The 144,179-nt window shown below is 32.0% G+C and overlaps 1 protein-coding gene, 1 long non-coding RNA gene and 1 other non-coding gene across 6 annotated transcripts; 2 read left to right on the plus strand and 1 right to left on the minus strand.

Moving 5' to 3' along the window:
• Positions 1 to 20,955: 20,955 nt before the first annotated feature.
• Positions 20,956 to 108,816, minus strand: LOC135126941 (pituitary homeobox homolog Ptx1). Of its 4 annotated transcripts, none has more exons than XM_064053183.1 (5): positions 108,691 to 108,816; positions 99,375 to 99,773; positions 63,762 to 63,884; positions 50,634 to 50,869; positions 20,956 to 23,734 (listed from the first exon to the last, which is right to left on the minus strand). In XM_064053183.1, exons 2-5 carry the CDS (start codon positions 99,655 to 99,657, stop codon positions 23,135 to 23,137), a joined length of 1,242 nt encoding a protein of 413 aa, XP_063909253.1. In that variant the 5' UTR covers positions 99,658 to 99,773; positions 108,691 to 108,816; the 3' UTR covers positions 20,956 to 23,134. The 4 variants fall into 4 exon arrangements, with proteins under 4 accessions (XP_063909253.1, XP_063909251.1, XP_063909254.1 ...); XM_064053181.1 differs by lacking the exon at positions 108,691 to 108,816 and adding an exon at positions 106,247 to 106,623; XM_064053184.1 differs by lacking the exon at positions 108,691 to 108,816 and adding an exon at positions 106,247 to 106,622 and having other exon boundaries at positions 99,378 to 99,773.
• Positions 108,817 to 117,830: 9,014 nt separating this feature from the next.
• On the plus strand, positions 117,831 to 118,395 carry LOC135126501 (uncharacterized). The gene is made up of 2 exons (XR_010280051.1): positions 117,831 to 117,990; positions 118,043 to 118,395. It is a non-coding gene; the product is annotated as an uncharacterized LOC135126501 (long non-coding RNA).
• A 12,027-nt stretch (positions 118,396 to 130,422) lies between these two features.
• Positions 130,423 to 130,495, plus strand: Trnav-aac (transfer RNA valine (anticodon AAC)). Its single transcript has one exon. It is a non-coding gene; the product is annotated as a tRNA-Val (tRNA).
• Positions 130,496 to 144,179: the final 13,684 nt, after the last annotated feature.

The following is a 144,179-nucleotide window of genomic DNA, read 5'->3' on the forward strand; positions in this document are numbered from 1 at the left end:
ATCAGTCCCACCATAACGCTCCCGCAAAATTTTGCCTAATACCATATACATTTTCTTAAATAACATATTCCTGTACTTGTGGTTTATGAATTTGCTTTGATTTGGTTTGTTATTAATATAATTATTATGTTTCCGAATTTGTAAAAATGTTTGTAAATATTAATATCCGAAACATGGCCATAGCTCAGTGGAGTGGCAATCACATTAGCTTTGCATCTGAAGAGTCCAGAGTTTGATCTCTGATATTTCAATTCCCTACACTGTGACTGTAGGCAATAGAAACTGTTAAAGTACAAATATACTTATATATTTGTACTTTAACAGTCATATACTTATATATTTGTACTTTAACAGTCCATACATATTCCTACTTTAAATTTTAAGGGTTATTTTAATTTTCTAATTTTTCAAAGAAGCAGAATTTGTTGGAGTATACTTCAGGGGCTATATTAACTTAGGATCCATTTTTTTGTGTAAGAAAATCTCGTTTTTTCTATAGTTACAAAATGCTAAGATATTTTTTGCATTAAAAAATTTGGCAAGTTATCAAACAAACAGAAAAAGTCGTAAATTTTAACATGGGCCGTCTCCGCTTTCTGTTTTGAGTTAATGGTTTCTTAGAATAACACATTTATATCAATGCAAAATCAAATCTTCAATTGCAGAGCAGCCATTAAGAATCCACTGTTTGCTTTGACATCTCGATGTTTATAATTGTTATGAGTGACACCTTATTTAGAATTATTTATACAGAATCACTAAACAAATTAATTAGTGAGGCAATTTATTTTATTGATTAAATCAGGAATGGCTCCACATATCCAAATGGATATAAATGATATATGAATGTTAATGGCGTCATCACAAAATTTTGTAATGGAAAAATTCATTTGAACCATACGAATAGCTTAACCATTATTACACATATTTTAACACATAGGGGTTAACATAAAAAATAAAATAAAATTTGTAAAATCAAATTTTATAATTTTCGTAAAAGTTGATTAAGTTTTACTGCACTTCAGGGGCGAGGGAAGTTCTGTCGAAATAACCTTTGACCAATTGTTTCACAAAGTAAGTATTTGCGTAGCAAATGCAGCGTAGCTGGTTAGGGTGCTCAAAAATTTCACTTTTTATACTTTTTTATCCCCTTAGAAGTTAAACTGCGTAAACCCAGTAGGAAAAGTAAGAATCATATAAATCTGTGTCTATACCTGGTATCCCAGATTAGCGGCTCCCTTATAATGTCACACTTATTTGGAAATATAGAGTGTGAAATTTATAATAGTTTAATTCGGAAAAAGAAATCTATAAAATGAATTAACGGAAAGTGTTTTTGGTTTCTTTGAAAAAATATATATCTGAACTGTAGAATGGTAAGTTAAGATACTAAACTGTGTAAAAAGTTTAACATTATATTAATACCTTTGGTTTTTTCGATAATGGCATCTAATTCTTCTTTCAAATAGAATGTGGGATACTGTTTTGGTGGATTAAATAGAATAAATATATTTTTATTTTTTTAGCAGTAGCATACTTGATATAGGGCTTTTATAAATTATTCTAATGGCGTTGGCCATGGATTTCAAAAATCCCGCTTCGTTGAAATTATGCCACATTATGACAGTTCTCACTTGTCTTTAACGTCATTTGTAACCTGTTATTTAAAGTATTCGTTTTTATTGTTTTAACGTTTTTCAAGTGTGAATTACACTAATTCTCGTTGATCCAAGCTCAAAACAACAAAATAGTCGTTTCCAAAACCAACATTTTCAACATTTACTGTGATGTTTAACCGCAGTAAATTGGTTTAATGAATTAGTTTTATTTTTTAATATGATATGAAACATTTAGGCAATCAGTTGTACAGACGCCTGTGGTATTTATCGTGAGTCCTTGGGCATTTAGTAAAGTCCAAAACTGAAAGGCGGTACGTTTTCATGACCTATTTTGACCCTATAATCATTTATACGAGTAGAAACCCCGTATAAGTTTGTTTAATAAAAAACGTTATAAATTACATGTTCCACTACGAAATTTCAGCTATATGAAAAACCAAAATTTTGAAACAATTTTTATATTACAAAAATTTTACTGAAATTTAATTTTTTTGCTAATGAAATGGGACACATTTTTCACTTTTCAGTCTTATAACACCTAAGTGCTTTATAATTTTTCAGAAAACTTGAAAAAGTAAGTTGAGAGTGGCCAGTTGATTTTTTTTTAATTTTCGTATATTTTTATATCAGTTGTTATTAGTAATGGTGTCAATAAATGGTGTAAAATTATGGGCATTTAAAAATCTTGTAATCAGGCAAACTGGACATCATTCTCATATATCAACAATGTTGACAAAATGGAAAGAAATTTTTCGGTAAAACAAATTCCAGGCTGGAGGCATTTCATACGTACAGCGAAATATTTATAAGGATATTAGGATATTAGGATTAAAAAAAAACTAACCGGAATAGAAACAAATGGTTGGATTTTTGGAAAGTGTTAATGTGCAAAATATATTTCACAACTAATAAATTTGCCTTTGTTTGTAAAGATTGTAGCGTAGTCGCGTATGCATTTCCTATCTTATTAATTTTTCTTGAACTTAAAAAAAGTAACACGTAAAAAGATACCTCATCCACTTGAAATAAAAAAGTTGATGTCATTAGCGGAAAAAGCAGCACATATACAATAACAACGATGTAGCTATTTTACACATCTTTTTATACCAATTGATCGTTCCAAATTTCTCTTCTGTTTATTCAACTTTACATCCTATTTTGTGTTATTTAGCATGATGCACATTTTTTCTTAACCTCAAAATACCATCCTTTTTGAAGTTCCAAATTTTCTACATAAATCTGTTTGTGTGATATTTCCATGTTTGCAGAACATGTTTTCTTGTGTGATTTTTGATCGCTTCCTTTGAAGTTGGTTAATAGGGGAGTAATTTTCTTAAGATTCACAAAAAAATATCACTGGAACTCAAGAACAAAGCTTTTTGTTTCCCTAATATGCGTTAAGTGACATTTTCGTTCCTTTAAGACAAATCACTATTCAAAACGCTACTCAAATAATTACTGTAAAAATAAAAAAATAGAATGTCTGTAGATACGGTTGTAGAGCAACCTTTAAAGTAAACTTCTTCTAAATGCACGTGTGTGTAGTGAAAGCGCTGCGAAAATAATTATTTGTTAACCTGGAAACCGGTCCAAAAACCTTCCGTGAATTTCTTTTTATGTAAATTTGAGTGTGGTCGTAAATCCCGCCTGAGAAAAATTAGACGCTACAGCCCGGGCTCAGTCAAATAACCGATTGCAAATAAAATTTCTGTAAATTCTAAAAAGCAATCCGGAAATAACATTGAAGAAAGACTGGATCCCTCGGAAAACAAAACGAAATATGTATAGGGGGGCCGTGTTAGTTTATTTTATATTCCTATCCAAATGTTCGGGAGGGAAGTTCGCGGAGCAGCCACCGAGCAATCGCCCAGTTGGCGCTTCGTCGTCCCCGGAAATTCCTTCCAACCGGATTCGTTTCGACCGTTGGATTAGACGACTGAAAACACACCAAGAGAAATAACATAGGATTACTTCAGTGCGTTCCCCATGATTAGATTGTAAAATACTGGAAGTGACGTGTGCAAGGGTGGATAAATAAGACACATAAAACGGAAATGAAACAGATATAAAAATAGGAAAACTGCCACTATAAAGTTGTCTTTTCCTTTCCTCCGCTTTTCATCATTAAAAAGTATGAGCTGTACGAGGAGCGGCTGCTTCAAAGCTCCTAATGAATTTTCGGTAATTAATCCTGATCGGGGACGAATTCTCAGCAGGCTTAAGTGTCTAGACGAATTGATAACTGAAGTAGAGCGATGCAACGTTCAATACCTTATCTTTGCCTGAAGAAAATTATTATCTATTTGCTTCTATTTTTACTAAAGCTTGCTACTAAGTGCAAAATTTAAATAGACGTTTAAGATTTTTATCATAGTCACGTTTGCTGATAGGGTAATCTTAATTAATCATTATTTTAAACATTAAAAATTGTTGTATATATCCCCGATTACATATTTGTAACGATCGTATGCGATAAAATAATTATAAGACTTAATTCTATTATAAGTAAGATTAAAATCAAGGTAATTTACGACAAACTAAAGAGACTACAAAACTGTTTTTTGGGGTTTAATAAGAGGTTTTGATGGAACTTAAAAAACGTTATTTTAATAGATAAGTTTTTCGTAACAGGAGGTCATGAAGAATTTTGTATAATCTTAAATGTCTAATTAATAATGTTAATAAAAATTAATAAAGTTATATACAAATGTCTTTTTCAAATAGACTAAGTTTTAATAGAAAAATATGAACGATTTCATTAAGAATAACAATAATAATAATAAATCTGTAGTGAAAGAAGAATTTCAGAAGACACTATGTCTGTGGTTTGCATATTTTTATTATTCAATTGTCATATCTCTATTTTTTCTTTCATCGTCGTTTTACGTTTTTTGAAAATAGTCTTAAAACCATTTTAGAATTTCGTGTTTTTTAGAAAACATGGTTGGTTTAGCTGAAGGGGACAATTTAGAGAAGACAATTAATTCAAAAGACGGCAAGTAGTTGACCCTATGATTTTTACAGACATATTTTAAATAAAATCTGTAGCTGTATAATTAGACATTCTTCAAAGGGTTTCTAAAACAGTGCTGTGGTTTCTACTGTGCAAATTTAGATAAACAACTGTCTAAAAATTAATATCTATATAGATAAACTTTGGTATCATACGTACAAGTACAAAGTACAAAGGAAGTGGCTAGAGAAAAGATAATTTTTCCATCTTAATTATATAACATTACTGATTTTAAAGAGAATATTTTTTACTAATAGCTTCTTATAGAAATAAAGATTTGTTTTCATCGTGATAAAGTAAAAGCTGCAAAATCGAGTTTTGTTGAAACAGAACACGTACGTATTTGACGAAACTCCTGTTTTTTGGTGGTATTTTTAAAAATTACATAAACTGTATGCAATTTACGGTTTATTACGCGTACCTAAAATTTGACAAAAAGAGTAGTTTTTAAATTTCTTAATGTAAATATTTCTTAAATTCGATATCTAAGTTTTTTTTAACAAATATATTTTTTTAATCATATGTTAACACATTAAACAAAAAACTGAACAAAATTTTTCTGAGAGCACACTTTTTCCGGTGGTGAGTGCTAGTACGAGGGTAGGTAGGTGCATAAAAATATTATTTAATAATGGAAAATTTATTACTGAAAGATAATTAAGAGAAGGTTAGTTTATTAATGCTTCACAACCTCTAGTACCCAGATTACAAAAATGTTCAAGTATCATCTTTCTGTTATAATTTGTTTCTTTTGGAACACAATAATTCTATGATAATATAATCTGTAATAATACGTTTGGATTTAGTCACCTGCTTTGTCTCATCTCGTATAAACAATAATAAGTGACATTTTTGACAATAATATGTGGAACTTGTTTAAAGCATTTGATTCCTTATGCATTAAATTATTAGAACACAAACTGGCGTCTTTGACATTGTTAATGTTCATAGCACTAGAAAATAATCAGTGATCACCCTAGTCATCTCGAAATCATTCTGGAGTTTGGCAGGGGTTCGTCCTTGGAACTATTATTTACCACATTTATATTAATGCCATTCAAACAGTTCTGTGACTCTGAATCTGTTAACTCTTTGATAGTTCATGAATATTGTGCTACAACCATGCTGATCACGTTGTCAGTTTCGTCGATAACACATTTTTTTATTAAGAACATTTAGTAGGCACGCTTCTTTACATATTTTGGTGTCTCTGTGTATTTATTCTGAGTTTTTTTTATTTAAAAGATTTTAAAACTATTTTGTAAAATTATTTGTGTTCGATAGTCTTTTAAAAATGAAATGCTTGTTAATTTATTATCTTTGTTGTTTTGATGGTTGATTCGATAAACATTTTGTATGTAACATTACATACAATGGGTGTATAAAAATAAAATATATTTGGAGCCGGCGGTGAAAATTCAACTGTTTGCGGCTTTTTTAAAGTGTAAAAAGACTCACATCTTCCAAGTCATTTAAGGGTGTTGCATAAATTGAAATTTTTTATATGCGGCTACAAGAAAAAGCCGCAAGGTGTGAGATCACATATCTAGGCGGCCAGATGTTTGGTGTACTGCAACAAATAACCCTGTTGTCATAAAATTCAGCCTAAAAATTTATTGTAGCCACAGTTATATGAATAGTAGCACCATCCTGCTGAAAAGAACCCTAAACTAACTCATCATCATCAAGTTTATTTAAAAATGGAGTTAAAATTTAGTTTTGGTAACTGATTTTAGCTACACATACAAAGCGAAAGATGAAATAACAATAAACCACGAAAAATCCAAGTCTAGGAAATGTTGTCAAGTCATCTGTCAATGATCTGTCAGCCCGACTACATTTAAGATAATAATGATGAAACCATCCATGCTCTAAAGTATATTCGGTTGCCTACTCCGTCTACGAAAATAATTATAGTGCTATAAATAAACGGCAAATAATAATTCCAAGGCCTGCCCCAGATATATTTTTTGTTATACACCCGTTATCTTATTATTGTCTTTATTTTAGGAGAATTTAAGAATAAAAATAAAAAAAGGCAGACCTATTGTATAAAAAAGTGTTACTAAATTTTAACTATTTCCTTTTCGTAGTTTTGATGTTTACTAATTGTCCTTGTGTTTTTTTTTGAAGTTTTAGTACTTTGTTTTGTTCAGTTTTAATGTTATTTTTTATTACTAATTAACTTGTTTACCTATACATATACTTATGAAACGGTAACATCGAAACATGTTCCTCCAATACAAATAATAAAATAATAGTTGGGTAACGATGTTTATTACTTTTATAGGCTACACTCATAACTTAATATTTTTGAAATTGAACACACCTACATGAGATTATCTATTTACTTTTTTACTAATGTTTTACACCTGTTCATTCCAATTCTCAGACTACAGTACAACCAATTTCTCAAATTAAACTGTAGTCAGTTTTACCGTTGGTTTATATTTACTATGTTTAATAATATTTATTACCATTTTTTTATCATTATTATTTTTACAGATTTTAGGAAAATTATTTAAAAAGGTAAGATGTTCCTACTTTTGTGTACAATATACCTCCTCAGTATTTGCTGCCGGTCTTATATCAACATAAAGAATTCGGTTGATAAAAAATGTGGGTCTACTAGAATTCTATTGATAAATTCAAATACTAGATACTGGTAAAAAATAAAGACGATATTTTACTTTTTAGCACAAAAGCAACATTTGTGTTTACACACATACTTTAAAAAGTCATTTGGTGGTTTAACTGGGCGGTGAGATGCCTTTGCGATAAGTTATATCAGTGACTGATTTATGGCTGATAATGCAAATAACAGGTAGTCTTATCACATATTAAATATGGTGTCTTGGCAAATCGTCAATGCGATTGTTATCGGGCAGTTTTTGCAACATTTTACTTAATGCCACCATAATGCCAAGGATAAGCAATAAATGTGATTTTTAGATAAAATACAATTTCGTTAATACATGAATTAAAATCAAACATAATCTAATAACAAACTCCAAACACAGCAAACAAAAGTAATACATGTCAGATTTTTACAACGTTTTAGCCAAACAACAAGTGACCCTGTTTTACTGTTTTTAGATATTTTGGTAAATCTGTTTTCGAAATACTTACCCAAACAACCCCGAAATTGAATTAACGGTATCAGAATTTATTTCACCTCCACCGATGCCTTTAGGGGAAAGCCAGTGCAGGAAAGCGACTCTATAAGTGAAAAAGAAAATAACTCCGGATTTTATTTTAGATTCTTATGTTGATTGCTTAGACTTTGAGTACGGGACGAAATGGCCAGAATCGGGGCAGAAACTCGTTAAGTTCGGATTAGGCACCCAATGTCTCGTACATTTACAGTGGAACCACATTACGCTCCGGTGCCCGTCACTCTTATACGGTACAATGCTTTTAGCTAATTAAATAGCTACATTATGCAAGTGATGCAATGAAGCAAAAAAAGAGACTTGATGAATTTACTTATCGCACTTGACGTTAATGAAGACATATGGGACGAAAGTTTTGAATTGATAATTTCATACAGAATTTCATTATCAGTTGTCTTAAAATGAATTGATAGTTTGATGATTCAAATTTTTATTGCTCACTCTTCGTAGTCAATGTTTCAATGTAGCAAATAAATGTTAAACACTAATGTTTCATAATGGCAAATTACTCGTATGTTATAAGATTCATATTAATAATAATAATAATTTCAAGATTTCATTGAGACTTTTTGTAGTCGAGTTAGAAGTAATTAGAGAAATATATTTGTTCTTAAAATATAGTACCAATGAAGCCGTTTTACGTAAATGTTTGTCACTCTGTGTGTCCATTTTCATAACTTAGTTATTCATGAACAGTTCTGGATAGAAAAATATAAAAATTATAATGCTGACCGAGAGGGGTCAAGGGGTCACAACTTGGGAAAAATAGATAATTTCAGTTTTTTAGAAAATTCTGTAATTCATGGTGTTACAGTGTACCTGTTGAAATATTGTTCATCTTTAATATGTCGATAGTTATTATATCGTTTCTGGGTGCTTTGACATTTTTCATTTCTTGTAAGGCCTCATTTGTAGATATATCCATATTAATTTGTAGTTTATTTGGTTCCTTTTCTATTAGTAGTTCCATTTTTATTTTTTGTGGACAAGTCATCATAAGGATTAATTTAATTTCAATTTAATTGTCTTATTTTTTTGTACAGTTCTTTGGTAGGTATTCCCTTTATTTGCCACTGCTATTTTTTGCTTCTAGTTCCAGTTCTTTGATAATAATTATTGCTCTGCCATCTACATATGTTTAATTTGGAAGAATCAATCGGCCTTTGTTGACTCTGATAGGATCTCTTATATCTTTGCTTTTTGTTTTTGCTTTACTCTCCTGGGATTTTAACCTTCGGTATCAATTGATAATGATCTGATCCAATTTTTTAACCCCTTCTATTTTTAACATTTTTTAAGTTATTTTCTTTTTTGACTTATACACATGTGGTCGATTTGGGTCGTAGTATTTTGATCTGGGGATTTCTAGGTAGTTTTGTGACTATTTTTGTTGACGAAAAGCGTCCCTAATATACATATATAGGTAGTTCAAGTTTGTCACACAATTCGAGCCTAAAGGTGAAGCTAAGAGATAGCAAAGAAGAGACACAACATACGAAAGAAAAACTTCAAAAATGAAAGAAAAATGGAAAGAGAAAAAAGTTATCTAGCATAACACAAGAGGCAATGAATAAAACAGAAAGATGAATGCAAAACAAAATTCTCCCAAGCATGGATGGGTATAACCAAAGAGAACTAGATAACGCTATGGAAAAAAGAATTTAGATAATACTAAAAGTAGAGGTTAAAATAAAGAAAGTCATTCAAATTAGATAACAAAAGTGTATTATTGAAGTACAGGAATATGAAGATAAAATAGCCCAAAAGAACCTAAAGGGCGAAACATATTAATACATTCAAAACTGACAATATAGAAAAGAAAAATCCAAAAAAAATAAGATCATCCCACGGAGGAAAAAAAAGGTGCAAACATAAAACTAGGCTGTCAAAAAATGGAATTAAACGGGAAATGTATAAAATGGGACAAAAAAAAACAGAACTTGGTAGAAGAGTACCCAAGAAACGGACCCAGAAGAAAAAACACATGTAACAGGAAAAGGCAATAAAACTAAGACAAAAAAGGTCAATGGAAAACGACAATGACTCCGGCAAATTACATAAAACAAAACAATGAAATGTGCGATCACTTTATCAAGCCCAGTTAATTAGAGAAATACAACGAAATAAAGCAGACTTACTTAGTCGGAACGATCGAAGTTCATTGGACAGGAAATGGGGAGATCACATCAGAAGGCTTGATTTATTTCGTATTGGAAAATGGAAATAAACACCAGTGTGGCGTTGGAGTCAGTTTGACATCAAATTTTGATCAAAAGCCGTTGGAGTGAAAAACAATAAATGAGAAAATAATGACGATAAGAATAAACCTGAACGAAAACACCACTACAATAAGACAGTTATTGCAATGTCAGAACAAACTGAGAATTTTTTTTTTTATGATATCCTCACTAGAATACTACTAAATTTTAACAAAGAACATAGGATAATCTTAATGAGTGATTTCAAAGCCAGGTTCGGCAGATGCCCAGATAACTATAAATAAATAAGGGGTATTTCCGGAATTGGAGAAGTAAACAGAAATGGTGAGCTACTTCTCGAATTTGTACCTCTATTTCTTCTAAATCCTGTTCGTGTGTGTGGAAAATCTTCTGTAGTTTGGATATGTTGGTATGTATTGGTATAATGACTGCTGTTTCCTACTCTTTTAGTGTTTTCTTGATTTTTCATTTTCAGATTTTGTTCAGAATATTCCCTAAAACTGCATCCTCTTCTTTTTCCATATATTTTAGCATTTCCGGTTTTAGGTGGCTTTACCACTTTTAGCGATTTTATCGTATCTTTAACTTTGCTTTCTGTAATTTCTCCAGAGTGTTCATCGCTTATTTCTATTTCATTTTCTATATTTTCTTGCGTGCAGTTTCCTGCAGTCTAAAACTTCACAAAATATTCCTTCCATTTTTCTTCTTTCTTCAGGATTCTGCCTTACATTTTTTTACAATTTATTTCATTTTCTTTCTTCGACTTTTATATTTTTTGCTCAGATTAGAACATGCGGGAGTCAAAGAACTATTGCTGGAGTGGATAAATGTGTTCCTTTCCAAGCGTACATTCTCAGTCGAAGTTGGAACTTCGTACTCTGATACCCAGTACGTACTGTCTGGCGTTCCGCAAGGATCTATTCTGGGACCCATTCTTTTCTTAGTCTACATAGTTGACCTACAGGTATGGTTGAAATCGAGAAACGCTTTTTATGCTGATGATGGAAAAATATTTTGTAACCCATTAACAGCCTCTGTATCATTGTAAGAGGATCTTGACTCATTTACGCATGGACCACCTTAATACCAACAATCTCAATCTCGGTACTTCGATTGAGCAACAAAAATCCTCGAGTTCAATACAGCATTAACAATTCTGTGCTAGAATCAGTAGATCAGGTAACTGATTTAGGTATGTACAATACCTCTCTACCATTTTTGTTTATTCTCACAATTCTTGTTTACACTTGAAATCTTGTGTCTTATTTTCTCCGATTATAATTCTTGAACAATTCACATTCTTGCTGTGCTGCTTGTAAAATAATTTGTAGTATCTATAATTTTTGTTTCTCGTGAGACTGCTTTTTACTCTTCGAGCATAAGTTAAGGTGTTACTGTAATCGAATCCATCGGGCAACTGGTTGCTGTTATGTTTTCTTGACGTTTCATGTTTCCTGGAGTACGAAAACATAGGTCTTTCGTCTGCCGTCTACCGCCTGTCGTCTGCCGTCTGTCCGCGTCTGTGTCTATTTTTATTAAATTTCTTTAGATAATCTTTCAAACTACACGGTCAATTTTTTTTGTATATTAAGAACATCGTGTAGATGGTAAAACGCTAACCAAAATTTGTCCAATTGTCACTACCAACAATTTTCCAATTGTAAATGTTATTTAAATTTTATAAAATAACAGACTCCTCTATTTGTAGTTTATGAATCGGTGTCGAGTTTTTCTTTATGCATCCAGATTTTTGCAAAAAAAAAATAAAATTTTTTTACAACATTTTACAATTTAACTTTGAAATTACAAAGGCGAATGCTTAATCAAGATTTACCTGTTTACGATCCTCCTAAAAACTAATGACAACACCTTAAAATTTTGCCAAGTATCTAAAATGTGCAAAATATGATAAATCTATATTTGTGATTTATTATTCGATTGATATTTTTAGAATTGCTCATACAGGGTGATTCAAAAAAATTAATGAATGAATGAATCTATTTTATTGATTAAATCAGCAATGGCTCACCTCATTTTATTGTTATTAGCATTACATTGCACCTATCCAAATATATACGTGACCTTACAAAAATGTTGTCGTCATCGCAAAATTTCATAAAAGAAAAACTCATTTGAAACATGCGCGAAGCACGTTTCTTTACATTTACTTTAACATTTTACATATATATCTTTATTTTAACTTATATGGGTGCTCTTAATAGAAAGTAATAAGATTTGAAAAATCAAATTTTATAATTTTTCAAAAAAGCTGGATTGAATATTAATAATTGTAACTTTCTTGTCAGGTTGGCAACGTATTAAAATTTTATAATGACATATCTGATTGTAAAAACGAAATTTAGGACACCAAGTCATCTTCTCATCACGTTTGTATTGTACGTTAGGCGTCAATTGTCAATGTTAACAATTGTGAATTGATATGTTAACATTGTTGCCAACAATTCAGAATTACCAACACAAACATTTGCTTCAATCATTCAACCCGGTACTTCAGGGGTGAGGAAACAGAAATTTTTGTCGAAATAATCTTCGATCAATTTTTGTTGAGTTTAACTAATTTAGTTTTTGCACAATTTGGCAATAGTACGCATCTGTCTAGTTCTCTAAAATTATATAATACAACATAAGATATCGAAGAATTTATGGAAAGCACAATGCGGAATGAAAAATTGTACAATTATATGAATAAAGTTAATTCTGGAAAGTATTTTGTAAGAAAAACTTGAAGTTTCAAGGAGAATGAAATGAAAATTCAACTATTTGCAGTAGCTTGGTTGTTTTTTTAGATGCTAAATTCCATGGAATTACACTTAGCTACCCTTTACATTTTTTTTTTCAAAAATGCTCTGACTTGAATTTAAGGTTAATTAACTAGTTAAGTTAGCACTTTAATTACAAGTTGCACATTAATTTTTGTATATGTTGTAGACAAACGCAATCTGAGAGAGCAGTGACTTCTACAATCGTTAGAAGTAAGTAGGTACTTATGGAATCAACTTTAAGAGCATAATGATTGCTGTCATAAAATCATTAAAGTTCAGTGGTTTAACAATCTAGTATAAACGAATGCATTAAACTTGGTAAATATTATGAATTGAAAGAATAGAGCGAATAAGAATTATTTTATGTACCATCGATGTTGCTAAAAGATTAAAAATTCTTGTGCTTAATTTCTCCCTTTTACAATTTGCATAAAAATGATATATAAATGTTCATTACTTTTTGAAGAGATTATAATTATTGTTTTAACTGTTTCTTGGTTATTCATCTGGTCTACAGAAGAGTAGATTTGACAAAACTGAAACGTACAATTACAACCTAAATAAGTAGCGGAAACTTTAAAAAAAACAAATTAAAAATTGGCCAGACAGTGATGCATTTATATGTCAACACCTACAACAAGAACAAAAAGCATATTTTAAAATATTCTCAAAAAGATCGTTAGTTTTGATTTTGTCGTTTCAAAGCTAGATAAATAAAATGGATATGACCGGGTCCAGTCATTATACATTTTTCATTTTTTGTTAGTTACAAATTTGTTCCTAAGGCATTTATTATTGTCAAAATAAAGCTCGCGGATTTGGCAGAATATAGACACACTTAATCAATTTCTATATTTAATCAAATAAATGCTCTAGTTTCTTATAAGCCAGTGTGCTTCATTCTCGGTGCAAATTGACACATCCTAAAGGATATATCCACTCGTACACAAAGCAGTTATTAATAAAACTAAGAAAGCAAGAAACTTGACCTGGCTAGAATGCGCTATAATCCATCAAGAGTTCTACGTTCGTTGCGCCTTCAAATAAACGGGTATTTCTCTGCATAAACGTCCATAACAATAAAATCTTCAATAAAACGAGCTTTTCCTTCAATATCCTTAAGTGATCACCGCCTAATGTACTGCGAACTCACCTTAAAACTGCAATGAACGCCTTCGTCTAGACTTATTCCAAATCACAAATCTCTTTTGGATTAATGTCGGACCCCTTGTTTGATTAACTGCAGGCGTTAAAATAATGGTATAGATCATAGACACATATGTGCAGAACATCTAAAGGCAAATCCAATAAAAATGAATATTAGCATAATGGTAATGGCGTAATACCAGTGTGGTGCGCCCCTTGTGGGTGGAGTAGCATGTCACCAGTTCGCGTATTCGAACCATAAATAAAGCGACCAGTCGGAGCATATTGAGGTTGCATTGATATGTATCAGTGCTGGTTTTATTGCAAGTGTAATCCCGCTATCATGGCCCGATCAGCATAATAATAGTTTAAATGCCACCCCGGAACATCTGCGTATCCATGCGACGATTTCACCACTTTAAACGAGGGAAGTTGATGGTGAGGTTTTGTGTTTTTTCCAATTAGAGTAAGCAGCGATATGGAAGATTAATTTCTGTTATTAAATTACACTCAAACATCAAAGGTTGTTTAGTGACTGTTTTGTTCTATGCGAATGTGAAGGTAATAATGATCCAACTAAATGGGGACATAAATGTTGCAACATCGTTGTTGAACACGTTCAATACAGGCTGTTTCATCCGAAAAAATACAAGGGATGGACTATAATGAGTATAATGCAAGAATTAAAACTGATGAATGAAGAGCAAAGTAATTTTTACAATATTTTTGAACTGTGAACTTAAATAGATTAAGAAATTAAGATTTTCTATGTTTTAGTATAATTATTGCTGATTTTTCAAAAATTATTATGGATTTGAGAGCAAAAAAAAAATTATTTACCTACGCACATTGCAGATTTTTTTTGTTTTCTAAATAAAAGAAACAATTTTTTATCAAAAAACAAAAACGACAACTGATTAACTTCAGAAGTAAAATTTTCGCTATGTATCAAAAAATAATAAACTTTGCACATGAAAACGTTGCCTTTTTAGTTTTTTATTAAAATCCAGTAGGAAGCTGTCACTTTAATTGGAAAATCTTAATAATGCGTGTCGATAAAAGTGCTGAAGAAATTGGTAAAATTAAGGCTTTTAGTGCAGAAGTTACTCCAACAGAGAAATTGCAAGAAAGATTAATCGCAACCCTCGTGTTATCAATAATTTTTTCAACAATATTGAAAACTATAGGAAAAATTACCATAGGGGAGTAAAAACAGCGACAATAGAACACTCTGTTGATATTACAACAAGTGTAAGGGCAATTCAAGGGATAATAAAACGTTATCAAAATCTAAAACGACGTCGCCTAATAAGAAAGAAACTCAATCTAACAGCACGGCATAAAGCAGCAAGATTACAGTATGCTAGAAACCATATGGACTGGGTTGACCAGTGGCAAGAAGTAATTTTTACTGATGAAAAACGGTTTTGTTTGGACGGTCCAGATGGTTTTCAACCTTATTTCTGTGACTTAAGGAAAGAAAAAAAAATGTTCCGACGTCACAACAGAGAAGGAGGAGTGATGATATGGGGCGATATTTCTTTTAAAATACCCAAAAGTACCGAGATCTTCTTGCCACAGCAAAACCCGTTATTGAAAATGTCATGGAAGGTGGGGAGTGGGCTTTCCAGCAGTACCATGTTGCAATTCACACACTAAGGCTGGTGCAACAATGGTTTAGAGAAGAAAATATTCAAATCTTTTAATGGCCTACCATTTCTCCAGACTTGAACATCATTGAAAATTTGTGGGGTTGGTTATCAAGAAATATTTATGAAGAATGACGACAATATTAGAACACTGAAGCATTAATAAATGCAATCAGAGACACTTGAGCCAATATCCCACAAAGTTTCTTAATTTCCTTATATCGTTCATTTCTAAATCGCATATTTGAAGTAATAAATAAGAATGCGTCCCATACTGAGTATTAAGTGTAATTTTGTTATTAAATAAAGTTGTTAGTTATTTTTGATAAGTAGCGAAAATTTTACTGGTGAGGTTGTCGCATTTTTATTAATAATTTTATATACAAATTTTTTTCTTTAACTAAGAAAATATAAAAAAATTGCAATATCCGTGAATTGCTATTATTTTGTTTGCTCTCAAATTCAAGATAATGATTTTTAAAAAAGCTGCAAATAATTCTGCTAAAATATAGAAAATTGAGGGTGAGGTTAATCAGTTGTTGCGGAGTGTATCAGAAAATTACCTAATCATTTGGTTTTGTTAAAACTAATATACAGAGTCGCCAGAAGGTATACAGGGTGCCGCATCCAAGTTTGGACATAACTTTAAAGGTATTACTGAGTAATGTATTTGTGGAGGTAGAGGAGGCCTATCGGCCAGTATTTTTTTCAAATCGTTGCATCACACCAGTTCACTGTAAAAAAGCTTTAGAAATCGTATTTTGAAATTAGCACTTGGCCCTATTTCTCGCGAAACGTTCCGTCCAAGTTTGACGATCGTATCTTTGGATTAGCCATGGACAATCAGAATGTCAAAGGAATTTAAAATTCTTCGATTCTCACTCAGAAATCACTGAAAAACTCAAATTGAGTTATTTTATCCAGTGTGACGATTATTGTAGAACAAATTAAACGGAATAAATGCACAAATTGATCCAGATGAAGACCTTCGAGCAGTTAACCAACACCTCCATTGGCAGCATCGTGACACACCCTGGGAGCCTGTCAAACTAGAGATTTACTCGCACTGCCTCACTCAGTAACAACTGAACATCTCAAATTGAATTATTTTATCCAGTGTGATGATTATTGTAGGACAAATTAAACGGAATAATTGTACAAATGTGATCTCTGAACTAAAGTTAAAAAAATGTCCGGATATTTATTTTCAAATAATAAAATTGTGTTTTTTTTTGTCATACACAACTCAGTCTTTTTAATCAGAACACCCTATATATTTTTACATATTTTCATTAGCCTATCCCTAGGCTTTATAATAACCACAGTTTATTTCTGAAATTATGATAAATCGTTGGCACGTTATTAAAATTACCTTCGGTTTTTTCATGTAAGATCTCACAAAAAAAATCGCCATAATGTTATTTTGAAAATCTATATTGGAATATTTTATAAAGAGATAAACAAAGGCACGCGCTTTGTTGTACCATCAATTAAATCAAATATTAATATATATAGTGGTTGTGAAAAAAATCTAAAATGTTACAAGTTTCAAACATAGATATTTCAGTTTTTTCAATTAGAACACCTTATATTTTATTATTGCATCTTACTCTACTTACTGTTGTCTTTTAATATAGCTCTATGTCTCCTAAAACAGCAATAACTATCAACTTTAAATATAGAAAATACTTAACAATACAGAAAAGGGACGAAAAACAAAATAAGGTGCAGTTATAAAATACAGGTGTTCTATAAACAACAGAAATTTATTTTTTTATTACTGTATGTATATTAAGTTTTATTTCTAAAAAATTTCATGCAAATTGGAATAACGTGGCAAGCCTGTGTGAGGAGGTCGATCAGAATACGTAAAAATATACAGAAACAAATTGTAAAAATTGAAAAAACTAATTTCTGTGTTACGCCTTAAAAACATAACACTCTGTTGAAAATAATTTTAGTGTATAGCTCCCAATATATCGTAAAACTCTGATATTTTTTTTCTTTTCTGATAAGCGATACATTAATGTAGTGTCTAGAAGCGCACATTTAATGACTGTGTAGAAGTATTTAGTATTGACTCTTTCGCATCTTACAAACTGTAATAGTAATTATTTACTTTCTGACTGGTATAGGGACATTATTATCTAATGAAAGGAAGAAGCTTGTACCCAGTGAAGTTCCAGCCAATTTGAATAACCATATGAACATGAAAATAATGCTTTAGTCTACTTTACGTACAAAATTTGATCTACAAAAAAATCCATTTTAATAAATGAAAAAAAAAATCTTACAAAACGAATGTAGAACGTATTTATCCCACTGATTTAGGTTAGATAAGTCAAATGAATGTGGTAATCTAATAAAATTTAAGTTAAATGAGTGGAATAAATAAAATGTATCTCTAATTTTCAGAGGAACCCTGAAGATAAAATATTAAACAGTGATAATAGTAACCATCAATTATATGAAGAAGACTTGATTAATCCGCTAAAGATCAGACGACTCAATGAAATTCTGTAGATTGCAGTTTCGGTCCCTTTGGGTCTCATCAGTACAACATTTTTCAATCGTTTTCGATTATTCGAAAGTATTTAACTTTACATGCTTAAGGCACGCAGGCTAATACTAGCGAAATATAGAAGAACAACACATCGGTGACTACCAACATCTTACTAAATTTGATTATTATTTTTCGTTTAGTTCGAATTGTTGTACTGCAATTATATTTCAACATATATGTACTTACTCCAAAAACTAGGCACTATTGAAAATTTTGTGGACACATTTTCAACATTTAATAGTTATTATTAGATAGCAACATCATCAAGAAGTCTCTATGAGGCAAATATGGCGGAAAATGGATAATACTCACAATTTGGTAAATTACAAAGAATACTGACACTGACATAAATTGTTCAGTAAAGCATCTACTTTGGAAAGTCAAAAAACTTTTCTTATCGAAAATATGCGTTTCTGAAATATTATTAACTAGTTTTATTTCTTTGAAAATACTTCTTGATCTCGTTGGTTATGAGCTGTGTGTCTGTTTTTGACAAAGTTTCTGAGTAACCAGTGATCGATAATAGTATACTCTTTTATTTTTTTTTTTAAGAAAATTTTCGTTTATTATGTCTAGGATACAGTTTCCTCCTTTATACTACGATATGAGAACAATAAAAACACGATCACAAAGAGCCATGGATTTTTGACGATTTGTCTTTGAATGTTCGTCTTGTCAGATTACCGTCAATTGAAAGTTTGGGTTAAAAATCTAAACTGATTGGGCTAGATAATGGCAACGTGTTTGGTGAAACGCGTCGGCAAATATTTTTTGTTGTCGGTGTTGTGGGGATAAAAGTTGTATAGTATTTTCCAGATATTTGTTCCGAAAAAACCCGAAAGTATTTTCCATTTAGAGGCTTTATATCACATTGGAAACGGCGTCCGAGTCATCTGAAGTGTCAAATTGTCTGGAATATATCTAATTATTTTAATGAATTTTTTGGTGCTGAAAAAGAGGAAAATACAAAAAAAATCAGTCACCTAAAGTTTTTTGAAAATTTGTATTTTTTTGTTCTATCTGTAGGTGTTAGTTTATTGTAAAGATCATTTAGTTAAACTGTTTAAACAAACTTTTTTTTTATTCTGATGTTGCAAAAAGTTGATATTCTAAATAAAATTCATATAATGGATACATGATAAGAAGTTAAAATTAATACACTTATTACACACCTGTAAATAAAACTACTTTTACGTCACTCTCAGTCTGATATTTACTGTTTGGCAAAACTGGCTCAGTATTTTTTGAGCATTATATTTGTTACTCATCTTTCCATTCCACTGCCTTTTGTCTACTGTACCAGGTGGCCAAACTATTATTCAAGAACGAAAAATTGTATTTTCTTTTAAAACACAGTAAATTTTAAAATCAAAATTAAGGACTATTGAGATCATAACCCCAATTCAGCTCACCTACTGCTGCAAAATAATTTCTGTTCTAAGTAGTCCCTAACATTAACTACTGACCCCTTATCTCCTCTTGCAACTCTTACTTTTTTTTTCGAAAGTAGTTTGGGACACGGTAAATGTCTTCGCAGCCAGCAATATCGTTTTCCTTATCTCATCTTATTTCAGGAGTTGGGTTTGATGGGTGAAAAAAAAGTGTTCTTGCTGCCCCAGTGATAGCTACAGGACGCTGGTAATGGATTAACTTAGATGGATGACGAAGTTTCATAGTTCCTTGTCATTTCGCAGCTCGTAGAAAATGAAAATGTTGGTTGTCTCGTTATTGTCTGATGCGACTCATTTTAAGATTACCACAAACATAAGAACTTACAAAAATGTGCTTTTTTTTCCTTCCAAAAATTAATACCTACCCTATTTCATAAATAAGTAGGTACGCTTCAATAATATATTTTATTTTTTAGAATTGTGTGATTCATAGGTTTCTTAGAATACTAAATAAATGTATGTCTGGTTTTATTTATTAATTGGTTATCACAGAAATAGCTTATCTGATTTCCCCGAAATTTGATGTTTTGTGTCCCATTATGATAAATATGATACTGAGTCCTTACTCATATAAGATATAAATAATCTTATATTTATACCAAAATGTTGGCGGTATTTTGCAGACAGATAATATGTCCCCTAGTTGTATATGGTATAGTCTTCAGTCTTTAAAATTGATCACAAAAGTAAGTTTCAATGTTTCTCTTACCGTTATTTTAATCGACAACTTATAGGTCAAACTTTAAGTATCCAGTCTTCCTTATCTTCTGGACTCTGAAGTCGGGAGTACCATATTTCTTAACAAATGATAAGGCGGTTTTAGTTTTTTCTTTTTTATGTGATTTGATAATATTGTTTTGAGTCTCTAGAACTTTGTATGACGTTAACTCTATCACTTTTAGAATTATTTTTTCATTTCTACAAGAAAAGTGGAAAAATATAGTAACAAAACTCTTACAAAAATTCTGTTGATCTATGGAGCAATTAATTTTTGTAATTAAATAATGGTGTCAGATATCAATACTATTAAAAGTAATAAGTTTTTTTAATTCTAAAATCAATATTCTACTTTAGTTTCTGATTAGAATTACAGGCGTGTAATTCTGATAAGACATTAGGAGGAGAATACTTGCGAAATTGTGTAAGAGAAAGCACTTAAGATAATCTGTTTATATTAAAGTTAGTTAATGAAAAACTTTCTCCTTGTGTAAATATTACGTACTAAAACTGTGTTAGTTTGGTAAATTTTAGATTTCGTTGCAAAAATTGTACACACTTTGAATTAAATTGTTTACTTACCTGTCAAAACTATATTCTTGTGTAAAAAAAAAAATGCATGTAAGTATGGATTAATTTTATTGTGACTAGATGATTGAAAATGTTCAAACAGTTACAAACGATATGCACAGAGTATAATTGTAGGAGATAGGTACAATAGTTTTGTGGGGATATCACTATACAATCTATTCAAATATCTTACAAATAAGTAAGTACTTAAACAGCTCTCATTCATTCGATTGTTCACAACACGCATCAGATTACTACTATATTACATTGCACTTTGCAGCCTTTGTACTGATGGCCTACAAAAAGGGCCACCGCCAATCTCATCTATTTCCTTTAATAAAGAACAATAAACTTAAACAATTAAATCTTTGGAAATTATTTGGCACGACCATAAAATATAATATTTGGCTAGAACTTTGTACTACACCATTGCAAATGTAATACCTAAACTATAACATACTCAACAAAAAAATCTTGCATCATCACTTTAGTGTAATTGAGCAGAAAACATTCATTTCGAACGATGAATCCTATTAAACTAAATTAAATGTATGGCACGTGGAAGTCTGGGTATTATTTTACATGGCGATAATTCACAATTAATTAAAACTCAGGTGAGGGGCGGTATAATTTACGTTATTAATTACTAGACACTACGTTATTTTTTATAATTTTAAAACGCGCCCCAAACGGAATAAATCATCTACTTTACAAATCGACATCAAAACTAGAATTTTTATTTACAAATTTTGATACAACACGCAGACCAGATATTGCTCTATGGAAGTCTTAATTTCGAACTAATCGATTAACGCCCGTTCGCATTTGCCATTGAAATAATTACCTACCAGCCTGTGCACTAAACTATTTATAAACAAATAAAATTTATATTATCAGGTGCCAACATGGAAAGGACGACTGTACGTTTTATTGCACAGCAGATAATTAATTATCCTGACAAATGGAAAAGGGAAAGGGTCGAAACGACAAATATTTAGTTAGGCGCAATTAATAAAGGGGATTCAGGTTTTTTTTTTGAAAAACCCAATGGTTTTATTGTAAATATGAAGCGTCACCGAGTCAAAAACGCAGTTATTACTAAATGTGATTCATATAATTTTTTACAAGCGTACAATGTTTGTGGAAATAGGTATTTCAACTCGATTTTCTACAAAGACGGCTATTTATTTCAACAATATTTTAAATATTGGTTTTATTTCATTTTTAAGAGTAAATTATGTTTTCACAAATATCTCAAGAGCCGTACAATCCTGTACTCCAATCCAAGTACTGTTTATTATTATTTTTTAATTTCAGTTGGTATGTTTGTTCTTGTTTTGACAGTTTTGACGTGGATATCGTATCATTACGTCAATGTAACATTATGATACTCACATTTAAATGAATGCACCTACCATAAACTTGGAAGTAACTAATAGTACTGTAGTCGTCTATGCAAAAAGAAGTGTATTAATATAAAGAATCCAGAAGAACAATCATCAGATCGAAATGGTTACTGATATTCTCCAGGCGAAAGAATTTTGTGCAAACTAGTGTTCTACTAAAGGCATAGTTACACACCTAAAAGTTTGCCTGATCGAGCTTGACAAACATGAATAAATTAGACCACGTTTTTTTTTTTGGTCTGAAATATAGTCATAAGTTGGTGGTTAACAAAATTATTAAATGTCGTAAACTCCGTCTATTTGGGTTAATACTTTCTAAGCCTGCTTGACGAATCTACAGCGGTGTAATCGGCACTTAATGACCGAACTGTTTTATGTAGGTGATGGGGTAGAATGCAAAGACTGGCATTTGACAGATTATTGACTACGAGTAAAAGACATTAAATTGTGAATCATGTTTATAATCCGTTTCTGTATATTCATAGTCAAAAAATAGAAGCGTGCTGTATGGCTTTGAGATACTTGGTAAATCCAAAATTCATTCACTTCTGATAACTTGAACATTTAACACGTCGCTAAAATGAATACCTGTCTCCACATCCAGTAAAAATAATACTAAAACTATTTAAAAAAATTAGGGTTAGTCAAAAATTACGCCTAACTAAATCCGCGGAATGGACACTGCAATTCGCCTGCCATTTTGGCGTCCTTATCACCGGCAAACCGACTGTACAACAAAGCAGCTTGTTCAAACAGCCCGCACTTATCTTATCAATCGTCTTGGTCTTCGTGTTTTAATTGGGCCACCAAGGCCAGATCGTGCTCTCAGCCAGGCCTCTCGCTCACCCCGATTCCGCTTCCTGCATACTGGCAAGCAGAAAGCCCCGCCGAACTGGACCTCACTGGACTAACGCTCGAATACCCTACGAATCCGGTGTGCTGCTTGGCCTTGAGCCTCAAGGACGCTATGCTGGAGGACATGGCGGTGCAGGGCTCCGTCGCCGCCCGGTGATGATACATGGAGTAGGGGTTGGCGGGGGTGGTGTAAGGGCACGGCTGGGGCGCCACGGCCGTCGGGGTGCTGGTCAGTCCAGAGCTCATGCCTCCGGGGAGCATGGTGCCGGCCGCCCCCGACATGGACGCTGCCGCCACCGACGTGGCGGCGTTGAAGCAGTTGACGGGGCTCTGGTGGTGGTTGGGCGGCACCACCGACCAGAAGGGCTTGGTGCCCAGGGGACTTGGGACTTTGGTGGCCCAGTTGTTGTAGCTGTAGGAGGAATACAGGGTGTCTGTGTCGCCGAAGGTGGGCATCAGCCCGTTGAACTGGGTGCCGAAGCCCGTTTTAAACTCGGCGGCGGCGTTCATTGCGTTCATGGCGTTGCGTTCGCGTTTTCGCCACTTGGCACGTCGATTTTTGAACCACACCTGAAACAAGGAGAAAATGTGTTAGTTGTGATGAAAAAGATTCAGTTTTGTAAATGAATTATGAGTATTTCGCGCAAGAAAGAAGATTGTTTGAGAAGAAAAATCTGTGACATTGTTCGTCAGAAATTTATAAGATAGATTGGAAAGTTCAAGAACAATTTGGTGGGACATTTAATTTTATCAAGAAAAGTAGACTCTCTTTTACGGGACCAAAATTGCCTGTTCATCTACTTGAAAAAAGTGATGACGACATCTCAAAATTTTGTTAATTATGTATAGGATAGCTGAAATTTGTAGTGTGGCGTAGGTACTACTTTATTTCTGGATTAACAATAATTTGGCGCTATGTTTTGGTTTCTTTGGTAAAATTTTGCTAATACGCTAAAACAATAACTAAATTCAGGTACTTAAGGCTTGCGTCTGATCTGGTTTCGTTCTATCTTAACTAAGTACATAAGGAATATCGTTTTAGAAAAAATATATTTCGAATTAACAAACTTGAGCCCAGGGGACCTCCTAATTTATATTCTTGTCTAGTGTGCAGTTCTTAATAAAAAAATATGAACTTGACCAATTTTCGGACCACTTTAAAGGACTTCTTGTACCGCTATACCTAATTTCAGTTGATTTGTACAATCGGTTCTTGAGATATTTAATCGTTTCCATACATTTTAGCAATCCTGTATAATAAATTCGCATTATGGGGGGCACTAGGTTCCAAATATTGTCGTCTACATAGATTTATAAAATTATCCAAAACTGGTCATTGTTGAATTTTTGACCAGTTTTCATTTTATTTAAAGGCTGTTAATATTGAAGAATTTTAATTTTTAGGTCTTAAAACTTAATTTGCTTTAATTAAAATTTAAAAAAGCAGTTTGTATTAGTTTCCACTCTAAGAAATTTATGACGTCAATATTTGACATATTTTTGGTTTGTTCATTTGTTTTCACTTTCTGGCGGAAATTTTTTTAAAGAAGTTACCTTTCTAGTAAAATCGTTAATTGTATCATCTATTACTTAACACCACGCAATAAAATCTAAATCTGATCGCCTTTGTGACTCCTATGCTCTGATTACACCAAATCTTCCTTTTCTTCGTAGTTTATCTTTTTAAGGAAACTAATTTAAACAGGTTTCGATTCCACCGCCTTTAATACATGCAACAATGTTCGCAATGACGCAACCTCAACCTGACTTTTCCCTACAAAAAATCCCACTCCAAAAAAGCCATTTTCCCGCAATTAAATTTAATCAAGTTTTTCTCATTGCCCCCAGAGAACTCTCCCCGTCCTTCATCCACCTCTCATCCGTCGTTTTCCCCAATGCACCGCCGCTGCGCCGATATAAATGGCTCCATAGCCGGAGCTCTTCTTTGTTTTGGAGATATATGAATCCAGCTCGGTAAATTGGTCCTTATAAAACGAGCTACCATTTTCGCCGTCATCTTCCGTTCCGCCTGTCTTCCATCTGGAGCGGCGAGTCTCCCTCGGGGGTCGAGCGCACCGCCGCCCCCGAACCGTGGCCAACGACCCATCTAATTGCGGCGGCTGGAATGAAGATCGACGAGGGGCGCGATTGGCCGCGACGGCGCGAACTTATGTAGGGGAAGCGTCGGAACGGATCCGAACAATGCGAAGGGGCTGTTTCTCTTATTTCACTCACGGAAACGGAAAATATTGCACCCCTATTTACGTGGAAATTATTTCGGAGCGATTCTTCTCGACCGGAAACCCCGCTTGGAGGAGGGGCGCTTTTTTTAATAAACTGCTCGATTGCGTCCGAAATGAGGAATTGCTTAAACGAGAAACTTTAATTAAAATATTTTGGTGCGAGGTAATTCGGGTGTGGGTGGGAAAAACGAGCAAGATTAAGCTGCGTAAGGTGTACGGGGTGAAAAAAATACACGAAATACATTATACGCTTTTGATATACCTTAATTATCACTTTGATGTTACCTTTAAATTTCATACATAGCAAAGCGTGTTGGGTTCAGGTTTAAACATTAATTTCCTGCGTTATGTTATTTCCATAAACCAGAAAATTATTTAACAATGTCAATTTATGACCCGTCTTATACAGGATTTGTTTCAATTTAAATGGTAACTTTAATTTGGTACATCCTATATAAAAAGTATTTTTGGTTATAAGTATATTTAGTGTACGGTATTCTACACTTTTTATAACCGATTCTTAAAATGGCACAAATATTCTGGTCAGGTTTTTCTGATGAGTTAATTTTACCATTATGTTATACAATTGTTCATTTGAAAATATAAATTACATGTAACAAATTTTATATTACAGTAATCTTTTTCTTTTTGATATGTTTGTATCATTGTCTTATAAAAATAACCAAAGCTTAGTTGATAATATTAAATGTACAGTAGAAATCATATTCAGTAGAAATTGAACAGTTTCGGTAGAAAATTATGATGTTTTTTATAGTTAATATACACATAACCTCATTATTTCTCGGGAAGTTGCCTTGTTTCTTGGTTAGTGATGGATATAGTCCCCATAAGTATAAATTTTGACTTTCATAGATAAAATATACCAACAATGCGTATTTTGATCAAAAATTTGACACGTAGCCTTCGCGTTGACAAAATGGAAAGTCCAGTAGCCCCCTTGGCAAAAATTTAAAGTAGTCGAATAACACCTCATTTAAAAGCTTTTTCGTTTGTCTAATAAATAATATAGGATAACAATTATAGGTTATAGGGAGTTAGGTCCCACTGTAATGCATATGACAGTGATTTTTTTAATTTAACTGCTCTATATTTTCGAATGTTCTTGAATATGCTTCATCCGAATCTGAAAATGAAAATGAAACAAGTCACCCGGGACTTTTGAAAAGTTTCAAAAAACTGACAAACCTTGGGAGTTAGACAGGGAATTTCAACACAAAAAATTGATTGAAGAAAAGAAAAGAGTTGTTGCTATAAAAATGATTTTGTTGGTGGTGATGCAAAATATCAATAACTAGATGCAACAAAGTAGAAAGTAGAGGAGAAAAGTGCCAATCTGGTATTTACTTTCCAGCAATTAATATGAATGTTTTGTTATATCATTCAAGCTTCCGCCACAGCTGTGATAAAATACTTTACACTGCCTAACGCAAACCCAGTGAAAATGTTAAAGAGGAGTTCCAATACTCAATGGAAAGTCAGTCGCTGTGAGACTCCTATGGTAACGGAAGACAAATATCACCTAATACTCTTTAGTATGTAGCTTCTCTGTTGATAAATCAGTAAATTTTCCACAGGCGACAATGATAATGATAACAAAGAACCTTTAACTTTCGTAGAGCTGACTTCATCTTTCTTTGTAACGACATACTCTCTACTGATTGGTCATTTCTATCAACTTTTTTCTTTGTAGAACTTATGGTTGAATGTTTTTACAATATTTTGTTTAATTTGTTTCGTAAACATGTATGTACCTGTTTTCGGTCAAAAAAGCTGTGTTATCCATCTTGGTACATCAGTGAAGTAATAAAGAAACTAGGACACTTTTGAAAAAGCAAATAAATGTCGCTTACAAACCGTATATTAACAACATTGAAATCAATCTACATCATGATCCTAAGCAATTCTGGAGTTACATCAATGCTAAAAAGGTAAAACTAGAATTCCAGGCCAATTCTTTTTTGGTCAACGCGTTCGAAAATTCTATTGAAATTGTAAATGCCTTTGGAAATTTCTTTAATCAACTTATACTGAATCGCATCCTCTTGTTGGATATTATTTAGCTGACAATCAAAATTCTACCTCATTCGTCGTAATTATATTTAAGATCACTAGACTGAAACTAGGTATGACATCAGGTTCTGATCAGATCCCAAGCTTCATAATCAAGGACTGTAAATTCCAAATTGTTAAGCCACTTCTATTAATATTTTTAATAAATCTTTTGAAACAGGGGTTTTCCCTACAAACTGGAAGGATTTTAGGATCTATCCTGTTTTGTTCGGTGATGCATCCAAAGTGAAAATGACAGACCGATTTCTCCCCTTTCCAATTTGTCTAAAATTTTCGAATTAATTCTACATTCTTATATCTTATATCTATCCTGTCGTGAGAAGTTATGTATCAGAGCATCAGCATGGTTTTTAATTAGTAGATCAACAATGACAAACTTTTAGCAAAAAAATCATTTAGCAAATCAGTCTTATCGCAAGTACTAGCCCTCTAGGAAAATAAGGGGCGGGTGAGTGGGGTTAGTACATGCCAAGATAAGACTAATATTGCCAAGTAACATACTAGTACTTGCCAAAATAAGACTAATTTTGGTAAATGACCTACTCTCTAAAAAAATAAAGGCCGGGTGGGCGACACTAACACTTGCTAAGATGAAACTGATATTCCCAAATGACATATCCTCGAAAAAAATGAAGGACGGAGCTAGTACATGCCAAGATAAGACTGATTTTGTCAAATGATATACCCTCTATCCTTGATTTTCTTAGAGGATATGTCATTTGGCAAAATCGGTCTTATCTTAGTAAGTACCAGCCCCGTGCATTCGCCCTTCATTTTCTTAGACAGTAGGTCATTTCCCAAAATCACTCTTATCTTGGCAAGTAGTAGCCCCGCCCACCCGCCCTTTATTCTCTTAGAGGGCATGTCATTTGGCAAAATCAGTAGTAATTATCAGCCCCGTCGACTCACCCTTCATTTTCTTAGAGAGTAGGTCATTTGCCAAATTCAGTCTTATTTTGGTAAGTACTAACTCCGCCCACCCGCCCTTTATTTTCTTAGAGGGTATGTTACTTGCGAAAATCAGTCTTATCTTGACAAGTATGTAATAAGTATGTAGATATATAATTAAACTTATGAGGATGGTTCAGCCATTATTGTCCCTAACATAGCCGGCGTTGAATAACAAATGAAACATGCATATGTTTGTACTTGTCATTTATTGAAATTTCCATCTGTAATAGGGATGTACCGACTAGTGGCCGAGCGATCGGATAAGCCGACTATTCGGCCGTTTTTCACCGTCGGCTGGCAGTCGGCGACTGGTCGGCTAAATAGCCGATCGGTCGGCTTTTTTTAATAAAATTAAAATAGTATATAAAACAATTAAAGCCGGTTTACAAAACCTCAATTAAATATTTAAATGCGATTTAATTTTTAACCCCACGTTAAAGCACCATGTGACCGACTCTACGCCAATCAGACGTCGCTAATGGCCTTGTTAAATCCGCGATAAACTTAATCTAAGTTAAAATATTGTGTAAACTGGCCCTAAATTGTGTTTTTCTTTATTTTTGTACTGAGTTACTAAAAAAAATTAAATGTTAAAATTATCCAAACAAATTTAACACATTTTTTGGAAAACAAAGGAACTTTAGTTATTCCTTTTATTAAAATAAAACAAATTTTTAAGGTAGTCAGAGAAATAGAAAGAAAAACACACTGTATGTCGCATTTATAAACCGGTTTTAGCAAAGCCGAACGGTCGGCCGACTAGTCGGTTTTTATTGGCCGAACAATCGGCTAGTCGGTTAGTCGGCCAGACCTACAGTCGGTACATCTCTAATCTGTAAGTTTGCTATAGTTTGTGACTTTTGATTTTAAAATTATTATCTTTTTTGTTGCAGTGTTCATATTTTTTTAAAATGGAAAAGAAGAAATAAGGACTGTTATTAAGTACCTCTGCAAAAAAGGGCTTATCATAGCAAGAAATTTATAAAAATACTAGCTTTTCGCCCGCGGCCTCGCTCGCGTAGACGATTCGTTGTGTTGAAGAGCATCATTGCTAAGTTTCAAGTAAAAAATGCGTTGAACAGAATTAATACAAAATTTCAAGTCAAAATCGCCATAAAAATATTTAACCTCATACAAACTTTGTCGCCCCCTTTCATCTTCTTAGGGGTGGAATATTGAAAAAATACGTCTTTCATTATTTGTGTTGAAGAGTATTAATACCAAGTTCCACGTAAAAATGTAAATTTACAATAGAAATATTTTCCCATACAACCTTCGCCACCACTTTTCACCCCCTTAGGGGTCGAATCTTCGAAAATGCTTAAATATATGTTTCCTTATTTGTATTGAAAATAATTAAAATGTACCAAGTATCACGTAACGATGTAAATTTAGAGTAGACACTTTTTCACCCCCTTAGGGGACGAATTTCGAGAAATCCATTCTTAAACGATGCCTAAATTTCAACTTTCTAGCATTAGCGGTTTGGGCTGGGCGTTGATAGGTCAGTCGAGACATTGCCTTTTATATATAAAGATGACTGAAGTTTTGGGTCACTAAAAACTGATCTCGGAATTTTTAATGAGGAAGAGAGTCGTGCAAACATCCACCAGGTACTAGACGGTCGAAAACTGTCGTTATGACAGAAAATATCAATTTAGTCCATGGCATGGTACTTAACAATCAGATAACTACAGTGTGATCTGTAGCAAAAAAATGTATTTTTGGGATGGGTACGATGGAAAAAATTTTGCACACATAATTAGGGCTCAGCGCATCAGGCAGCTGATTGCTCAAACCAATTTGGCCATAATTAACACAAACCCAGATGAATTTTTGAAAAAAACTGTTCCAGTAGATGAAACTTGGGTTTATCACTTTGGCCCTGAGTGAAACCGCTAAAGTATCATAGGGGTTCATCATCCCCTCGAACATTTCGTGTCCAATCTTCTGGTGGTAAAATAATAGCAACAGTTTTTGGGATTTTGAGGGGTAACCTTCACTGATTATTTACCACGTGGGCGTACCATAAGGGAGGAATATTATCCCGAGCTAATTCAAAAATTACACGAAGCCATCAAGGAAAAAAAGAAGAAACTTAAGAAGAGTTGTTTTGTTTCATCGGGACCATGCCCCAGTCTATAAGAGGGCTTCAATAGCTGAAATTTACAGTGCGGGTTTTAAAATTTTTAACAACTGCAGACCTAACCCCCAGCGACTATTTCTTCTTTTCCAAATTCATGGTACCCATTTTTGTGACGACGAAGAAGTGATGACAACCGATAACGAATGGTTGGAAGAGCAAGACAAAGATTTTTTCCAGGGGCATACAAGATATGAAAAGTGTATTTAGGGACAATCCTCGAATCTGGCAAGGTTGTCCAGTGTTGGTTGTTCTATTGTTATGTGCTGGGCTCACATGAAAAAGAATTGTCTCAAGAAAATTAAACAACTGGTTCGTCCCAAAACAAGTATTCACCAAATAATCAAGGATCCTGACCGGTTGTAATTGAGTAAGTCTAAAAAAATATTTGACACTCTCCAATTTATTTATGAAAAAATGATCACATCGAAAAAATTTCATTTCTTATTTTAAATCTTAGTGTTTAGACACTCATAGAAATTGGTATAACCCTTTTTAAAAGGACAAAGGGCATACATTGTAACTATTATAATATTATTACCGTTCTTTTATCTGTACAGCTGCTTGACGAAAAACAAATTATCCAGTAAATATGGACTGTGATAAAAACAAAAGGAATTATGATCACTTCAGTCCCTTTTTGGTATCTGTAGATGTATAGAGAACCATTTCAATTTTAAATTTTGACATTTTTTTTTACTTTAAATAATTTTGTCTGGCACCACTTGAGCGTTAATCAATTCCCGACAACATAAGCTTGTACTAAATATGTCAGATACCTGCTGGTGGCGTCGCTGTCGTCTAAATAATAAAATATGGGCTTTTATTTAAATATCATCTGCAATCTAAACTATTATATTTTCGCTTGTCAGTATCTTTATTGTATTATTTATGACCGAGAGGGAAATAGTGATAAAAATTCCATTAAATAAATCCTTGAAAGGTTCTATTAGTTTATGACCATATTGATTCACTTATAGTTTTCAGGTGTATAATTACACCATTATTTATTTTTAGAGTTACGCACCTGCAATTATTCAACGAATTGATGAACAATACGACTTATTTACGTTCTAATCTCTCTCGAAATAGTTTGTATTTCACATTTTAATCTGCAATTTTTTTTCAAAGATGTAATAAAACGTAAAATAGCAGAAAACTGTAGCAAGCAGGGCAGCGGCAGAGAAATTTCATTGATAACCAAAAACCGCCCATTCCTGCGTAACTTATGAAGCAGTAGTTATGAATTTAGCTAATTCAGCCCGCTCCCACTAACAAAATCACGTTTTGCGGTCCGCAACCCTTTGTTTTTTTCACAGATTTTTTTTATCGGGGCGCAGTCCGACCCGATGCACCAAACATTAATTAAACGTGCGTAATAGTGTTTCCCTCTTGACAGCAGTGGTAAATCAGCATGAAAAGTGATTTACGAGGTAAACTAAGCCAAACGACTGTATAAACGGCGTAATGCATGCGAGCAGGCTTCCGCCCCGTCCACGGTGTCCACCTCGTCGCCAGTTATTGCTCGCCACAGGGAGTCGCAATATATGTGCACCCCCTGCTGCGAGCTCATTCATATGACTTGTTAATCAGGCCTCCGTGTGATTGTTCAATTATAAGCCCCTTGCCACACTATGTTATTGTTTCCTTTATTGGTTCTGTCAACGGCGCTAGAACAGTGCTGTGCTCTCAATTTATTCAACCGCATGCACGGAAATTCCAATCAGGAAGTGAAACAGGGGAAAGGGGTAGAGTTGCAGAAATTAGGACGAACCGAGGAAGATTCCTGTTCAGGAGTACCTGCTCAGTGAAATTCAGCTTTCAGAAATTAATTCAGTAGTAAATTTTTGCAAACTAAATTTGAATAAGTAGTTTTACAACTCATTTAAAAGAGTGTCACAAATTTTTTGTTGTTTTGTATAAAACTTCGCGGGTGTTGCTTTTTAAATATTTATAGAGTAGTATAAATAAAAATTTTGAAGTCGAAGATTCGTTTATATAAACGATTACTTTTGCTGATATATTAGTCCAATCACAATGAAATAAGGCTAGGTGTTTGCCAAATGATATTGACAGTGATTAAATAAGCAAGTACACTATCGATCTTTACATGTAAAATCAAATAAACCTTGCTAAAAAAACCATAAAAAGACAGTTTTTGCAAAAAAATTTGTTTAGAAATTAAAAAACTTGAGATACAACTTGCAAGGACGAGAATTTTCATGTAAACAAGAAATTGTGTGTAGAAAAGTCCTAATAAAAGAAACATATCCCTTACACACTTGCTCGAACATCAAAAAGCTTTTTGTACATGCTATGCAGAAAATATAGACTAAAGAGCGATGTCTACTGAATTAATTAATTAAGGTTTCCTTTATACTCATGAGATCAAAAAAATAAACGGTGCTGTTTGAACCACATATTAGAAATTACTTTTCTTGGAACTTTTAAACTTCACAGGTTCCATCAGAATATATAAATCTAGTAAGAATTTAATAACGGTTGAATCTACAAAAGGCCAGATTTAAACTCAGCTAAATGGATTTGGAATATGTTCAAAAAACGATAAAAAAACTTCATCTTTCGTCAGCAAATCTTGGAGCTAAGTTAGAAATCAAGAACGACACTAATAAATGAGGATTGATAAAATTGTCAGACTATTTGGGGGTAAATTTTTCATTGTGTTCGCTTTTCGTAGTGATTAAAAATCGATTAAAGTTATTACTTATTTTTCCTTGTTTAATTAGAATCTATCAAATGAATAAGATGTATTATTAATAATAATAAATTATATGCTTTGACTTACGCTGTTTGTACTCAGTCTTTCATTTACAATGTGTAATGTTAATAAATACAAAAATTTGAAATAGTATATTTTTATTTGTAGGAAGGCTGACAACATAAAATAAAAATAGTATAACTATTAAAGAACAGATTTGATAAGACGTTTTTCTAGAGTATGGATCACAAAATTAGAAAAAGGGTCGTCAGATGCGTTTTCAAAGGGACGAGTGCCTCTTAAATGTCTTAGGTATGAAAAGTGTATTTTATTGTTTTTTCTACTTCGCACCTTTTTTTAATTTAAAATAATAACTGCAATTTTTAAAAATTTCTCCAAACTTAAACTTATCCGGATGTTTCAGAGCTTCACAGGTGCAGTTAGATGAATCACGTACCAGTAAGACGGTTAACGGTGAAAGTAATTTTCAACAAAATATTATGATAGCCCCTCATTAATCTAAGTGCCTAATGTTACCTACGATTAATAGGTATAAAAATTATTGTATGGCAAAATTTACTTCTAAGTAAATATATAATTATATACTTTTGACGTATATTTTATTTGGTTTTGACAGGGACATTTGTAAGTACTAGCATCTTGAAAACATAAATTAAATTAAGATTTTATTAATTTAAGCTAGTGTCAATAAAGACTTTATGCTTACTGTTTTCAGTTTTAAAAGAATTTTCCGAAAAAGGTTACATACTCTTGTTTAGTTCTGTTTGGTGCATATCAGCGCTACTGTGAAGCTATTGTTACGAAGAAAACCCATACGCCGCCCCGGTATGACGCCTACGGGTTTTAGTATGTACAGCGATGATGAGTCATCGTTGCCTAAAGAAAAGCCTGGAAGCGGAAGTCGCGATGGGCAATGCAGAACGACTTCAACTGCGAAACTTTTAGAAGGGAAGAATGGTTTTAAATAGAGGCGACCTTCGGGAACGATTATTATTCAGGCAACGAGTCGAGTCCAGACAAGTTGCGCCGAAATTATTTTGTACATAATCGTTGTGTAATTAGTCGTGTGAATTTGAGTTATTAAGAAATAAATTGTTGAATTTAACCCAAGCCAATTTTAAATACCCGCTCAATGTAATACTATAAACAGGAATTTATCTCAATTTCGACATTAAATGATTTTATTCATATTTATTTAACGAAATGTCTATTGAATGAGCAGAGTTATAAATGATACTGGTTTTATATTTCAAGATGATCAGTTATTAATTTGAAGGTATAAATTTCCTTTTTATTATTTTCCTATCAACCAAGAAGTGTTTGTAAACAAAATATTATTATTTTAGTGAATCAGTCTTTAGTCACTGTATTTTTGGTTTCGGTGAATAAAAACTACAACTACTTTCTTAGATGAGCAAACACAAGAAACATTCTGAATATCAAAAAATAATGAAAAACTTCAACAAGAAAAATGAAAGCTTCATTTTATAGCCGTTTTATAAAAACAACTACTACATGATATGACTTCTTGTCATTGTTCTGGCTACAAATATTCGTTCTATTGTTGGGAGTTAAACTATACAATCTAAAATTTTTTTTTGACAAAATTTTATGAGAAGTTATTGTTTTCTATGTTTGCATTCGAGCGTAAGACCGTTTTCTTGCTTGACTCCATTTTGGTAATAACTGTAGATGATAAAAGTTGTATGTTCTATTTCAAGCATTTACTGACAATACAAATGTCAATCTCACAGATAACTTCAATGGAAAACAGTAGTACTGCCACCACAGTTTAAAAAAAAATCTATAGCTCACTAGAAGAGGTTTATTTTGAACATTTGGTAGACCATGATATTATGTTGAGGGCTTATATTTTATCAGTAGAGCCACATTGCAAACTTCAAATAGTGGAAATAACTTTCATTGAAAATTAGATAAAACAGAGATCTATTGATAAACTTGGAAGAACTGAAAATTTTGTTGTTTGTAATTCACAAGATAAACTTTGACAACTTTAGAGTATAATAAAACAATAATTTCTAAAGAAAAAACTGCTGGAACCCACATGTATATAAGACATTGTTCATAGCAGTTAAAATTAAATTACTAACAATAATTGATAACATATTTAATAACTGATTAAAGTTTTCAACAGTGCAAAATTACATAGAGTCCTTAATAGTTTTTTAGCTGTTTTGATACAATGAAATGGTTCAGAATGTATATAAATGGATTTTAAAGGTTTCATTGTGTTCTACAACTTCTATAAATCTCTAATCTTATAAATACTTTAAGCAAATAGAATTTTTAGTTCTTGTCAGTATTTTGTGAAAGCTTTAATAATTTAATCTATTTAATACGAATTCTATAACTTTTTTTCACTATAATTAATAGATCACACAGTTCTCAAAGCGCTTTTCAACGATTGGTCTAAAGTTAAATAGACAGAACTTCCCTTACCTCTGAAATACAGTCGAATAGATACATACACGCCTATCCACAATAATAAATATTAAGTATTTAAAGCTAACGGGAAAAATATATTATCAGTACATGCTTAAATTCGATTGTTTATGTTTATGCATCGAAAGAATGCTACCATTAAGCAGGTACAAACCTGCTTGACCAGAATAGGCGAACCAATTTGAATGATTTCATCTCCTCAAGACAGAAGAGCGGACTAAAATTATTAAATGAGCTACAGTGGAGAAAAACGTGAATATTATTTTGGACAGGTAGCTGTTATTGTGATAATTCTTGTTTTATTGTTATTAAATATAGGCAGACGCAACATGGCTGTATTCTCAGAGGACGGACAGGTAGACAGATTATCTTTTAGATCTAGATGGTAATTTTGACATTTATAGAAATTAACTTACGAAAGGACTATTAAACCAAAGTAATTTTTTGTCATACAACAATACAATTTTTTGGCCATTTGTTCTCTTCTGTTATTTTACTTTAGGAGCGTAAGCTGAGGAAATATTGTTAAAGGGTTCATCCGACGAATATCTGATTCCATATTTCTCGGTATTTCACAGCTTATTTTTATGTTTTAGAAATGATATGTGATTTTATGGTGGAAGAATTTATTTACAATCAGGTTATTGAGAACACTAAAAAAATTGTCTTTCTTGAAATCATGTAATTTGTTCACAGGTTTTCCATTAAAATATTACTGATAATTAGTTGTGGTGATAGCCGTTATATAAAATAAAAAAATCATGAACAACACGCTTGAGATGCGTATCTTGAAAAGCATCCAGGAATCCAAATGCACAGTAAAAATCATCACTTTGATTTCCTCTACAATATTTTTTTACAAGTTATTACAAGATAATTTAATTGTTTACTTGAAAATAAATATCTTCCACTACCTGCTTATTAAAATTTAAAAAGCAACCTTTTTTTTTTAACTTTTAACTCGCAGAATATTAATTAATGCTCAGTTAGGTTTTACCAACTAATGCAAACATACTAATTAACAATTCCAAAAAAATCGTACCACGTACAAAAACCCAGCTCACATTCAAACTAGTTACTTTGTAGCAATCTCAGGTTGGTATAAAGTATACGTGGCAAATAACCGCACTTCATTAAAAATAAATTCCTGTGAAGAGCGCACGGCCGTTAACGGAGGCCCCGGATCTGTGAGGATTTCCCGGATCTACACAGCAATGCCGGAGTCTGCCGCGTTCAGCTCTTAGATGTGCTCCACTAATATGCTTAGCGCTCCTTCGTACAAATCAGCCTGTAAGGCAATCTCATAGGAAAATTTATTTATTACCGCCCTAAAAGTAAGATACGGCCCGAGCGAAACGTATCGCAAATCGACAAATGTCTTAATTTATATTCGCTTAAGTCCGGCTCAGCGACCACCACGCTTGACCGTTCAATCAGGGGGTACATGACCAAATGGCGAATAAATGATCAATCCACCCTTGATTGCCTCGCAGGACGATTACAACAATACATTTTGGCTGCGACAGTGTGTAGAGCGCTGTCGCGTTTTGATTGAGTGGGCGAGAGAGAGACGGGCGTAGGTGGGCTCGTGGGGGTGCAGACGTCGACGGGTAGATGAGGCGTGAGAATATGTGGCAGAGCTAATGCGATTAACATGGTATGAAATGTGAGGAGGGCCTCAGACGCGTGCCGTTGTGCTTATTAAAGTGTAATTTGACAAAGTTACGGTTGATGAAGATTTTTTACTAATGGAGTTGTTAGCGCAGAAAAGTTTGTTCTCATGAATTTTACAGTCCGTGTAAAGCGATTCGTTATAATCGCTTTCTCTCTTCTCGCTACACCCCTATCGAGACTGGTTCTCTTTTATGTATATTTTTTTTGTACGAAGATAAAATGCTGAAATTTAGAACACCTATAGATTAATTATTTAATAAAGAATATAACAGAAATATTAAATACGCTGGATGTAAAATAACGATTTTTTTAATGTATGTATTTTATGTTCAGTTTAATTTGCTAAATGTCTACAAAAAATGTTAAACGACTTTAGATATTTTTCTAATCTAAGAATTAAGACTGTAAGTAATTTTTTTCGACTAACTATTTTCACACAGACTATACAGTGTTAAAATTTAAACTTTTACATTAAATTAATTAAGAGCCGTGGACCCGACCAATCGTGAAACCATAAAATCTTTGTTTAAATGTTTGTACTCAAATTGTAAAATTTTGTTAAATTTTGTACAAGAAACGGACTTTGTTTAGTTTTATTTATTTTTACCAATCCTTTTGTTAAAATTAAGTCACTGTAATTGTTGCAACCTCACATCTCAGGATTATCTGTCAGATACACACAAAATTATTATAGGAAACATAAAGTAATAAAATAGAAAATATTCTTGGCAGTAAGTAGTGAAAACTATTATTGGATAAATGTCTTAGATGATTGGTTAATCTATAATGGAAATATATAGTTGTTTATATTACTAATTCAGAAGCGGTAGACAATAACCACTATTAAGACTAAGTTTTAACGAATAAAGAAGTAATAATGAATATATCTTTAAATACACAAAGTCAGATGTACTGCATTAAGATAATATAGAAAATCACTTATAAATAAAAAACACAACTAGAAATTGACGTTAGCACTATGAATTCCTTCTTAGATTTAAAAATATTTTAAAGAACCATATATTGAGACCTAAAATCACAGACTAAAGTTATGTAAGTAGTAATATTAAAATAATAGATTCAAACAGTTGCTGTCGATTTTTCTTCAACATTTGCCTTCGTCTCTCTTCTAGAAGACGAAAAGTCTCTTCTTTGGAATCTCTTGCCCCTGTGTTTATTTTTGGTGATTCATGAACAATTGAGTGACAACATCTGACAATTATTGGACTTAAAACTTTATCGATTATCTCACAATATTTTTCGGTTAATATTGGGTGCAACCAGTTAGAGTATGTTTACTATGATTGATTTATCCAAGGTGGTTAATGCAACCAATCGGAATATTAGAACGCTATCAGCAGAAGCGGTTCAAACCGCTCTATTTTTTTATTGAATTGAACCTTAATTTAAATTTGGAATTAGAAAGAAAAATTTAACTTTAGTAACCCTTCTAAAGTCCCTATAGCCGAAGATTCTCATTATCTCTTATTTAAATTCGCATTCAGTGGGCACAGATTTTTTTTTTAATTCTGGTAAATACTATAATCAGAAAATTGTATAGATATAAACAAAATGATGAAAGTTATTATGTCTAGTTCTTAAAACGATTTATCCTTAAATTTTACTACCAAGGTTATGGTTAGTTAAAAAAAAAAAAAATATATTCGTGCGTAAGCATTCAGCGATATTTATGCCGTTGATAAGATAATGCAATAAACAATAATAAGATCAATCAAAAGCAGACAAATATTTCCATGACTGACGCTAATTAGAATACTTTTTTATTGTACGTTGCCGACGTCCCAAATTTTAAGATTGATTTGTATCCATAATGTATTAAAAATTCAGAGTAGATTTTTGGGTTAAAATTGTAAGATATGATCGTAACTATGATCTCGTAAACTATTATATATGTATTAAATATTGTCAGAAATAGTATAATTTGTTTTAACCAAATTGTCATTTATTTTCACAATATAAACAGTGGTGAACAAAAAACTAAAAACGGTTAAAGAGAGCTATGAGTTGTCGATGACTGGTCTTTAATAGAACCTTCGTCTTGTCAGATTACTGTCAATTTGAAGGTTTGAGTTGAAAATGCATCAATCCTCCTTACTAAAAAATGATAGAGAAAGTACAGAACATAGAAAAGTTGCACAACCAACAAATTTCCAAAAATTGTACAAAAATTCTTCAAAGATTTGGATGAATCAAGTTTGTATATCCAAGGAGAATTTTTCTTTTGCAGTTTAAGACCAGTAGTCACCACTAGTAACTATGGACAAGATGTCTATGCTCCAAGAGTAAGAAACTTGTAACTGCCTGCCTCAAAATGTGGTTGACAAAGAGTAGGCAACAAAATTAAATTTGTTCAAACGCAAATTTTAAAAATCTATGGGTGCCTTTGATCCTCTTTGTTGTGCTCTCTCGGTAGAATAGAGAATACTATTACCAAATGAACTGTCACTTTCAAATTTTAACAAAATGTATCCTCCTCGTTAGATGTAAACTAAATTTGATTTCTATTTTTTTGTTTTCGAAGATATAATAAAAGCATGAAACATTTCAATATATTTTAAAAGATACACTCCTTTAAAGCAAAAAATAATAATAATCCAAAAGGGATGTATATTTAGTGCACGTAGAAGATTTTTTTTTTATTTTTATAATCATGTGGCATGATCTATTTTTGGGAAGGAAAAATCTATCAAATGAACAGACTTTGATGCTTTTATTACCTTCAGAAATGCAATTAAAATATCAAAATCCTAATGACATTTCTGTTTGTGAACTTATTTAAGAAAAACTGAGTATTTTGTCCCTTATTACAAGTCAAGGAAATTAAATAAAATGGAATTTAAAAGTCAATATTTGAAATTAATAGCGTGTTTGCGCAAAACAGTTTCTTATAAAGTTTTCCTTATGCTTACACTTATAATTTATAATTATAGTCATAACTATAACTGTAACAGTTATGCTAACGGCTTAGGACCTTACATTGCCAAGCAGAACTGACTTTCCGTCACGTAAATTTTGCACATGAATAATTTGCTAATATCAATTGTTCTTGTAAGAGTAAATAATCAAGGACTTATAAGACCACAATATTATGTTTAGAAGCTGATGTAGATGTTCTTGAATTTCATTGATTAAAATTTATCATTAAGTCCCAGCCGATACTACGCCTTAATTACATTTAAATATTCTAACATTATTTTCTTCTTTTACTACATACGAAAATACCAAATCCATTATATTATGTATTAACATAAAGGCAAACAACTGTTTCATTTCATTTAAAAGAAGGAAATTTGGCAGCTTTGGGTCACGTGAGCATAAACTATCAAATCGTTTATCACAAATCAGATTTTATAAATCGTGCTAATACCAAACTTTATCACCCAGTATATTTTTCGTATTAAATAAAACAATAATTATTTTAAAAATGTTACAATAGAGAAATAAATTGCCATTCCATCCACTGCATTTCGTTTGAACTAATTTATGGGGCGTTGATTGGAAACGGAATTTTGGCCAATTTTGATGGAAAATTTCCTGATTTAGAAAGTCAACAGCACGTGATTTGAATACGGATTTTAAATCAGAATTTAAAAGTTTTCTATATTTTTTCAAAAAATCAAAAATCGGGGGAAAGTGTTTCATTTGTAGCAAAAAAACACAATAATTTCCAGTTACGGAGGAAATAGATGGAGGCTTGCAGCAATTTTGCGGTAATTATGTATACTATATTTAAAGATGTAAAAATTAAAAAAGTCATCAAGTTGACTTTGATTTTTTGTGAACGTTGTGAAGTATATGTCTACAATTAACCTAATTTAATCGATGACAGCTGACAACGCGAAACGTCAGTTGTATAGAGCGATATGATGAAAAACACATGCGTTTTTCTCTAGGTTTTCTTCAAAAAATCGACGCCAACTTGATGACTTTTTTAACTGAAAACCCGTTATGTGAGTAATTCATTTATTATTGTATTTTGATTTGTCTGTAATTATGTTCATTCAAATATATTACACTTACATGCTTCTTCTGTATGATTTTTTTGTTTTCCATGTTTTTGACACTTGAAAATGAGACGTTTCTAAAACTTCAGTCAAAATTATACAAATTATACGAAAAACAATAGATGAAAGTCAAGAACAATTTTTGCATTTTTCTCGAGCATCATACCATTAGAAATACATAACACACCTCCGATAAACTAATATGTTGTATAACTATGAAGGATCCATTTTCCAAATCTTCGTGTGTGTTCGTCATGTAAAACTAAACTTGAAACAGTAGCCATAAATCAGGTGGTCAGTGGATCTGCACCGGTCGACCGAAAAGATGATGGTCATTTGGAAGCTTTTCAAGCTTAGGTTGGACTGTGCGCAAATTCCTGGCTATCTGCATTGTAGTAGTATAAAATGGTGCAATCCCTGCAGAGAATAAATTTCCATATGCGCTCGTACATCGCCCGTACATTTTTCTGTTGTTTTTAGCACATTAATCGCAATTTGACATAATCGTACCGGTATTTTGAACCATCCCCGACAACGAAACCGTCGGCGTTATCTTAAAAGAACTGTATCAACACTAAGGGTGCTCACCACCACTTATCTACTCAACACATGTTTACACATGTTACATCTTGTTCGCTTTTCTAATATGCCGCTTCTTAAGTACCTGAATAAACACAGCGACTGCTTGAGGAATAAACGTGTTATTATTCAATGAATAAAAATGATCTTTTTTGACACCACTTATACGCACACACAAATAATTCTTTGTATGAATTCTCTTCATCGCTATTAAAGGATATTACGGATTAATCGCCCAGTTTTGTGTTTTCCATTTATAATTCCGGTCAGTACATCGTACGGTTTTGTTGATGGATTCGGAAAAATTGAAATCGGTGTTTTGGGAGTATACATCATCTTTTAAATCGTATAATGACAACAGAATCTGCACCGATCTGTGGTTAGCCAAAATCCAGGTATTGTTGTTCTAATGCCACGTTACATATTTGAATAATGCTTTTGATACCTGTCAAATCGGATACGGTAAATCGAAAGATAAACAGAAATGCTTCTCATTTACATTCCGTCAAACACAACCGGTGTTTGATATTCGGATAAATAGGAGCAACGTTTGAAAAAATCGGTTTTAAATGAAACATTACTTGATTTTATTACTATTTAATTTATATATAATTAAAATAAATTAAACTACTTCTTTATTAAGTTTTTACTGCATCAATTGTAAAGTGAAATAATTTTAAATCGATTAAAAATTGCGAGGTTCAAGTTTTTATGTAAACGATCAATTACGAACTGATAAAAACTTGACTACAAACTAATAACGAATGCATTTTTGTTTTGTTACGCGTAAATGTGTATAAAATAGAGCCTAATAATTTTCCAAAAATAAGTAATCTATTCAATCAATCATACATGTGGCAGCGCACAATGTATTTTCACCATTATCAGCACACTGGTAGGCGTATCACTGAAAAAACGCATTATGAAGAAATAATAAAATTAAAAGCTCAATATTTGTATTGAAAATTAAATTAGTGTCAGTGGTAAAAATGGCAATGGAATGAAGTCAAAAATAAAATATGAAATGTTAATGAATGACATTCCAGTTAAGATTTCAGCACCCTTTTTCTAGTACACAAAATGGCCGACAGCATGGTGTGCCATTTACTAGTGCGTACTAATCAATAATCTATCATAAAAATAACAGTGGTGGCAAATGATTAATTAATTATTACGGACTTTCGCTAAGCACCGACTAGATGATTTTGCTAAACATTTTAACAAATTGGTCTCCCCAGTGTCAAAATTTTCAAAAGAAACTTGTGCAGTTGTGTGACTTGAGCATATTTAATCGTCTAACTAAATCGTTCAAATCTCCATTATCGAAAATAAAATGCTAGAACAACCTGACCCTCTCTCTCTGGAAATGGTATATATAACCCATTAAGTGACGATTTCGATTTCCGGAAATCTCGACCAGACTACTGAGTTTTGGTTGCTACAAAAACCAGCGGACTCCAAGACTAGATTTTGCTAGCTTTAAATTGACACCGATGAGGTTTCAAAAGTGATAACAAGATGCAGGAATCAGAGTGACAGTGATTTACCACGTGTGCGTCAGTTCCAGATGGTCAAATCTAACTGCAAAAAACTAAGAAAATATTCATATTCGCATTCGATCGGTCCAAATTTATTACAACACGATTTTCGGAATAATTGAGCAAATAGCAGAAGGACAACACATCTAAATCTTGTTTAATATCTTAATTAGTAAATCGGCCACGAGCTCTGCGGGGTTGAGAACTCTGTATTGATCCAGAAGTTCGTAGATACCCTGCTGTTTCAATTCAGAGATTTACTGTGAAAACAACAACAATGTGTTTATTTACGTCAGGGTAAAATTCTGTCTAAACGTAACCCTCGTCTTTCTAATAACATGCATGACTAGAAATTATGGAAATGTCGCTCTGAAATCATTGGATTGAAATTTTCGTGTTCTGTGGATTTAGATGGAATGCAAATCAGACTTAATCTACTAATGTATCCGCAATTGCAGGCAAATAATGTTGAATTTTCCGTTTTATGGAACTGCGCAGAATATAAATATAAATATTTGTTTTGCATTTCGTTGCACAACAATTCTATGTTTCATATCACCTAATGCTGTTGCAGACTCTCCTTGTTATTTGATTAGAGTTTGTTTTATGAAAGTGTAGATAATAATACCTTGACATTAAATTACTAGAACAACTAAAGCAACATTTTTACCCTAAAATTTCTTGATTAATTCTAGCCGTTAAAGCGTCGTAGTATTTAATTGCATTTGATTCATATTATCTACAGAAAGATAGTGAAAATAAAATCCCAGATCCCAGTTAGAAAATTGTGTCTAGTTCCGTTTTAGACAATTATGGTCATGTTTGAACCACTTACTCTCATCAATAAACAAACAACAAAAATGCTTTTATTTTGGAACAGATAGGGAGTTTTTATTTGAATATCTAGAATGGACGTCTGCAAAAAACTGTCGGTGCACCTATAAACCGTTCAGGATATTTTTAGAGAAAGGTAGGCCATGTAAATCTAGTAATTTGGTTGGCAACCAATTTCGTACATGCAAAGATCCCTAATGAAAAATGAAATTTATCATATTAGGTTAAATTGTTTTGAATGTAATTTGTTTCTCAAAATATCACGTTTTTAATGTGGCGCTCAGCACATTAAAGTTATATTGTTGATAGTTTGTTGGGTGTTTTTGTCTTCTCGATATTTCTTTAACTCGACCGACGCCTCGTTGAAAACAAAATTATTCTCGTGTGTCTGCTACCGTGCACGGTAGTTATCACACAACAATAATATATTACTATTATATAGTTTTACAGTTCTGGTAATTTTCACATTGTATACACTCTCTTAAAAAATTATCGCAGTGGATGAATATGTTATGTAACCGGCCTCTCTTTGTTAATTATCCATACGTTATCTCGGCGTCATACGGTATCATAAATCAAGAAAGCGTGTTATAACAATGAGTTGGTTTAAGCTGATATGCATTTGGTGGAGTAGATGGCGGCGGCGCGAGACCAGAGGGACAGAGGCAATAGTTCATAGCAAGTATTCATGGCAGTCCGCGATGGCGATCGCGTTAATCCGCGGCAGATTTATGGTGTTAATCATGCAAGGATTACCATCCCGCTCAGGCTTTGTGTACCTGGCTAGTTGGCCCCACTGAATTATGGCCTCTATATCACTCAACTGCCCAAACGTATATCTCATTAATAAACTGCGATCAACTGTGTGCTACTGCAATTACGTGCAAGAGATGCAACGGAAGGGATTAACCCCGTTCTAACATCCAGGACAAACGGGAGAGCTGGGTTATGCAACGATGGGTGTAGTTTCTGACGTGGGTTGCTGTATCTGACACTTGACGTCATTGTGTACTTACTACGTAAATCTACACTTAAATGTACAGGGTGTTTTATTTTAATTAATCAATCAGCTGTCACACTCCAAAAGTGCCACCTACGTAGCAAATACGTTATGCAATAGGGGGTTTAAAATAAAGCAAACTCGTATAGAATATTCAAAAATGTCATTGAAATTTGTATTGTACAAAACAAAGAATAGAATTTATTTAAACGATTAATACTAAAAAAAAGTTAATAGTTCTCTATGTACTAAGTACATAATTAGGGAGATTATAACACGAGGGAGTTTTTAAAGCCCGACGAAGGAGGACTTTTAATTTCCCGAGGGCCACAATCGACAATTATGCCCGTGGTACATACATACAACGTTTTATTCTATTTTAGTTTCTAAACCATTTTTAGCGAAATTTTGAGTATTTCCTGTAAGATTGTGTGAATTGTGCCGATGCGAACTCTAATACAAATGAATAATAAATCGTTGCTTAGCAGTTGTTGACTGATTTGTGCCATAAAGGCCAATTTATGCCCGCATTTAGGTGCTTATAAACAAGATTGTGGTTCTAAAACAGAACAAAAAAATTGTAAGTAGGCTACATAAAAACATATGTATCCGTAATACTATTACATATGTATATTTTTTATTTATTTATTTTTTTACATATATATTATAATACATATAATACATTACAGAAACTAATGGACAATGTTTTGCCGTCTTTTTAAAAACATCAACTCTAACAACTGCTAAACGCGGTTGTGTAGGATGAGAATAAGACATGTATTATTGCATTTCTACACATATGTACTTTCGATGCGAATAAAAATGACTTTTGTTCTTTAATAGAATTATTTCTATTTCCCTTTTTGTTCGAAAAATGTATTATTTTCTTACATGATCGTTTCCGAGTTGGAACCGTGTAAATTGAGTTTTTGGGCTCAACGTTTCGCACACTTTCGTAAGTGGCATCTTCAGGAGTAGGGTTAAGAATAAAGCTTATGATGATTATGCTAGCTAAATGCTACATTTGCTGCTGCAGCCATATTTCGCAGACACCCACCCCACTCTTCTTCAAGAATCTAATTTGATCACCTAAAAAAAAAAATTGAGTTTTTGGGCTCAACGTTTCGCACACTTTCCTAAGTGGCATCTTCAGGAGCAGGGTTAAGAATAAAGGGTATGAAGATGCCACTTACGAAGGTGTGCGAAACGTTGAGCCCAAAAACTCAATTTACACGGTTCCAACCCGGAAAACGATCATGTATTGATTCCGACCGTGGAAGCCTCGAAAATTATTTATTATTTTCTTACTATTAATTTATGAATAAATTTAAATACGATTTGAAAATTGCTTCGTAAGATTAAATACTGACACGTAATTAAAGAAGTATATTTTATATTATAAGTTTATTAAATATTTATTATTTAATGGATTTATTGTCATTCTTGTACACTTCTTTTGCATGGTAAGGGTCAAGGCTTAAAGAATATTTTTTGGATATTTTTGCAACTAAAGTTTTGCAACAGAAAACAGTAATCTTGAAGTAAATAAAACAATTTCATAGTGTTTTAGAGTTTGTTCAAATAATATATCGAGAAAGTTTTCTAAAAAATGTTTAATCTAGTTTAAACGGAATATTCATACGTGTCCTGTCTTTGCAAACAAAATTTCTTGTAATCCTATAATGAATTTTTAATTTGTTTTGAAAGACATTCATTCTTACTTCCTGAGGGTAAGTTAAAGAAGTATTCTAATCAAGTCCATGAGACGACTAGCTACTTTCATGTTTTCTCGACGTTTCATTACCTCTAGAGTACGAAAAAATTCGTTGCCGTCTGTTTGCCGTTTGCCGTCTGCCGTCTGTCCGGATTTTTAATAGACAGATAATCACCGAAACTACTGGACTGATTGTTGACAAATTTTGTACGTCCATATATAGGAATATCGTGTAGATGGTAAAACGGTAATCAAAATTTGTCTAATCATGCCCATCAACAACGTGATGACATTGCCTCAAAATTTTGACAATTGTTACTTAAATTCCATAAAATATTATACTCTGTACTTGTGCTTTAACAGTCTGCGTTGTTTTGGTTTATTATTGTTATAATTGTTATTGTTTAAACCTTCTTGTTCTTTAGCCACTTAATGTATGCAAATCAACATAACGGTCTTGTTTGTAAGTGAAAAATCTGCAGTTCGATCCCATAAAGTTTTAATTTTTTTTAATCGAATCAGTTGCGATTCGCCCCATTTTCTCAAAAATATAATATGTAATAATGTCCGGCCCGCCTATATTTAATAACAATAAAATAATAATTATCAGAAAAACAGATCCTCAGCCGAAATAATATTCGGACCGTTTTGCTCCATGTAGTTTAATTAATTAATCAGTCTTCTCTTCTCTTTTAAGGGCTAAATCAATCAAATTTCATTTTCTTCCATTTTCTTCTAGCACAAATCCACGCGACCGCTGATGTTTGTTGTCAAAACGTGCTACTTGTCGACGTCTTTCAAAGTATAATTACATATAAACACTCGAAGTTAAACATGTTACTGAAACTACATTTTTCCCGTTAGTTATCTGCTTTAAATATATTTGATATAATGTTAAATAGATTTGATATACCTAACCTAATACGTTTCTCTCTTCTCTCCACTGAACTTTTTACTCTTTCACCCTTCATTTGCTGAAGATGCCCCTTACGAAAATGGGCGAAACTTCGAAACCTTTTTTAACTTCCACAAGGTTCAAACCCGAAAAACAAGACAAAATTCGCAAAAGCAAATTATATGATTTTTCGAAAAAGCGATATATATTGGACGTTACTTGAGGGGCGAGGGAAGTTCTGTCGAAATAAACTTGGTTCAATTTTTTTGGACTTCTCAGATCAGATAGCTGTGATTCTAAAGCTGAGTTTTCTTGAAAGTAAAAGTACAATTAATTTTTTATTTAACTCCATAACGGTGGGTCTAACACAAATTGTAACAAATATTTTTGTAAATAATAGATTTATCTATGACAACTGAGAGAATAAGCAGAGCGAAAGGAAAAGCTACATGAAGAAAAAATTTTAGGCAACTCCTGAATTTTTAACCTTACAAAAGAAGATTGGTTCTTACTGGATTGTATGTATTATAAACCGGTGTGAGAAGATAAACCAATACTACTTGAGTTCAGAAAAAAAGAAAAGCCATAAATTAATTAAAATTTAATGGTCGAACTATGATAACTACATCACAGCGAAATTTTGTAAAATTAAAACGTTCAAGATTTCCATATAAGTTTCTTTCATTTTTTGAAAATAAATTTGTTAGAGACACTTCAAATCTCAAATTTTGGAATTTGTAAAATTTTTGACATTTATTTCTACATAAACTATATTAAAATGTGTATAATATTTAGCCTGTTTCACTTTAAAAGTGTATATATACTTTTCATGTTGTCCGAATTTTACGCGTTACAAAAATTTCTCTAGATTATTTGTTTCAAAATTTATATAAAGTTTTACGGTTTTAAATTGGAACTTTTGTTGAAAACAGTTTTGTTTCGTTTAATATTTTGGGCCTCTAATTTTTTTATAATTTAAAATTTCCAAATGTACAAAATGTGGATTTTATGAAAGAAAGTGAAGCTTTCTATAATTTTTTATAACATTAATATATCTTCTTAAGTACACGATCCATAAAACATACCCCCCTAGGCAATTTTGACAATGACTAAATGGAAATTAACCCCATAAAAAAATAAGCAGTTTAAATAACTTACGAAAATTTAAAAAACTAAAGAAATTTTTCGTAAAATTCAAAATACAAGAAGTATTTCACCCCAACGTTTGTTCGTCTTTTTTTGTTCATAATAACTTACATATTAATCTTGCATCCTTATTTCCCTTTTTGCAGCTGAATGACATCCCGCCGAGTTATGAAAATACAGTTTTACACTAAAAAATCTGTGCCTACCCAAAATGCACGTAATAGAGTCCATCGGGCAAACGACAACTTTCATGTTTTCTCGATGTTTTATGATCCCTACAGTACGAAAAAATGGGACTTTCGTTCCCATCTTTCTGTCATTTGTCGTCCACATCAACTGACTGCCGTCAAGTTGTCTGTGTGTTTTACTAATATCGTACAACTGGTAACCAAAATTCATCTGATCATCCCCACCAACAATTTAATTTTTATAAAATATCATACTCTTATACTTGTGGTTTATGAATTCGCCTTAATTTGTCATCCTAAACATCAAGATTATTGGAAAAAAATCAAAATTGTACTACATTTTACAACGTATCTTAGAAATTGCAAAACCGAATGCTATGAAACTGTAAACGTTTTAAGGTTAATGTAGGTATGGTAATTCAGCAATCAAAATTTATGTCTTTATTTCACCAAAACCTTGATGACGTCATTTCAAAATTTTGCTAAATAAATCCTATCTAAAATCTACAAGATTTATGAGAGGTCATATTTTTTAGAGTTGCTCGTGCAGGGTATCTCAGAAAAATTAATTATTAAAACAATTATTTTATTGATCAAATTAAGGACGGCTAACCTCAGTTGCCCCAAAAATTTAGTTTATTATAAAAAATTCTCAAAATCAAGTTTTATAATTTTTTAAATAACCTCAGAATTAATCAAAGCTATAATCGAAGCATAAATAACCGACATCAATATTTAAAAATCAAGTTTAAATGACAACTTTACAAGTGATTGACAGAATCCTGAAGTCTAGAGATTACATCAATTGAAATGTGTTTAATTTTAGAAAAAAGATAGGCAAAAGTGCTTCTAAAACTTGACGCTCGTTGCGTAATCATAATAAACATTAACAATTTTTTGGTAACTTTTTAACTTATCATTATCACAATGGTCTAAATCAACATTCGTAAAAGAGGTTTATAAATAATTAGCCGCATTCTGCTGTTTATTTCACGGGTGACAAAACTTTCAGATTTAAAGATATTATAGTTGAGTATTTATTAGGTCTTCCGGAGCGTTCGGTGATTCTGAAAAGTGGGTTGTTTTCCTTCCAATTAATTTCCCGTAGCAACCTCCCATCCCTAAACGCCACCGCCCAGAGATCAACTTCTGTTACATGTTTACATTCAAGTGCTTCCCATAAATCCTACCCGCTGGCCATCGTCTCCGCAACATCTGTTTTCTTTATCACGATTTTTCACTCACCCTAACTCTCGCCTCCGTCAAATTCGTCCACATCGCAATCTCTTCCCTGGTGCTCATATCAGGATACCGATTCCTAGCAAAGGTAGCTTCAAGCTCCTGAAGCTGCTGACTAGTGAAGTGTGTCCGTTGTCTTCTTTGTCTTTTCGTTTTCTTGTCATTTTTTCCATCATCACCGTCGGTCGAGTCGACGCCCACTCCGGATTCGGTTTTGATAGGGTCTGATAACGATCTGCTACCTGAAATAGAAAGTTTTCTTATGAGGGAAAGAAAAGTATTTTAGTGTTATTGGGTGGTACACCGGTGCATCGAGAGAGATGTATTACAGTTAATCCATGTTCTAGATGCATGCGGAGGAAAGACAAGCTTAGTTATTTCGGGACATGCTTTAAATTAGTGACACAAGGATTAAGGAAAACTGAAGTGGAAGTAAAAGAACAAGAGGTAAAATTACGGGTAATGGTTAGTGTGCGCGACGAATTTAAAGATGTACTTGAAGGTGATTTTTTATTTTTATAACTTCGAAAGTTATGATCAAGCAAATTTTTTTTATCGAGGAGATCTGAGATATATTGTTCAGAATCGATATGCTGCGGAGAGAAGCTGATATGCAAAGGAATCTGCGGCGTTTTTTAATGCAATAACGATGGTAATGTAGATTTTTTTATGTATGTGCGAACTATTTTACATAACCCAAGCCAAAATAAATTATGATTATAGCAATGTAAAAACTCATTCACTAGTTTATTGAGAGTCAAAAAAAAAATAGGACAAGCAGACAAATCATAAACAACAAATAATAAACAGTTTTTTTTTTAACAGAAATATGTATTCTTGTTAGCAATAAAACAAGAAACCCAACATCGGGGCGTTCATCTAAATCCTAGTTATAAATAGCAAAGGAAGAAGTGGTTCTTATTATTTAAATTATCTAGGATTTGTAAAGCATAGAGAACCTAAAGAAATAGCAAAATCCTGATAAAATTATATATTTAAAATTCACAAAAACATTCTTTCATCTCCGAGAATGTTGTCGTCATCGTACCCGTATGCGAAGTCTAAGCATTTTTGTGTTTAACAGCAATTTGGAGGATTATATTTGTATTTATTTGTCAATATACAGGGTGTTTACTAAACGTTCATGAACAATTCAGGGCGTTATTCCTTATGTTATTTTAAGATTTTTATTTTCTTGGATGATTTTCTGAAAAACGCTGTGTTTCAAAATTACAGGCCGATAAAATCTTCTCCTCATTGACTGTCGAACTTTTCTAAAAATACCAGGGTTGTTTCTTATTGCATTACACACCTCAACTACTCCCTGGAGTAGTGTACACTAATGTTTTAAAAAATCAATAAAAACCCATGTCGCCGATGACAAGTCAAAATGGAAACTAATTCTGCACAATTCTTGTACTTCGTATGTAGGTCCATGTAGTACACCGCAGTTTTACTTTACTTTTATCTAGCCGTATCTTCGAAATAAAGCATCCGAAAATCTCCAAGGACAAAAAGTCTTCAGATAATTCAAGAAATATCCCCTTGCATTTTTGCGGCATATTTTCTAAACACCCTGTATAATATCTATATTACTCTCCGTAATTATTTCTTTTTATTTCGTGAATTTTTTAAAACTGTAGTAGTTTTTAGAAATAGTTTTTATAATTATTTTATTTTGAAAATATGTAGAATATCTAGCTTCGACTATGGCCACTTTTTCTTGACATAGTAAATTGAAATTTATAACAAACTGTAATCTGTATTTTAAATTTTTATCATACTTGCACAAGGAAGTTGTTTTTTATCTATCATTTTTCGAAAAAAGTACCCCATTTTTTAAATTTATTATTCTACTTTTCAATTATTAATATCTAGTGAAAAAATTAGCTTTCAATTGGAAGCTCATAAATCAATCATGAATTCAAAATAATTATGTATTTTTTTATCAAAGGATAATATTGTCGCCTGTGATCTGAGGTAAAATTGGCAGACATTTTAAATTACAAAAAAGCTCTAAATAGCTATTGGGTGTTGCACTGAAAAAGTTTTCGAGTTCGTCTTGATTTTTTGTAAAGATTGTGAAGCAAATCTAAATTTTATCGATAACAGCTGAAAAAGAGGAAATGTCAATTATACATGACAGTATGAATTAATAAAACACAAGCATTTTTTGCTACGTTTTCTTCTCTCAAACAAGCTACGCCAAATTCATGACTTTTTCAACTGAACACCCGTTAAATATATTCATAGTTATGATTAATTAATGAACTTTAGTTGTGGTTATGAAAAAAGAAAACAATATCAGTGAAAAAAATGGTAGGAAACAAGTAATCTGAAAAACATTAATATACTCAGGCGCAACATGCCATATATGTACATATTTTTGGTATATCAGATTTCTAATATTAATTCTGAAAATTTCAGATATACCGGGTGTCTGGAAAATGGCGGATTAACTCTTCAGTACGTTATGTACGGTAGTTTCGAGAGTCCCAAAAAAAGTAATAAAAAAATTCTTTATGATGTAGAATACGAAAAAAACCTAATTTTATAAAAATAAAATTGTCAACCCTGAACGCACCTAATGCGTGAATACCTCCGGCTTACTTTCTGATTTTTTAGTAACGATGGTGACTGAAATCAGTGAAATCCATCTTTTATTTTTTTAGGACAGTAGCCAATAGTCATTAATCGTTATGTATTATTATTAATAAAACAAACTGTTATTTTTCATTAATAAATAAACAAAAAAACATTAAATAAGACATTTATAAATTACAAACCAAAACAATAACAACAAAAGAAAAATCCATTAAACCATAACCAACTAAACACTAGAGATGTTCAAAGTTCCTGCTTTGTGCATATAAGTAAGCTCGTAATGTTTCCAAATTTTGATCATTTTTTGTAAAAATTAGTCATTAGTGCTTGCTAAGATAAAACTGATTTTGGCAAATGACATACCCGCTAAGAAAAGAGAGGGTGGGTGGGCGGGGCTAGTAGCTGCTAAATTAAGACCGAATTTGGCAAATAATATACCTTCTAAGAAAAGAGAGGTTGGGTGGGCGGGGCTAGTACCTTCTAAAATAATTTCAATACAAATCAAATTAACCATCATTTTTTAAACAAACATTGCAGAATGTTATATGACAAAATCTTGGAATTAAGACGATTTCAAATAAATAAATTTAATAGAAAGTTTTGCTCTGTAACCTACTGTAAATTTTGTGTCACTTGCCGTACTAAAATATGCCAGAGAAGTAGAAAAATTGTCCCTGAAAAGTTGTTTATGATAAAATCGTAAGTGCAACAAACAGTTTTATGAATTAAAATAGTTTTGATATAATTTTGAGAAGACTGTTCAACTGAAACACCTTATATCTTTAAGTGATTAATGAATAAATTAATTCAGATTTTTATACCTCAATATTACCCACAAAAATATAAAAATATAAAAATACCCAATCAGATGATTTCGACAATATTTTTAATATACTTCTAATAAACAACGAGAATTCTCTAATAACTGAAAACTTATTTTTTATTCCTTGTTTTATATAGAAATAGTTTGTCAAAGATGGTCAATGTCTAGGGAGAAAAAACGAACATAACATGCAATAAAATCTAAATTATTTGACGGCAAATCGCATTCATTGGAAAAAGGGTGTGTTTATGACGTCCGTTATCCCGAATCCCGTTATGCTAAATTCTGGATTCTCAAATCCTATTAAACAAATCTCATAATTCCGAATCGCATCAGGATGCAGAATCCTGTAATCTGAATCCTAGGTTTGGCGTGACATGTGTTGTTAAAGTGAATAAAAATACCGCCGCAGGACAACATTAAAATCAAACCAGAAAAAATTACTATAAACCCACAATAACTTCCAAGTTTATCACAAAATAACTACAAAATAATTTTCTAACCCGTGTTACAATAACGAACTTGCTTCAAACTGGAACAATGACGGGTATAAATAAAGTTAAATATTCAGTACCGAAAAAATATAACTCAAGCTTTTGATAATTATTTATGTACCAAGGGCACAATGAAGATGTTTATATTCTTTCTCTGGCCCGAGATTTTGTAAGTTGCCCGAGATTTATAAACATCAAGTTGTGCCCGTGGTGCATACAAACTTTTATTTTCCACGAGACAATCTAAAAAAAATAAGAATTTATATAATCAATTCGTAAGAAAACTTATGTGGCGTTTATTTTGTTGTCAAGGAGAATCTACGATGGTTTATTGCAAACACGGCGTCTTTTCAAACGGTGTCAACACGCATGTATTCGACCGCGGAAATGAATGAAAGTTTGTAAAGTGTAATTTCTATTCCCATAATTAAATAAATTGTCAAAAAATAAAGATGTAGTTAAATAAAGAATACATTTTTAAATTTTTGTTTAATTCGGTTTAATAATTCTATATTATGCCCGCTCATTACGCCCCGGGTATAACAGGCCGCTTTACGGCCATCAAATTATGGATATAAAACAAACATTATAGACGAGTGAAAAATAAACTTATTTTTTATATTGCATTCGGCAAGAAATCCAACAAAATCAGTTAAAATGTTAATACAGTTACTATTGGAGAAATATAAAAATAAATAATAAAGACACAAAGGTGTATCGAGTAAATGAAAGAACTCAACTGGTTGGTCGTAAGAAGACTATAAAAGTTTAACAAAGAAGCAGAAGAATATTCCAACAAATTGAAGCGGAAAAAAGTCAAGAACTGTAAACGTTTTGTGACAATACATATGCAGGATCGCTAGAATGTATGGAAACGGTTAAATATCTTTAGAACCAATTGTACAAATCAACTGAAATTAGGTACAGGGATACAAGATGTTTTGCGCTAATTATTCGCCAAAAACATTTTTCTGCTTCATTTGTTTTTGTGATGCAAAGCCAAATTGATTTTTTTTAAATAGCACTACCATATAATTAATACATTTTTGAATCGAGCTTTTTTTTCTGAATTCATTAATGTAACACAAAACATACTTTGTTTTTTATTGAAATGGTAAAATAAAGTATTAAACAATAATTAAATAAATTAATAATTATTAATTTTAATTACATACTATTAAACAATAAATAAAATAACCAATAACAACCGAAACCAAGATTAAACTTCCGTTTTCTACAAAAGATGCTCAAAATGCTCTCCATTTACTTCCTGGTAGTAAAAAAGACGCTGAATAAAATTTTGTAGTGAGTTAATAAGAACTTCTGGACGAATGCTAGCAATTTAGTTACGTATGTGTTCCTTTAAGTCTTCAGTGTGAATCGGTCTATTGATATAAATGCGATTCTTCAATTAGTCCCACAAAAAAAAGTCAAGAGGTGTCAAATCCAGTGATCTGGCAGGCCACTCAATAGTACCCCTTCGGCCTATCCATGTGCCAGGAAAAGTTTCATTTAAGTACTGTCACATTACTTGACGTCCAAGGTAGCTCCGGATTTTGGTAATTGGGAAACAATTCTCTAAGCCTTGGCACTATTCGTTCCCACGACAGCCTTAAGTATCCCTCAGAATTTAAATTCCCATTAATAAGAAAAGGACCGATTACATGGTAACCAATAATACCGCACCAAACATTCAGTTTTTCAGGACGCAGTCGGTGGATTTGCTCCATCCAGTATGGATTTGTGTCAGACCAGTTGTTTCTGTTCACATGACCATTTAAACAAAACGTAGATTCGTAGTTTTGGGATTTTCTGTTACATCTAAGAGGACATTAAAAGCATTGTTTGTCATCATTTGTAGTAGTTTTTGGTCTGCCAGGTTTTAACGTTCTTTAACACTTCCAGTTTCATTCAATCTTCATAGGGATTTTGAAACCGTCAATTTAGAAATTGGTTCTCCCCCAGAACAAATTTTATTGGAAAATGTTACTGCTTGAGTAAAACTTCGACTTTTGTGACCGTAATCTGTAATAATTCATTAACAATTATCTACGCTCACTTTCATTGTGCACGATTTCTGCAAAAAACACCTTACATGTCAAATTAAAATTATTTTCAAAGGTAACTATATCATCTTCCTTTTTTATATATTCTTATTTAAAATAATTTATTTTGTCATTTCAATCAGAAAAAAAATATGATTGTACAATATCAATGAATTCAGAAAAAAAGCTCTATTCAAAAATGCATTCATTATATGATAGTGTCACTAAAAAAAATCAAGTTGACTTCGAAAACAAAACAAAAAAAAATTTTTCTCGACGAATAATTAGAGCACAACTTCTTGCACCCCTATACCTAATTTCAGATGATTTGTACAACTGGTTCTGAAGATATTTAACCGTTTCCATAGATTCTAGCGACCCTGTGTATACTAATTACTAAATTCAAACTAATGAGAAGACTAAACTGTTGTCCTACTTTTTTTATTTCGTAACAGAGTTAGAGTGTTACCAGAGAATTTCGAGGAAGTGAAAATTTGAGTTTTGAGCGAAAATGACCCTGCCATCAACCGTCGGCTGTTGCAGCAGAGTTTATCTTTACAAAAACAGTATCAATTAAAGAAAAACAATGTATGTTAAAGTATTAACAATCAGTTGTATATATTTAGTTAATTTTTTTAAGATAAATTGAAGGTGGATAAATACAAAACAGATGTTTTATTTTAAAAATTCCTTATGTAAATACAACGATGGTACAACAAAAATTTAAATTTGGCGTCATTTTTCTGCTTTGGATCAGGGCACTATCATTTGCTCATTTTCACTTTGCACCGAATTCAGTTTTCGCCTCCGTGACTCTCAGATAGGGTCACAGTCTTTTAAAATTGGTATCATGCTATCATGAATGCCAAAGCTGTCGCTTCTCTGCTATCTCTAGTAATGCAAAGATTCCGTTGGACGGCTAGTAACATTGCAGAGCATAGTTTAGAATATGTATAAAAGGAATAATTAATAGCAATAAATTACTGTACTATCAATGAATTTAAATAGAAAAATCATGACTTGCCTATTTTTCAGATAACTATAATTTATAGTTCATGTTTGGATATGTGGTTGATGTAATATAGATTTTTTGTTATAAAATGCATCATGTATTATGCAGCAGAGCAAAGTAGTGTCTGACCTTTTTCCAAAGCGTGGGATTATTCGTCCCGATTTCTTATTACACGTGCAGTATTCGCAAATCCATCGAAATTTGAACGTTGGCTAGTGCTGTTTTAAATTTTAATCGAGCCGTCACTTGATTCCCATTTAATGAATTTTTCAACCTTTTTTAAGCCAGATCGGTAATTACAATTTATAAAATACGTGATCTGTAACTCATAAAATAAAGCGTAATCCCTTCTTACTTAGCTTAAATAAACCTAAAAATTGAAGGGCTCAGCTTGAAAAATAAAGGGAAAAATATCCGCAGCGTAATACAGCGATCTAAAACGGTTCCTGTTTGAGAAGCTGATTAAAAATTCAGCCGCTAAGCCCCGGAAAGTGGCAGAAAACCTGATCGAAAGATTTCGCAATTATTTTTGCTTCTTTTGGGGCCGCGAGTGCGGAGGCACTCACCATTAGATATTTAATTCGATTTTGATTGGCTGCACTCGCAAATTTGTTTGTCTAAGTGCAGGTTTAAGGCTATGACGCGGTAAATATGGTGGCATACATGATGGTCTCCCAAACAGAAAATGTAGTGTTAGGATTGTTTGAATTGTACATCAATGTTTGAGATAAGATGAAAATGTAACTAGAGATATAAAAAATACACTTTCTTTGAGTTCGCACCGCCTCTATCAATCATTTTGGAACTGACAGCTTTGCGATTGGCGTTTGCCGACATCTTCACCTGTCAAATATCGTATAGTCGACCAGTGAAATTTATAACGGATCACTTTTATTCACTGATATCGATAACTAATTGACTGAACGCGATGGTTTTGAAATTAAGTTAATAAAGTTATCTGATGGCTGATATTGTTTTTTCTGATAACATGAATTGCTCTGGTTCTGATAACGCGTTTTTTCCTGCGTTGAAACTGTTACGTTTAAGCACAATTGCAATAATTACTTATCATGCCACCAAATAAATCACTCTTCATGTTCAATCAATGTAATTCTTGCCTCTTCTGACAATTTTAAAATAATTTAGAAACAAAGTAAATTGTCTTATCATACACATACTTGAAATTGACCTCTTTCACTTGCTACAATATCAATAAATACAGTAACAAAATACATAACTGAATGGAGACTAAGCTAAAAAAATTCGTTTGTTTGCGAAACTGGAAATTTATATTACATAACATAAATATATCAATGTTTCGCAAACAAAAATTGTGTAAAGCATTATGTATAAATAAAGGACGTTTAGAGCTTACAGAAAGTAAAGCCATAAATAAAAAATCTTTATCCGACAGGGTATGTGCTTCCTAAAAATTGATTTCTTTAAAATTATACCACTAATATGTTTACATCTTTTTGCATTGGACATCCAGAAGTACCAAGTTCACTTAAAGTTTCGTCAAGAGTTTTAAAAAATTGAAATTAGATCTTTTTTTGACAAATTAGAAAATACTTAGTTCCACGAAACGCCGTAACTACGTTTCTCTGATAAATATTGTAGAAAGACTTTTGCCTACGTAAGTGAGTTAAATTTCACTTATTTCAGCCATTTGGTTATGATAACAAAAATTTACATTCTACCTACCTATCATAAGTGCATTAATATTATCACAGGCATTTAACATATCCCATTCAGACGTATGAGATAAAATAGATTATTAATTTTAATATTTTCTGTTTATTTAAATTTAGCTTTAAGTAATTCTGAACGAAAATTATGTCCATTTGTTATCTTTTTCATTAGGGATGTACCGACTAGTGGCCGACCGGTTGGATAAGCCGACTGTTCGGCCGTTTTTCATTGTCGGCTGCAGTCGGCGACTAGTCGGCTAAACAGCCGATCGGTCGGCTTTTTTTATTAAAATTAAAATAGTATGTAAAACAATTAAACCCGGTTTACAGAACCTCAATTAAATATTTAATTGCGATTTAATTTTTAACCCCGCGTTAAAGTACCATATGACCGACTCTACGCCAATCAGACGTCACTAATGGCCTTAACTTAATCTCAGTTAAAATATTGTATAAACTGGCCCTAAATTGTGTTATTCTTTATTTTTGTACTGAGTTACTAAAAAAAATTAAATGTTAAAATTATCCAAACAAATTTAAGACATTTTTTGGAAAATAAAGGAACTTTAGTTATTCCTTTCATTAAAATAGAACAAAATTTTAAGGTAGTCAGAGAAATAAAAAAAAACACACTATTTGTCGCATTTATAAACTGGTTTTAGCAAAGCCGAACAGTCGGCCGACTAGTCGGTTTTTACTGGCCGAACAATCGGCTAATCGATTAGTCGGCCAGACCTACAGTCGGTACATCTCTACTTTTCATCCATAATTGTTAGATACAGACGCTAATTTGTGACTAACCAGTTGAACAAGGTGCCCTTTCAAATGGGATGAGTTAAATGAGTTAGATAATCTAATATTAGTACACTTGTGTTGTAAAGTAAGCCATTATTTAACTCAATTCATTAGCCTGCAAAACGTATCCCACTATAGTAAATGAACTATTTTACCGTTGTCAAACATTGAACTTTTCATTGAGTATTTTACAAAAAAGTCTATTTTTCTAAAAGTTTCCTTTAGTTTGTTCAAAATAGTTGTTTAAAAATTTTACATTTATTGGGAAACGAAATTTGTATATACAGGGTGACGCACCAAGTGCGCGCTCCGCAATATCTCATTACCAATTATTAGAAATAGAAAGAAAGTTAAATGCGAAAGTTGTATGGTTCTTTGAGGACCACTTTTAACTATATCGTGTTCTGTGTTTTAGGGGTAACACACAACTTAGTTTTTCCAAACAGAACATCCTATATATTTTTAGATATTCTAATTGACCTTTTCTCAGGTTTTATAACAACAATTTATTTTTGAAATTCCATTACGACGTTGCCACGCTATTCTAATTTTCTTGAAATTCTTTATCAATTGAAAGGTTAACAAAAAAGTCACAATAGAATTATTTTTTAAATTTGTGATACAATATTTTATATAGACATAAATAAAGATAGCTTTGTTGTGATGTAAGTAAGATTGTCTTTTTATACAGAGTGTTTATAAAAAAATCAATTGTTACATTTTTCAAATTTCGATACTTCAGTTTTTTCAAATAGAACACATTATTCTATTACATCTTATTCTGGTTTTGCTTTACCTTCATTTTTTTTCACTATTTTCTGTATTTAAAGCTGACAGTTATTGAGATTGTTTACTTTTTTTTGAGACACCCTTACATCGAAAGAAAAAGAACAAAAAATAGAAATGTTCTATTTGAAAAAACTGAAAAATTCATATTTAAAAGTGTGTCCCAAAATAGCACTACTGTGATGTTTTTGTGAACCCTTATATTACTAAAAAATTTAAGAAAGTTGGAATGATATGGCAACGTTGCATCGAAATTTCAAAAATAAGCTATGGTTATAAAACTTAGAAACTAATTCGAATATACAGCGTGTTATTGAAAGGTACGTACAAAATAAAATCGGCAATTAGTCTCGAAGTATGGGTGCTAAAAATAAAAAAAAGTTCAGGTAAAAGTGTTCTCCTTTTAGAGATAAAAATTATTACAATTTATGTTCAAATTCGTTGTACTCCTCTGATAAAAAGTTCGTTTCTACAGCAACATTTAGTCTTAAAAAAAAGTTTTATTGTTACAGTTGCTGGGATTTATTAAAATAAATTAATTTTACCTATTTATCCTTCAGTAGCGCCTAAAAAGTTTGGATAAGGGTTAATTTTCTCCTTATAATTTTGATGACACAAAATACATTTTTCAGACTTCTTAGACTTCGCCAAGAACTGTCAATTTTGTTGTACGTACCTTTCAATAACACCCTGTATAAAAATATATAGGCTGTTCTATTAAAAAAAACTGAGTCATGTGCTGTGCCTTAAAATCGGAACATTTTCTATAGTCGACAAAATTTTTACTGTGTGAACCGTAGAACTTCATTCTTTAACTTTTTTGATATTGTAGATTCTACAAGCTGAACTAACGTTTCCTTTTTTTAATATATTCACCGAATTTAAAATTAATTTTTTAAAACGATTTTTATTTCGTAAAAATACTCGAACATGACACTAGTTTTTAGTGATTTTTTTGAGTTTATTATTTGATTGTATTGTTCATTGAAGGGTTTCTAATTGTACTGTTAAGTAATGAAAATTATGTCAAAGAGAGCTTTACGAAATCCGTTAAAATAGCAGGAAAACTTGCAGATTTATCATTTCCGTAGTTGTTTGTGTGTAGGAATCAAGATTCTGAAAATAGAATTATAAATTTTGACGCCGTAATTGCGAAGAATTAAAGGAAATTTCCAAATAAACGACTCATCAAAAGTCTTTAATTAAACTAATTTATTATTAAATAACGAAAACTACATATACATACTTAGTTCAAATCTGTCACAAACGACACCGAAAAATGGGCAACGAAAAAAGTAATTTGTACATTATTATTCTTAAAATATTTTTAATTTATAGCCAAACCTGCTTCATATAATTTAAAAAATATAACAAATCGATGTTTTTATTATACTATACAAACACATAAGGTACTTACGTAGAAATTTTATATTTTTCTAAGGTTTTTAATAGTTCATTTTTCAAAATATTTTAGCATCTGCACTTCTAGAAATAAAAGTATTGTCTTCCTTGTATCTTTACTAGTTTTAGAGGTTTTTACGACATTTAAATAATGTTAAATCTCAGTTATTTACGGAAATTTCGGAAAACGATTTTTAACACTTTTTTCAGTTTACAAAGCTGTCTCATTTCTAACAGAAAAAGTCGAAAACGTTTCTGGTACGATTTTTAAAGTTTTATAAGCTGAAAACAGTAGTGGAAACCGCGTTCCAAAATTTCCATAAATAATTGAGATAATGATTTTTAAAGAATACGTGTTGCAAAAATTTCATCACATTAAAAAAAAGATAATAGTTTGGATAGTAAAAGTTGTGGACAAGTTATATTTAAAATTATGTTTGTTAATAATGGAGATACATATTACATTCTGTATATGTATTGCCAACGCTGTAAGAGCCACTAGTGACTCCTCCTAAAAGTGGAAGCTGAAAGTAAAAAGTATTTGAAACATTTGTATTTAATGCACATTTAACTTTACAATTTTTATTTTAAACATCATGTGTACCATGTGGTCGAAAAAAACCTCTTCTAGTAGGCCGTGCAATTTATTTTTAAAACAATGATGTTGGCAGCACCAACGCGTTCCTGTTTCAGTTTGACAGTTACGCTCAAATAACTGTCAACTGAAGGGTCAAATAGCTGCAATGCCAACATCATTATTTTAAAAACAAATTGCGTGGCCTAGTAGAAAAGTTTTTTTTTTTTAATTTGTTGCCCCATGTGAAGTACTTGTGTCCATAAAAATATGAAGAAATAAGTACGTCATATTCAAATTTTTAAATATGGAGGTGTATCTAATGCACATAACACAAAAATGCATTTCACGAATATTAAATGGTACAATTTTAAAAATGTTAAATTTAATAATATATTGTTACCACCACTGAAAAAACATCCCTTTAATTAACTAACTTCGTCTACGTCTAGACGAGAAACTTCCCGAGTTAAAAAAAGTCGTAAAAAACTTCTACAGTACGCGTAAAATATCTTACTTTCTATTTAGAAAATAATACAACAAAATAAGCTGATTTATACTGGAGCACATGCTTTCCTAATAAATTTTCCGTAATTACAACTAAGCTCCGGGATTCAAAAATAATCTTTGTTTATAGAAGCATTGCGGTTGAATGAGACTATTCGACAGCTTATTTCCCCTTTTTATGTGAATTTCATATTTATTAAGTTTGTGAATTTATTGCGAGAAAAATTTATAATCTAGGACGCAGCCCTGATTTAGAGGATCAAATCGAACCTACCTTTTTTCCTCAAAATAAAAATCGTCGAACAAGGTGTTTTCTTCGATTTGTTGGAACGGATTAAAAAGTAATTTCGCGTTCAAAACAAAGCATTACAGAATGGTAACAAGTAAAATATTGATTATTACCTTTCCGATCTCTCGTTCGACTGTTCCTAGTGGCGGTAGGAAAAGGCAGTTGGGGGTGGTCCATCGTGGTGGATCCAGACATTCCGGAATGGGCGTCGCGGAAATCTCCGGTCTCGGCCCAAACTGAAATGTAATATCACGTTGCTCGCTGGTTTCACAAAAACTAACTTAAAAAAACAACCCAAGAAAAATATTATACTTTTTGCGAATTCGAACTGTGGGACATGTGATGGTTAAAAACATTGCTACGTTCTATTTTCAAGAAGTATAATATTAATCGTAAAATAGAATCTAGACTTTTGTTTACATAGTTGAGGTAAATTAGTAAGTGTGTACTTTATGCACGGAAGAGTAACAAGAAATGTGATTTCAAGAATAAATTTACTGAATATTTTACGAACAGATCCATGTTGGCTTATTTATTAGACACAATGCTTGTTTGTTTTGGCTACCACAAGATATTAATTTAAAGGCTAAGGCACTCAAAATGCAAAAAATATATTTCGAATTCTTAACATATCTACGCTCACAGTAAAGTTTTTATGACAGCTGAACTTTCTGTGGCACTTATCTTATGACTTCAATTTGACACTATCTTTTTGTTTTTGACTTACTAAATTATCTGACGGTCACTATGTAATGTTCTGCAAGTATATTACTCCATTCCAAACCACTGCAAGTTTACTATTGTATTTTTTCAACGTGATATAATTATGTGCAATTTTTCGTTTTGATTTTGTTTTGCTCGTGGTGGAATTTTCACTAATTTTCCGGTAATTAAGACGAAAATCTATCCGATTTTTACACCAGTAGTTATATCTTTTAAAGATATAAAAATGTCGACAAATATGTACAATACATGTTATAGTCTGACTACGATTCTCCTACAAAAAACCCTCTTTGAAGTTAAATATTTTTCAAGAAATAGACTTTTTTTCCATTTTACTACATTCTATCCCACATTCAGATCTATCAACCAGTTAGCTGTGCGGTTCGTAACTGCAAGAATATATTTTTAGTACTACTTATATCTTGAAAATTTGAGTTGTTTAGGGTTTCATTTTGATTCAAAATAAGTAAATAATAAATCAATTATTATAAATAATTGCAGTCACATTCAGCATCAGTCGTAATTCATTAGGATTGTACATTCAAAAAAATTTTAATTTCGAATCGTATTTCACTAGAGCATATTATACAGGGTGGCCCAAATAAAACGAAACAGACGGGACCCTCGCCGCTGTAGGTACTTGATTTTTGATTCAAGGGGTATGTATAACGTAATATTTGTATGGAGGTGGATGGAAGTCGTTTTCAATATTTATTACGTTTATATTCTTAACAAGTAAGTAAAAAGAGGTTATAGTTTACTGATTTTTCATAATACAATTTCTCAGGAACCAATCCACCGACTTCAAAAATTCAAACACTGTTAGAAAGGGAATTAATAGGGCTTCGAGCATTTTTCACGTAATTAAGTACATCGCCCATATGTTTCATTTTATTTGAGCCGTCCTGTATAGATACCCGTCATTCCTTTTATTAGGGTTCATTTTTTGCTCTAAATAATATTGCTGAGAATCAGTACCTACTAGATACTATTTACTTTTAACAGTCCAGTTTCGCACTTTCTGTATCAACCCACTTGTTTTTTAATTTATTTATATCTTATACATTCTTTCTTAGTTTATATTGTTTTTTTTTAAAATACCACCAATTTTTTTGGTGAATGTCAGAAATATAAAAAATGCGTATTCAACATGAAATTTTTTGTTGCTTTAAAATGTTATTTTAGGTGTTATATATTATTACGTCTTTCTTATGGTTCATAGTCTTCGCACTCTTTTTTCCTAACGGTTATTTGACTACTTTCGTTTTTTAGGAAAAATGTTTTACAATTTCTAGAGCGTAATAAAAAAGTTTTCAGATTAGAGTTGGCCATGGAAATATTTTTCATGTATTTGATGAAGCTGTAAAAGTCATGAGTAACCTTTAAAACCCATTATTATTTTATATAGTTTTTTAGGTCAAATCAATATGTATGCTTTTATTTTCAAAAATAAATACTGTTTGTATTTTTATTTTTGTATAGTTATTTTACCCTTTTTAAAATGTCCTTTCATTAAAATTATTTTGGAAGCAGTGTTTCCTTTTATTTTCGTATTCATTTTAGGTAGATTATTTCATAATATAGATTTTATCTTTCACTCTTGCCTGGATTCTTCATGTTTCTTCGTTTTACTCTAAAATTTGTTGCAGTGACTAATATGAGCGCAAAATTTTATGTAATGTGCTTGTTTATGTAAATAATAACTTTCAATTACAATATTTTAAGTCTGTTAAAAAAAATTTCATGATAATGAATAGAAAAATACTTCCAATTCATATTTGAAAAGTCTTCTCTCGAAGAACGGTGGAACACTTACATGTTTATATGGGTGTTCGTCACTTGTACGCAATTAGAGAGTTATGAGTGTTGTCAATGCCTACCTTATAGATTCGAAAAAAAGTTGATTCTCAACTAACTGTTTTATTTTTTACAAGACGAACAAATTGGTTAGTACAAAATTTAAGAGCAATACAATTATACAAATATGTTTAGCTCTATGTAGGTATTTGATGACTAATAAATAGGTGTGCAATTGTGGGAAAGTATAGTTATTTCTCTGAATACTTACTTATTTTAATGTGACTAACACCCACGTGAACTACTATAGCAGACAAGAACTGTGTGTTTATGGTATTAACCCTTCAAATTGCATGCAAATATATCTGACCGCTGCGCGCAACTGCCCCTTAGCATTCAGGCAGTTTTCACACAACTGCCTAGTGGTATTAGGACCACCTGCCTGACCTGACCGTGGCATGTAACTGACCCATGCCCGTTTATATACAGGGTCGATGATCCTCGATATCCCATTAATTATTACAAATCTAAAAATGGTCAAATATAAAGTTGGCTGCTTAAGTTCTATTTTTGAAACGCCATATAGAACTTGTTTCTTTGCAAATGTTCACAAAAAATAAAACACAGTAAGGTTATTTTTATATGTTGCAATTTTTTAGGAAGGACATAAACAAAGATATACGCTTTGTTGTAGTTCAATAAAATTAAGTCTTAGTATACAGAGTGTTTATAGAAAAAATATAAAATTTTACAAATATTCATACTTCAGTTTTTCAAATAGTACACCTTGTAAATACTTTAAATACTAAAGCTTCACTTAATTATTACTATTACAAAGCGCATACGTTTGTTTATCAATTCACAAAATACTGCCCTATAGATTTTAAGAATAACCCTTTTGCGATTTTTGTAAATCACTGCATTGTTAAAAATTTTCAAAAAAATTAGAATAAACTGGAACAGTTGTATATTGCGGCTCAAACACGGAATACTCTGTACAGTTCAATAATTTTAGTTTCAGCTGCTTAAAAAGCTGCACAACTTTGCTCTTAACTTTTTTCAACTCTGAATTTTTTCAATTCTCATTAGAGGTCGTGCTTATCGATTCATCCTGTATATATACAATTACACCAATACAGGGGGAGTCACTAATTATTAAAGATAGAAACAAAGGCAGAGACTAAGTTCTATGACTCTTTGAGTGGCATAAATACCTACATTAAAATTATTTTAAACTATACAGAGTGTTTTGTTTTTGAGGCATAGCACACAATTTAGTTTTATTTTAATAGAATACCCTATACATTTTTACGTATTGTCACTAGTCTCTTCCTTGACTTTATACATATAATTGACTTCTGAATTTCCGAATAAACGTTGCCCCGTAATTTCACTTTTTTGGAATTTTGTTAACAAAAAAATTGCCATGACGTTACTTTTAAGATCTGGGTTGCAATATTATGTGGAGAGATAAACAGAAGTATGCCCTTTGTTATGAACATGGTATGAATAAAATTTTAATATACAGAGAGACTAAAACATTTTTTTAACTGTACATTTCAAATACCGATATTTTAGTATTTTCAAATAGAGTATCATGTAATTTGTTTCTGCATCTTACTTCATTTTTGTCCTCATGATTTTAACATTTCGGTAAGTCAAATCTCAGTGAACTTTTAATACAGAAAGTACTTAACAAAAAAGAAAAAGAAGAAAAACAGAATAAGATGCAGTAATAAAATACAAATTGTTCTATTTGAAAAAACTGAAGTACTTAGGTATCTATTAGAAAATTGTAAAAATTGAATTTTTTCATAAATGCTTTTTATATTAAGACTCAATTTTATTTATACCAAAAATATATAGGGTATTTTATTTCAAAAAACTAAGTTGTGGTTTACGCCTTAAAAACAGATCACTCTCCTCTTTTCTTCTATTTCTAATAATTAATGAGATATTAAAGAGCGTGTGTTTAAATGAGTTACCCTCTATATTTAAGTATCTATGCTAAGTATGTTCGTGAAAAAAAAAACTAAATTAATATCCTTTAATATAATAATTGTAGCATCCAATGTTTGTCAGAAGAATAGATTTATGTAGGAGTGTTTTCTTTTTCTTTTTTAAATCGCTGCAGTAATATAGGTATTGGGTAAATGACACTTAATAGCTAATAAAATGCCTTAGTTCTACTAATAATAATATTATTAATATCTTGTTTAATTATTTATTATTTTATTTATACAACTTTTTCTTCTCGAGGAATACCTGTGACTGTATCATTTTGCCGAATCCGGTATTTAATTGTTTGTTTGATTCTTCGAAAACAACAGTGCAAATTGTGGTTTTTGTTCAGTCTTTGAGGGTTTCTTTTTTAGGCTGCATTTAAAAAAACTACAGGCATGAGAATTATTAAAAAAAAAAACTAAAATTAATACTGTATCACACACTTCTTCGAAATTTACAAAACCGAATAGCTAAATTTGGAATTCTAATCAATTACTTAAAATTTTGTACTTCGTCCAAAAAGCTGAGGACGTCATCTCAAAATAATTGTTGAAAAATACGCCTTGACAGGTAAGGGATATTTGTCAAGACTTTAGAAGATTAAATTCCAATATTTTATACTTTTCAAAAGAAAAATAAGCTTTGCGTTCATTGTTACAAGTAAGTATACTTATATATGGTCAAAATTAGTTTGTAACAGTTAACGTAATATTTCTTAGCAGTAACAACAAAAGTAATTCTCGGTGGCGTGTATATCACAGCTGTTAACAACTCTCTTAAAATGACATAAATTTCCTTTTGATTAATGTTACGAGTTATTACTTCTTAAATGAAATTTATTATGTTTCTAACAGAAAAAAACCATGGACCACCCATTTGGAAAACAGATATCTCTCTTCTGTACCAAATATTAAATATGTAAAAATAGATACAATAGGAAGCAGCAAAATTTCAGCCCTCATTTTTCACTCCAATTGGAAACAAAACAGAAAATTTTAAAAAATTACTACGTTAAAAAATAGCTGAAAAATTTTTTGGTCGACATAATTCACTGTCAACGCTCCTCCCACACTAATTGGTGCTAACCGGCCTGTCACCAGACAAGAGTTTTTCTTGAATGTTCCAAAGTTAACACATGTTGGAAGATACATCGACTACCTTCTGTTTACTGACGGTTTTACGAGCAAGATTTATGGCGAACACACAAATAGGAGTGATAACCACAATTTTCGGCATTTTTTTTATTCAACTTTCATTCCGTTCCAGTTAATTTAGAACGAAAGTAACCTAATCGATTTATAGCAAGAATGATATCACAACTTGGTAAAGTTTTGCCAGCATGGCGATAATTATGGCAGTTTGTGTATTCAGGTGTGGATCGACACGATTTGCACCATTTCAATTTATTAATTAGCTCCATTTGTCTGGATGTCATGGGACCGTTGGAACTCGTCCTGTGCCTACTCGTGATAAATTATATATAAAGTAGCGTTAATAGTAAAGCCAAAACAATCAAGAGTTAATCGTCTGCTAATCTTTACATATAGCTCGGATTCTATAAGTAAATAGAGCTAAACATTTCACACAGGTTGTTTAGTTGTAACCATCAGCAATAAGTAAACAATTTACCTTTATCGATATCAACCAAAGTCGTTTTACCTCTTCATATTAAGTTTAACAGCGCAACAAACTTTTAAGTGACTTTAGTATACTCTATAAATCCATCGTCTCTTCTACAACGAATTTTATCATCATTATAAACTTAACAGGCACTAGACCGTGTACATACATTTTTAATTATTGTTTTATCTATACGGCTTATAAATAGATTGTTGAAACCAATGTCGCCAAGACGTAAATATTTATACGCTTACGTTTCTTAAATATGTAATAAAGTGTAAGTGAATTTTTTTGATGTGAAGTTTATGCAAGAGAATAAATAAGGCAACAAAGAACGGAAAAACAATTAATAAAGGCCTATAAATTGTAGTCTTTCTTACATTTAGTACAAGTAGTCCACTGACAACGTGAACATGTGTGGTTATTTCTGGAAAACAAAAATCCGTGTTGGTGCGCGTTATTTTTAAGTAAAAGGTAAAACATATTTTTTATAAAAAGTAAAATTAAATAAATATTGAAAAAAATCAGCTTGTTTTGTGAAAATTCATATATGAAATATTGGAAATTACTTGAAGAGGGTGTTTTTGCAAACATATATGTTAATAAGCAGGTAATAACTAATAACTATGTGAAATCAATGCAAATTTTTCTACAACTGTCATAAATACTGAAATTTAACAGACTGACATTATGTTTTCTTACTAAAGAAATATCTTTACAAATCATTCAAAAAAGTATTCATAATTATATCAAAATAATAACATTGACATCAACAAAATTGTGTAAAAAGTAACAGTCATTGTTCTGAGTATTCGGCAACAATATGTTCACATTTTTGAGAAGATAACACGTTTCAACTATTGTATATAAAGCGGGGTTGCAGAGCAAATAGTTATCCTGAGGCGCCAAAACAAAGCAAATATTGTATCTTACATGTGAGATACGACATGCCATCACATTCTGGAGCTGTGAGAAAATACAAAACCCAATAAATTACATTCAAATTAAATTTATTACCCAAAAGTGTATCACTCGTCTGTACGTAAAATTTGTGTCAAAGGAAATTAAAAGGTTACAATAACGAAACGCGTCTCAAATTTTATCTGGCATTATTATTTAAATAATGCATATACACGGTTGTAAAAAGAACAAATAAGAGAAACAAACTGACAAAAAATTAGGTTGTTAAGTAAATTATTCAAATAACAATATTTAGTGTAGATATTTCTGAACGTTTACAATGTTTAGTTAAAAGAACAAACATCGACTATTTGAAGAATAAGTATTTCACAAAATTTACGTGGAGCAAATAATACGAACAATACGAGCACTCGTGTGCAGAGTGTAAACAGTATATTTTTATTAAAATTTAAATAAATAAAAATATCGTAAGACGCACGACTTGTTTTCCGTAACTGTAAAATTAATTATTATTGTACTTTGGACTCGAGATATTTGCCTGCTATTGTAGTCGCTCATAAAGATTCAAACGCCTCTTTATCTCCTCGACAGCAGTTTTTCATTTTCAGATGGCGTTATAAAAGAGTGCACGCACGTTATATAGCTTTCTCTTTTTTAATTCCATTGTTTATACTTCATTGCACAAAGCCATAAACGTATTTTCAAACTAAAAAAACTGTTTTCACAAAGCGTTATTCATAAACCAAAAGAACAAAACACGCAAAAAATAGGGGATGATTATAAATTTTGCTAATTGACGTTTGTTGCTAAAAATTAAATTTCTAATAAAATCTCATAAGAGGAAACCATATAAAATATACATCGTGTTTCATTACAATCATTAATCGCATTACTTCAAAGCTACTGTCGGAATTGAAGACAAAAAATGTTACAACCAATAGGTAATTCACAAAAAATAGTTTGCTTAGAAACATTGGCATCTTTTACATAAAAATGGATTCAGAAACGTCATAAATCATAATGTAGCAAATTTTACCACCGTTTTGCTATTATCCAAATTTTTGTTGAAAAATTTTCGCATATGTCATATACAGGGTGAGTCACTACCCACGCATTTCTATATCTCAGTACTTATTGAAAATTGTCAGACACTAAAATTGTACGGTTATTTGACTAGCATGCGTTAAAATTATTTTCAACTGTGCAAAATGCTCTATTTTTGCAACATAACACGCAACATAGTTTTTTTTTTTCAATAGAACAGTTTACATAATTTTATTTACACTCATTATGGCCTCTTTCTAGCGTTTAAAACGGTAGTTTCTTTTTTAAATTCTTGCCACGTTATTTAAATTTTCTCGAAATTTTTCAGCAGTTGCAATGGTTCACAAAAAATTGCATGTTATATTTTCAAATCCTTTATTACAATATTTTATAAAGAAATGCGCTTGTTGTTTATCAAAAATTGGTCGAAGGTTATTTCCACAGAACTTCCCTTACCCCTAAAGTACAATAAATCATTTCCAGCTTTTCCAAAAAACCAGAAAATTTTATTTCGCGAATTTAATTTTTTTATGAGAACCCCTATACCTAAGTTAAATTAATGAATAAACTATACATTTAGGGGTAGGTTATTTTACATGCTTTAAAAACCATTGACTATGTACAATTTTGAATTGACGTCATTACTTTGTTGATTGCGATCATTAGACAAAGTTTGGTTAACGTATTACCATCTACATGATGTTCATAATACACATAAAAAATTTGACAACAATCAGTAGTTTCGGAAATTATCTGTCTAACAAAAATTGTCACGGACGGCGGACAGACAGACAGACGGAAACCGGGGACCTATTTTTTGGTAATCTAGGGGTCATGAAACGTCAAGAAAGCGTAAAAGTAACCATTTGTCTAATGGACTGGATTACAATACTTCTATAACTTACGCTTGGGAAGTAAAAATTCAAAAATATTACAATTTTTTTATTTTTTACAGCAACATATCGATTTTTTATAAACACTCGGTATATTAAAATTTAATTTAATTGGTAGCATAACAAAGCACGCACCTCGATTTACCTCTCCATAAAATATGGTAACACAGATTTTAAAAATACTCCGAATGCGATTTTTTTGTGATTCCCTGTATTGCTAAAAATTTTAAGGAAATTGGAATAACGTAGCAACATCGCATCAGAATTTCAAAAATAAACCACAGTTATAATGCCCACGACGCAGTCAATCAGAGTATATAAAATATATAGTGTGTTCCATTAAAAATCTAACTTCTATATTTCACTTCAAAAACAGATCTCGTTTTTAGCTTTTACGGCATTTATATGTAAATAACTTAGATACGAGACAACTACTGAAATGTGCTGTACTGATGAGATCATAAGAAGGTAGAAACTGCAGTCTATAGCTTTTCACTGGTTATCTATACGTCCTCAAAGAACCATAGAACTTTTGCTTTTAACTTTTTCTTCTATAGTTAATAATTAATGGGATGCCGAAGACCGCCGCTTAGTAACTCATCCTATATATGCAATTTATAAACTTTTGGTTCTCCACTAAATTGTCATATAATACAACTATGACTAGATTAAAAACATATCCTTTTAACCGTGTTTCTACAGTTCGTCGATATGACAAATCTTTACGATAGAGAAAACTTTAGATTTTTTTAAACACGTTTTTGATAATAACCACTAGTACAAAAAAAAATTGAAAACTTTCAGACTAATGTAACAATTTGAGCTTTATTTCAAAAAATTGCATCACATATACTCCCGATTAATAATTTTTGCATTCACTAAAATTTCGTGACGAAGGGTTGGCCGGCACAATAACAGGATTAGTGACCATTATAAAATAACCGTACCTGTTAGTGTTAAATGAAAAATGAAAAATTGCTTGCAAAATACACAATTTAAAAGTACGCCTCTGGTAAAGTATTACTACCCGATAATTTTATATTATTCTCATTAGACCTTTCTAGGCTTTATACCTACAATTTATTTTTGTCAATCCAATGCAACGTTGCCACGTTATTCCAATTTTCATGAAATTTTTTGGTTCACAAAAAAAAATCGCAATATGGTTATTTTTAAAATCTTACAACATTTTATGGAGGGATAAATAAACGTACGCGCCTTGTTAATTAAATCAAATTTTAATATGCAGATGTTTACAAAAAGTTCTAAAACTTTACAATTTTCAAACATCGATAGGTAGATTAATTTTTTCAAATAGAACACCTGCTTCTTACTCGATGATTTGTCCTGATTCTGCCAATATGTTGATGCGTCTGTTAAAGAAATAAAAAATCGCAGTAACTATCAGCTTTCAATACAGAAAATAGTTAACAAAAAGTAAAGAACAAAAAATAGAACCAGATGAATAATAAAATAAAGGGTGTTCTATTTGCAAAAAATTGAATACTGATATTTGAAAACTGTAATAGGTAATTAAGAAAATTTGTGAACACTCTGTGGAATAACGTGGCAACGTCGCATTGGAATTTGAAAAATAAACTGTGGTTTTAAAGCTCAAGAAGAAGTGATTTAAAACATATAAAAATATATAGGGCTTTTTATTTAAAAAAAACTAAGTTGTGTATTACGCCTTAAAAACAGAACACTCTGTATAATCGAAAATCAGTTTAGGGTATACTCTTCAAAGAACCGTACACTTTTGGTATTTGACTTTTTTTCTACTTCTAATAATTAATGAGATATCAAGGAGCGCGCTTAGTGACTCAGCCTGTACATAAAATCGCATAAAAAATGTGGAGACTATATTTAAAAGTAAAATTTAAGGCGACGCAACTGAGCTACTTCTGTAAACTTTCAACAGAATTTGTAAAATATTTTCCGAAATTTCATCATCTAATCAAACTTGGTTTTTATCACATGTTGAGTTGTCTATTAAATATGACATTTGTGACGGTCTGTATAGTCATCATGTAATATTCTAAGTGAATTTATTGCAGTAAATACTCTTCTCTGTTTTAATTTTGTTATTTATGAAAACTCCTTAATTAATAGAAAACACTGAATGGGATATCTGTCACTTAAATAAGTATTGTTTCTGTTGGCTACAAAATCTATATATCGGGTGATTTTTTAAATTTCTGCTCTAGTTGGCCATGACGCTTGCTCGATTTTAAAAAATCACATGATATATATATATATATAGTCAAACAAGTCGAAATATGGAAGAATCATAAGATATTTTAGTTTAAAAATAATAGTAACCGTCAAAATATTTTGCCATGAGATATGAGTGCCAACGCGTTTTACAACTATGTTGGCATTTTATTCTTTAAGAAAAATATAAGGCTTTAAAAATGACATATTTCGTGGACTATTGACAACGTCTAAAATTTATCATTTTCGGAGTGTTCGCAAAAAATGAAATTATAAAACTTGCAAATTTATGTCGAAAATTGCTAGTGATTCTAGTTGATAGATTTTAGTAAAAATCAATAAAACATGCAAATACTTGCAGTAAGTGTACGTACTAAAATAATAATCGATTCAGTAAGCCAATATAGTAGAGTAGATAGTGTGGATTATCTCAAAAACCGATACTTCAGTCGTTATTTTAAAAATTGTGGTATGTTGTGCTTATCATAAAAAAATCGTACACATACTTCACGACTTTAAATGCTCTAGGTACATACAAAAATTTCTGTACTATTTAGAATCTCGTACTTTATCGCAACAGAGGGCATCAACTCGGGCCTCCCAATTCCCATGTAAATAAACCATTGTAATGGTAGTTAATTTTTCGATAAAATAATCTTGTATATTTTGGATGGAATTGTCACAAAGTGTACAGTAAGCAACGGTAATCTTGTTATAATCCCGAGATCCCGCTTCAGAAGTGTTAGTTTATGGGCGTGCCACCTGGCGGTCTAATATGTGACTGATAAATGACTTCCTAAAATCCGAAAGGAAGGCCAGATTAAGGGCTTAGTGGACGTGTCGCGAGAGTGACGGCGGGAATCAACCCTCCACCCTCCGCCGCCCCTTAGCACGCTGCAATCAACCCCAGGAACGGTGTCAGGTGTGCCGCCGCCGTCTGTAAAACGTGACGTTATTAGTGTTTTAAAGCCCCGCGTGTGAGTGTTTAACAATCCCGGAAAAAATGGAGGATACGTCGCGCCACCCCGACGCTTTTTTTAATATTGTCATGTAGAAGAATGTCTGATGTGTGCGATAAAACCGAAAGGAGTTGTTAAATGCCTTTTTAGATGGCGTGCGGGCGCTGAAGACTGATATAACTTGAGGCGGGTTTCGTAGGGTGGATAAACAAAGCAAACATAAGAGAAAAAGTTTACAAAATTTGAAAAATTTCGTCCTGCGTGACTTTAATTGAGTCCTGAAAATGTATTTTTTCACTAGCAGCCTGGACGCATGCAAATGTCGACTCATTTAGTGGTAGCAAATTCAACTTTTGCTACCACGGGTTCAAAAAGAAAAATTGAGGTTATGTACGCAATGTTTGATGTGATTATTTCTTAAAAAATGAACAAATGTGTGCTACAAACATTACTTGAGTATACGCATGGTAGTTGGTAGACGGTAGAAGATAAAATGATTAACTCAGCGACAAGTATAAAAGGTTTTCTTTGTGTTGAAGATTTAGATCAAGTTTGATTAGAAATCAAAACAAAATCACGTTGCGTCAAAAAATTGAACGTTTATTTTTCAGTTTATTGTCTTATGGTTTCTACTAGTGAAAAAAATAGTATATTAACCACGGTTGCAAAGCCACTTCTAGACCTCGCACTTAGAGCCCTCGACGCTGCGCGTCTCGGGTTCTAATTTGCGCTCGGTCTAGAATGCTTGGCTCTGCAACCTTGGCTAATAATATACTATTTTGCAAAGATGTGACGGGTCTAGGAATGAAGTTTTGTTTAGCGCATGTCTCAGTATCTATTGACGTATGTATAGACAGTTTCTTTGCTACATTCACATTTATTACGATATTAATTTTTAAAACTGGGTTGTATTTGCGCTTTTTCTTAGTGTTAAATATTTAGGCTCGAGTCTACCAGACGAATCGGCGACTGAGACTCAAGCTAATTATATATATTTTCGTGTCATGTTTGACATCTTGTAGTTAAAAACCATTAATAGCGGCTGATATTTTGGCCTCAATAATTCACGAAAATCTCTAGAGATAGTTCTGGCAGGCAATATGTAAACCACTAATTCCTGATATATGTATGTATACCTATACTCAGAACGATGTTTTTGCATCCACTAAAATTTGATTAACTGTGCAGTTAAAGACGCTAATAATCATAACTGTGGACACAGAATCGAAATGACATTGTACCAGAAGTAGGTAGAATCCCGTATAAGAGACGTACGTTTTAAATTTTAGTGTATCTTCAAAAATGTATTTAAAACTTGGATTTCACCAAAAATAGTGCCCTCCATAAAGATATGATTCTATGCCCATACTGTCTTGCTAGAGTCAAGTGCCGTCAAGATCTGGTTTATGAAATAAAGAATTTTGTAAGTAAATAATAAATGGATCTTACTTGCCAAAGTACATTTGACCTATAATTCTAATTTGTTCATATTTTTCAATTCAGCCGGCGACATTTGCGTTTTGAAAAAAAATATATTGTCTTCGGAGAATTTTGATGACGCTACCAAGAAAAATAAAGCTAATAAAAAAATCGTGGTAGATTATTTTGACAAAACTTCCCTCGCCCTTGAAGTATAGTCCGACAAATTCCGATTCTTTAAAAAATTACTCCATAAAATTAGATTTTGGGATTTTCGTTTTGTAATAACTGTTAACCTTTGTAAAGGGGAGTAATTAACACCCCCGCAACTTCTGCATCTTTAAATATGAAATATATTTAAAGCAGATAACTAAGGGGAAAATATAGACATGTTCGACTTCTCAATGTATGCTTAACTTCGACCGAATTCGACTTTTAGCACGTTCAAATTACAAGCATCAGCGGTTAAAAGAAAATGAATTTTGGTTGATTTTGTGTCTCCAACGCAGAGAAAAGGACATTAAACAATCCTAAAATATCTTCATGATTTCACAGCATTCGGTTTTTGCAATTTCAAAGTTAAATTATAAAATCTGGATGCTAAGTGCAAAAAGTCAACACGTATTCATGAATCACACATGTAAGAGTATACACTAGACAATGCTATAAAATTTAATATATATAATACCAAAAAAAGGGTCAAATTACTCGTAAGTACGTTTGGTTTTGGAACGTTTCACCCCACATTTTGTTTTTTAGTTTATTATAAAGTGCTACATGTTTTTTTTTTAAGAAAACAGACCAATTTTGACGCTAAAGAGGTTTTTTATTTTTTTGTAAAAATCTGGAAGTCAGCGGTTTCTATATGGATCTGCTGGAATTGTGGTCAAAATCTTTACAAATCCACAACATATTAAAAAATCCATTAAAAAAAACTTCTCGACAAAAATTGACTTTTTTTATTTTATAAAACGTCAGTCAACGTCAAAATTGGGCTGTTTGCTTAAAAAAAAATGATACAGTAAACCCGAGTCACTCAGATGCGAATTAGATTGGGAATAACAAACAATGCTTTTGGAATCACCAAAATTTATATTTGGTAAATATAAATTAAAGAACATTTATTTGTCAAAATTCTAAAATGAAGTCATTATTGTTTTAAAGCGCCACAAACGAAAAAAAAAATTGATTAACGATTTACCATGGTTAGGATAACTTCAAAACGTTTGCAAAATTTCAGAACATTCGGTTTTGTAGTTTCAAAGTTAAATTGTAAGATGTTGCAACTTTGATTTTTTTCTCCACAAATCTGAATGTTTAAGATAAAACTTAACACAACACATGTGCAGGAGTATCTGCAAATTGTTGGTAGGGATGATTGGCCAAATTTTGATTAGCGTTTTTCCATCTACACAATATTCGTAATCCATATATAAAATTTGATAACTGGTTCAGTAGTTTCCGAGATTATCTGTCTAATAAAAATTCGGACAGACGGCAGACAGACAGACAGGCAGGCAGACAGGCAGACAGACGAAAACCTATTATTTCACACTGAGTTTACTCTGTAAAAAGATGCTCTCATTTAATGGTTATTGCATTTGTAATTGTAACATCTTGGATATGTGAAAAATGTAAATAATTGTATAAAAAAAAGACGTAGACTGTTTTGGAACCCATCGGGAAATTTCCAGGTCTCCCGGCGGCACAATCCGACACTGAAGAATGATTGGTAATCAAATCCAACTGCACTGTATTTTGTAATTTTTATAGGAGTAATTAATTTCTTTAATTATGTATAATATTTTTCTTTTCTTTGAATTGTATCTTAATTGTATTAGTATCTTATATTAAATATTATAATATATTGTCCTGTCATTGGATAATAATTTGTTGGGCAATAAAGTCTTATTATTATTATTAAAAAAAGAAAATCAATATAAAAAATAACTTATACGAAACAATCGTAGACGGAATAGGCATTGCATCAAATCTATGTTTTGAAAAAATAAATATATTTGTCTGATTATTATCTTCGAAATTACGAAATACTTATTCAGAGTGAGAAAACAAGTCATAAACAATAAGTCACAAAGAATTTATCAAAATTACCCAATTATTTTTCTACAGAGAAAAATATCATTTTTAACATAATAAGTGTAAACAACTAGTTTCAAAATTTTCAAATAATGATAAAATTCTATTATGATTTACTAGATACAATTTATTGCACAAATGGAATGACTTTAGGGCGATAATTCCGCTGAATCCCTTTACAATTACCTGTTGGGAAACTTATTCATTCGTGAGTACAGAGTTTTCATTAATTAATGTTGATATATAGTAGGCCATGCACTTTGTTCGTAAGTTGGTACTACTGACAAATCGTCAAGTTCAATTTGAAATTTGACATTTGACGTATTTGAATTTTAGGTTAAGCATCCATGGCCTACTACATATCAAATATTATTGGAGATTAGTAGGTAGGTGGAAGCAATAAAACAGAAATACTCCTCGTACTATTGAGGGCAATTATTTTGTCTTCATTTTAAATGTAGTACAAGAATATTTAGATTTATTATGATTATTCTTTATTTTGTCCATTTTTGGGCCTACGTACCTATTACATTTTTTCGCTAACAAAGTATTGTTAAGAAATATTATCCCAGGGTGGAATATATATATATATTTTTTCTACTCCCACATAGTAATCCATGAATTACGAACTGTCTAGCCTCATAGTAAAACCATAGTTACACCCACTGGCATGTAATGAATGAACAGGCACGTAATATATATATATTACGTGCCTGTTTGAATAGTTTCCATAGCAACTATAAATATTTGCTTTCCCAAAAAAATTTCTTCTGAAAGTGATTCTTCATTATAGATCGTAGAAAAAGTATATGACACAACTCTGGTGGTAAGCTAATTACGAACTCATATTACATCACTCGCTCGCTACGCTCGCTCGTGTATAAACTTCGTTCGTAATTAGCTTCTTACCACCCTCGATATGTAATATACTATTTTTAAACATGATTCTTTTAACTTCATCTTACGAGCATCATCACTTTGCTACATGAGTTGAGGGGGAGTGTTCCAAACAACAAGGCATAAATTAGCATCCCGTGTTTGTTGTACAGTATTAACCTTTCTACGACTCTAATTTTGGTAATAAGTAATATATTTTATAATAAAAATCTAGGTGTATTAAATGCCGGTGGAACAAACAATATTCAAAGTAGATTTTTTCATTAAAAAATATAACTGGTCTGACGGGAAACTGACTACTTTCATGTTTTCTCAATGTTTCATAATCCCCAGAGTACCAAAAAATAGATTTCCCGTTTCTGTCTATCTACAAAAACAATCAAATTGCATTTTCTTTTAACATACATGCATGCATACTTTGACCTGCTGCCGCTGATCCTGGTTATCTGTATGTGCTTAGTAGTCGAATTCTTTCAAAATATAAACATAAATAGACGAGGTTAAGCATGTATTGAGAATACATTTTTTCTTATTGGTTATATTACGGCGCAGGAACTGAGCGTGTTGGTCACTTGCGCGCCGCGTTTAGTTTAACACATGCAGCAGGTCTAATCCCCAAAAAGGTCATAGCACACTTGGGCGCAAATAGGGGATTATAAAGGCTGTCATTGCCTGCAGGTACTTAGTTGATAAGAAGCCTTCTATATTACAGTTCCATTAATTTCATGTTAAATCTAGCAGTACAAGAATAAAACAATTTGCAAGAAATGTTTCTTATAAAATAAAATAATTTCTCAACAAACTTATTTATTATATTAATAAATACGTGTGTAATTGTGTGAAAGATTTGCAAGAAGTGTTTCTTATAAAATAAAATAATTTCTCACCAAACTGTTTTATTGATTATATTAATAAATACGTGCGGAATTGTGTGAAAGTTAAATTATTTCTCCGGGTATTTATTTATTTTAAAGTAACAACTACACCACACAAATTAATTTACGGTGAATTATGATCGAATAAAATTGAGATAAAATCTTTGTATTAGCTGTTTTATTAACAAAATGTCCGAAATTAGCCGGGTTTAAAGGGATCCGCCAAGTGGCAACTCTGACGACAGGCAACAACTGTTTATGGTATTAACCCTTCAAATTATATCCAAATTTTTCTGACCGCTGCGCGCAACTGTCCCTTACCTCACAGGTAGCTTCCGAGCAACTGTCCAGTGAGATTAGGAGCGCGTAAGCGGGCAACTGACCCATGCCCGAAGCTAATGGATGTTATTATTAACTCCATGTTTCTTTACCTGGACTTCACAGTACAGAGATAATTTTAGTTTAACTTATAGGGTTCATTAAATTTCATAATTTTTCGAAGAAGCTGTATTTATTCGATTGTACTTTAGAGGCGAGGGAAGTTCTGTCTAAATAACTTTTGGATTAATTTTTTCGGTAATAAATTATTTACCAAACAGTGGTGACGCGGATTTACTTCTAGGACAGCAATAAACAGTAAAAAATTGAATAGGTTTTTCCACTGTTTCCAACACTGCGTGATAAACATTCATAATTATCGCTAATTAATTATTATTTATTTACACTTAGGATAGGATAGGATAAGGTAGGAAGTAGCACGGAAAGGTAAAACATAAGAAATATTGTAATAACCTAATAACCCTAAAAATAAAATACACTTCCAGTCAAGGAAATAATAAAAACGCTGATATGAAATTAAAAGAAAAGTTAAACGGACGCAATGAAAGTAAGCTCAGAAAAAAAACAGTATATTAATATACAAATAAACAAAGAGAGAAAGATAGAGTTTACGGTGTGGCAATACAGTGTATTCTACCAATTACAAAGTTTTCTTTTAAAGATTAATCCGTCGCTTAGAACCAGAAGTTAGAAGGTGTTATGTGAGAAGTTTATTAACAGATACTGACGAAAATATTGATAAAATATTTTACTTCATAGATATGATGGTTACATTTTCCTGTTGTTCATTTTTAAGTTGTAAAAGGATTTACAAATCATTTTACATTAATCTTCTTGAATAGCAGATACCTCAGATTTTGTTTTTCGCTCCCTTATTAAGTATTTGTAATAAAAGTGTGCTTTAAAATTTAACTTTATTGCGTCATATTTTTGTGACTTTTAAATATTTACTAGATTTGAATTTCGATCGTTTTACACCGATATATTTATATGAAGGTTGTACAGTAAAAATATATATTAGAAGATAAGTGTTTGGTTTATGACAAAAAATTTGTAACTTCAATAAAAATTTTTATTCCAAACATATGTTTTTGATTTTTAATTGCTAAGGTTGAACCAAAAATTGTTTCTGTCGTCAAAAGTTGACGACCACACCCATTACTTCACCCATTGACTTCACCTAAACAATACCATTAATTTCGCCCACCATATTGATGATAACCGAGGGCCCTTTTGGCAGCTAATTCATGCGTGTTACACACAAAACATTCAATACTCTGATGGCTCTTTTATAACTGGCGTCGATCAATCAAATCCTGCTCGTACTTCTCTAGGAAAAACCGATGACGAATGATCCGTTTGTCTGTAGCTAGGGGAAGGCGGTTATAATAGCGTCAGCGAGTTGGAATAATTCGCTAATCTACCGCGAGGTGGGGGCCGTTGTCATAACCGCACACGAGCAGATCGACACTTGTTCAAATTCTCATGCACTTCTTCATCCATCGATCTCGAATTTTTCAGCAAACATTTTATTTTTTTAGTGGGATGGAAACCGACGCCGCGAATTTAAATTCCATTAGCTGGCACTAAATTCGAGTGCGACAAAAATGCAAAGAAACACAAAGAAAAATAAATCAAAGGCGCTTTCTTAAAACAGACTGATCCTGGATAATCTTCGATGCGCTATCAAGTTTTATACCATAATTCCCTAGCATAATTTTAATGATCCCTTTAATCCAAAGTATTACACTTGTAAGCTCAATCTAAGAGGAATTAATGCTTGGCAAATTTCTTGTCACGCCTTCAAAACATTGTCATCTGCTAACTTCGCGAATAGGTAAATTTCACTCGTTTGTTGACTTTTGTAGGAGAGCTCTATACAAGTAGTGGGTTGTTTATTTTTACATTTTTGGATGCATCCAGATTTTGAAGCGTTTTTAGGGCAAACACAGATTTTGTTGAATACTTTTTTGTTATGCACCATACGTATGTCTTAGCTATAGATTTTTTCAAGGTATTAATTGTAGTTTTTTTTTTTCTGATGACTTCAATTATTAGTATTTTTATCTTATGACAGAAATATCTTATTCTTTGTACCCAACAAAGTTCAGAAAATAGTTATATAATTTTTTAGGGTTTATCTCTTTTTTAATTTATTAAATCACGTATACAGTGTGGAAAATTTATAATTTCAAAACATAAAATTTAAGAAAAACAGTAAAAGGTTGTTTGAATTTTATATTTCAGTGATTTTAAAATACGTTTAATATACTTTTTTGCTGCAACTGTTGTGCGAAACCTCGAAAGATTTTCTCTAAATCGTTGTTAAACAACGTTTGTGCTTTATCCACTTCAAGCAAAAAGTTGAAATAACACCATTCACGGAATTGATTTTAAAATATTATTTCCAAATTCAAACGCCCTTTATCTGTTTGTGTCATCATATATAAACGCAGATGAAACGCGATATTTCCGAGATCCATGGGATTACTAAAAACACTCCGAACACAAATTTATCTCGTGTGGCAATTTGTTATGCAAAAATGGTCGCTCCTGATTAGTTCGCCCTAAGAAAAAGTATCAGGTTTCACCACACTCAATGTCACGCATCATATACATTATAGCAAACACAAGCTGTCACGTTAATAAAACGTCTACCTAAACTGTTTTATTGCTGGAAATAAACGACGTCTACCTTTTTATTGATAAATAATGAGAGTGTGCAATAATAGTATATTACATATCGAGGGTGGTAAGAAGCTAATTACGAACGAAGTTTATACACGAGCGAGCGTAGCGAGCGAGTGATGTAATATGAGTTCGTAATTAGCTTACCACCAGAGTTGTGTCATATACTTTTTCTACGATCTATAATGAAGAATCACTTTCAAAAGAAATTTTTTTAGGAAAGCAAATATTTATAGTTGCTATGGAAACTACCCAAACAGGCACGTAATATATATATATTACGTGCCTGTTCATTCATTACATGCCAGTGGGTGTAACTATGGTTTTACTATGAGGCTAGACAGTTCGTAATTCATGGATTACTATGTGGGAGTAGAAAAAGATTATTATTGCACAGTTATGGTTTTATCAGGGTCTGGCGCCAAACCCGCCATCTTCTCGTAATTACGAATTCAGTTTCGGCAAAGGACCAAACTTCAAAGTTTTGAATAAAAGTCAAAGTAAAAAAGCATTTTCCTAATAATGTAAGAGCTAGGTATGAACTATTTAAGTTTCACAGGGGTCCACGAATTTCGCACAAATCTAATTTATAGATAATACTACATAGATAAAAAATGGTAAATAAAATTGTTGCTTAATTTTTATGGATCGAAGTCCCTTAATTTTTACTAACATATAAATCCAGCGTATGTAACGTTAAATATAACACAAAGTTTTTGACTGTTATTATATTATTAGCTTATATTCTTATATTGAAAATAAATCGATGCAACCGTTAAAAAAAATAAAGACTAATTTTGTAATTTGCTACAAACTGAACGCAGTTTATTTTTTCTTGTTTTATATTTGAAGGCATTGTTATAATAATAATTAAAAGCATAAAATCAACACACCTCAAAAATATTACATATGTAGAGTGTAAATAATATGTTAAAATTATATTACCAAAAATTACTGAACTAGCCATATTGTGAGCATTAACACATTAAAGCTGTGAGTCCTTAAATGATTCAACACATTCGAATTTTCGAATTAGTGAACAAATGACTATCAAGCTGTAGATCTTACTTATTACTGATTTATGTGATCTTTCGCTAAGCTTTCTACTCTAACTTAAAACCGTTATGTCATAAATGATTTATCCTAGTAGCAAAATTCATGGAGTATATACCAAGTGTTTCAGATTTGGTTTGTGATTATCTTATTGGTTTATTAGAATGACCTCGATAAAAACCATGTGTAGTGATGTTCAATAGTATCTATATAATGTAAATATAATATAATCGCCAATAAATTTCGCAACAATTCAAAAGTATACTTTATATGAATAAATGTTTATTTTAACAAAACTTATACTGTAAAAAAAAACACAAAGCAATGTGTAAGCATTTTGTAAATTTTTGTTAATTTTACATACTTTAAATTGCAGAGTAAACTAATTCTCTGTCTATAACTAATATTGATGTTATTCTCTTGGTTTTACACTAGAATGTTAACATGTTCAATTATGCCATACTTATGTTCCATCTAAAAATATTTAGTGTGAAATACATATTATAACATTTTATATAAAATGGCAAGTGCTATTTTATTTAAAAAGGTGGGGATCGATTACAGAATTCTAGGATAGTATTATACAGTCTTACACAGTAGGTAACATGTTTTTGTATATAGCGAAAGAACTAGGAAATAAAAATGTGGCATATTAGTAGCTTCATTTTCAGCTGCATGTAGTACCGCTTTGGTGTTTAGTGAGAGTGAATATATAATTTTTTCTAAACCATGTTTTGCGATGTTTACTTTAATAGTTTATGGGTTAATGTTTATAAGCTTTTGACATTCTCTAATCTAAGGCTTTAAATAGTTTAGTGTTAATAATTTTGATTTTGTAAGTGTTAGCTACCAAAATAAATGATCTCGTCAATTTTTAGATTACAAACGTTACACTGTTAATAAAAGCAAGTAAAACAGACATTATTTTGGAATATTGCAGTAGGGTCCGTCCGATGAATGGCCACTTTTATGTTTTCTCGACGTCTGTTGATGCCTAGAATACGAAAAAGTAGGTCTCGCGTTTCCGTCTGTTTGTCGCTTATCGTGTGTCGATTTTTATTAAATACTTAATCTATTAAACTACCATAGAAACCAATTTTTGTCAAATTTTATATAATATAGGAACTATCATGCATGCACGCTAAGCAAATTTGTCTAATTTTCGCCACCAACAATTCTATATTCAATATCTAAATTTTATTAAATAATGTACGCCTGTACTCGTGGTTTACGATTCCGCCTTAATTTTTATCATAGTTACTTTAGAAATTTTTTTGTGCAATATTTTCCACTTGGTGTATGTGGCCTAAATCTTAATTCTGCATCAAATGCTTTGTGGTAGTATGGAATTGGTTGATTCTAGATTTTGTGCTCTGCCCTGTGTGGGTTCGAACGAATCCTGTCTATACAGATTTTTTTTTGGCACTTTGACTTGTAGTATCAATAGTTTTTTTTTACTTATTTTTTGTACATGTAAAGATACATTAATAAAAGTATAACAAAAAAAAATAATACTTAAATGTTCCCAATAAACTACAAGCCCTGGAATTCATTAAAAAATGATAGTCATACTGTACTAAAAATAATATGTAGATGGGCAACAGTGTAAGTATTAAAAAATACATGCCATCATTCTTAATGGTGTATCTGTCTTGAGTCGCAATTTTGATACATAGAGACTATGTGGTATTCATTTATTATTATTATCATATTAATGTATTTAGAAGCATCCCTCGCATCTGAAGCACTAAATCAAATCGAATCAAATTCAATTTATAAAACTTCATTTTAGAAATTTTATTTTTCGATGATAGCCACTACAATATCCATGTATATCAAATGAGTATTTCTCAAAAAAAAATTGTGGTAACGTCATCAACATTTGAGTATAATGAACAAACATAGTGTGATTTAAAAATGGCGCACACGTTGCTAAGGACTGTTTATGGTGTAAAGAAAAATTATTCAAAATATCCTTGAGCCCAAATGTGGAAGACATAGGCGTTCAAAAATTAATTTTTCTTTTAGATATTTGAGCATATTTTAATAATTTTAGTATTGAGTTCATGAAGTCGATCGGATTTTGATTATTCAAAATAATTTTGGCAGTATCATGTTTGTATCCATCTTTTTCTTCTTTTATAATAACAAAAAACGTAAAAATTGTTCAGAAAGAATTAACAGTGAATTTTTCACATTTTTTATCTAGGTGATGAAAAGCCTCCTACACTCTAGTTTCGTGGGGTTCATAGTAAATCTAGCAACAGGAATAGAAAGATCAGCACATCTGTGTCTTATATATTTCCAAAAAATAAGTAGGTACTTTCTCAACGAACTATTTTCTTTTGATGAACCTATTGATAAAACATTTAAAAATAATAAAAACATTTTCGGCTGTACAGAGTGATCAAAAAATGACGGATAAGCTCTGATACGTAGTTGAAAAGCCTCTGAAAACTCGAAAGACTATTCAAAAAATTCCGACAACAAACTTTTGAAAATATTAAAATTCGAAGTTGAAGAATTTACTTCGTAATTTTGATCTGTTTTAATGTACGGCATGTCTAATATTCAATTAAATATTTAATTATTGTTAATTTAATAATAATTTGCTTGATTACCAAAGCCATTTTTTTTTAGTTCTTCAGAGGCTTCTTAACAACTTACCATCGAGTCTATCAGTCATTTTTTGATCATCCTGTATATACATATTTGATGATTTAATAAATGCATATGTAATTGTGTGAAAGTTATATTATTTCCCCGAATACTTTTTTAACGTGACTAACACCCACGTAAACTATAGTAGTTGACAGGCAATCCTTAAAACTATATGCAAATTTTTCTGACACTTGTGTGCAACTGTCCCTAACCTCTCAGGTAGTTTGCGCGCAACTGTCCGATGGGATTAGGGCCATTTGCAGAGTTTTCTGACCGTGGCGCACAACTGACCCATGTCCCTTAATATGTACCCTTGAATTAGTATATCAATTTGCGGTAAGGCGTTTTTATTTACTGGGTTTTTTTGAGACGTCCTGTATAAGCAATTTTAAAAAATGTGGATGCACTGACAACCACACATGTGCATTCATAATATCCCTTATATTTTAGATAGGATTTATCTATAGTAAAATTTTGAACTGACATAATCAAGCTGATGTTTGAGGAAATAAACAGATACATTTTGATTAGCGATTTACCATGTTTGTATTTCGGTTCTTGTTTGACAATTTTGAATTGTTTTACAAAAATCTAAATATATGATCAAACAAATTTCACTACGATCACTCCAGTAGTCTCGAAGACATCTGTCTAATAAAATAGCAAACAAAACACGAAAACAGGGAGCCTACTTTTTCATACCTTTGGAGTAATGAAATGTAGAAAAAACGTCAAATTACTCATTGTACTACGAAGTATGACAAGTTTTGTTCTCCAACAAAAACTATTTTATTAGTTAAATATGTACATGGGATAGAAGGGCTAAATTTAAAGATCTGGATGCAAAAATAAACTTAAAAGTACTCCCCGCTGTTGTTTTCTACTTCTACTTACTTGTTAATGCTCAGTATATTTTATTAATTACGAGTAAATACAGGGTGTTATTGAAAGGTACGTACAACAAAATTGACAATTTTTCGCCAAGTCTAAGAAGTTTGAAAAACTTATTTTGTATTATTAAAATTATAAGGGAAAAATTAACCGTTATCCAACCTTTGTAGCCGCTACTGAAAGATAAATAGGTAAAATTAATTTATTTTAGTAAATCCTAGCAAGTGTAACAATAATAAAAAATCACCGAAACTTTTGTTGCTATAGAAACGAAAGATGACCTTTTTATCAGAGGCGTACAATGAATTTGGACATAAAATTTAATAATTTTTATCTCTAAAAGGAGAACACATTTACCTGAACTTATTTTACTTTTAGCACCCATACTTCGAGACCAATTTTGTACATACCTTTCAATAACACGCTGTATATCAGTTCTTCAGTTTATTAAATAAACTTTGGCACAGTATACAACAATATACTTGTTTGTTTTTTTTTTAACAATTTGTCTATAACGTGACACAGTTAACACAAAACAGAAGAAAAAAACCATTATCTACGCATTTTCTAATATTAAACAGATTGTAGTGCCTTTAGAAATCTGGGCAATTTTACTTCTGAAATACCGCGATCGAAAATTAAATGTACTCCGGTCTTTAATTTGACGAAAACCAAAGTCAGCAACATTTTTAATTAGTCACTTTTTCTTAATGAGTTTTGAGAGTACAAAACATTTTTCGTCCGCAACTGGTTAGAACTGAGCTGAACGTCTTTCATTTTTGACACTGATAGGTGACAGACCTATCAGCTGACAATTATGTGGAGTGCCAGTTGTGGCAGTAGTACCAGATGATCGAGAAAAAAGTCATCTAGTGTCTAGTAGGCTATGGAATTTATTTTTAAAATAATATATTATAATACCAATACCAACGCGTTCTTTGTTTAATTTTGACAGTTACGGCCAAATAACTGTCAAATAAAGTGTCAAATAGCTGCAATGCAATTTGTAGAAAGCGATTTATGTTAATTAATTTTTTTTAGATTATTTTGCATATTTTTCTAGTTTTGACGAATTTTGACAATTTTAATTTTTTATTATTATACTGATTATGAAAGTTGTATTTTTTAAAATTAGTTGGTCTTGAAAATATTTTTACAAACTCTATTAGCAACGTTCAATAAAGAAAAAAAATTTAATTGTAAACAAGAAAATAAAAGTCCAACTTAAAATAAAAAAAACTCTCACTGTATTATGAACACATGTACTTATATTAATACCGAGAGAGCAAAAAAAATACGATGAGAGGTAGCCATGGATTTTTGAAAGTTTGCCTTTGATTGTTGCATTGTCAATTCAAACTTTCAAATGGACGGTAACCTGACAAAATGAAAGTTCTATCAAAGACAAATTTTCAAAAATCCATGGTTATTTTTAATCATATTTTTACTGCTTTCTCGCTAGATAGGCACAAAATATGCAACTTGAAAATGTGTCCTTAGTTTTTATTAGAAAACTACTCTATAAATTTTCACCTGAATGTTTAAGCTTATGTAATCCACTATTTTGATAGTAACCTATAGTTAAGCTAAAATGACAAGTACTTTTAATTTAACAGAACTAATTTATCGTAACACTGGGTACTACTACCCTTCACTAATTAAATAAAAAGAAACCTTAAATTAACCTGTTATTTCTCGTAACACGTGAAACTGTTGTATATGTGTTCATTAACACCCACCACAAACAAACAGCAGCAATTTAGCCCCCATAAACCCAAATACTTCCTCCACCTAACCCTTTCTTCTTTGACTACAACTAAATAAGTCACATCTGTCGATACATCTGAATAGAACAATCCCAAGGGGTGAATGTGACTTTATAGGGAAGCTGCTCGAATTAATCCCCTATTAACTAAAGTTCAATTTTTATTAACCCTCTTTCGTAGGCCGTTATCGCGTCCGAATGTTGGCCAAACAAATAAATTACTTAGCCCAGTTCCATTAAAAACGAGTTTACTTGTGACTACAAAAGGACCTCTCCAGGGATAAGGAAGTGAGGATTATCCTGGCTAACCCGGCCATATGCGAGTGAATTCGGAATGGTATTACCATCCCGCGATAAAGCAAGGGTTGCTCACTTTAGAGGCGAAATTCGGCGATTTTGTCTCTCTTTCGACGGCGGAAGGTGGAACAGAGTAGAAAAAGACGGAGATGTGTATGTGCGTCTCTGTAGTCTGCAAGAAGCGAGCGATGTCTTTTGTACCGTCACTTTATATTCCCTTAGAGGTAATTAGTAATTTGGTTGGGAGTGGTTCGTGTAAAATGTCGTGCGGGGGAAGCGCTAAATCAGGGGAAGGTATAGTTTAAACTAATGGAGAGAGTTTAGGAACAGTGGAGGAGCAAAAAATGCACAACTTAAGTACAGATGTGGAATTAGCTAATTGTGTAAGAGAATACAAATAAAAGGACCTAAATATAAATTAATGCTTCTTTTACTGCCTGTATCAAATCTAAAAGAGGTATTGAAACTTTGAAACTGTTTACTATTTATCACTAATAAAATATTGTTTTGAGGCTACATGTGGAATACGAAATTGTAGATTTTTGGTTTCCCCTGTCTGTCGTTTGTGTGTTAGCATTTTAATAGAAAATAATCTCTGAAAGTACAGATGGATTTTGAAACTATTAAGAATAAATCACCAAATCTGTGTTTACCCCGTCAAAAATTAGACTGTGTCATATCTGTTAAATGTACACCTAACATGTTTTTTACCTGTTGTTTAATTGTATTTTCGAATTGACACCGTATGTATCTTAGTTGCTCTAAAACCATCAAATTTTACACATTTGTTTAAAGCCCGACGAAGGAGGGCTTTTAATTTCTCGAGGGCCACAATCGACAATTATGCCCGTGGTACATACAACGTTTTATTCTATCTTAATTTCAGAACTTTAATACATAGCTGGCTATTATTTTGATGTTGTTATGGATACCACGTTGTTTATTTGTTAAATAATTCTACTTTGAAAATGTAAACTCAAAAAGCGGAAAACGTTGATTCAAAAGAAATTTTAGAAGAATTTGAGGTCGACTTGATGAAATGTTATATTCCCAACTTTAATAAAAATGTTGAATACCGAAGCTTGTTTGAATAATTAATTAATGTAAAGGAATAATCAATCGTTGCTTAGCAATTTTTGACTGATTTGTGCCATAAAGGCCAATTTATGCCCGCACTAGATTATGATGCTAAAACAGAATAAAAGATTTTTTCGAAATTTTGTTTAGTACGACATTAACGTTGATTTAGAGGCAGATAACGTTTATAAAATCTATTTCTTCACTTTCTTTTCTAGAACGTTGAAAATATACTTGAAAACATTATTAAATAAATAGGTATTAGTTATAACTGAAAATTATATTCACAACTTTCAAAATTTCATGTAAAGACGGTTTTGTTTTGTTGTTTATATGTCCCAGAAACGGCTCATCTAATTTCAACAGGCAGCACTTTTTCTTTTACGATTTGAACTCGTCTAAAAAGTTAGTGATTTCTTCGTAAAATACCAAAATATTGAAGAAATTGTATTCTAATAAATTCGCTACAAAAAAGGTGAATTAAAGAGAATGTAGTTTTCAAAAGTTATTACAACTTTTAGGAATAATTCTCCAAAAAATCATTCTTTTAATAGCAATGAGTTTTAAAACGAACATACAGATTCTCTAAAACCGAATTAATTTAAACAACGACCAGTAGAAATTTTTGGGCGACGTAAAATATTAATATTCAAAATAATCATCTGAAAAAACAAATTACTTTTAATTTAATCGAATTTATTCATTAATAAATAGTCTTTTTCTATTTTATTGTAGGGTGATGTTTTATAATGGGTTGTTGACTGGACCTTAACTGAAAATATGCAGTAGCTAGGTATATTGTTTTCAACAAGGCGTGATTTTCAAATACTCACCAGTATTTTGAATATAGATAAAATATAAATACAAATTCACTTTTTACACCAATTTCAAAATTATGCTCAATAAGAAATTTGGCAACTTTTGAAAATATAGGTTTCATTTCAATAAAAAAGCATATATGTAAATATCATGCAAAATTTTTAAAAGTTCGAAATGAAAACTGTTTGTGTGTGTAATATTTTTATAATCACATTATTCTTTAATTCCCAAAATAAAAATATTAAGTTTTTCGATATCTCTGCAGTGGCTTTTTTAGTAGTGCCATCGAGTCCATTGGACGATTGGCTACTTTTGTGTTTTTCGACGTTTCATAACCCCTAAAGTACGAAAAACTAGGTCTCCCGTTTCCTGTCCATCTGCCTAGATTTTTATTAGACAGATAATCTCCTAAACTACTGGACCTATTGTTGTCAAATTCTGTATATACATTAGGAATATCGTGTAGACAGTAAATCGCAAACCTAAATTTGGCTAATCATCGACATCAAGAACAGGATGACATAACCTCCAAAATTTACATTAATAAATATTGTTTAAATTTTATATAATAAGATACTCCTATACACGTGATTTATGAAGCCAAGTTTTTACCTTAGACATCCAGATTAAAAAAAAATAAAATAAAATTATACATTTTGCAATTTAAATTGTATGGTAAATCGTTAACCAAAATTTGTCCGTCATCTCATTGTTTACGAATAAAGGTTCTTCAAATTTATGAGTGTTTTTGGGAAAAAAACTGAGTGTGGTTAATTAATTAATCCTCTGAGTTGATGAGACAAAATTAATCGAATTTCATTTTCTTTTAATCACTGCTGCTTGTAGTTTGAACGTGCTAAAATTTGAATTCTTTCAAAGTATAAACAATAAACATAAAGAGTCAAAGTGTCAAAGTTAAGCATGCACTTGGAAATTGAAAATATCTACATCTTTTTCCTTTGGTTATATACTTTTTAAAATTATTTCATATTGTCCACACTTGTACAGACCACACACCCTTGGAATTTGGGGTGAAGGGTTCTTAATTGTGCATCTGGTTCTTATTTCATAGAGATTTTCACAAAATGAAAATCGCAAAATTAAATTTTATAATTTCTTAAAGAAGCGGAAATATATCTACTTGAAGTCTGCTAAATACATAAGTAATACATCATATTACCACATTTTATTATTTAATAAAGTAAATGCTTACCTACTGAAGACTGAAACATTATCTACAAGATTAATTAACAGCAAATGTGGCGTTTGTTAATTTGCATTAAAATTACTATCATAGATCTATTTTTTAACATAATTATTTTACTAGCTATCCAGTTTTATAGCTCTTATGTTTCAACATCATTAGTTAAAGAAAAGTAAAAACTAATACCTTGTACACAAAAATTAAATTTAAGTCAAATTCTTGGTAACAGGTTGTTGTTGTTTAAAAGTTATAGACTGAATTTATAACTGAAGTTCAGATTTGTGGCCCAGTTTTCAGCCCTCAACACGAAAAATCTCTTCAATATATTGACTTTAACTCAATAACATTTTAATATTTTCGATACAAGCTTAGCTTAGATAAAATGCATTAAGATAACGTTAGTAACACCTATATGCAAACTGATAAAATTTACAGCTCATGGTAGTTGTAGAACATGCTAATCTTGAATATTTGCATAGTAAATATGTCACGTGATATATTTTTGGGAATTATTTCATGCAGAGATCTAGAGTGGAAAATGCTTTCACATTTTTTCCTAATTAGGTATCAATTTATCAGATGTTTACCAAAACAATATAGTGTCAAGGTTAACAAAGGATTTTTGCACACCCTAAACCCGAAATTTTTAATTTCTTTGTTATTTCATATTGAAAGATAAAAATAATCAGCACTTGTGTCTGACGTCAGAGGAAGTCACAAGTGTTTCAAGAATAATAGGTGGAATTAAATTCCCATCAACAATTAATAAAAAAAGACCAAAAATGTAGCCACTTCAAGAATCTGTCACATGATACGAAAAAGAAATTCTAGTACACGAAAACAACTTTTCTGATTTCGATATTACGAGTACGCTCAGCTTTACCATAATCTTCTTATTACTTGATAAGCCAATGGTGTAAGTAATTCTCACAAGCGTAACACCTAAACAACTATTAAAAACCATTTATCTCCTGTCTCCTGATTTTTAATGGATTTAAATTGACACTATCTCTATTATTATCTATTTTACTTATTTGAAACAAATCAAAACACATTACTCAAACACTTGACTTAATACTCTCATCTGTTGGTCAAGGTTGCAAAAAGAACAAAAACCCACTTTTGGCCGCCCTTTAGTTAACTTTAAACGAATGAATCGGTAAACATGTAATAGATGAAGAGGCGAAGGTGTCTGATTCATTAACTGCGGGCTTACCGGTAATACCGGATGATCCGGGTATCGAGGTAATGGCCACCTAATGCGAATTATAAAGGCGGCCGTCGCCAAACGACGGCGGCGCAACATCGCCTTGTTGCTGCTATCGAATTTATTTTAAACGAAATGGTCGAGAATTACAGATTTTATAAGAGGATTTTGAACCGTCATTGAGTGCAGCAACTTTACAACGCAATCACAAGCAACATTTTATCACACCTACGATCGTGATAAGATGAGCGAATATTTCAATCGGTATGTTTTGGAATAAGCATAGCTAAGGACTGAATCACACATATCCAACATTCATAGATTGTTGTTTTTGTATTGATGCACCTTGAGTGGCGGGTGGTTCGGTCAGAAACAGATTATCAATTAAATATATTAAACTTTACGACTTTACTTAAGTACTAACAAATTCAGGAAACGCTTTTTAAATGTAAGGTGAGAGAAGTTTCCTTTTAAATCAATATGCATTCTGAAGTTGCAATCAGCTCAAATGTCATGTCGTAAAATTATGTAAAGATAGAGATGATGTAGGGCAATTTCCACGGAGTCGGGAAGAAATGTGTCGGAAAAACTCTAAGAACTGCATCATTGAGTAATAAACGACCAAATGAACGAGAACCTGAAGCCATGCTAACCACCTATCCATAAAATAAGTCTATAAGTTAAACTCTTTTGAAAGATGGTGTACATAGTTAGTTTTTCGTAAGTGCCACGTCATTGTGATACTATTTCTTGAAATTTAGGAAGATATTCATTTTCAGTCAAAAACTCTGCTAATATCATAAATTCTTGGACTTATCTTTATTACGTAACATAAAATGCGCTGGTAACTAGTAATGTAAAAATTGTGTATTTTGTTCTTACATCTTTTAAACATTAAATCATTTTTATTAGATGATATACATTGTAAGCATGAACAAGTTGGTACATACTCATACATCAACTTTTTATGATATGCACTTAGCACTAAAGAAAAATATCACCGCTTCTGTTGGCTATAAAATTTATTACTCGATAAAATTTAATCTTATGGGTAATTGATAAATTATTTATCGATAATTAGAATCCATAAATTTGTATGAGACAGAGAAAATTGAAGATAATGTTGCGAAATTTATTGGTCCTTTAAACTGATATTTTTATCGATATTTTCTCTCCCACTAAGGTCCTCTCTACATTTTGAAAAGTCGTTACGTAGCGACTGAACACGGAATGAAAGCACAGTGTTCGACTTTTTAAAATATCAATTATGGAAGTATTTAAAAATATGCAAAAATTTTAGCTACAATTCAAAAGTTGTGCATGTTTTTATATTTTTGACTGTCTAATGTACCTAAATTAATTAAAATCATACTCTGTTGTGAATCACTAAGTTTTTTGCTGCTTCATGCTAAAAGTATAGTGTTAATACTTGTGGCACAGAAGAATAATTTGGTACAAGAAATTTTAAACGTTTAAACGTCTTAAGGATTAATTACATAATCTCTAAATTTAACTTAAAGTTATGTTCTTTATTTGTATTATTGGTGTCTATATATATCGAGAGGGCAATAAAAAATACGATCAAAAACATCATGGATTTTTGAAAATGTGTCTATGATTGTTGCATTTTCGACTCAAACTTTCAAATTAACGGCAATCTATCAAGACGAAAATTCTGTCATAGGCAAATCTTCACAAATCAGTGGTTGTCTTTTATTGTATTTTTATTGCCTTATACAGTTTTCTAAACTGAAAACAGTGGTCAAAACATATATAGACATATTGAAATTCTGTAAACGTTATTATTTTTAGCTTGAAGAAGATAGCTTAATTAGGACTTTGCATATACCTATGGCGTCAAATGCAGAATTTTTAGAATTACTTATACAGGTCACCCAAAAAAATAATTAATGAAGCAGTCTCAAACTCACTTGAAATATACACATAGCATGCTTCTTTACCTGTACTTTAACACTCCAAACCTATCTTTTTTAACTTATAGGGAAGAATCTGTATTTGTTCGCCTGCATTTCAGGGGCGAGGAAAATACCTAGATCATTTTTTCATAAAATAAACTGGTTCTAGAACAATATTTCACCCGACTTTAATTTTTGTATATTTATAAGTTTTATTTTTTATCGAATTAAAATTAAATAAACACCTAAGTATTATTTTCATTGTAATCGTAATTAAAAAATTGGTCGAAGGTTATTTCGATAGAACTTCCCTCGCTCCTGAAGTACTCTCAAACTCAACTTTTTACAAAAATTGTAAAATTTGGTTATGCGAATTGTATTTTTTTTATGAGAATCCTTATAAGTTAAAATAAAGATATATGTATGTAACGTTAAAATAAATGTAAAGAAGTTAGTTAACAGTATTGTATTTCCAAATTTTCGAAAAAATGGAGTAAGCCGTTCCCGTTTTCAGTAAAATAAATTGACTCATCCATTATTTTTATGAGTGACCTTGTATAAGAAATTTAAAAACTTTTAATGCAATGATAAACCACAAGTGTAGACTTATCATATTTTGTATGGGAAAAACACATACATTTTAATTAAAAATTTACCATGCTTACGATAAGTTTAAAACGTCTGCAAGATTTCAAAGCATTCGGTTTTACAGTTCCTGATTTAGTCAATAAAATAAATTGATTCTTTCATTAATTTTTTGAGTCACTCGGTATAAGTTATTCTAAAAACTATGAGTGCGTTGATAAACCACAAGAATCTAGTTATAATATTTTGCATATTTCAGAGGATTTATTCGACGAAATTTTGAGATGACGTCATCAATTTTTTGGGAGGGGATAAACGAATAAATTTTACTTAACGATTTACCAGATTACGATAACCTTAACATATTTACAAGATTTCAAAGCATTCGGTTTTGCAGTTTCAAAGTTAAATTGCAAAATATTGTTATACAGGTTTGAATTTTTTTCGGAAAATCTGGATGTCTAAAGTGAAAATTCGACACCATAAGTGCAGGAGTTTTATAAAATAAAAAAAATACTATCATAAATTTTGGAGATAACGCCATTCCATTGATGGTGGGGATAGTTAGCCAAATTTTAGTTAGCGTTTAACCACCTACATGATATTTATAATATACGTACAAAATTTGACAACAATCGGTTCGGTAGTTTCGGAGATTATGTGTCTAATAAAAATGGATACAGACAGACGGAAACGGCAGACCACTTTTCGTACTCTAGAGGTCATGACACGTCCAGAAAATATAAAAATGGCAATTCGACGGATGGACTCGATTACTATACTTCCTTAACTTACGTTCGGAAAGTAATATTAATATGTCAAAATCCGTTGAAAAATATATAGAAGCTGTAATTTAAAAAACATGAGTTTGTGTCACTACGCCGACGCTTCCCCCTTCAAGCTAAAACCAATAGCTTTCCCATAATGTCAGTATTGTATATTAGTCCTTGGAATTTAATCTGAGACACCCTACGTATTAATTACTCCTATATAATTAACCAATTAATTTTGAATGTTAATATCTTAAGAGAGTTACTTATTGCTCGTGAAATAAAATCCAAAATACTGGGTGTAGTTTTTATTCCCTTAAGTAATAGAAGTTATTTACAAAACTTGCTCTCTCTCTATATCTATATCTTTCATCCAATGAAGTTTCTAGTTAGGCGAAAAAATACGAATCTAATGTTATTTAATAGCCCTCTTGATTAAGATTTTTATGGTTTGGTACACCTTACATATAATTTATCTTTGAATAACGGCATTTATAGTCACCATTGTATTATTAGAAAACAAATTGTAATTATCAAATTTGCTAATACACAAATAGTTGAGATAAAATAGGTAAAGATTCTATTCTCACTTCCACATTTTGACGTGCGGCAAAAGAGCCGATTCCTAGACAACGAAAACGTCACCCATTTTATTCTGTTTTTTGTAGACATAATGATAAGATCCGAAGATTATATGTTATTAGTAAAGTCTAGAATACATGCAATCTGCAAATCGATATTAGTAATATGATAACAAAATTCTTAAGAATATGCACTAATTAGGATGATGATGAAAGGTGATTGATTATAATCCGTTTTTGCAAATTTGGCAAAGTGCCATTTTTTTCATACTTTGTCTATAATATCGTAGATTTAAAGTTATTTTTGTACATTTTTGAATTTTTGAACAAATGTGTGTTTATTATTATTCGGTGGACCTTTTTGCACCTCCGCCACTGGTTCCACCTTTACATAAACTAGTTCGACTCACCACGTTTTAGTTTTTCCAGAGGCTCGTGATGCAGGGACGGCGTGTGGGGCACGACTCCATGGTGGTGCGGCGGTTCATGGGACGTCACGTGATGTCCCAAGACCGAAGCCGAAGCTCCGCTCATAATTCCGGTAATTGCTGAACTAACAGACACTGCTGAACTAACGGAGTCATGTAGATGATGAACTCCATGAATGTCCGAATTTGCAGACGATGTTGTTACTCCCGTCACCAGGTCTTGGAGGCACAATGCTGGATCAGACAGCGATTCCATCCGTTCCATTTGAATTATTACAGGATTTAAGTTGGAATGCACGCGCGCGCGATAAAATTATTTTTTCTAGGTTTTACTTTACGGCGTCCAGGTCGATAACATCACTTTTGATGTGTGCAGAACACCTAAAAGAAGAGGAGGAATTTGATTAGATTCGAGCGAGATTACGTTTATTTTTTCTTTGTGTTTTTTGGAAATAGGTTTGACAGTGAAAGAAAATGGTTGCTTCGAGTTTAGAGTGAATGCAGCAGAGTGATACAATGTTAAAAATTGTAAGCTGCTTTGATGTTTAAACATTTTCGATTCATTTAAATTGAACTAAAATTTAATGAAACATAAACAAAATTAGTACAGTTTTACAACGTGAAGCACATCTTATAATTAAGAGTTATGACAAATAAAAAATGTGATTAGGAGGGGCAGTGAAACAAAGCTGCATCCTGCCCACTTATTTCATGTTATTTTTATTTAAATAATTTCTTATCATTCCTTGATGAATTATCTAAGTAGTTATAGTACTTTAAAGGATAGATATAAAAAGCCTAGATTTATGGGTTGACCCAAATATTAATTCAGAGATGTTTATTTGATACATTTTTATAAATTAAAAAAAAAAATTTAGAACCCGATCAAACTTAGTGGAAAACAATTTGAGGTCAGTTAATGATTCGTCTGCCAGATTTTTGTTTTCAAATTCAAGGTAAAGTACTCTTTTAGAACAGTAAATGAAAATAATCTTTTCGTCTTAATTTACTGACACTCGTATGTCAAGAGACCTATCAATTTGGACAGGTGCTTCATTAATATTTTTTTGTGTATATACAATTCTAAAAAATATGAATCCATTGTTAAACGACTTGTAATATTTTGCATATTTTAAACAGGATTTATCCCGCAAAATTTTGAGATGACGTCATCAAGTTTTTAGGAGGGATAAACGGATAAATTTTCATTAACAATTTAGTATGTTTACGATAACCTTAAAACGTTTATGTCTAAATTTAATTACAAAAATTACAACTCAAAGTTTTGGGATGACGTCACCAAATTTTTGGCGGAGATGATTAAACAAGTTTTGGCTAGTGTTTTACCATATACATAATATTGCTAAAATCTGCTAAAATATATACAATTTAATAACAATAATTTCAATAGTTTCGGAGATTATCTGTGTAATAAAATCTCTAGCAGACTACAGACGGGTGACAGACAAACGGAAAATCTGTTTTTTCATATTCAGGGGATCATGAAACGTCGAAAAAACATGAAATTAGTCTTTCGTCGGTGACGTCATCCCAAAAATGTTTGATTCTCAAATTTTCCTGTTCATCTCAAAAATGGAGACCACAAATTTTTGAATTTTGTTATTATTCATCCCATACAAATAACTGTCATTTCAAAAAATACAAATAAATTATTATCGCGTTCAATATGCGATATTTTTTTTATAACATGCTTCTATCCAACTACTTAATTATCTGATTCTGTATTGATGACAGGATAGTTTATAAAATGTTTTATTGTTAGGTCCTTTCCGAGGCTGTCTACAGTGGATTTGGCCCAAGTTACAGGAGGTTATAATAAATGTAAAAATGTCTATATAAACTGTGAAATTCATTCCAATTTTTACAACTGGATGTATCAGTAGAAGAAGTGATCCCCCAAAACATAAATTTAACATAAATTAAAAATATAATTTTTAGAAAAGTGAGCCTGATTGCGCAGGCGCAAAACAGGTCATTAAAGAAACATGAAATAAGTATTTGATATTTGAGTGTTAGGTATATTTATCGGAAATTTTTATTTTATAATATATTGAATAGGAATAAGTATACAGAAAATGACTCTACTCGACCACAATAATTATTAATTTTTTTCGGACAGACGAGAACAAGGCTATGGAACAGCTGACACGAACATTGTTAAAATCCATTTTTGTTTTAAATGAAATATTATTTCGAATAATAAACAACAGAGAGACAGAGACACTGTTTCTTGATAAATTGTTTTACGATGACTTGTTCTTAAGACATGCACACTAAAATCTCCTTAACTTTAGCTCATGGTAAATATCCATAAAACTTGAGACTTGTAAATTCAGAAGCGCCCTACTAACGACAGATTAATCCTCACCCGGCCCGAACCACGTCGGTGATAGTTTTCGCGACTTGAAAAAAACAGGCTTTAGAAAATATCAACATTACCTTAACCGGAACTGAGTAAAACGTGCGAAACGTTTTTAGCGCCTCCTCCAACCTGAGCCACTTCCCCGCAAAAAAGCCTGAAATTAATACCCGCAAATCCCGCTAAAGATGCACAAATCAGTTACAAAATCACTCAGTGCCGGGATCACTTAAAAGATCGTAAGTAAATCCAGGTGCGACGTGAACAAAGACCAAAAGTCGGTTAAGTCCATGAAAAAAGGTACGGAGCTTAAAAACAGCTTTGGCCAGGTTTAGACCGGATCAAGTGAGCGTCGCGACGGAGTCGGCATCGGTCTGAGAGCTTTGCGGCTACTAAGCCCGTGCTTTTCATCCCCTCTCTCGCCGCCACCCCACTAATTTGATACAACGACAAGCTCCAATCACTTGACGGTATTTATTTCGTCATTAGCGGCCGTAATTGACCGCCGGAGAAGGTCGCTGAAATATGCTTGTTATTAACCGGAGTCGGAGCGACTTAAGTCGATGGGTTAGCCTAAGTCCGGAGCTTTGCGATCGCTCGGACTGATCGAACCGGATCCGTGGACTTATCGGTTGCTGTATGCATATCCGGAAGATTTTACAGCTTGGACCACGGCTTAACCTCGAGATTTATTGTTTTTCAAAACGTTTTGGGAATATTTTGTCTTTCAAGTTTTTTGCGAAGTCTAAGGGCGAAATTAATTTTGACCAAACTGAAGGTTTCATTGCTGCTACAATACAATAATGCAGGTTTCCCGCTTCGGCTGGATTGTTTGTGTCTTCCTGATTTTTTAAGTAGGTACACGACCTTCAAAATAAACGAAGCCATTACTTTGACATTTAAGTGTAGGTTTCTTAAATTTAATACTAAAATGGTGAAACACTGACTAGAATTTCTGCGTTTATCCTCTCCAAAAAAATTAATGACGTCACAACAAAATTCTGTTTGATATATTTCATGTTTCTTTATCTCTGGTTCAATAATTTGAGGATTTGGTACACAACATTGATATTCCACTGATTACTGAAAATATATCAATAATAATTAGATAAATGTATTTAATTTTCACGGATTAAAATGTTTTGTGAACGAAAACTATTAGTGTTAGAATTAACAAAAGGAAAACGAGCCGATGAATGAAATAGTATCATTTTCGAAAAACAAAAATACTAACAAAATTTTTCGAAAAAAAAAAACAAACAAAAATTGTCTCCTGATTGATAGCAGGAAACGAAACCACAAATTATAAGAGACATGCAGTTCTAGACAATTTTGCAGTGTTTTTGTTTCAATACAATATCAGCTGCAGTATCGAGTGAATTTGTCAGGCGTCGTAATTAACAAAATCCTCGAAATCAGAAATTAATACTTAGCGTATCTAATGTAGAATAAAGTAAAGGTACCTAATAATGAAAATGAAAACAAACAAAAAATTAAATTTACTATAAAATAGTAATTTTGAGATATAGAAACTAATCAGTAGGTATTCCTCTCTACTGGTTTTTGGCATTAAAAAACGCAATTTAAAACACTTACTGCACAAAGCGCCATTAAGTAGATACAACGTGTTTATAATCAATAAAAGCCCACAAAAATGAGCACTATGAACACTTAAGGATAATGCTGATAAAATTATGACGTCAACAATATTTTTTTTAATAGAGATATCTTTTTTTTCCAAGTTCTCAATGGCAATGAGTCAATACACGTTATGGAAAATTTTTATTAAAATAGTCATATTATTCAATTTTTTGTGTAGCAAAATAAATTGCTCGCTTTATTTTTTTTTATCAAGATTAATAAATTATTGTTTCTTTTAGAAACAAAGCGTGAAAACTCATTAAAGAAATTTAAATAAATGCATAACGGTGGTCATAAGATTTTTAATAAGTACACGCTAACATAAATTTCGAAAAAAAATTCCGAACTATGGGATTTGATCCGCGCGATGTCAGCACTTACTGTCGATTCCTTAGAAACGACCCACCGTATAAACTGACCAAACAACTGCGCACTATGAGATGAATTTGTACCTACCGATGAAGTAATACAAAAGTTGGAGATATTTTCCAGCACATATTACCACTTGATGTTATGACATCCGTAATAATTAACGTTGTTAATAATTAATGAATATGTTAAACAGCAAATTAAAGAACATTAATAATGCAAAACAACAACCAGAGTTTAAAGAGAGTTTTGTAAAATGCACAAATTAAACTTTAAAATTAATCATTGCAAAGTATACGTTGTAATTTTGACATTTAGCGGCAAAACTGATTTATTAGGCAAACCAAACGCTTGACAAAATCGCTTTTTTAATTTTACTTTGACAATTTTTGGCCACCTGTAACAAATAATAATTTTTTAAGTGGCAAAAACATGAAAATTGCAGAGCACACAAAAGTGATACAATTGTGGTCAAATTTTAAGTTTTCTTTTAAAATTGGCGTCGGAAAGCTAAACTCCTATTAAAAAAAAAATGTTTTGTTTCTAACACTACGTTATGTCAGAGGTCTAGTGATTTTGTCCCATCAGCGTTTTTCTTATCTAAGTGTCATTTATATTAGGTACTTTTTGGGTTTCTTATGGTTCAAATAAAACATATAAATTTACATATTTCTATATCTGTTTTTTTTCGTCTGTTGTAGATGACTAAACAATATTCAAAATTTCAAATAAACGTACACTTGTAGTGAAAAAATTTTAACATCGCCAGAATTGCTAGATTTTGTTGTTTGTCCCATTCGTTATGGACACACTAACTTGTATACAATATAATTACGGTTTCGTAAATAAGTATCAAAACAAATAAATGTCAGTCGGTTTTTTAATTTTTATTAAAAATTCTTAAACTTTTAAAGATCTTTATTATCTTAACTTACAACGATTGTATCAACAAAATAATTAATTTAGTTAAACTTTTTGTTTGTTTTCTTACTGTTTTAGAAGTTTATTGTCTACTGTTCTTTCAAATTATAGGTACCTATTATTTTCATTACTTTGTAGCTGATAGTATAAATATTTTATGCCGACATTCCACATGATTTACCTAAATGAAATGTAGAAAAATTTGTACATATCAACAATTTCGATATATTGATGTTGTTAATAGCCAATTTTAAGACAGAATGGCTACTTGTGTATTCTCGATAAACACACCCACTTTTTTATACTCGACATTCTTACAATTTGGCAAGAGTGGTGAAGAAAATAAGTTTCCCATTAAAAACCGTTTTGGTACTTCTATTTATATAATAAAAACATGAAAATTATATATGACACAATTTTCGTCACTAAAAGATATTCTTATACATTTTTCATTAAACAAAAATTGGTGATTACTTATACGAATCAAGTAGCGTTTTCCGTCGATGAAAAATAATTTCTTCACCCACAAGAACTACCTCGGTCCCCCTTTTTCACACTTCACCGCAAAATGACAAGAGTGCGGCGTTGTTAAATGGTCACAACGGAATTTTCATATAATCCACCTACATTAATTTGAAACAAACAGATCACATCGTTCACAGTTCATTACTCCTAAAACTCTTACGAATAGCACAAGATTTTGTCAAATAACCAATATAAATCATCTCTTGATTTCTATATTGTGACAAAATAGAAATGAAATATTTAGAAACGTGTGAACATTTTTGGCAAACTAAAACATATTGGTTGTGGATTATGCAAAAATTTTGCACACAAGTAGCTCGGAAATCTGCATCTTTTGTAAAGTAATAGGCCATCAATCAAATATTACGTACCTGCGTATGTGACAATGCGAATGCGACGACGTATCCGTCGGAAAATTGTACGCTACAATCGCCTGAAAAAACTGCTACCTGAGGCCTTCTTTTGCTGATTTTAGGGTTGTCATTATCGAAAGACACATTTAATACGTATTTTTAACGTCACTTGAGTTATGCTAATGAACCGACGTAGTTTAAAAATGTAGGTACGTAGGTAAAAGCATACTTGTGGAGTAGAAACAAAAATAATTTCACTGTAGCTATAAAATACGTGTTGTGAAATACGTGGGTCTCTAATGTTAGAATTATACTGTGGACATACTGAAACTGTTCCTGCTTAGCAATAATTACATTTATTGTACCAGCGGTCGTTATGTGTAACGTTGTCATCCAGATTTTTATGGGAAATAATGCGAACTATTTATAATGACGAAAGAATGTGGATATAACCCTCATAACTGGTCTGTAAATATTTCTTTTTTTTTGTGAATAAGATAAGTAGCCAATTTATCAGCAGAGCTATTAGGCCTAAATTTATAGCGGCCATTTGGAGCACTATTTACAGTTCAGGCACGAGTAGCAACCCCGGTAATTCTCCGTTATTAGGAAAAAAATACACAGTAACCACCACAAGGAAAATCCTAGAAGGATCACAGACGCACCTGTTAGAATCCTCGTGCGATGTCCAAGCAAACTCCTCGAATCACAAATCTATCACAGTCCTTGTAGCACTAGCCGGATAACGAAAATCTCAATAAAACACCGGAAAAACATAAATAAATCCGCGATCATCCACTCGAAAATCCTTGTCATGAAACCGGTTGTCCGCGCCGTTAATATCTTACAAATCACTGCCACTGCAAATGCAGGGCGGTTTTCACGAAATCCTATGAAAGTATTAAAAAGTCTTAAGCGCTTAGCGGCCGTACAGATATCGGGTTAGGACTTGATACTGCAAAGTCTCTGTAATCTGGGCCACTTCCCAACGCGGTTTAACCATAAGTCGTCTACTCTATATATCATCATAGGGCTACCTATGTGGACCTCTGCCGAATGCCAGGCCGATCGGCAATATTCGGGCATTTCCACGTCTGCCGTCTTTTTCTGGCTCGCCATACCGCCTAAAGCGCCGTCTCTCTCCGCCTCTTATCTGAAACGACACTGAAAGTTTGGAAGCTCGGTCACGCCCCCGCTTGTAATTCAAAGAGCATGCGTGCATATGTCATGTTTTCAGAGAGGCGATCTCTGTCTAGAGCGCGGCAGGCGCGATTTTCCGTCCTTTTGGAGTTATTGATAGGGGGCGGAGCTTGAAAAGGCGCTAAGTCAAGACAATCACTCCGGCCACTGGAACGACTCGTATGTGTATTGATATAGGATTACTTTTGTTTATTCGTAATTTACGATTTCTTAATTTTAATTTTATGCATGATTTATGCGCGGTTGGTTTTCTATGATCGCTTTTTTGACGTTAGGGGGGGAAATTGTGGCTGAGAGGGATGGAACGTGTGAATTGAAGGCGAAAGGTTAGTTCTGCGTTGACTTCCAAATGTTGTTTTCGCTGATAAAAGATTCCGAAATTTGGTAATGACGTAAATGGTAAATGATGTGTTAATTTTGTAATTAAAGGCCGTATTTTTTGTTGTTATTATAAATATTTGTATGTTTACAGAGAGAACAATTGAAATTGTATTTATTTTACTTTATGACACATAAAAAGAGGCATAACAATTCTACAAGTGGTTTCAGAAACAAAAACGCTGCGAACAAAAATTAACGGAGACGTAAATTTAATGTATTGCTTCAGTACGCTAATGAAACATAAAAGCAAATAAATTTTTAATGTGTTTTAACTGTAATGACGAATTTATAATATTTATGTTGTACTTATATTGCAATAAAATCATTTCCTAATTGTCATCATTATTTAATTGTAAAAAGTGATGAAGAATATTAAAAATTAATGCCTTATTTCACATTTAATGTTGCATTAATGAAAGATTGTATTTGATTTTTGATTTCTTGACGTGACTAAGTTGCCTTAGCTTTATAAATTCGATAATATTATTTTTAAATTTTAGTTCACCAAATGATAGCTGAGGGAAGTATTGTAATAAGAACCATTTTAACAAATACCTGATTTCTTGTTTTTTTGACGTTTGCAGTTTGAAGAATACAAAAATAAACACACCTTTCTGGTTTCCGTCTGTCTATTGTTTGTTGGTTAGAAAATCTCAAACAATTTGGTCCTGTAATTATCCTGAATTTTTGGAAACACGGTCACGTTCAAATATATCTAGATAGATTTAAAGTTACTTTAAATTTCATAGACATACCTAGTAATATTTAACAGTACCAACTTACTGAATTTTTAAGATAACTATAGTAGGAGATAAAGCTAAAAATAGGGATAGATTACTAGCTGCAGATAAAGCAGCATGTCTCACTGGACTTTTCATGTGACATTACTAAACAGCACTCTTTGTAACGAGAATGACGTCATAAATTTTTCGTCGGGATCAGCAAAATACTGCTTTTTTAAATAAAATTATATACAGTTATTTAACATAGTAATCGATTAATAATGTATATACAAAACGTGAAATTAAGTATAAGTATGAGTGTTAGGTAATATACAATTTCCGCCTAAGTATTTAAAATTAAATTATCTTGCACCTTGTTAGTAATTTGTCATCATGGTTATTATTTGTTTCCAAATTTTTCAATTTAAAGAAACCGAGAAAAAACATTAATGTCCTGTTTATAAAAATTGAATCAAATATCTTAATCCGTATTAAATACATATTTAACTAACATTTTAACCCGTACCTAACTCTGAGAACGTGATTAAGAAAATTTCATGACTTGATCAGTTAATTGCCTTATTAAATGGACATTTTTTAACTTGCCTTTTATAAATTAAACCCAAAATAAAGTTAAACTGAGCACAGGTTTGTTTTAATCGTTTAATTGTTGAAATTAACTTAAAATGCAAAAATTAACACAAGCTTACGTTAAGTAATACAATAAATACAAAGAAATTAGAACAACGGGTTGCTCTTTTTTTATTATAGCGCTCGACATGACATAATGCATAAACATATCTTACCTGTGAATGTGTTGCGGAAACAACTTCACATAAATTTTCACAACGTATCTAACACTTTTCACTTTAAACTTTTAAACGTGTTTTTTTTCCTTATTCGAACGATGTCTGATTGTCTACTATCTTCTAAGCGAAACCTGATGCACACATCGTTTCGAGTATTGAATAAATTACGAACATTTCCTATCAATCAACTGTAATCAGTACGTAGCCACGTACTGTTATAAATATTGCTCTGGCTACATACAGCGTGGTTGACGCATGAAGTGCCGAATACATATAGATGATTAAGAAAGTAAATAAATGGCTAATAAAAAAATTGAAAACTGAATTAAAATGATTTTTTTCTATGCTAACCTAAATTTGGCTCATAAAAACGGTTGTCAATAAATGTTATCAATATTTGGCAGTGTTTGCTCTTTATCTGTCAGAAAAAACCCAAGCTTTCTCCATTGAAATAATGCTATGAAGTGGTCCACCCTTTCAGGGTCAGCTACACCTTACACATGTTACCAATTAGACCTGAGTTTCTTAAGGGCGCTGCTACGGTAAAATGCACAAGAAATTCAACTATTTGCATCTCCATAAGAAACCATGGTGAAGTGATGCCATGTATCCTTAAGTCCTTATCAGTCATATAGTAGGGCGACATTTTTCTGAGTGAATGTGTTTTCGTTGTTCCTTAAAGTTTGATATTTCAGGCGAAATGAATATTTCTTAAGTGAATAATATTATGAAATAATCACAGCAGTGAAGTATCTTTTTTTTTTAATTACCGCACTGTGATTGTATTTTTCTTTTTTAATTTGTATTAACTAAACACCTAAGTTCAACTTTAACGTTACTGACAAAAAATACTAATTTTAGGCAACCCTGTTCGCAGTCTTAAAAAGTTTGACAGTTGTTGGTAGTTTCAAATACCTACCGTAAAATTTTCTAAATAAGAAATAAAATTATGTGTCGTTTTATTTGTGCAATTAGTAGGTTCTAATAAAGGATATCGTATTACAAAAATATCGTGGAGTAAAAATTAACTGACATATTTGGCACAAGTGGGCTACCTAGGTATGTACTTATCATGAGATGGCCAAACGTGGGAATTAATTTTGATGTGAGCATTGTATGGTAGCAAAATTTCACAAATCCATGTAAAAACGCCAGTCAATTCTAATTTGTTTTTATTTTACGATAGGTACTTTTACAATGCAAAAATTTCAGACTTCTAGACAAGGTTATTCTATCGATCAAACACTATAATTTAATTTTGTGAGATTAGTTTATATTTCAAAAATTATAATAAAAAATAACAGATTTGCAAATCAACTGTCCGCTTTGGCAATAAAGTGAAAAAAATGAACCTACCTACACATTAAAAAATCTAGTCGAAATTAAAAACAGAATTGAAAACAAGAAGAAGAAAATAAAATAATATGCTTAGGTATACATAAATTGTCGTACTCTGAAAATGGTTCCAATTTTGTTTTTCGTTACATATTTTAACGCATTTGTCTTCCAAAGCAACGATAAATCCTTTTAAGTACAAAAACAAACATAATCTGTTACTTTTCTTTTAGACTGTTGTGACTTAGTAAATTACATAGTTTCAAATTGCTGTTAATGAAGAGAATACACTCTAGATCGAGGAATGTTAACATATACCACGTGTTTATTTTATTTCATTTAACGTCTGTATTTTTTTTATTTTTAAACATATAGTTGTTTGAGCAAATTTGTATCATTTTAAAAGATCACTTAATTGAATAAATGACATGAGTGTCAATTTTTCGAGCTACTAGATTGTCATCAATAAATATGAATTTTTCGTTTATTTTATTGAATAACTTTTTAAGTATTGATTTTATAATATTGGTTGCTTTTGATTTTTTAGAAAAAAGCAATCTTTCATTTATTAAAAATATACCTAGTGTTCCATAAATAGTGATAATAAAAATGTGAGGTTGTGATCACATGGATCTTCTAAAATGATACAAATTTGCTCAAAGAACTACAAGTTTATTTTTAAAATTAAAAAAGGTGTAGGGGTTGTAGCAAATAAAAGAGACATCCTGTAGACATATGATTCTTAGTTAAATATTTGTAGTGTTGTATCTACAAAGATATTAATGCGATTTTTTGGAAAAACGTAGTAGGTTCAATGACATTTTCGATAGAAATTAACCATATACAATTTTATAGCCATATTTCTTGGGTGATGTACCTACGTCAAAATTAAAAAAAATAAAAATTAACAAATAAGTAGTTCTCTATGGGTCTTGAAATTTTGATATCAGAAGATTGTAACATCCATTTTACCTTCAAATAATTATACTTATAAAAATATGTGGCATGCTTAACTATAACTGAGTGGATGATAATTGTTACATTACAAAAATCCAAAATATAAATTGAGTTTCACTTTAGGTCACCCCTAATTACAAAATAGAGATGACTGTGATTTGTAGACATCTTAGTATGTATGTTTTCAACACATTTAAAAACTGGCGACCACTTTGTATTTAGAGATAGTCGTAGGTAGGTATATGTGTTTCATAAAAGTTTTGTACATAATAATTTTCTTCCCCCAAACGGTCAGATCATGGCTATCTTCTTTTTTCATCTTTACAAATTTTTTTTATATAGCATACCGGGTGTCCCAGCAAATATCTTAATTCCTTGAAAGGATAGAAGTTTGAAATTTACAACGTATTATTAACACAGAGAAATCTACAAAATTAACATTAGGAGAGTAGTATTATATCGCTTTTATTTTTTTCAAAAATAAAATTTGCAGTACAATCTAAAATAAGTAGATATCTATAATTTTAGTTTTTCAAAAACACATTTTGTCTTTTAAAATGTGGTATATTTTTCGGTGGATTACATAGATATCTTTTATTTTTGCAGTAGTTTAATACTTGATCTCGATTTGTTTGATAAAATGCTCATCTTACTTGTTCCATCACTGTGATATTACAGTTTTTTGAAAAAATAAAGTCTTTGAAACTCGGTACTGTCAAATGAAGCAAAAAACTGTCTAGAATGAGTGTACCTACTAAAAAACTTACGTTGACATCGAAATTTCCAGAAATAAGACACATTTGATGTTAAATCACTGATTACAAGGTATGCAACTCTTAAAATGGGTATTCTGTTTAATTTGAAAAAAATTTAGTCCATTTGCACAAAAATGCACAGAAATATTCATAGATATACCTTGTATGCATCTTTTTATTTGAAGTAATCGTTCCAGATTTCAAACTTTCAAATATCTGGGATATTAGAATTGAACAGGTACCTAAATGAGATATGTCATCACATAAATTTTTTTGAAGCATTAAAGGAAATGGGTCGCACATCAAGTGTTACTATACACTAGTGGCGGAAAGTTAGGTTGATCCTAAAATTCTAACAGGTTCCATTTAACTGAAATATTAAACTGGAACTTGTAAATTGGGAAACCGGTATGTTCAACAGTTTATTTGGCTATGTGTCAATTTTTTTCTCATGAAATCCGGCTGATGTGTGTTTTTTTCTTCTACATGAATGTAATGTTAATTTTCATCTTGTTCACCCTCATTTCCACTATTAATTTCTTTTGTGTCTCTGATTTCATCATATTTTGAAAAATAAAAAAAATCATTGAGTCTTATACTTACTTTCCGTTTATTTACTGTGGTTGCATTAGTTTTCAGATCGCCTCTAATTTCCATTTATTCACTTTCTATGTGCTGAGTGTTGTGTAAATGCAATATAAATGTTATAGTTATAATTTACTCACTATTTAAAGATTTAATTATGTATGTTATGATACGTCACGCTGAAAGCTTACTTGTTTACCACAAATTACTTGGTCTTAACTACAAATATGAACAGTTGTTTTATTAAACATAAGTCCTCTAAAGTGAATCATTTTTCCACAGAAACGATCTCAGTTTCCATTTTTTCAAATACCACTAAAGTATTCAACTTAATCAATTCAACATATTTTTCACATTTAAGTTCAAACTATGATTAAAAGACAAAATACAATGATCTTGTGTTATTATTAATAATAAGTATTTATATATTCCACTGTGAAAATTGCTGCGATAAGTGAAATAGTACTAAACTAACACCTACAAACTAAAACTGGGCAGTCCTGTATATACTTAATTTTTTCAAATCAGTGTTATTAGATATATTTTATTAAATTGATGTAAAATTAATTTTAAAAAGTCATACTCAATCGTGTCTTTTACAATGTTATCAAGAATTAAGAGTATTACATCCCCAGCGTAAGCTAAGGAAGTACCTATATCTAATAGTAATGGAGTCCATCGACCGAATTGACACTTTCATATTTTCTCGACGTGTCTATCTGTGTGTCTGTCTGTCTGTCTGTTTAGTGTCTGCATCCATTTTTATTAGACAAGTAATCTCCGAAACTACTGGACGGATTGTTGTCACATTTTGTATGTATATTGGGAATATCATGTGGATGGTTAAACGTTAACTATTTTTTTTTTTAATTTTATAAATATACTCCTGCATTTGTGGTGTGTGAATCGGTGTCGAATTTTCACCCTAGACATCCGGAATTTTTGAAAAAAATTCAACACTCAATGACAATATTTTGCAATATAACTTTGAAACTATAAAACCGATTGCTCTGAAATCTTGTAAATATTTTAACATTATCGTAATCATGATAAATTGTTAAGCAAAATTTATTCGTTTATCCCCTCCCAAAAAATTGATGACGTCACCTCAAAATTATGCCGAATAAATCCTATCCAAAATGTGCAAAATATGATGAGTCTATACTTGTCACTTACCACTGCATTAAAAGTTTTTAAATTTCTTATACAGGGTGACTCAAAAGAATTAACGAATGAGTCAATTTATTTTATTGATTAAATAGGAAGTGGCTCACTCCGTTTTCCTGAAAATTTTGAGAATGCAAAACTGTTAGGGTAAATGTGTACAAGAGTGCGAATATGTATAAGAGTACGCACTGATGATTTCTGCTTATTAGTGCCATCTGGGTAAGATGAAGTTATACCATTCAGAATTTAATGCTAAACCTGAGATAAAGGTGCAAAAGTGACCTGAATATAGTTTAGAGTTTGGTCGTACTGACGATTTTATGTTCGTACGTTGTGTGGATGTAATTTTCACCGCTCATAGTTTTAGTTTTTTGTAAGGTACGTACCAGTTCTTTTATTTTACAGTAATAATTTTCATTAGCTGTAACTTTTAAGGTCTCGTTATACACTAACAGTTTTATACTTTCTATCCATCAAAAGCTTTTAACTTTGAAAACATTAGGTTATGTACAAATGTACAAGAGTGCGCAGCGAGGTATTGTATAAGAGTGCGCATTGCTTGCAATACGTAGTCTAATAGTCTTGGAGATACATATCATACGATAATGAATTATTTAACTCTACTACTTTGTACTGCTTCTCAAGTTGTGTGGTGGTGGTTATGGTGATTTTTTTTTATTTTTACTTCCTGAGCGTGCTGTAATCGAGTCCGTCGACCGAGTCTCTATTTTTACGTTTTTTCGACTTTTCAAGACCCCTAGACTACGAAGAAATAGGTCTCCCGTTTTATGTGTAGTCTGTAGTCACTTATTCCCATTTATTTTCACCTTAGAAACAAAGATTTTTTCATAAAATGTAATGCGCACTCATAAGCGTTCAAATGCGCACTCTTGTGCAATGAACTGTCTAAGAGTGCGCATTTACACGTCTTGAAAAAGATTGAAATTACTCTTAAAATATAGTGGTCTTGGGACGTACAATTAAATATATCTGATCTCTAAACATGTATATAACGAAGCCATATCATAAAATTGGTCTATCCAAAAAAATTAAAAAGTTGTTGACAGTTTTACACTAAGTGCGTACTCTTGTACACATTTACCCTATTTTCAGTATTACGCTGCACCTATCCAAAGTGATATACGTTCTTTCCAAAAATGTTGATGACGTAGTCACAAAATTTTGTAAAGTAAAAACTCATTTGAAACATACGAGTTGCATGCTTTTTTACATTGACATTAAATACTTACATATTTATCCAAATTATAGGGATTCTCATAAAAAACGAGGGAAGTTCTGTCGAAACAACTTTCGACTAATTTTTATTTATTTTAAAATAACTAATTCAACAGCAATTTTAGCCAGGGAAAAAATATTCAAAGTTTTAGCACTCCAATTTTTTATTTAAGTATCGATTACAAATAAATAATTAGATTGATTTCCATTTTTATTCAATAATTGGCTATGAAAAATGTCTTGGAAAATCTGAGATGATAGGTATATAGTTAAGGTTTAAAGAGTGTACGTATTATTCAAATTGTGTTAAAGTATGTTATCAAAGAAATTATCAGAGAAAATATACACAGTTCTCCAAAATTTTCATTATAGTTGGGTTAATATTCAGTCTAAATGTATGTGACACCTGTGGAATAAAATTTTAAAACAAATTTAGGGAAATAACATAAACCTATCTTGCAGATATTAATAGGAACACATAAATAAGTCCATAATAATAAAATAATACAATCGCAGTTTTACTTCTAATCATATTCTGATACACTTCCAATAGATTTCTGTTATTGTAACACATTGTAATGACACAGGTGGCACTGTACATCGACATAAAATATAATCGAAATCAAGTAGTGGCTTAATTTTGTTAATATGGTTTAAAATTTAACGAGATAGGTGCTTGTAGTCTATTAAGTAGCAGAAAATTCCGAAGTCTCTTCAAATAATTCGTTTCGTCCACTATATTCCTATTTATTTCTAGTACGTTTGGTGTAGTATTTTCAGAAACAAAACAAAATTAAATAAATTACAAGTAGTAAAAATAAACAAATTGCAAAGAAGATCATAGATTGAGAAGCCAGATTATTTCAATAAAAACTTGTATCAGAATTTGGTAGCTTTGAAATCTGTTATCCGGTGACGTCACCAACGAACCACATATACTGGTACACATAAACAAAAAATTTTAGAAAGCTTTTAAAAAATTGCGTGGAACCTAGGTAGGTATATTTGGGAAAACTCAGCACTAATTTCTTAGTCCTTTCTTGGTAACTAATTTATGAGAAAATCAGTATTTTCGAATAACTAAAAAGCTGATTAATTAAAAAAAAAAACAACCATACAGAAACTTAAAACAGATTTTGGAGGGAAGAGAGTGAAACACATATTTGTATAATCTTACGATACTTATAAATAACAGGTAATGGAGGCATGGCAACAGTTGAAAACAGTCATGATTTTTGAGAAAAAGTGTAAACTTTTCGAATCAAATTTGGAAATTTTCACTTGTTACCTAAAGTGTACTCAGAATATAAATATGTACCTAGATAAAAGGACTTCGGAAACGTTGCCAACTTCATTCGCCCTTGAAGTATAAACAAATAAATTCGGTTTCCACAAGACTTGTAAACTTTGGTTTTGCGAATTTTATTTTATTTTATTTTATTTTTTTATGATTAACTTTATAAGTTAAAATAAAGCTATCTGTGGCAGTTAAAGTACAGGTAAAGCAGTATACTAAGCGTATGTTGCAAGTGAGTTTTTCATAATAAAATTTTATGATGATGTGATCAATTCTTTAACAAAGAGAAATGGTTATAGTTTAATACTAAATAACAATAGTGTAGTCCTAAAATTTCAGGACAATGGAGTGAACTATTTTTGATTTGGTCAATAAAATAAATTCTTTCATTCATTAATTTTCTGAGTCTCTCTATGAGCAATTTAAAAAAATATGAATGCATTGATAAACCGCACTAAGTACAAGTGTAGTTTTATTTTACACAATTTAAGCAGTATTAATTGATTAAATTGTAAAATATTGATTCTACTTAGCATTCCATCAATTATACGATATTCTCGAAATACGTGTAGAATTTCACAACAATTAATTTATTATAGTTTCAGAGATTATCTGTCTAATATATAAAGTCATCAGGAGACTATAGACAACAGGGAACAAACAGCCGGAAATGGGAGATCCATTTTTCACACAATAGAGATCATAAAAAAATAGAGTCTGATTATACTTTAACACAATAACACTCACAGTTTTTAGTAATTTGAAACCAATAACTGAAAATATACCTATACTTATCATAAAACATCCATCCATAAGAATAAACTTATACCTACATATCTAGATAGCTAGGTACCTATACATTTACTATTAAGTATTTTTGTAGTAGGTATACAATATGTTCCCGGATTGAGTTTACAAGAGTTTTTTTTATTATTTATTATTTTACAGAAAAAAGACAAATGGGATAAAAATTTTACAAAATTCAATCTAAAGTGGAGTAAAATTTACAAAACAAATAAATTTTTGCTGCCATTTTTTTTCATTTTTCAAATTAAAGTCAATATTAAGGGTACCGTAACCCATGTGTAAAAAAGTCTTTTTTTTGTTATTGACACAAATAAAAATTGATTTTTATAAATGGGTAATAAGTACTAGGATTTACTGATTTATCTTAAAATTATAATTAGTTTCCTAGTTGCAAATTTTAGTAATAAACTTTGATAGTATTTCAAACTTAACACACTAGGGTTGTAAATTCGACTTACTGGTACGGCTCTCAAGTCAAATCAGTAATAATCCGCAAACAATTGTCTTAAAAATCACATTTGTCTTTACAGTCATTACCCATTTTTTTTAAGTAAAAAAACCTAATTATACAACATTCTAAATAGTTATAAGGGACAGTTTTGCTTTTCACTATTTTAAAAAATGTAAGCATATTAGTTCTGTCCAGTTATTTATTTATTCAACTAAAATGGCGAATTCGCAAGTTCCACCATCAACCTATGTATTTTCCTGGAGAAAAAAATTTTTCATTAGCTTCTTGTAGTAAAGACTTCCCAACAACCCCCCTTCCGAAGGAAAACAATTTCATCCCCCGAATGAAATCATCCACAAAATTCAGAATTGCATGGAAGAAAGAGCACTCTGTCGAAACTCGAAATAAAACAGTGGACAAGTGCAGTGTTATCAGAGTGGCATGTCAATCAAAGTGAACACAACAGCGCCAAGTCCCGCCTACTGAGATAACACTATATCAGCCACTAACAGGCATAGGAGGAGCCGTCATCCAACATGGCGTTGCACGACGCTCACGACGCGCAGTGCAGCCAACATTCATCCATCGCCGCACAGACGTAGCGGCGCCCGTCGCCCTCTATTTTGCTGTATTTTCCACTAGTTTACGCTGATTCAGTGCTGGGTGCTACAAATTCCAATACATTTTCGAAATTTAAGAGATTTCACGTAAGTATTTCGGTGAGAGGATGTACTTTATTTAGTGAAATATGACGTGCAGGGGTGCTGCGCTAGGAAATGCATACATACAGGACGCTAGCTTGAGGTGCTGCGGTTTGGTTGAAAGCAATAAAAATATTTATCGAGCACTTGTAGTAGGTACACAATGGAGATGTTGATGTTGCAAGAAACAAAATAAGATAGCATGTTTGATTAATAAGATTTATTAAACATTTGAAGCTTAATGAATTTTATTAAAATTAAAGAATTGTTGAGGGTTCTGAAATTAGGACAACGAACAATTCTCGAGTAGATAAACTATTCTTGTAAATATATTAACAAAACCTTTTGTTTTCTTGTTTGAAAGTGTAACTTGATTTACAATTTACAATACAAATGATAAATAAAATAAAATATGACCTATTTTTTGCTCAGACACCTCTACTAGTGACTGTACTTACCTGTAGGACGTGTAGGTAGCGGCTTTAAGATTTTTGTAGTAGGTAGGTATACTTATGAAGTTATGACTTATGACAAATCTTTGAAGCCCACTTTCTTACTTAGGTCTGAAGGTATTCCTGTAGCTGCAGAAAAGGTAATAATTTTTATTTTCCATTGAGTTTGAGTAGGATACAAAACATAAAAGTCTTTATAAAAATAACTCTTGAAATTAGTTATTTCGTGATAAGTGAGAATTGTAGCTCAAATAAAATAAATACAAAATAACATTCAGGATTGAAAAAATAGAAAAATCAGTGTTCAAGCTAGCTAAAATTATTTAAATATTTGACAATGACTATGTTGTCCTGCTTCAAAAATTTCAAGGTATTTTAAAAAATGGTACAGGTGTTTCTATGAGCAGAGACGCAAATCGCAGAACATATTTTAAATAATCAGAACAATTTTAGAAAATTGATTATTTTACATATGTACAAAGGTCACAATGTATTTTTTCAATTGTGTGAACTTTTACTATCCTTTTATATTTAAAAATAGAGATGTAAATGTACTTTAAAAAAATCTCAATTGAAATATTACACTTGGGTATTTTTGTTAAGAACAGTATTTACTAAAATTTTAAGATGCATGTACACATTGTATATTTGTTCGTACCTAGAGAACCCAAAAACATTTTTACACGTCATATCTCTATAAAAATTACAAAAGCGTTTATTATGATAACGTATTCAAACAGGTCAAAAGATCTTAAAGATTGTTACAAGACTTTTGTTAACCAATTATTCAGATGTATGGTGTCGTTTTTAATGTGTTATATGCAATAAGAAAAGCTTTTCCGTTTCGTCTGTCTGTCCATACCTATACATCTATTATTTCGAATTTTCAGGTATAGTTCAACATGACCGTGGAAATCATAGAAAGCTAAACAAAATTTGTGTTTTCAGAACAAATAAATCACATAAATGCGGGTTTGACCTACATTATAAGATTCTGATATCATCAGTAAAATTACTCTTAAGTATGTTCCCATTAGATCAAGTTGGTTTTGAAATTTCGTGAATTTTGCCGCCTTGTTGTGATGATTGATGACTATTCGTCGTCTGCAGCAAAAATCAATCATAATTTATCTTTCTTAAGTAAAAATATTGTTGTCGGAAGTGGGCAAACTCTTATTAACAATTTAGTCACAGAATTTCCAAAAATAGCATGATGGATGGTCTTTTATAATCACTCTGTATGATATATTTATTAAAAGAAAAGTCCAGTGTCTATAGCCAAATTCATACGTTTACATAAATGTCTTAACTATAAAAAAAAGAATATTGAAAATTATTTTAACAAGAAATTTAAAAGCATCTACTAATCAAAAATGTAAAAAATCTTTAAAATTATTTACAAATAATTTTGTTCACGTTTAAATGACAATAAATATCGCATCCATGTCAAGGTGTATATTTTAATAAAGATTTGTTTATTAAATTCTTGGAATGCCAAATATGGTTACTAGGTACTGATTTTGGAAATTTGACTGTAGTGACACTAATAAGGCCACAATATAGGCGCAAGATCTTTTTATTTTAACTTAAAGCAGGAAATCAGTATAAACACAATAAATTTCAAATTCCGCCATAAAAACATTAATGATATTAATAATATAAATATATATAACAATATAGGTATGTAGAGAAGGGTGTAGATGTATGTAGGTACTACCAAATATGTTATTCCGTTATGAGGTTAATGGATTTTGAAAGGATTTGAACAATTTGAGTAAAACTATACTTTTAAACACCGTAGAAGATATTGATAATAAACTAATCGGTATATCGTTTATCACATATTGTACCCCAACAATTTTACCCCCCAGATTTTATACTTGGTCTCTTATTATTTACTATTTTTCTTGATAATATTTGTGATATTTACAATCTAATTCAGAGTTATATGCTCTTTTTACAAAAAGATCTTTTTGATTAGAAATTTGATGTAAACACAATAATTTGGTGGTTAGTGTTCATCAGTATGCTGTAAAGGGTTTTAGTGGGAAAAATTATTAGTTTTAAAACTTTACATAAGTACTTTAAATAACAGAGTATTTAAGGTATAGTTTCCCCAGTTCTAATTCGTAGTAGTATGATAGTACCCCATTGTGTAAAAGTTAATTACTTAACAATAGAATACTACTGCCGGTGATGGGACAGTCATAAATCTAGGAATTTAACCATACCGTTACCATTATACTGTATAATGGTTAAATCTTTGTTTATGACTGTCCCATCACTGGTAATCTATTGTTAAGGAAGTTAAGTTTTGCACATCATAAAACCGAATTAGGACTGGGTAAACTATACCTACCTGACAGTTCTAGAAAGATTTAGGTGTTATTTTTGACCCGAAATTTAACGTCTTGTGTCTGTTATGCCTATATTGTAACAGTCGGAAAATTTTAAAAGTACCATCAAAATATGGAGTTTTCATTTTAATGATATTCGTACAAATGTTGTGGCTAGGTACATTGAAAAATCGATTTTCTTAATTATCTTAAAAATCCATCTGTAAACTTGAGATTGTAATCTACAAGCGAAATTATCATCTACTTAGTAAAGTCACTTCTCTTCTAAATACTTTGAAAACATTAAAATTCGTCATGTCACTGTATATTATTTAAAATAGGTTTATGCCTACACTTTACCCTTTACCTTTAGGTAAGTAAATCTACCTATACACAAAAAGTTTAGATCATTCAGCCCTGGCGTTAGTGAAAGATGTTAAAAAACTTAACACTGAGTGTAACGAATTCGAAAAAAAGTTTTTTAAAGTATTGAAGTACTTAGGTATATTTACAAATTCACCCCAACAATCTATTATAAATCTGCTATATTTATACCATTTTTCGACTGATTTTTTTTTTCAATTTACAATAAGTTTATTTCAGTTTTTGCGAAAATAAAATTTAATAATGGATGTCACTTTGTATAGTTTTGAAACGTACAAATAACAACCCCGCAGTCCCTGTACCGCAAGTGTACAAATTCCAAAGAGGCGCAGTCCGCACAAGTGCGGACAATATGAAATGTATTTAAAGATGAACGAGGAGGAGTGTGTTCTCAGTTTCTCATTAGGTATTTGTTTAAGTTCGACTGTTTAATGAATTTTTAATGCATCAAAGTATGCATTTTTGTTAAAAGAAACTAAATTTCGATTGATTTTGTGTGCTCAGTTAAATAATTAAGCAAAAAATATGGATAATAGCAAAAAAGCAAATTTTGGTTAGCGTTTTACCATCTATACAATAACTAGCTTTTCGTCCGCGGCTTCACTCGCGTAGACGATTCGTTGTGTTGAAGAACACTATTACCAAGCTTCAAGTAAAAAATGTGTTGAAGGACATTAATACAAAGTTTCCAATAAAAATCGATATAAAAATAGTTTTCTTCATACAAACTTTGTCACCCCCTTTCATCTTCTTAGGGGTGGAAACTCAAAAAAATTTGAAATATGTGTCGAAGAGTATTAATATCAAGTTCCACGTTTCCCATACAAACTTCGACACCACTTTTCACCCCCTAGGGGTTGAATCTCGGAAAATGCTCAAATACGTGTTTTATTATTTGTGTTGAAGACAATTAATACCAAGTTTTACGTAAAAATTTAAATTTACAATTGAAATATTTTTATTAATAAAGCTTCCAAACAAGATTTGACCCATTGTGCCATTTAAGATTTTTGACTTGATAGCCCCCCTTCGTTCCTGGGTGAAGGCAAAAGAACGAAAATAGTAACGTTATACGTCCCCTTTGCATCAAAAATCGACCTTTTCGAGCATTTTTTACATAATCCAGTACAGCGCCTAGGTTCCGTCCGTTTCGTTGTATTTGGGCCACCCTGTATATAGATTATTCCTTACATATACATATAAAATTTGGTAACAACTGGAACGGTAGTTTCGGAGAGTAGGTATCTGTTTAGTAAAAATCTGGACAGATACATAGACAGACAGACAGACAAACCGAAACGGGGCTTTATTTTTTTTTACTCTAGAGTTCACGAAACGTCGAAAAAACAAAAATAGCAGTCACCCGATAGACTTGATTGCAATACTTCCTTAGCTTCCGTGCAAAATGTAAAAACTTTCGTGTTTAATTCCCTATGAGAAAAAGACAAGGAAAATAATCCTCATTTTTTAAGTCTAAGCACATTCTTTCTAATCTTTAAACCGATTTTTTTAGCCTAACCATACTAAAATCGGACTCTGAGCTTTGGAACTTGAGGTATAAAGATAATCTATAAATGATTCGTTGTCTGCAAGGGATTTGTACATACAATGATATACAATAATGAAACACATTTTCGCATAAAAATTTACAAAAAATGGTTGTAAGCCTTCCGAGAACTTAAATAGTGAAAAATTATTTAAGGAAGAGTAGGTACCCATTTAACCAAAACACATTGAAAGGGTTGATATCACTACACACTGTGCATACGTACATCGCGATATTTGAGTTACAAGTGAAGAATTGTTAGATAAATTATAAATTAAGTACTGATAGAAGAAGACTAGATATTTATTGAACCATACAATCTTTTTGTCTAAAATTATTTTCGAAAAGTAAAGACATTTTTTTTATTATTTTTAAAATACCTATAAATTGTATTCGTTTTGATACTACTGACGACGCATTAAATTATATCAGTTTTATGTTTCTAGAAGAGTGTCAAATATTTCACAAGTTGTAACTTAATTGATGGTTCTTAAATGTTTTTCTTTCTGAAATTAAAATCTATGTTCCTGAACGCTGTACAAAATTCAGCACACTTTAAATAAATTATTTCTGTGCTATAATAACTTTTGCAAGAATTTGAATATTTTTAGAGGCTTTTTAAATAAATTCCGAATTAAATGTAAACATAACGAGGTTACACTTTTTGTTGCAAATGTTTTTACTTACACACTGTGATGCGTAAATATCAATGAAAAAAATAGATTTATAAATACGATAAATAAAATCAAGACATACCATACTTCAGGACACCTTTAACAATTTTAAAACTAGTTTTTAGATGATATTATTCACTTTTAAAAGGGCGACAAAGTAAATTGTATTTAATACTATAAATTGTCAAATCAAACGAACTTACCTGTGAAGTTCGATTCCAATTATATTAGACGTCCAGTCCGAAGATATCACTTGATTTAGATACTGGTAGTATGCCCTTTGTGCTACTCTACGCCACTGAGTTTAAAGATTGTTATTTCCCCCTCTCTGGGTACTGCTCCACCGGTTCTCCGTTGCTGCGTCATTTTGTTTAAAGTGGAATGCACAACCTGGCGTGAGGGTAAAGATTTATACCGTGTACGGGTTGGGTGGGAAGTGATATCTTCGGACTGGACGTCTAATATAATTGGAATCGAACTTCACAGGTAAGTTCGTTTGATTTGACAATTATATCACGACGTCCAGTCCTCGATATCACTTGATTTAGATACTGGTAGCTGTTTAAAGTTAGTAAGGTTGTGCAAAAAAGAATAAGAACTTGCCCCCTAGTGTAAATTTGTCAAGGTAACAAGATTAATATTTTGCGGTCTGTAAAATTTTTCGTCCGAAGGCGAATGTGTCCCGCAAGGGTCGATTATAGACTTGTGTAAACATTTTGGAGGTATTAGACCACCCACACACGTTTTGTTTATCATCGCTGAAGACAGCCCGGTTCGTTTTGCTGAAGAGCTCGATGCATGTCTCGTGGAATGGGGTGTGAAAATTGATATGTCCACCCCCGATTTTTCCAATATACGTTTGATCCAACGACTAAAGGTTTTGGTTGTGTCTATGTAGTCCGTGAGCGTGATTGCCGCACATGTCGCTGGTTGGTCGAGGAAGTATGGAATGTGCAGTCAGGGCTGTTCCCCGCTGCGAATTGAAGGTTTCGTGGTGTGATCAATGACAAATTTTGAAACCTTGTTCGTCTTCCCCAATCTGAGACAATTTGATAAGATGCAGTGCCTGCAGCCGTTGTCCTGTTATCAACGCTAGTAGGGTAATTAATTTCGCTGATAGAAGGCTGAGGGGGAGAGGGTGATGGGCGAAGTACGCTTTCAGGTGTCCTAAAACACGACTGAGGTCCCAAGTCGTTTGATATTTGAGTTTATGGGGCCTCAATCGTTTTATGCCTTTAAGACAATCGTTTTATGCCTTTAAGAAACCTTCTTAGATTACTGTCGTTTCCAACATCGCCGGGCACGATGACAGCTAACGCTGAGCGATGGGAGTTGAAGGTGCCATTAGCAGCATTCGTTTTTGTATACAAATTTTGTAAGAAGATGATTACCGTCTCTGTTTGGGTGGTGTAAACAGGAATTCCCTTTTCGTAACAATATCTCTATAACTTGTAGCTGACGTTATATTGTCTTAAGGTCCTGGGAGTAATGGACGCTATTGCCGTGGTGATAGCCGCTGGTGGCATTCCCTTCAAGCGTAAGCCTTCCCCGATAATTTCCCTGCCACCAGGGTGAGGTTGGCTGCAAGTAGATGACGTGTCCTGAAAGGGGATGTTAACAGTGACTCGTCTGGTTCAAAAAATATAACTGGGCTAGTCAACAGTCTTTCGAAAAATGGGGACCATGGTTGTGAAGGCCAATGCGGGATTACCACTACGCCCTCCGCTTTGTGCGTAAGACTAGAGCAAACGGTGGGAAAGCGTAAAAGTAATTATAGTTCCAGGAAACAGTAAATGCATCACATGCGATTGCGCCTGGATCTTGATGCCACGACACATATTGGGGCCATTTATGGTTCAACCGCGATGCAAATAAATCTATGATGGGGCAACCAAACCGTTGAATAATTTGTTGGAAAGTTTGTTCATTCAGACTCCATTATGTATCTGTGGAGTGTTCGTGATTCGCGATCTGCGTCTATATTGTCTTTTGGAGGAGATATGTGCCGCGTATAATCATAAATCGCGTATTTCACACCACTGCCAAATTTCCATAGCTAAATCGCCTAGTTCTGGGTGTCGAACGCTACCCATTTTTGATATAGCTTAGCGCGGTGGTATTGCCTGTTCTGATCAGTATGTTGCATGATCTGAGTGGTTTACAGAAAACATTTTAGACCAAAAAATGTTGCTAGTAATTCTAGATAATTGATATGTTTCGTTTTTCTTTCTCTTATTCCACCCACCGTGTCTATTCTCCCCGTTGCAGTGTGCCCCCCCCAACTGTTTAAAGAAGCGTCGGTGAAAATGATTCGCTGATACTCGTCTTACTGAATAAAGTTGTTTTTTTTTTTTTTTTTTTTTTTTTTTACTCGAATTGCGGTGTTCCACCGCATGAAGTCTGGCAGAAAAACAGCTGACAGTTGTATTTTTGCTTTATAGTTTAAAGCATGGTGGGAAAGCGCTTTGCATTTTCCTCCTTCTAGTTGTCGAGTATATAGCCAACCGTATTTAATGGCGGTTGTCCGAATGTGGAGTTCTTGACGTTTCTCCGGAGGGAGAGCAATTGTCATGGTTTTTCTGTTGAATAAAAAAACCCTAAGTACTGACATGTCTGTGAGGGGTGTAGCTGACTATTTGATTCATTGATTATGAATCCCAAGGATTGTAGGACGTGAACGGTTTTTCCCGTTCCCCGTAGGCAACCGGAATATGAGTTGTCAAGTATGAAAAAATCGCCTAAATATTTGACGCATAAAATACCTTGAGAATGCAAGTAAGTAACCTCGTAATTTTGCTAAATACATTCGGAACTATCGCTAACCCGAAAGGCAGCGCTGTAAATTCGTACAGGTTTTGTTCAAATTTAAATCTCAAATATTTCCGAAGACTTGAGTGAATTGGGATGAATAAATATGCATCGGTAAGATCGAGTGACGTCACATACATGTTAGGCTGTAAAAGTCGTGTGACGGTACGATAATTATAATTATAATTATAATCATCCATTTTGAAGTGAGGTGTCAAAATGAATTGGTTTAAGCGTTTTAAATTAAGGATGAACCTGGAGGACAGCTTCGATTTTTGGCGAAGAAAATATGGAGACAGGTGTTGCTATCTCGATTGCCCCGGTGTTTAATAATTGGGATACGACCTCGGCCAAAGCTGTGTTTTGGGTGCGTGGTAGCTTTCACGTAGGCGGTGCTACTTGATATGGAGTGGCTTGGAATGGGATTTTATAGCCCTTAATCCAGTTTAAGATGTTTGTATTTTTGGTGATCTTTCACCAGACCAAGACATAGTGACTTAATTTGACCAGCATAACGGTGGTTTACCTCAGTTAACGGGGTTGATGGCGATTGTATTTCGTGTGGCTGGATGCCGGGGGTTCCCCTCGGTATGATCTCGTCTCTCCCTGGCGGCGAGTCGGGCCTGCCCGGTTTAAAGACCTATTGCCAGACGGTGACTGTGATGAACCGACTGTTGGTTTGTTCTAGTTTGCCCCGGCGTCTTTTTTCCTGGGAGTCCCCGTGGGAGGGCCAGGAGGCGGGGTCTTCAGGTCGTAGCCCGACTTTTGGAGGGCTTTGGCAGTCTTTAGACGCTCTGCAAGGACCTCGCCAAAAAAGGGAGGTATCAGTCTGACTTTGTGTAATGTTTCGTTTGCTGACTTGTTGAGATAGGGCAAGACTGGTGTCGCCCGAATTATGACATATGGTAAAAAAAGTTTGTCAAATTTTTTATTGCGGCGGAAACCAATGTCAGAAGCTCTGGCTGTGAAGGGGTGGAAGTCAATAATATATTGAAGGCTTGACCCAATGGTGCCAGCCCAAGGCCCACGTGTTGCTGAGCCGAAAGTGCGTGATTGTCTTTTTTGACGATCAGAGCGGGTAACGCTGGCATCAGTTTCGAGTTTAAAATTGGCGCCTGTAAGTTGGGGCAATTTTTTTTGGCAGGAAGTATTTATTTTTAAAGACCACGAACTATCCAAGCCGTTGGCTACCTAAAGAGTCCAACGACTAGCGAGAGCCGTGTGCAAGGCAAACTCGGTAGTTTTTGATTCGGAAAGGATCGGCGCCAAATATGGTCAAGATCTCCTCCTCCAGAGCCGGGTCTTAGATCGCTAAAATGGGCGAGTCCGGATCTGTCTCCGCACGAGACGTGTGGTCCGGTTCTGGCTCGGCGCGAGACGCTGAGTCCGCTGTTTTGTCGCTCGAATGTTCTAAGCGTGTTAGCTCGCTGGCGCTGGTGTGATCGACGCTCGCACCTGTGTGTGGGCTGCGTGATCTGGAGCGGCTGGTGGACCGACGAGGACGCCGACTTTTTGCGCGTTCTCGTACGTCTGCTGGGCTGCTTTGACGACGACACTGCCGAGTGGTTACGCAGTGCCGTACATCTGAGTGTTGGCGGTCTCCGCGATAAGAACGCCGAGTCTTTACGCGTGTCTTATCGTGGGACAGGGAGCGGTCGCGACGGCGATGTTTTCGCCTTCGCTTGCAACGGTCTTCAAACGTTCGTAAGCGCCGTTTCAGCTCCCCGCGCGAAAGGCGAGCCGAGGACTCTGACGAGGCGTCTGAGAAGGTACGGCGATTGTCGGCTGGCATTGTTGCCTGCAAGAGATTGCTGGAAGTCTAAAAATGTTAGAAAGATTACCTGTGCAGATGAACAGGATGTTCTGATGCAACACAGTGAAAAGATAATTTGATTAATTTGCTGGTTGCAGAGACTCGTGGTGTCGAGGCGGCCACAAAGGAACGAATGACGCAGCAACGGAGAACCGGTGGAGCAGTACCCAGAGAGGGGGAAATAACAATCTTTAAACTCAGTGGCGTAGAGTAGCACAAAGGGCATACTACCAGTATCTAAATCAAGTGATATCGAGGACTGGACGTCGTGATATAACTGTTAATATAATCCCCAAACTGTGCTATACCTACTGTAGATTTCAAATTGTCGTTGTCAACTTGTTACCTACAAATGATGAATGGCCGAATTTTTGTGGGATTTTTATTCCATAATCTTAAACATGTCCAAGAAATTTCAAGTAGGTATCTAAAAATATCTTCAAAGAGAGGACTACAAAATGTGCATTCTACATCGATTTATCATTTCCCACAACGAATCTGTTTCAATAATTCCTAGCTTAGCTTAGTATATAAAAAGTATAGAATTCCATTTTAATTACTATCACAACTCGATGATTAATAACGTCACAAGCGCATTTTAAGCTCTTAAAAATAAGATTAGGACCGTCAGTTTTCTTGTTCGGTAGATTCTGTAAAATATGATTACGTTGTTGATTTATTTCTGATTCTATGTATAACATACGATGGAAAAATCAACTTACCGTCCTGCGCCAATTTGGCATAGTAAATGACACTTTTCTTTAGTAACTTTAATTTTTTTTTTCAACATTATTTAACGAGATTTTCCAGTTGTCTTTTCTTTTTCAGAAACTGACGTTTCACTAGACGGAGTATAATAACAACTCACTACACAACTCCAAAATTTTAATATAAATTATCTCAATCAAGAGAAATAGGTATCTGAAATCATTAAAAAAATAATAAAAATTTAATTCTTTTGTTTTATGGTGGATTAAGATATCTACATTGATGTGTTAGTACAGTATGTAGTAGTAAATTGATATTAATCAAATTGATAAAACATTTAAAAATACTAACACGGTTTGCAGTAATACCGCGTGTTTATGACAGCACTCTTATCGATATGATCGATTTTTTAAGAATAAATGCAACAATGTTGTGAATATTTTTTTTATTATTATTAAAAACGTATTTTGTGCGATTTATTATCAGTTATTTATGTATTATAACGAGTCTGGAGTGCTCGGTTTTTAAAATGAAAAATAATTAATTAATAAATGCAAGGAAGTATCTATAACTTTAATAAATTTAACATCACCACGAAGCATAAGCAATATTGTACACGTTTATAATTCGACAGCGTACTTTACACGGTAACGAATTACTGCAATTAATTTATCCTTACAGTGACAGTTGTTACATCAGCGCGGCCAATTTGCTATTTATAAATTCGTAAATTAGTGCTTTTTATATTTACTGTAACATCAATCAATTAATAAAATTTAATCTGGTATTCAAGTTTTAACCCCTGTATTGATGCAAACTTATCAAAAAGATTAAAGAATTAGCGTACTGTAAGATTAGGTCTACATGTACAATACGTTATTTAATCCTATACATTAAATATTGTTGTTATTCATTAGTCACCATAAATCTCGTTTTATAATGCCAAATACACTTTAGTGATTTACATGATATAAAATAACTCTAAATGATTGTTTGCAAATACCAACAGATAATGCAAAAAATGTGTTGCATATGAATTACCTACCTGTAATAAAAGGGGAAAGGGAATACCTAATAGATGATTAAAATGTATAGTGCCGTTATAAAATACGTTTGCAATTATTAATATTCCATTATAAAATTTTATTAAAATAGCGTCCCAGTTTTGTGATATCTTTATTATTGATTAATTATGCCATTTAATTAACCAAATCAATAATAAGCAAACAGTTCCTGTGTATTTTAATAGGTACAAAGGACATTTATTTTTTTTAATAATTGCAAACTTATTACAATACTGCTTAGCATATACAGAACAACAGATGTTACAAACATTATCTTGAACTAAAAATTTACATTTTCAATGGAGCTTTTTCATCAGGTGGGTATTAAAAAAGCCATTAATACGCCTATTCATCTTACAAGCTGTAGGGAGTCCAGTGATTTGTTCTAGTTGATCGTTTTTTAGTGTTGACATAAACAGCAGGCCTCCGTGGCACCCTTGTTGTGTTCCAGCAATTGTATTTTTTTTTAACTAGGACCCAACAACAGTTCCGATTTACACGTCGCCTGGAAAAATACCACAAAATAATCTATTTTGTTATAGCAAAAAAAAATGGACTAGGAACAACATGTTAACGTAAAATAAATTTTTCAAAAATAGATTACACGGTATGGTAGTGTCCGTTTCAACAGTTATCATTCAGGAACGAGACAGGTTTCCGTGGTGTAGTGGTTATCACATCCGCCTAACACGCGGAAGGTCCCCGGTTCGATCCCGGGCGGAAACACTTTTTTTTATTTCTTTTTTTTTGCAAACTGGCTAAAACACTTTAGTTTAATGACTTTTTTGATTTTGCAGCAGTGTTTTTATACAGCAGAAACATAACTCGTGACAAGATGATGACTACGGTGGCGATGGTAAATAATCACTTGTTTATCTAATTAAACTAATAACTATTTTTGTATTTAATATATGTAATAACTATTCATTAACTGCTAATTATTCGCACAACCTCGCATATGTGTCAAAATTTGGCATCTGGTATCAAATGGAAGGCTTTCTTGTTTATGATTTAACTCGGCAATAAAATAATAAGCGGAGCAGTGCCGGGTCAGGTTCAATATGCATACATCAAAATTTTGACATAAAATTCGGGATGATATTTCGTCTCCCCCATTCGATCGGTCGTCGTACAGGGGTTGAGGTGTCCGTGTCATCCCCTTTCTGACAGCCTATTGTTGCGAGGTTAAGATAAATGATTGTAAAATAAAACGTGTCTCCCCATCGATGCGATCCAAACACACTATTATTGCCATATAAGCGGAAACCAATGGGGTGAATCTCAATGTGAAATGTAAATATTGCTAAAAATGAATTCAACACATCAAAACGGAGGACGGAGGCAAATAAATAAGAAAAAATCGACTTCTAACCGATATTTCATCAGAAAACGTTTTTTCAGAAACTGAATATAAATCTTGTTTTGGGGTAAAATAAATGTGTGCAATCAAAACACGTAGTATTAACGTTGTATTTCTACTGGATTTTAGTGTTCTGAAATTAGTTTCATATAGTTAAATATTTTTTCAACAAATGGCTTCTGCTGGGTTTTATTGGATATACATAGTCCGTTTATTGAACAGATGAGAATGATCACCTCAACTTATGTATAAAGAAACTTCAGTGGGATTTTTGAAAATATTTTTACCTGTTTATAAATGCATCCTATATTCCTTATTTTTGAAATACCTAATAGGTATACAGCATGATCTAAAATGTTTGTCATAAGGAGCGGACAAGGAAAACAAATTCTTATGTGTGTGTCTCACTACCTCCCATCGCATTCCGAAATAAGTGTTAAACTCTAAAATTTAAATGTAAAGCAACGATTAGTTTAATAACCAGGGAAACTTAGGTAATGACAAGTTTTAAGTTATTCTAGAGTACAAAAAAAGTGATCTCCCGTTTCCGTCTATCTGTTGGTCTGTCTGTCTGTTTGGCGTCTGTGTCGATTTTTATTAGATACGCAATCTCCGAAACTACTGGATCGATTTTTCTCAAATTTTGTAGGTATATTAGAAATATTACGTAGAGGGCTAGTCATCCGCACCAACAGTTTGATGACGCAATTTCAAAGATATCTATATTTATTTGATTTAACTGTAAACTGTAATACAACAATATAATCCTATACTTGTGGTGTACGAATCCGCTCTAAGTTTTTCCCCTAAACGTCGACATTTTCGCAAAAACTTTTGCAAAGTATAATAGCATTTTTTTACTGACACGGAATATAATGCTTTGTGGAGATGTTAGTCATTTGGGAGAACGTCGACCTGCGGTCAGACGTTCGATGTCGTTTCTTTTTTCTTTTCTTTCTTTCAATGTCGAAAAGGAAATTTTCCAGTGGACCCCGAAACAGTCTACTTCTTTTTATACAATTACAAATGCAATGAATATTCCTAAAAATGTAACAGACGGAAAAAAAACTATATATGCAAATATTAAATAAGAGCATCTTGTTACAGTGTAAACTCAGTACGAAATATTAGGTCCCCGTTTCCGTCTGTCTGTCTGTCTCTCTAATCTGTAATCTCCGAAACTACTGGACCAGTTGTCAAATTTTATATGTGAATTACGAATATTGTGTAGATGGTAAAATGCTAATTTAAACTTGGCTCATCATCCCTATCAACAATTTGTTGACGTCATCTACAAAATTTACAATAGTAAATATTATTTAAATTTTGTAAAATAAGATAACCCTGCACATGTAGTTTATGAACACCTGTTAAGTTTTTATCCTAGATATCCAGATTTTTGGAGAAAATATCAAAGTAGCAACATCTTGCAATTTAACTTTGAAATTGCAAAACCGAATGCTCTGAAATTTTGCAAATGTTTTAAGGTTATCGTAAGCATAGGAAATCGTTAATCAAATTTTTTCGTTTATGGCCCTTTGAAAAAGTAATTATGACATCACTTTAGAACTTTGCAGAATATAAGTTCTTTAATTTATATTAACCAAATATAAATTCTGGTGATTCCAAAAGCATTGTTTGTTATTTCAAATCCAATTCTCATCTGAATGACCCGGGTTTAAGGATTATTATCGGACGTTTTGAATGAAACTTCTAAATTGAAATTATTAGAAAGTAAAATGATACGTTTCACCCCATATTTTTTTCATTCATTTAAGCTATTTTTTTACCTGTTTTTTCACATATTTTAAGGTATCGTATCATTTTTTTAAGCAAGCAGACCAATTTTGACGTTGAAGTTTTTTATTGCATTTTTATAAAATAAAAAAAGGGCATTTTTGTTGTGAAGTTTTTTTAATGCATTTTTATAACATTTCACCGTTTTGAAGGTTATTTTTTTAAAAGTCGTGGATTTCTAAAGATTTCAATCATGATTCCAGCATATCCATATAGAAACCGCTAACTTTGACATTTTTACAAATTAATAAAAAACCTCTTCAACGTCAAAATTGGCCTGTTTTCTTAAAAAAAAGATAAATGATAAAATCTTTTAATAAATTAAAAAACAAAATGTGGGGTGAGACGTATCACTTTACTTACTTCTAATTTACCCCTTACCACATACTCATGCATGTGTAATTCTTGAATCCGTGTAGAATTTTCAGCCTAGATATCCAGATTTATGAGAAAAAGAGCAAAATTGTATAACAACATTTTACAATTTAACTTTGAAATTAAAAAACCGAATGCTTTGAAAACTTCCAAGCTTTTTAAGATTAGTTTATGGCCTCCTAAAAAGGGATGACGTCATATCATAATTTTGCACAACAAATATTCTTTAAATTTTATAGAATTACATACTCCATTCTTAGAATTCTACGAAACAAATGTTCTTTAACTTTTATCAAATAAGAGTCCTGCATGTGTGTGATTTATGAATCCGTATTCACTTTTTACCCTTAGCATCCAGATTTTTGGAAAAAAAAATCAAAATTGTATAACAATATTTTATAATTTAATTTTGAAATTTCAAAAACTGAATGCCGTGAAATCATGAAGATATTTTAAGATTGTTTTGTGTCCTTTCCTCTGCGTTGAGGACACAAAATCAACCAAATTTCCTTTTCTTTTAACAGCTCATGCTTGTAATCTGAACGTGCTAAAAGTCGAATTCGGTCGAAGTATATACATAAACAGTCGAAGTTATCTGTTTTAAATATATTTCATATTTAAAGACGCAGGATGTTAATTACGCCATTTCATAGAGATTAACAGTTATTACAAAACGAAAATGGCAAAATCTAATTTTATAATTTTTTAACGAAGCGGAGCTTGTCGGACTATATGTCAAGGACGAGGGAAGTTCTGTCTAAATAATCTTCCACATTTTTTTTTACTAGTTTGGTTTTTCTTGGTAGCGTCATCAAAATTCCAAAAACAAGATATTTTTTTCAAAACGCCAATGTCCCCCGCAAAACTGAAAATTATAATAATAATAAGAATAATACCCAAACAACATTGGTATACAATGCCAGAGGGCACCACTTTGTAAATTTCCCGGTGGACTGCCATGTCCTCAAATCGATACTGCTTTCTTTTGTGCTATAACTAGTAGTATTACCTATGTTGAAAAAAAAATTAAAAACGATTCACCCATTTTCTCCAAAATGTGAATATACGCACGTCTTTATTTAATAATGATAAAATAATAATTATAATATTCAGAACATTTTGTTCAATTATGGCTTAATTAATAAAAATGTTAGTCCTCTATTATGAGGAAAAGAACGAACTCAGTCAAATCAAACTAATTTCTACGTGACATTCTTTCGATGTATAAACATAAACACTTGAACTTAAGGTGAGAGGGCAGTTTTTCCCGTTGGTTATCCGTTTTAAATATATTTTAATTAAATTCTTGGCACAGGGGATGCGGGAGTGTTATTTATGCAACTAGTTTTTACTTTATAGAGGTTATCACGAAAAAGAAAATGGCAAAATCAAATTTTATAGGAGTAATTTTTTAAAAAAGCATGATTTGTCGGATTATACTTCAAACTCAAGGGAAGTTCGGTCGAAATAACCATCAAACAATTTTTTACAATTAAAAAGATTATTATTATTCGAGAAACTAAATTCGGAATTGAGATCTTATTCCTACAGATTTACAATTAGAGGCCCGGCTTGGTTTCCCATTCTAAAACAAAGTAAGAATCTTTAAAAAAAACTGATTTACAGAAAATACTGGGTAAACGATTAAAACACAACACACGGAAAACAAAAGATAACTAAAAACAAGTACGAAGACACTGAGACACAGGTAAGAATGAAGGCTCCAGTTAACCTAAGCTGAGAGGGCAGATATAATTTGTTGAACTGTGTGAAAACAGTCGTCCCAAATTTAATTAGTGACACCCTTGGACCAATAATATTAAAGTTTTAAAAGATCACGGTCACGGGAAAATCCTCACGCACCTGTACTCCATCTGTTCGGTAAACAACTGATTATACAGCAATTTCGTAAGTACTTATTGTTTACAGCCCTGGCCTGTATGTAGTTCACCTGAATAAGAACTTCAGGAATTGAATTTTATTATTATGAAATAAATATACATCAAACATCTTTCATTTAAAAAAAAACTGTGTTTCTTAATTTTAAATGATTAATAGTTTAATTCATCTATCACTATAACTACGTAACGTGGCTTTAAAAATTGTCATTTTATGAACTTCTTTGAAATTTTAAAAATATAAAATAGATAAATTGACTAAATTTTCTATTATAATATTCTGGAGTGCTGTAAAAGTGTTGGACCGGATAGTGAACCTTTTATGATCCTATTCCACTAGCACTCTGAAGATTCTATCAAACGTTGGGAGTTTAGGGAGTGATCACTGACGTACATAAACAGTTCAAGGGTGATTTGTGATTTCAGGATTTCACAGTATACTGGCGACTTAAAATCTACAATGGAGAAACTGAAAAAAGCTACATCTCTGAAAAATAATTAAAGTATTCAAAAATGGAGACAAATTTCATATCAGTATCATACTACATAGATACACTTTTCATAGAGTAATAATAAATTACATACAAAAATCAGGTATTAGGAGCTTGCGATTACAAGACTTAAGTTATCCCTTGATCAGCATTTTTTTAAAACAATTGAAAGAAATAATTATGTATATAATACAATATAGTTAATCTGTTCTAATACGAATATAATCATATTATTTATAATTGAAATTTGATTTGAACTAGCTTAACTTTAACTATGTTAGTTTGTAATTAACTAATTAAGCATCAGCCACCACATCGCTATTATGTTTCTTCCTTCCACTGTCCAACAGACGTAAACGAGCTGAAATGGTGGCAGGATTTGTTGTGTTTTATGTCGCGTTCCTGCAGCAGCAGGTAGGTGAGCTTACGCCGTAAGCCCGAACAGGTGATGCAGTAATGCAGCTGGTTGCCATTGTCTTGTTTGGCTGTGAGATCCTCAGTTCTTACGGCTTCACTAGATAAATTGAAGTCGGATTTGTCGCGTGATATAAATTGGACAAGTTAATTTTGCGGCGAGACTGCCGTTAAAAAACGCTCTTTGATGATGGCGTCGCCACACATGTGCATTGAGGAAGTGCATCAACCAGAGGCAGGACTAAAGGATTGGATGGATCGCTAGTAATCCTTATCTGAACGAGCAGAGCACGAGCTTCGCCTTAACACCACGATTGAGGTGTTTGCACCATGCACTTCAGTGTTTATTGACAAATGCATACTGTTAGTTTAGCAAATAGTATACATGCATTCGCCTGGCTAGGATATCCGGGATCATACGTCGATCTGGGGGACATAATCACGTTATATTGAGGAGATTAAGACGTGTTTATTGCGATAGTCGGTATAAATAAAAGGCTGATTTTCTAGTAGCGATTGATTTCGGCGATGACGAAGTAAAACATGTGTAAACGGCATCTCGAGATGTGCAGCGAACTGTGTAATAGACTAACATTGCAAACTTAATAAAACCCTCTTGCTCCTAATAGAGCATGAGGGAATTCAACCCTTCAAAACATCGAAAGGAGATATTGATAACTGTTAGTTAAATGAAGTGGCAAATATGAGGCTGTTGGGGAAAATTATGACAACTTTAAGAACTCTTTCTCGTTTATTTATAGATTATTTTTATCGGTACCTATAATTAAAAACAATATTATTAATAGTAGTAACGATTTCATTTTAAATAATCCTGATAAAGCTTGTAAGTAATAGTCAATTTTTAATTCACCAATAATGTACCAGGGATATTCAGAAAAAAAACGGCCTAATATCGTTCCTGCCCCAATCAGTAAATTGTAAAAGTTTTGCCACCTGAGATCATGAGATAAATGGGATTTTACACATATAGAATTTTATTTTTCTGGAATTAATTATTTGATTCTGCCAGTTATTAATTTGTTAAATTTCATCGTCTCTAAATTCCTTATAGTTTGAATTTATATACAACAAGTGATTGTAGATGTTCTTTTGACTTGGCAGTAAAGACAAGATTTCATGGAATAAAACTGTTACAACATTTGAACAAACCTAGCTCCACTGTTTTGACAGAATTTTCAATCCCAAGCCGTTATATTGTTAAATATTAAAAAAAAATTGATAATCTTTACCTTATCTATTTTTTTTACCTCTTTTATTTACCTCATTAAATTTTACAGCTGATCTTATCACCACAGACAAATTGGTGCATTAATTTGTCTTTGATAGGATTGTCTATTTGTCATTACTTTCAATTTGAAATTTTAACTTGAAAACGATCAAAGACAAATTTTCAAAAATCCGTGGCTGTCTTTGATCGCATTTTTTATTGCTTTCTAGGTATAACGGTGTGGTATTGGAAAAATTGCCTTTTTTTTTGTTGTACGGTCTTTATCATTTTATAACAAAGTTGTTTAGTTTGCTAAAAACATTGCGATTTCGTTTTTGTATTGCTGATACGTAATTTGTTTTTTTTTGCTAGTACCAAAGTGCGATAAAAAAATCGTTCTTTAGTTGACACTAGTCGTTCTCATTCTTTGTTGTGTAGACAACAAGAAAGTCAGCATCTTCCAGAAGATGTAGGATATGTTGGAGAGAGGAAGAAATAATAAAGCATATGCGGGAAGGATGTGAAGGATTGAGAGAATCGGAGGAAAGTAAGGAAAAAGCGCTAAACGAGGCTGGAAGAGGACTGGACTGAATGAAAGAAGTACGGAAGATAAGGGAATTAAGGCAAGGGCTGGGCAAGCAGAAAGAATAGAACAATTATTATTATATAAAACTCGAATATTTATTTTATTTATTTTTATTGATTTATTTGTATTATGTATATTAAGTTAATTTGTACCTCTACTGGGAATCTTATTAAATCTGTAAGGCAAATAATAAATTAATACTACTACTTCCCGCGCGTAAGCTACGAAAGTACTTTTATAAGGTTCATCCAACGAATGGATACTTTCATGATTTTTTGAAGTTTCGTGACCTCTATAGTACAAAAAATAGGTCTCACGTTTCTGTTTATCTGTCGTCTTGTCTGTCAGTATCAATTTTTATTAAACAGATAATCTCCGAAACTATTGGACTGATTGTTGTTAAATTTTATGTGTATTTTAGAATATTGTGTAGTTGGTAAAACGTAGATCAAAATTTGTCCAATCATCCCCACCAACAATGGAATGACGTCATCTCGAAAATTTACAATAGTAAATGTCATTTAAGTGCCATAGAATAAGATACTCCTGAACTTGTGGTTTATGGATTCGTGTTGAGTTTTTAACTTCAATATTCGGATTTTTGGACAAAAAATCAAATTTGTATAAGAATATTTTAATTTTGAAACTTAAACCGAATTGTAACGGAGTAATGTAAGGTAAGGTAAGGATCAAAATTTATCAGCCTATATCTTCCCAAAAAATTACTGACGTCCTAGCAAAATTTTTGCCGAATAAATTCTATATGTAAATATGTAAAATATTATAAATCTATAATAATCTATATACTTATGGGTTATAAGTGCATTCATATTTTTTACAATTACTTATACAGTGTGCGTCAAAAAAATTAATGAATGTTCCCGAAAATTTAGCAATACAGTACTGGTATTATTAATATTACACTGCGTCTGTCCAAATTGACTGTGTACTTGCAATAATGTCAAAATATAACAAAATTTTGTAAAGGAAAAACCCACTTGAAACATATTCGTGGCACGCTTCTTTACCTTTACTTTAAAATTAAATTTATATCTTTATTTTAACTTACAGAGGTTATCACAAAAAATCAAATTCGCTAAATCAAATTTTATAGGAGTAATTTTTTTAAAAAGATGGATATGTTGTACTATACTTCGCGCAGAGGAAGGATCTGTCAAAATAATCTTCAACCAGTTCAATAGTTTTTTACTATAGCCACTGTAAAAAACAGTAAAAACAGTAACATATTTAAATTGTAATATCTACGTTCTACCTATTTCTGGATATTCCTGAGACGTGAAGTATTAAAAATATACATTTGTAGAATTATAGTTAATTCAAAAATATTAAATTCACAAAAAGACAGAGTGACTTATGAAGTGGAATATAGAAAACGAGGTGCATTCAATTTGCCGCAATAAAAATGGAACTTGCAACAATTAGAAGAAAAGGAAAAAGAAAATTGTCCTGTACCTCCCCTGACGGCGGCTTCTTACTGGACGATGTTGCTGTGGTCCCTGGGGAGGCGGCGATACTAAAATAGGGATGGACACTACACCGAAAGGGGTTGTGTGGCGACGGTAGCATGATGGGCGATGGTTATGGGTTCTTGTCGTTTATCGTAAGCGTGTGCATAAAAGAAGAAGGTGTTTACCTGTAGTAAATACTTACTAGACGAGGACAGTGTCTGTTGTAACGGATCCCTCTTATTACACCAGTCAAATCCCCCAACTCCCTGACATTTTTTCGTATCGGCGCGGCGCGGTTGTTAAAATTTACCCGGTCTATCGGTACTAAGTTCGATTTGCGGTACACCAGAAATTCGCTTCGTTGCAATTGATATAACAGTAAAACTGCTTAACTAATTTATTAATATCGACTATATTGATAATGCAGCGACAGTCTTGCTAACCGGGAAAATATTTAAATCTTTAAATACTATTTTAACAATATCCCCAATCCTTTCACTTATAGCTTATCCTCATCGATTTTTGATAGATTTTACCGATTTTTATTTGCTATACTAATTCTGAAAATTATATTATCTTAAGATTAGTGTCTTAAGCTATTTAATAGCAATACTAATAATAATACATTTAGACCCGGTTTATAGAAAGCGATTTAAAGTTAATTCGCGATTAACTTTTAATTGAGGTCCGTTGCTAGGCAACGTGCATGTTTTAACCAATCACGGGTTCATATTCTAAATTTTAATCATCTTTTAAATTAATCGGGAATTAAATATTTAATTCGCTTTCTCTAAACCGGCTCTTATTATTATTCTAACAAAAAAAGTTTTGTACAGTGCTGAACAAAGAAGCCGGTGTACAAAATTCCCTATTTCTAATACTTACAAAACAATTAAGACGTCAATAATATGCACATTTTTCACATTATATATAAGACACACAGCAAATAACTTACGGCTTGAGATGTATCACTGCCCCTAGCACAATATTCAAAATAAATTGTATAAAACGTATCTATAAATTTCATTACAGTTCGTACAATGAATTAGAACTTTACAAATGAAAATTAACTTGTTCTAACCGTGAAGCCTAATGTGGATAATTAACTTACTCGAAGAAATCCTTGCCTTTAACATTAGATGTGGCTGTGGAATATCTGGAATAAAGCTACAAAATCTTCGCAAATGATTCTGATATAATCAAGGATAGCTCTGAAGTTCCTTTTATTCATTATTCTGCCACCTTGTTAAGACATATATTTTTGACATTTCAAAGCCGTCTTTGATACCAGAAATATTTATAAAACCGATCAAAATAACTTTTAAATAAGTAAATCTTATACTTACCGCTGCCACTTTGGATTTATTACAAAAGAAAGTCTGCTATGCAATTATTGAAAATAATGTTAACCAAATTGTTTCTAAAGTGATACTTAACTAAGTACAGGAGTTACATTTAAGATCACACGATTGGATGTTTTCTAGAGCTATGTAATAGACATTTTAAGCACACTTTGGTGCAGTTTTGATTATCTTGTTGTAAAATTTTTATAACCCAGTTTACTGACTGGTTCACGAATTCAAACTCCAAAGGTAACTCCACTTGAACCCTTTCAGTTATATCTAAGTAGAGGAGCCCAATATGATAATACAAATGTATGTATTTCAATAGTTTTCATGTATTGAAAACTGTTGAATAAATTATTAAGAATGTTGTCTTCACCGTTAGAGAAAATATATATTACCGAAAACTGAAAAATAAGTTTTTACCACTGGACTGTCTTATTAGCAACAGTTTTTGCAAAATCAGAAGAAAAATGCACCAATTCCGAACAAATTATATCCCTCATATACCGGAACATTTTTTTACTCTGAACATATCTAAGAAATATGGGTCTAATCCCTATGTTTACTTTAAAAAAAACACGCACTCCGGGCCAAGGTCATATTTCGTTGCACTTGTACCTGGAGTGCCTTAATCCCTCGCCTTAATTCCGGCCCAAACAGATAAGAGCACCTGTTGTAAGCGTTGCATAGATTTTAACTATTCCATTTTATAGTCCATGCAAATAAAAACAAATGTGAAATTAAATGAATCAGAAAGTAGACATGTCATATGTAAAGAAGTTTTACAATGGCAAAATTTTATATAGCAAAAAATGTAGCGTGTATAAATATAATACTTTTATGTTATGATTTGTAACAAATTTCGTAACTCCATAAAATGCTAATATTATTTAAATAAAAATTATTAAAATAATTTTTAATGTATTCTGCTTCCCAGTCGTAATGAATTGAATGTGTTCCCGCACTAAATAATTCAATTTGATAATAGAGTTTTAAAACATACAACACAACAAAACAAAACAAATTTTCAGCAGATAAAAGCATTGCAATTTTATTAAATTCATCAATTACTTTTAGTAAATCAATTTAAAAATCTGACTTAAAAAAAATGTAATGTATTTAATAAAAGGGAAGCATTGTTCCTAGAAAATTCCTGAAGTGACGGAAAATGATATATAACGTTTAATTTTGTAGCAGTTCTTTATATAAAGTAATTAAAATATGTACAATATAATTATGTTATGTTACGATTTACTGAGTAAAAGCTATTTTATATACCGTAAGGACAATAAAAAACACAATCAAAGACAGCCATGAATTTTTGGAGGTCTGTCTTTGATCGTTGTAGTTTCAACTCAAACTTTCAAATTAATGTAGTCTAACAAGACAAACATTCTATCAAAAATGTTTACAAACGGGTTAACAATTAAACTTACAGATATTGTAGCATTTTAAGACTAAGTACATTTAAATTAAAGATGACTCCTATTAAACAGCAGTAACTCCAAAACTTTTTGTTAGGTCCAATATTTTTTTGAAAAAAAAAATATATATAGAATTTGTTAATACAGAACCAAAATAAGGCCGGTAGATATGAATATTATGCTATATTAGGAGACGAACGCTACATTGTAGACGCCGCCGTCGCTGCCGATCATTGTTGACTTTTGATGTCAACACCGCCAAAGCTCGAGTCGATGCTAACCCAACAATTTATGTACGCATGCCAAATTCGTAATCTCAAGACAAGAGTTATTGTCGAAATTAACACTGGTAACAACAATATAAAATATTAGGTCTTTTAGTAAACTGATAAATATTTATATATTTATAACAATAACTAAAAAACTACTCTCTTTTCGGTGCTTAATTTTCAATAGTTGTTAACGTAGAATAATTAGAATTTTAACCTTCTGGAATCTGGATACGCACAAATAGGGAACGCCTTAAACTTTCCCTACTAAAAGGATAAAGAATTAATTGAATGCACTGCTTATCGTTTAACGCTCAAGTATTAGCTGCTGGGTTTTAAAAAAGATTTAAGAGAATCCTTCCGCAAAGCCGCTTCTTAATTTCGAACTTCTATGGAAAAATCCCTATTTGGCTCGGTTATTTTCCAATCGAAAAAATCCAGTCCCGCTTTTCACGAACGCAGTAAACTTGTTGAAGCGATAAATTTTCGATGGCATTTATGGAATTTAGTGCAAGTCCCCCGCTGCTACAAGAACTAAATTTTATAATAAAGTTAGCAGACAGGTTTAGTAGCCCGCAGAGGTGTTTGGAGATGGCGGAAAGTGTGTAGTGTCCGGCACACAACCCACTAAGATAATAAAACTCAGTGCCTAAGCCTTGCTGGACAAAGCCTTGGCTGAAGTAAATTGCCGGCATGGATTACCAGGATTTGTTTAGGAACTCCCGTACCTGCAAGCACCACGTTCTTCCTGCCGCAAGGTAATTTCTACCTTATATACGTGACTTACATTTAAACTTGGAACGGCCAAACAGAGCAGCATTCAATTAAGGGAAGCTTTCTCATTTTATTTGTAATTACACACCGGCCATAAAACGAAATTAATGACCTGTTCGTGTGTTTTTCAGGTGCACGCTTAAATTAAGTATGTGGAAGTGGAGGGAATTTCGGACAGAATTTAACCAGTACGTATGGCCAATCTATATTTATTGCAGTAACAATTTCGACATTCATTAAATATGGCAGATGCAATTTCGTCGTGATCTTGTGATCGGAAGACTGGTGGTATCTGCAAAATCAACATGGGATTCGATCAATGCACATCATTTCTCCAATATAAAACTAATGAGAGTTATTACCTGTAATAATCAACGAGCTTTACGGGGTTCCAAAAAAGGCTATAGCAACGGAAAAAGTAGAACTCGTCTACGCCCTTACACCTACGTTTCAGACGGGTCGATTCCTTTAAATGTTACGTATGACCGTAATTACTACACTATTCATTTTCTTAAAGTCACACACAAAGCAATAACATCGTCCCGACATTTTGCTTGACACGGCACTACGTAAAACTAATTTTAGAACGACTAAAACTTCTACCGTGGAAAACAGAAACGTTTTTTTTATTTCTTTCTTCTTTTATTACTTCCAATTAGATTTAAATTTTGTCGGAAAGTACATAGTTTCTATAAATGATTATAGAGTCGAAGTAGCTTATGGAAGCGTGCCTCCTATCGTTTTATGTGTATTTTACAAAGTGCCCAAGCACACACCACAAATACCACACGGATCTGCATAACTGGTTGCCTAAACACCTCATATCTTATGGAATTAAAAAATAAAACGTACAATAAAAATAAACAAATTTATTGTGGTTAAACATCACAGTAAATCTTGAAAATGTTCCCCATTTTGTTCTTAAGGCACTTGTTCACTCTCTTTTTCTTATTTTTGCAACAGGAACTCCTGACTGCAA

Source organism: Zophobas morio, unplaced genomic scaffold (assembly GCF_036711695.1).
Source record: "Zophobas morio isolate AGI-343-1 ecotype UQ-CSIRO unplaced genomic scaffold, CSIRO_AGI_Zmor_V1 ptg000011l, whole genome shotgun sequence".
Taxonomy (NCBI): Eukaryota; Metazoa; Arthropoda; class Insecta; order Coleoptera; family Tenebrionidae; genus Zophobas; species Zophobas morio.

Bases quoted from the DNA above. Each gene is read 5' to 3' on its own strand.
- LOC135126941 (XM_064053183.1), bottom strand. From the start codon at position 99,657: ATGGAACGGATGGAATCGCTGTCTGATCCAGCATTGTGCCTCCAAGAC. The intron at 50,870-63,761 runs GTAATAATCAAT...TTTCTATTTCAG, and splicing joins TCGAACGAGAGATCGGAAAG to GTAGCAGATCGTTATCAGAC. The intron at 23,735-50,633 runs GTGAGTGAAAAA...TCCTTGTTTCAG, and splicing joins TGACGGAGGCGAGAGTTAGG to GTGTGGTTCAAAAATCGACG.